Below are 117,605 nucleotides of genomic sequence, written 5' to 3' on the forward strand. Positions count from 1 at the left end.
CCCATTACCAGTTATTTGGGTACTAATCTGATCCCAATGCGTTCCAAAATTAAAGAAGGGAAGTAGTTTTCTGTCCTGGAGTGTGGCCTACGCCAGCACTCCCATGTGTCTATCTCTCTTCCTCAAAATATGGGGGTTGAGGTGTCTTTTCAAATGGGGAGGAGAGAGATAGACTCATGGGAGTGCTGGCATAGGCCACACTCCCGGACAGAGAACTTTCTCCCATTAAAGAATTAGGGGAAATTGTGGATCGAATCAAGTTAAGATTATCCACCTTGAAGGCTAACCACCTCTCTTTTGCAGGGTGTAAGATCCTCGTCCAATCTGTCTTAAGTTCCATTCCAGCTTACCTAATGTCTTCATTTTTATTTTCAATTAAAATATGCAAAGGTATTGATTCAATCTGTTTAAATTTTTGGAATGGTGGAGCTAAAAGTTATCTAATTGCTTGGGACAAAATTTGTATCCCAAGTCATGTGTATAGGACTTAGGAAGGCAGAGATCTAGAATAAATCTCTCATTCTAAATTAGGATGGAGACTTCTCAATAACCCTAATGATGTTTGGGCACAAGTTTTGAAATCAATATACTTTCCAAACACCTCTATTTTTCACCCTCGGGTTTTGAAAAAAAGAGGATCATGGTCTTGAAATAGTATTTCCCAAATGCTACCTACGCTTGAAGGATTAGACAAGTGGGACATGGTCAACTCACTTTCTTTTGGTGTGATCCTTAGATCAAATCCATTTCAGGCCATAGTCTAACTTCTGTAGCCTATAATAACTTTACGGATGAACTTGTTTGCAATGCCTTTACTAATTCTGGTCTCTTTCCCCCCTCTTTGTCGAACATTTTGCCTACTGCTTTTGCTTCGGCTTGCTCTAATATTACCTTTCTAAATAATGCAGACTCTTGGAAATGTTCAATTTTTAGAACTGGATGATTTACTACTAAATGTGTTGCTCTTTATATTCTTAAGTCTTTCAGACCTTTACACAGTACAAATTATTCTTGGTGGCGGATTATTTGGAAACTTTCTGTTAATCCTAAATTTAAACTCTCTTTTTTTGGCATATCTTAAATACAGGACTTCCTGCTAAGAATACCATTTCGAAATGGGCCCCAATTGATCCTCGTTGTATCTTTTGTCTTTTGTGGTTCTAGTAGTGAATCAATGTGGCATCTTTTCATTTCTTGTGATTGAACCAAGTATGTTTAGGTGTCAGGACCGTTAAGTTTGTGGACAAAACAAATCACATATCCCAACTTTATGTAGATCTGTGAATCATTTCTACATGATAATATTAATGATAAAGCCATGATTAAATGGTTTTTTTTCCAGTTTTCATCATGACTTATTATTTTATTTGGCATCATAGGAACAAGGTCATATATTTAGCATGCAAACCTGATCCGATGTGGATCGTGCATATTACCAACAAATGGCTCAATGATCTTAGCGTTAGCCCCCCTAACTCTAATTTTGTTGTCCCTTCTTTAGCATATTCTAATTCATTTCAAGCATCTGTTTGCTTAAATAATTTACTGGTATTTCATTATCCTATCCTTATATGCGCAGGAACAACCAGCTTCAATATAAACAGATCTAGATGGGTCTTTTCCATTTTACTGCAGGGAGAATTTAAAACCTTAGTTGCAGGTTTTTTGGAAACTAATAATCTCATGGAATCAGAACTTTTTAGCAACAACCAGGGTTTGGATTTGTTACAAGAGAAGGTTATCCCATCAAGGAGGTTTGGTGCAACAACAAGACAATTGTGGACATGATACAGAATCCAACAGCGTCTATTCGATATTGACCTACCCTCTTGTTTCTTCTCAGAGCCAATATGTTTTCTAATACATTTCGTTTTCATCCCATACCAGATGGGTCTATTTTGAACCTCTTTACTAGCGTGATAAATTATGTTTGTATGAATTAGGAGCCGTTATTACTCTCAAACAATATTGTACAAACTCTTCTTTCTTTAGTATAATATATTTGCCTTCCCAAAAAAAAAAAAATTTCTTTTTGAAGTGTCTTCCATTCTACCAAAGGGTGGTAATTGGTCTGGTTCCGATGCGATTTATATTTTAATAAGGTGAAATAAAAATCACACCAGATATGAATCAACCAGCATCAAAATTGTTTTGCATTTGATCCGATTGTCCTAGTTTCTATTCGATTTTTGTTATCCGGTTCACAATCGATTTAGATACGGTTTGTAATGCCGATTTTGGAAAATGATAACAAAGACAACATTAGCTTTTCAAATCTTATATATTTTTGTGTTTCCCCATTCTCTCCAGTCTCCCCCACTCATCCATCCTTCTCCGTTCACTTTTGCTTGTTTTCCCATATTTTCTTCTCCACTCTTACATGATAAGCAAACTATTTCTTCCATTAGTAAGTATGGTTTTGTTCCAATTTTAAAAACGACCCATTATTTTCAATCTATACTTGAACATATATATTATATAGTTAGTCCTAAGAAATTTTAATTATTTTATGTTTCAAGTTTGATGCAACATTGTTTTTTATTAAAATAATAATAATTTTATTAATTAATCCAATTGATGCATACGCTAGTATTCGAGTGAGAGGTACCGGTTTCTATTTGGTTGAGAATCGACAGCTTTGCAATGCAAACCAAAACTGGATCATTTGCCGCAGTGCGATTTGGTTCAATTTTAAACAATCGGTTATAGTATTCGATACTGATTCCATTTTGGCACCCTTAATTTCTCCCCACTTCCAAACCCCACCAATTTGGTCCGTTTTGCATTGTTCATGAAATGGAAAAGTCTCAAGTGCTCCGCAATACTTCCTCTCCCACAGTCACTCTCACTCTCACTCCTTGTGTAGGCAACCAAATATTAGCATTGTTCATGAAAGTCTATATTTCTTCACATTTCTCATTCATGTCTTTCACCCCAGTAACATTTGAAATCTATTTGTAAAGTTTTCTCTCTCCACGCCCTTCTAAACAAACGGGGCCTAAAGAAACTTGTACAATCCACGATAGCCAATCAAATTTAGGGTCCTTGAGGTGCCCAAGAAGATAGTAAAAAATTTGGTGCAAATTTGGAGTAATCCTTTTCCCCTTTGGGTTCACAAATACCCTCTTAGATTTTGGTATTTTTCAAAATACCTTTTTGGATTCCAAATCGGGGCCTTCAATTGGGTCAGCACGAACATAGCTACAACCCAGGCAGCTGCCAATTTTGTCCCCAAAGGTAAGGGTATGAATGCAATAAGGCAAAAATAAGGGACATGAAAAAATGTAAAGAATTTGGGATGTAAATTCTAAGAAGCACCCCCAGTCCTCAACAAACGATGGGAAAATTAAAGAAAATATTTTTGTTGAACACACACTTCTTTTAAGTCAGTATACTTCTTTTTCAGGGTAGGGTTGCAGCAGATAAAAACACCATCTTCGTCTACCATTTGCGCAGCCCTAAACCTGCGCACTCCTAATCGTCTCCCACTCATCTTTTCTTTCCTTCTCCTTCTGCGAATTCTCGACAACAATGGGGGCTTCGCTTCCTCCCAAGGAGGCCAATCTCTTCAAGCTCATCGTCGTAAGTTCTATTTCTTATTCGTTTTGTTATACGATTCACAAACGATCAAGTTGTTTTTACTGTCTTCAAATTTCTGTCTTCTAATAATCTTTCATACTTCCTTTTTTCATTGAAACCCTAGATTTCGTGCTGCCCTTTTGCTCAAACTGTGTGCTTGGATTCATTGGATATCTGATTATTTTCTCTTAATTGTTATTGGAGTGTCAGCACAGTATGAAGTGTGATTGCCGACGTTTTTGCTGTTATTTTGCAACCTTGATATCAGTTGAGCTTGGTTATTGAGTTATCGACTTTCCTTCATGTGGCTACTGAATTGCGTGTAGTTTTCTGCTTAATTTTCTTACATTCAGTTAGCAATGGAATTGAAATTGAGCGTCTGCTTGCTGAAATCTTTCCAAGATGCTAAATTTATATTTCTTAATAATCTTCTGTTGCTACTAGGATTATATTTAGTTGTTCTCCGTGCTGCTAAGTTTTTTATGTATCTTTCAGTTAGAAGTTGATTGTTCTTATCTCTGATGCATAAGAAGGATTTTCTTTGACCTGTGTATGCCTCTGATTCTATTTTTAGGCAGACCAATTTTAAAATAAAGAAAAAGACTAGGCACACCGCCCGTGTACCGCGAGGTTGCACCTGCAGTGTCTTTCTCTCTCTTCCCCCCTCCCCCTCCCCCTCCCCCTCCCCCTCCTGTATGATGCCGGTCCTGTGCCCCCATTGGTGCCGCCCGCTATCTTACCGCACACGGACGGTGTACCTATCCCTCTCCCAAAAAATTATATTTGTATTTACTAGGCTTAAATTCGTTCTCTTGATTTATGATTCAATCCAATTTACATTCGCTAGGCTGTGAGGTTCAGCATGTGGTTTCATTGAAATTGATCGGCTAATGATAGTACCAGTGACTAGTGTCACATGCAACCACTGGTGTTTGCTTTTCTTGTCTTGAAGTTTGGAGTGTTTCTGATGTGGTGGCAAGTCCCCAGGCAATTTGAATTTTTCTTGATATTTTTTTCTTTCCATTCTCTGATTTAGGCTAAATTGCAGCCTTCTGGAATGGTACCAGCTTTTTGTTAATTGCCGTCTCAGTAATTTTAACACGTTTATTATTTGTTTTGGTTTTTCTTTCTTGATCCTTAGAGAAGGGATTATTTTAATGACAAAATAAGGGAGTAGGCATGCTTCCTCCTAAGCTGGGAAAGAAAGTGAATGCCCAAAATGATAGCAATATAAACAACAGTTTGCATGGGAAAGTGTTGATCCCTATCCTTTAATGTTTATTTTTCATTCATTGCTAGAGCACCTGCTACATCTCTTGGCTATTATATTGTCATAATGTCCTTATGATTTCTGTTAATATTTTTCAGTCTTTTGAGTCGTACGAAAATAAGATTTGAGATGTTTCCTAATGAAGTTGTTAGTTGTTAAAAAGTGTGTTAAAGAAAAAGTAAGTACCGATTTACAGATTCAGAGGCCAGTATAACCACTGAAACAGGGTGTAATTGTTTTTTATGTAACTTTATTAGAATCATTAAAATAAATGTGTTTGAGCCTTCCTCTAACGGATGAAATGTTTTAAATTATGCTTTATTTAGTGGGAACCATATCAGATGAAGTTAGTGGCATTATATGTTGATTATTGCTCTGGGACTCTGGAATGTCATTGCCAGAGGCTGTTGTGGGTCATGTATTCAGATCAAGTAATCGCCATCAAGCCTAATAAAGCAGGAAACCCAGATCCTATTCAAGAAGTTAAAAATGTGACTCAAAGGTAATATTGAATAGAACTCCTCTAGCCCTGTCCCTCTCTGAAGTTACCCATCCAAATGTCAGCATTTTTTGCACAACAACCAATGACCGAAACCGGGCTCTAAACCGAAACCTGGTACCTTGCCTTGGCTTGGGACTTAACTGAATACTTGCCAGACTTCTCTGTTCCTGCATCTGGTGTAGTCCTCCAGATATAATAAAGCATGTGCAAAAGAGCAGTTAGTTTGGTATCCATGCTCATCTCTTAGATCTCTCTTACAAATTCTATTCTAAATTTATAATAGGGAACGAGATCAGTTAGTTCATGTGAAGAAGCAAATATTGTCGTTCAAATAATCTTACTATTTGTTAGTGATTGAGACATTCAGGTCCACCACTAATTTTGATTAAGGAAGATGTTCCCATGATTTATAGATCTTTAAACTCTCCATATTTTGTTCCAACTTCTTAGGTTACCTTGCTATGTCAAAGGTCTCACATGGCTGTAGTACATGCTAAGATAGCAAATTCAAATGAATGTATTAAAATAATTGTATTAACTCTCATTTGATCTACGTCTTGTCTGGCTACCATAAAATTATGAAGGTTTGTTGAATACTCTGTTTGTGGAAGTAGTATTAACTAACTCTTTTGAAACATACATTCTTCCAAAACTGTGATGGTTAACGTCCCTCACAAATAATATACTCTGTTTTTGGGAGTAGTCCCCTATTACGCAAATATAATACACCATTATATCATTCTCACATGGTTCACTATCGCAGAAATCATATGAGACCAAGCAGTATAAGAAGGGATTGAAGGCTGCAGATGCCATATTGAAAAAGTTTCCAGATCATGGAGGTAAGCTATTTTCATTGAAATTCTGTTCAGGTTTGGTCTGTATGTATTTCTTGTTTGTGTTAAGACTTTGGCTTTACAAAATCTGTTATTTGTCAATTAAAAAGTCTATATTGAAATTACACATCATTCATATGTAAAGATGCATAAATGGGAGGACCTTCACGTCCTATTGTTATATATATATTTTTTGATAAACAACAAAATTTTTAATTGACAAATAAGAAGTACAGAGAAACATTGAAGTTCATTAGCCTAGACCAACACAATAGAGATTGCAATGCCCTAATGTAAGATATACAAGATATTTGTAGTTTTGTACTCCGCAATAACAAGAATCGTTTATTATTATTATTGGTCATAACTTTTTTAATGATCTTCATTTGCCTTGCCATTACTAGAAACATTGTCCATGAAGGGATTAACATTGAACTGCATGGACCGCAAAGCTGAGGCATATGAACTTGTCAGGCGTGGCCTAAAGGTTGGGATACTCTTTCACTGGTTTAAGATGAAAAGTCTGCCTTTCGTCAACATTGATATGCCATATGCTTTACATTTTATTTGCTGTTTTCTAATTCAATGCAGAACGACCTTAAAAGTCATGTTTGCTGGCACGTTTATGGCCTACTGTATCGATCAGATAGGGAGTACCGGGAGGCAATCAAATGCTATAGAAATGCTCTGAAGATTGATCCAGACAACATTGAAATTCTTAGAGATCTGTCTCTATTACAGGTCAATACTTTTTGTTCTGGACTTCCCCACCACCCTATTAGTGACCTCTTATGATCTACAAACTGCAATTATGTGTGAGTATCATAATTGTCAAGGTGTCGCTTAGGTGTCCAGGTGGCTTCTTGGCCCTAAGGCAATAGCACGCGTTGTTTGATGCAAGAGAGGCGATTGCCTTGGATGCCTTGGCATTGCCTAATGGCCTTGTGAGCATGCCTTATATAATAGTTTTTTGACACTTTACGAGTTTGCGTTGATTTATGTTTATTGCTTTGTTTTTTGATGACTATGTTTATATTATGTCCTTTGCTTTATTTTATATGTTGGTTTTCTCATATCAGGTCATTTCTAGCATAATTATATTAAACTGCATTGATATGGCTTCTATGTTGCATCTAAGCATATCATTTCTGTATTACATATACTCATGTCTAGGTGATGCGTAGGCGCATAATCGCCTTGACAGCTATGGTCAGTATTTGCTGAATGGCTGTCACTTACTATGTAAGCAATTATCTGAATCACGGTCAAGATAATTAGAGTGTTAAATCAAGCGATTCCATGAAAGAGAGTCCTGAGGCTTGAAAAATATATGAGTCCTGGCTTTGTGATAAAGAGTCTGTTTTACGTTTTGACGATGGCAGACCTAGACCATCCTTCTTACAAGGAACTGTCTATAGTAGTCAGTTTAGACTGCTGCCCTTTGGGAGATGCTTTTACTGAAATTTCCACATGATAGTATATGATGCAGTTGCATTATACGTTACACCCCCATCAATTTAGGACGATTTGCGTCAAGACTATGAGTTTTTATAAGAGCTTGGTGTTGTTGAGCAGTCAATATTGGATTGGTGCTGCATGCCTGATTTCTTCTCTTCTCTCTTTTCCTCCCAAGCAAATTGGTATCATCTCTTTTCCCTCCCCGTCCATCGATCTGATTTCTTCCCTTAACTACGCTGTTGCTTCCTTTATCTCAGGTCTAATCACAGATTTGATCATTGGGTCCGCTTGCATCTGAGATCCATAATCTGGATTTTCAGATTGCATTAAGACAAGTCTAGCAGAAGCCTGTTGTGAAAAGTATACACCCCCTATCAATTAAGGTTGATTTTAGAAGGTCTTTATATATGTATACACCCCCTCAAGAATATTAATTTTTATAAGAGTCTGGTGTTGTTCAGCAAAGCATAATGGATTGGTGTCGCATGCCTGATTTCTTCTCTTCTTCTCTCTTTTCCTCCCAAGCAGATCGATCTCATCTCTTTTTACCTCTCCTTCCATTGATCTGATTTCTTCCCTTAACAATGCAGTTACATCCTTTATCTCAGATCTGATCACAGATTTGATCATAGGGCCCACTTGCATCTGAGATCCATAATCTGGATTTTCAGATGGCATTAACACAAGTCTAGCAGAAGCCTGTTGTGAAAAGTTGTTTAGGCTTGTATGGAAAACACACTTTTCTTTTCCTGTTGTCTTACACGGACACCAAGTCTCTAATTAACTTTGTTGCTTTCTTGGCATGTATAATCTGTCAGCTGTCTGCTTTATTTTTTGCTTGTGTGTTTTAGTAAGTTGACTGACAGTCTTGGTTTATTAGCCATGTAACATGAATACTTTTCTTCTTTTTTATTTCTTTTCCTCGTCAAGAGTTAACACGTATTGACATGGATATCTGTGGAAACATTTGGACGGTTCACTAGATACTTGCACCCATATCATGGTTCAATTCACAATTCTTTGTTTTTGATAAATAATGATTTTATTAGAAAGAAGAAGAAAGTATAAAAGGAGCCACTACTCTCTCAGAACAATGAAGAAAAGAAAAAAGGGAAAAAGGGAAGAGGAGCGATAGTGTGGTGCTGAATGACTTCTTCTAGCTCGGAAAAGAAATCTCTAAAAAGCCTGGCATTCCCATCCCCCGGATACCCCTAAAGAGAGCCAATGAAGTAGTCTCACAGAAAACAGCCTTTTCTCATGAAAGGGGCCGTCCACTTGAAAACCCCTTGGGAAATGATTCCAGATCCTTGTGGCAAAGAATAATAAAAGAAAAGATGATCAACTGACTATTCATCTGTTTTGCACATGAGGCTTACATATATAGTGATTACCTTTTTATGGGCAATTTCCCTTCCCAAAGCTTTGCAAATAGATGAGGTATTGAGGCAGGAGGCCTACATATGGCCCTTGACTGGAAATGGAACTTGGTTGTTCAGGATCCTCTGGACTAAAGATCATAGTTCGAGAACTCGTTTCGTTTCGGTATTTCGAGCTGACCGAAATATCCGAAATATTCGAAATTTTGGATATTTCGGTCGAAATATTGTATTTTTTTTGGTATGTTTCGATAGGTCATTTCGGTGGGTTTTAGGCCAAGTTAAGGCCTGGAACTTCATGGAAACCCTATTTTAAGCTATATAAACACATTTAAATGTTCAAATTGCAAAAATAGTCACCCAAAATGGTGTTTTGGATGTGCACCATTGATTGGCAACGTACGGTCGAACCCTAATGTATAAGTGTATAACTTAGTTAATTACACATTGTACATTAAACAAGTAAATTGACTTGGAACTAAGTTGGAAACATAATGACTCATAAGTTAAGTCATAAATCATAATATTAAGTACATAAGACATCAAGTCAATAACAAGTTAACAAATAACAACTTAAGAGTTAAGATTTAAGAAGACGATATCAAACATTCCAAATCACAATATGTCAATATCCCTAATTGTCCCCTACAAGGCTACAAGCCAAGTAGTCAACTAGTCATCATTCATCTCAAATGTTTACAAATTTGCTAATAATAACTACTCCGCCGTCCAGGATCAACCCCACTCATAGTCCGCTGGAGCCGACGTGTATTGCTCTCCGACTATAGGACAAATGCATGCCACGTCATAGTTTGGGAGAAGAAGCGAGTGTAGTCATCCACAGTGGCCATGTAAACTACATCATCAACATGCTGAAGGTAACCTATCCTAGGATATAGGTCACCAAACTATGAAGAAGTACTACCCACTGATCCACTATGATATGAGTTATATGACGGCTCTAGGAGCATGTACGGGTTGAACGGCTGCGGCTGGTGGGTTGGGTAGCCAGTGTAGGAAAAGAAGTCATGCACAAAAGACGATCCACTATATCCTTGTGAGTGGGAGTCATACTCAAAACGGGAATGGATGGAGAAGATATAGGTGCCGCCCCAAGTGGTACGCCGAATGCCCTTCGCCACATGGATGTGAATGAGATGAACCATGCTCTGATTGTGCTCGAGATGGACTGCTGTCTACATGAAAAGATGGGGCACGGAAATGCCCACTCGATCTACTGTCTCTATCGCCAATACTCAGTCCACCAACAGAGCCAGATAGGGCATCAATGTCCATAAGCTCAGCCTGCCTACTAGTACCACTATCACGACCACCAGGACGGGATTGGCCACGCTGCTTTCTCGAGTAGGTCGAGGTGGACAATGTGGGCCGTGTGGCTGGTGTGGGGCCGGTGGGGGCACGGATTGCCTCTTGCTGCTCTTGTACCACAAACGGGACTCGAGTTCCCTCATATGCTTGACCACCATCACCATCATCATCACGTCCATCATTACCTTCATCATCACCTCCATCATCACCATCTCCACCAGGACCACCACCACCATCTCCACCAGATGACATAGACCAATCTTCATCCTCCTCATCAACACCACCAGTAGACTGGAACGGTATGGGTGACGAGTCCTGTGCATGTACCTCACCCTCTGCAGCCATGAAGTCATCCACATCAGCTTCTATGTGTTCAGCTATCATGGGGTCAGGTCTACCTCCAGGCTGATCTAACACTGGCTCACCTCTATCCCTCACCCAATCAACAATAGAATCTTCATCATCTGACTCCACCTGGAAAATGTCGGCGAGATCGATATTTTCCCTGATACCCTCTTGTCCCATGCGTATGTGTTGCATCTTCAACCTCAAATTATAATGCACATACACTAAGTTAGAGAGACGTTCAGAACCCAATCTATTTCTCCTCTTGGAGTTGATGAGAGAAAATGTACTCCAATTCCGTTCACAGCCAGATGCTGAACATGTCTGGGAGAGAACCTTGATTGCTATTTTTCTTAAATTGTTTGCCGAACCCCCATACAACACCTACCATTCAACTGCATTACAACAAAAGAAACATGTCACCTTCATTTCAAAAGAATAAGATATTGAATTGAGTAATGACTAATGAAGTAATGACTAATGAGTACCGGCATCACCGCGTGTCCGGCCTTGCTGTGCAGCTTTGGTTCCAAAACTTCCCAATGCATCCCTAAAAGTCTTCAACTATAATCATTTGGAAAATATTTAAAATTAGTAATGACTCGTTACTATTTAGTATTGAATTGAGTAATTCCAAATGAATTATAACTTATAAGACTCACCTCATTGTTGCATATTGCCTGTAATTTACTATTCGGCTCCAACTTGGCAACTACTTCTTTGACTGCGTCAAAAAGACTATTATTCAACCCAAGCCTATGACTGTATTGGTACTTGGGGTACAAATAATATGTTGAAATTGACATTATATATTGACTAGTTAGTAATATATCCTTCAAATTAACTTTAAAATATGTAATTGCATAAAAAACAAAGAGTGTACACTCACCAGCCTTATGCAGTGGATGCATAAGTTGATTTTCCCAGCGCTCCTTGATAATTTTGAGAAAGTGTTTGCTACCTCGTGGATTTGCATTGTAAACACCTTCATTCATCAAGTTTATGGCAGCATATAGATGTGGCATGGTTAGTCCCTTGATAGCAAAATCAACTATAAGCAAAACCTTGACCACTGGGTTCAGAAGTTGTACCACTTTATGCAACTTAGACCAAAAGTCATCTGATAAAATTGGAGCTTGTGCTTCCCTACCACCATGGGTATTGGACCCATTCCAGTTGAACCAGTCTTCAGAAGCAAACATTGATCTCAGTCCAGACTTCTTGGTTTCTATACTCTTGAGTGCAATGTAGTTGGTGGCGAATCTAGTTATGCCTGGCCTCACTAAGTCACCCCCACACTTCTCCCTCAAGAGGTTTAGTGCAAACCCATGGTTGTAGACAAAGTTGGTCATTTGCCTTGCCTTTTCCACGACATGTTGTACCAATTTGATCTTTCCCATGTCCTTCAACATGAGGTCTATACAATGGGCAGCACATGGAGTCCAAAACAACCGGTACTTATTGTTTTGCATTAACCTCTCACCGGCACTCTTGTAGCTGCTTCTGTTGTCCGTTACAATTTGGACAACGTTCCCCACTCCTACATCTTCTACTACTTCCTTCAGCAATTTGTAGATATACTTTGCATCCTTTTTCTCTTTGGATGCATCAACAGACTTCAGAAAGACTGTCCTCCCATCACAATACACCATAAAGTTGATGATGGACTTTCTTGTAGGACCAATCCAACCATCACACATTATGGTCACCCCATAGTTCTCCCACAGCCCCCTCATTTCATTGATGTAGCCTTCAAGCTCTCTCTTCTGTTGGGGCAAATACACATTCATAATCTCATATGGGGTGGGCCCCTTTTACCCTGGGCCAGCCTCAGCAATGGAATCTATCATAGTCTGATAAAAGGGGCCTTGTGCTGTGTTTGCTGGGATGGTATGGTATAACATCCACTTAGCTATAGATTCCTTCACCATCCCCTTCAGATTTTTCCATGCTCCCTTGATTTTTGGTTGTTTGTTGCCTTTCTTTCTATGAACACCAGGTGCTTGGTGAAGTGCTGGGTCATCTTGTGGTGGTGGAGGCGGAGGGGGAGCTGCCCTCGTACTCTGTGATCTCCTAAAGGGATTAGGCAACCCACCTCCTCCACTTGTACCTGCTCCTCCACTACCACTAGCACCAGCTCTAGAGGTACTAGCTCCTCCACTACCACCTACTCTCTGTCTCTCGACTCTCTCCTAATCCTCATGATAACTGGCTCTGCTCATCATCTGTGCTCATCTCCAATCCCTAGCCTCTTGCTCAGTCTCTATATCATCAGGAACATAGACATCATCACTGTCATCATCATCATCATCACGATGGCTTGATTGGCCTCCCGCTGTACACCTCACTGCTTCCTCAAGATCTACTTTTGCCTTCTCCCTCTAAGCCTTCCTCTTACACCCTCCCTTCATGTAATCAATGACAGCCCTAGATACCTCCACAGGGACCATATGACATGCGACCACTTAAGGAGAATTCCCAGCTAGATGTTGTTTGAGTCTAGTGGCACCACCTCCCAAAAACTGCATGTGACAATAGTTGCATTGGGATTTTCTTTTATCCCCATCAATTGGAGTGCCATGCAACCATGCAATGTCACCCCTAGGGCGCCTGGGTGTGCTCCCCTCCCCGGGTGCGGGCCGGCTGCCTCTGCCCTCTTGCCTCGGCTGCTGTTTACCACGGTTCGTCATAATCGACTAGTTTCTGTTGCATGAATAAAAGACAATTCATTAATCATCAAGCACATCAATTCTTTTAGTTTAAAATTTTAAATGTTTAAGAATTAAGATTTAAGAGCACTAACACAAGTATATAAGTATATAACTATTTAGTATTTTTCCCCTAACCCTCATATTTTTCTCATATTAAAAAACAATTTTTAAAAATATTTTTCAAATAAATATTGGCCTAGCACAACAAAATCGAAAAGATATGTAAATGGGCAGCAAATGAGAAGTATGTACAATTTACTTTTATATTTTTCAGTAATTTTAAAACAAAAACCTCATATTATTTCTTATTTTTTGCTATTTTTTTGAGTTTTTTAAATATTTTTTATAATTTTCGAAAATTAAAATAATTAATTATTGGCAGAAAAATATTTTTGACAACATGAGGCCATAGATTGGCCAATGGTGTCTAACATATATTTAATTCATCACCATACAATATACATAACCCCTATTATTTTTTGATTTTTGTTGTAAATAAATCCAATTTTTGAAGTAGAAAAATAAATTAATAATATATATACCAAAAAAAAATTTCGACACCGTGAAGTCGTAGATCGGCTTCCGGTGTCTAACGTATATTTATTTCATCACAAACAAACATGTTGATCAAGCATTTCCCTAAAAAAAATCAATTTTGAGAATATGGTTTTACCTGAAATAGTGGAAAGGCTTCACAGATGTGCTAAGAAGTTTGTTCTCCAAGTGATTCTGGCGTTGATGCGGCAAGGATTCAAGTGGGAAGTGGAAGATTGAAGAAGAAATAAGCAAAAACCTTAAAAAACCAAGCAAAAGAGGAAAAATGCTCTGTTTCTCAGTCTCGGTCGAAATTTCGACCGAGACTATCGAAACATGGTATTTTATATGAAGCATTTTCTAGAGATTTTCGAAATCTCGCGAGATTTTGAAAAAATCTCGAAATATCTCGAAATCTCGAGAATTTCGATCGAAATTTAGTATATTTTTTGATTCGAGGGGTCATTTCGTTTCGAGGGGGTCAAAATTCTCGAAATCTCGATCGAGATTTCGCGAGATTTTGAACTATGCTAAAGATAGTTCATAGCCTTAACTAGAGATCTGTTCTGGATCCTCAGGATTAATGATAATCCATAGAAAACCGTTTGACAATCAAGGAGATGGTTCTTATATCATTATCATCGCCAAGCCACCCCTACTTCCTTGGTCTATCAACAATCCCTCACCCAGTGAGGTGTGTGAAGTCATTGTAGAAATGTCATGCAACTAGGAGCCCTATGATATATTTCTATTGCTATGTGAAGTCATCATAGAAATGTCTGTGAGCTCGTAGAAATGGATACATGAAATCCAAGAACCTTCTTGATTCTGAGAGCATTTTCTTGGTGACCAGGCGTTACAATTGAAATCAGGAGTCTCTCAAGGCCTTACACACACTTTGGTAGCAAAAGGCCAGTGCACAAGGCGGGTCTTGAATTATTGATCACCTTATTGCTCATGCACAAACAGACAAAGTGATGAACAGTAGCGAGAGTCAGGCCTTCTCATCTCTGACCATTGATAGATAACCGAAGTATGAGGGAAGAGAGTTTGTGAGTTACAGAAGTTGCATTCCGAAGCTGCCAGAAGATTGGTGAATTGAGGGGACTCTTTTTCATTTAGCGGTCTTCTTGAAATGGGCTGTCATGCCATAGTGTTGATGGATCTATTAAAACAATCCTCTCCTACAAAAAAAAAAATTGATACAATCCTCAACCAGAAATTCTTATTGATGTACACCTGAAGAATCAGGAAATACTTATTTAGTAGGAAATCCTGGCATTAATTTTCATTCAAAAGCAACTCTTTCCCCATTTCTCTATTGCATAAGACCGGGACCACTGATTGAAGAGGACGTATGGGCCTCATTCTTTACTTGCATGTTCACCATCACTAGTAGAGACCTGATTGGATTTTCAACTGCTTTCTGTTTCATTGTTGTTTCTTCCCATGTCTTTCAATCGAGTCGTAACATTTAAACATCACCTTCTGTCTAACTGGATGGCCTTTGCTATGGCTCGCTGTCTTTATGTAACTTTTTGACTGTGCTTGGTGTTCTTTGATTTGGGTTTATGAAGATGTATTGAATTTTAGTGGGGATGAGGTAGACAAATAATGAAACTAGGTCACTTTCATTGGTCTTGGATGTTGATATTTGACTCTTTTAGGTCAAAGACTAAGACAAGTTGACACTTCATGAGATTTTTGTGTGCTCAGTTGAGTTGCTCCCTTATTTATGTTAGGTCATCAGGACATGGGCTTGTCCCATTGCCACCTCAAACAAAATGTGTAACCTGAACCTAGAATAAGACAGCAGAGGCTCTCTTGTGTTGCTCAGTGATGAAACCTTAACGAGTGGTTATTTGGGTATGCTATGAATTTTGGCTTTGAGTTTATTTTCTTCACCATCTTTGCGTATGGAGAACAGAAGAGTTAAAAATTAGTGTTGCAGTCTGTTTAGAGTATTTGCTCACAAACATTTTTCCCTGAAGACTAAAATTTTTTAAGTTAGGGAAATTAATTTTGCTCATAGCTTTGTTGTCATATATTTGTTTTGCTGGTGGTGTGTATATTCTTACCTACTTATAGATTTCATTACATACTGCCCATTGCTAATGCCTTCCTAGTTTGATGCTACAGGCTCAAATGCGGGACTTGACTGGCTTCGTAGAAACAAGACAGCAACTACTTACCCTAAAGCCAAATCATCGTATGAACTGGATTGGCTTTTCTGTTTCCCATCATTTAAACTCAAAGTACGATTTGCCCCTTATCTGATAACTTCTTGATGTAACAACTGTCTTTTCTCATTGCCTGATGTTAGACATTGCGAGGGAAGAGACTGAATTAATGAAAATGAGATTAATGGCATGGAACAAGAATTCGCCGAGATCTTGGTAATGTCTCATTTTTTTGAAAAACCGAGACGAGATGTTTGGTGAAATGAGAAGATTGCATTGTCTCGCCGAGATCTCGGTGGGAAAGCTTGGTATACAAACACTTATTTATGCTAGAAACTAGGACAGACAAACATTTATGCTAGAAACCAGGACAGACTCTTATTTATGCCTTCATTTACTTAAGATATTATTCATAAATAAGCAAGTACCCACCTATTTGAATCCAATAAAAATATTTAAAATCAAATTCCAAAAGGATTAAAAGTCAATCCCCTAGTTCAAGAAAAGTTCGGCAGTAGGTGCAATTTTCAACTTTTAAATGCTGAGGGGTTGCTCAAATCTAAAAAAAAAATCCATAAATCTTAATTTGGTAAAACATTGCTAAAAACCAAAAGTGCGGTAAAATATTTATTTGTTTTGATGTCTAAAAAAAATATTTTCATTCAGAGCGATTTTGATAGCATTCGCATACACCAAATAAGGTTTGACCGAAACATAACTTCTTCAATATAAATCATATTTTTTTGGAAAGCTTTCCAACAAATCCAAGAAATCTTGCAAATTGGTTTAGGCCTAGGCTTTGCTATCTACATTGGTATTTGCCCTGACTTACTTCGGCTTTGTTGCCTATCTCCATATTTTTTTGTAATTTTGTATAGTTGTTTAATGTTTTTGACATACCATGGTAGTTATTGTTTGTTATAGTATACTATCTTTCACTTACGCATTACTTCTAAGTGTTTTAGCAGTGGGTTATATTATTATATTTTGTTTTTTGCCTCACTGCTCAGGTGCCTCAGCTGCTGGAGGCCTTAGCACCTTTTGTGCATCTCTAACTGAGCTTCATTCATTTAGCTTATCATCACCTTTCTTACCATGTTTGTTTCTTTTGTCATGCAAAGACAGTAGGCTTTCACCTTTTCCCCCGAATGAATGTCTTAGTTGTTTATCTTCTGATTTATTTTCTAGTGGTGCAAAAGCGATTGAAATCCTAGAAGCCTATGAAGGGACCCTGGAGGATGACTATCCTCCGGATAATGAACGTTGTGAACATGGCGAAATGCTTTTATACAAGGTATAACCATATAACTTTTGTCCTGTACTAAACATGCATTAACACACCTGTATATCTTTCCTCCTTTTGAAGTGTAATTGTTGTGCTAATATGTTCTAATTCTATCAGGTTCAAACTTTGATCTTCTTATTTGTACACTGCATGCTTGAATTTTCAGTGCATTTGTACCTGTTAATGTCTAAGTAGCTCAATTAAATGGGTGCCATACGTAGAGGAAAAGCAGAACACTGAGCAAACATCTCATCCTGCATATAATTAAAGCAGCTAGTGTTAGCAATAGATAACTGATTTTTTTGTTGATGTGTGACTTACCATATATATATATATATATAAGAGAGAGGTGAATGATGTGGTAAATGATCTGCCATAATTTCCACCGGGAAGAAGGGGGAAGGGGAAGGGGGAAAAGTGTTTTTACTTTAATGGAGGCCTAATGTGACTTTGTAGACACCATGGAAAATGGGGAAGAAAGAGAAAGAGTACAGGCTGCTGCTTCTGGTGGATTGATCAAAGTAGCCTTCTAAAATGCCCTGAACCCGACTCGCTTACTGTGCGAGCTACAAGAGCGAGCCAGCTTAAATGATGGAAAGAGCTTTCAAACAAGCCAAGATCCAGATGCCTAGGAGCAATGAACTCTCTTGTTTGCTTGTTCCCTTCTTTGATATTAATGATTGGTTGTGGGCGATGAATAGAAAATTTTCTTACGTTGTTTTCAGAGGGTTGTGATGTAGTATTTTGGTCTGTGGGGTTGAATGCACGATTTAAGGTGTATGTTTGTGGGGTGGAGGGTGCTTTGTTGGTTGTTGGTTCACAAGGTTTTGATCTTGTTGATAATGGGCAGAATATGTGGGTCTTACCTCTTGGATTTTGGTCATCCCATTTTTTTGAGGATGCTCTTACCCATAGCTATAAATATGGGTCTTTATAACTACCTTTTGTCCAAAATGATTCAGATGTTTCGCCATCTTCTTTACAAAAGTATGCCAAAAAGGAATATCTTTGTCTTTAAATGTTCACTATGAAGATTGTATCTAAATCCACATCCAGCGAAAAGGGCAATTCTTGATCAGGGGTAAGGTCATATGGATAAATTTATTTGAGGAGGAAATTCATCTGAGTGTTGCAACCCAGAAGATTGTCAAGGATTTATAGCACAGAAGTGAGATTGTTCTGATTCTAAAAAAGATTCCAAATTAGGTCTTTGTCCCTACCTTGAGAATTTGAACAGACTAGCCCATTTGTTAACTACCAGAGGAGTGTGGTACAACATAAGACTTTTATCAGAGCATGATCCGAAATTGCACATCTTCCTGCTATAGCTATTTTCCTTCTGCACCTTCAAGTGAACATCTTTCTAAATACTTTGACACACCTTCGTGACACACTTCCTAACTGCTGAGTCTCCTATGGCATGGATGAATATTATCCTCTTCATACCTCTTATTGGGAGAGAACTAGAAGTAATTTGTCACAATGTAAGTTTTATTCTCTGCTTAGGGTCTAATCACATATATAATGAATGAAATGAGAATGTGGTTGTTTAGCCTTTCATCTGCTGGTGAGTGGAAAAAAGAAGCCTGTTAACATTGGCTTTTTTACTCATTTATAACAATTATGCAACAAGATGTGAAAAGTTCTATCGTGAGCAAAAAGTCATTATTTGTAGTGTTTTTTTATGTGCTTTCTCATCTTATTGGTTTATAATCTTCTTGGTATTTCACTGCAAAGATCTTAATTATGTCTTAAGTTTAGGTGGCCTTCACACGTATCTCTGGAATTTATGCAGATATCTTTATTAGAGGAATGTGGTTTTCTTGAAAGAGCTCTTGAGGAATTGCACAAGAAAGAATTTAAAATTGTAAGTGCATTGTATTTTTATTACTCCCTAGGGTTATTTTATGTTTTTAGGGATTGAATGTGATGGTTCAAAATATTCTGTAGTTTCTTACTGATGTCTTTTCAGGTTGATAAATTAGCCTTCAAGGAACAGCAGGTCTCTTTGTTGGTGAAGCTTGGTCGCCTGGGGGAAGGAGAGAAAGTCTATAGGGTTTTGCTAACGATGAATCCTGACAATTACAGGTCACTGTCTTATAGTTTAATATTGCATTGTGAAAGCATTTTGATTATCATGACTATCTTGGATTTTGTCACCATGCCCTACTTATCATCAATTGGTGACTGAACTTTAGTTGTAGTCAAGGTTGGTTCTTTTACTTGAAGATAATCTGTACTTTTATAACTAATGTCGACCAGTCACAAGTGATAACCAGTCCACAAGAGGATCACAAACTTTAGGTCCAGAAACAGTAAATTCTTCTATCCGTTCTCAGATTTGCAGGAAATTTCCAGACAATAAAATAAAAAACAAGAAATCGAAGAAGAGAAGAAGAAGATGGGGTAGTCTCTCTAATGCAATCCGAAAATCCAAATTAAGGATCTCAGATGCAAGTAGGCTCAATAATCAAATCTGTGATAAAGGGAAGCAACTGCGTTGTCAAGGGAAGAAATAAGATTGATGGAAGGGGAGGGAAGAGAGATGAGATCGATCTTCTTGGGAGAAAGAAGAAAGAAGAAGAGAACAAAAGAGAAGAGAATAAATCAGATTTGGGATACCAATCCCGTTTGCACTGCTCAACAACACCAAAACTCTTCTAAAAACTCATTCTTTACTCAAATCATCTCTAATTGATGGGGGATATATTACATATATATAGATCTTTTAAAATTCCTAATTTTACTCATAAAAGGATTCCTAATCACTCTGATACACACAATAAAGTAAAGAAGCTCAAAACAGAATTCTATCTAGCTATTAAGTATCCTTTTTTTTTGGGTGAATAAGAATTTCATTACCAAAAGAGCAAAGAGAAACAGGGGCCCCCGAGGGGGAGGAGGAAAAATAAAAAGCCAGTCCCTAGCTTAGCTAGAGGCCAGCAGAAGCAACAAAAGAAACATTAGATAGGCCCCAGGAATCAACAATGAGCCTGTTCCTTGGGGTGTCAGAACAACAAGAAGAAGGAGCTAGCGATAACTTTGCTTTAATTTCAAAGGAAATGGAATCCCAAATCTTCTGATATGAGCGAGAATTGGAGGTCCATTTCCTGATATTGCACTTCATCCAAATGTGGTTGAGAGTAGCACAAAAAGCCAATTTTTCGACTGAGTCGCAAATAGAGTGTCCAACAAAGGTCATGTCAATCCAGATCCATTCCCTCGAGAAAGGGAGGATTCTTCTGCGAGTAGGCCAGCACTTGGTCAAGATTCCTTTCCAGATGGCCGTAGCAGCAGGCCACTCAAAGAAAAGATGATCCAAGTCTTCAGTATTGTTCCAGTAGAGGCAACAAGCAGTAGAGACTAAAATATGTCTGGAGCGAAGGAAAGCCTGTGTTGGGAGGCATTTGGGGAAGATTCTCCAGGCAGTGAAGCAGTGACGAGGGATGTGATGCTTGAACCAGAGAAGCTTGCGCCAAGGGGCCGAAGGGCCTTTCAGACGGATGAGATTCCAGGCAACCTTGGATGAGAAGGAGCAAGAGTTGTTGGTCTTCCATGTAACACAGTCACCTCTAGCTGTAGGCCTTCTGGTAATGGTAGGGAGTTCATTCCAGATGAGACCGAGGGAGGTGGAGGAGGAGGGGGGAGGAGCCCAACCAGCTTGATCGATGATGTCAGCCACTAATGATAGCCTGTTGAGACCCGATGCATAAATGATTCTCAGAGTGACCAAGTGGAGAAGAATTCCCATGGGGTGCCAGTGGTCCAACCACAGGTAGGAGGAGAGCCCATCACCAATAATGGAGCGAATGACTTGGAGGACCAGATGATGGCTAGCTAGGATCTTACGCCAGACCCAAGAGGCATCAGATAAGACTGAAGCAGTCTAGATTGAGTCCTGGCGAAGAAGACCTGAATATAACCAGTCAACCCAGATACTTTTCTGCTTGGATGCAATCTTCCAAATAAGCTTGATGATACCCGCAGACTTCACTTCTTTTATTCTTTGAATGCCAAGACCTTCTTTTTTGGGAAGACACACAGCTACCCAACTGATAGGATGCAGGAATCTAGAAGATTCATTGCCCTTCCAAAGAAAAGAAGCCATGAGGGACTCCAAGGATTTAATAACAGATTGAGGGAGCCCAAAGATGCCTGACCAATATATGTAAGACGATTCCGGAACTGATTTGATGAGAACCAATCTGCCAGCATAGGAGAGAAGCTTGCCCTTCCAAAGTTGAAGCCTCCTCCTAATAAGATCAAGCATAGGGGTGCAGCGGTGAGCGGAGAGTCTTGCCTGGATCAATGGGAGGCCCAAGTATTTGACTGGAAGGTGGCCTTTGAGAAAACCAGATTTCTCCATGAAGGCTGATTTGTCTAACTCTGAAACCCCCGCAAAGAATAACAGGGACTTGGCAAGATTGATGCGCAGACCTGAGAGCTCATGGAAGTGCTGTAGACAAAGCATGATGGACTTAAGCGAGGTAATCGATGCCTTAGAGAAAAACATTGTCATCAGCAAAGGCCGAATGAGTAAGCTTGAGAGCTTTACATTTGGGCATCAGAGAAATAAGCATCTGATTAGTACTAATCTGGATATCTCTGGAGAGGACTTCCATTGCCAAAGTGAATAAGTAAGGGGAGAGAGGACAGCCTTGACGAATGCCCACCGAAGCACCAAAATAGCCTGCCGGGCTGCCATTAACCAAAATCGAGAACATTGGTGACGAGATGCAAGAGGTAATCCAGTCGACAAAAACCATAGGAAACCCCATCTTGGTCATTACTTGAGCAATAAAATCCCACCTAAGCGAGTCAAAGGCCTTGTGGATATCAATCTTCACAATGATAGAAGGAGCATGGTTTTTCCTGTCAAAGCCTCTCACTATGTCATTGCACAGAAGGATGTTGTCCGCAATATTTCTGCCAGGAATGGAAGGCAGATTGGTTGTCACTGACTAGCGGGTCCACAACACTTTTTAGTCTTCTAGCAAGAATCTTGGCTATAAACTTGTAGAGCAGGTTGCAAAAGGCAATGGGCCTGAAGTCATTCATAACATTCGCACCTTCCTTTTTTGGGATGAGACAAAGGAAAGTGTGGTTGATGCCCTTGATCTGACTGGGATTGAAGAAGAAACTCTCAATGGCAGCAATTAGGTCAGTTTTGATGATATCCTAGCAAGCTAAATAGAATCCCATGCTAAAACCATCAGGTCCCGGAGCACCATTCACCTTGAGAGAGTGGATAGCTTCTACAATTTCCTCTTCTTTAGGAATGGCACACAAAGAAGCATGAAGCTCTGGAGCAACAAACTTGTTGAGCAAGTGATCAAGGATGGGAGAATGGTCCACCTGATGGCTAGTGAATAAGTCTTTAAAATGCTGAACAACCAAGTCTTTGATGCCATTAACTGAAGTGACGAGAGAACCATCCGGGTGAGAGAGCTGAGCAATAGAGTTTGCACTGACTCTTGCTTTCACGGAGCGATGAAAGTAGGCAGTATTCGAGTCTCCCAGATCCAGCCACTTGATTCTAGACTTTTGCTTAAGAAAACTTTCTTCCCTAGCAAGCAAAGAAGAAAGCTCAGTAGAGGTCTCTCTCTCTTCTTTAGCAAGGGGGCCATTATGGAAGTCAGATTGCAACCGAAGCTGAATGGAAGCCAACTTTTCTTTGCATTCAGCCACCAGGAGAGTAATGTTCCCAAAAGAATTAATGTTCCAAACCTTGAGAGAAGCCTTGACATTTTTTAGCCTTTTTGAGAAATCAAGGAGGGGATTGGAGAAGGAAAAAACAGGCCTCTTCCAGGCTTCATGAACAAGGGGCAAAAATGAAGGGTGAGAGGACCACATATCGAAGTATTTGAAGGGTTTAGGGCCAAAAGAGGAGAAGGGTTGGATGGTTAGGGAAATAGCAGAGTGATCAGAGATACCCGGGTTATCAAAGGAAGCATGAGATGAAGGGAATGAGGTCAGCCACTCTTCATTAACAATAAATCTATCCAGTTTACAAGCAATACGATTGGAACCAGCCCTTTTGTTGGACCAAGTAAGTGGAAAACCAGTCCATCTGAGATCATTTGCCCCTATATCCTCAATACACTCATTGAAGGAGTCCACGACATCCATATCCACATGATCCCCACCTTGCTTTTCATTGCAGAACTTGATGACGTTAAAATCATCTCCCAAGCCCCAAGGATGGGACACAGTAAGGGAGGCAATGGAGCGAAGATCAGTCCATAAAAAGGATCTTAGAATAGGGCAATTGTGGGCATAGATCACTGTGAAGAAGAAGGAAAAATTGCCTTGGCAGTTCGAGAAGGAAGTATGCAGGAACTGAGAGGAGGAGGAAGAAAGGGAGATGGAAATTTTGGTGGGATCCTACATGATCCAAATTTTGCCATTGGGGTAGGAGTAGTAGTTGGAGAGCAAAGACCAACCAGGGGCAATGGAGGAGAGAATTTTTTGCGAGTTTGGTTCTTTGATGTGAGTTTCCAGAAGACAACAAAAGCAGGAGCGAATGCGGGAGCGAACAACAGCTTGTTTCGAGGGAGAATACAGCCCTCGAGAATTCCAAATGGTTCCATTAATCATGAGGAAAGGGGAAGCAGAGGCAACGATGACTCAAGGAGTCGAGATAGAACTGAACGGGACCTTGTTTTGCTGTGGTGGCGACGCCTATAGGATCTGCCAAGGGGGGAGACAGAAGTGAAAGGAGGAGGATGAGGTTTTCCGATAACCGTGAGAGGCAAGGGAAAGAGGATTTCGGGCGAAGGGGAAGATGAAATTGACGGGTTAGGAAGAAGACCCGACCCAGATCCAGAAGAAGAGGGATAAGAGCTATGGGTAAAAACGAAAGGACCCGTCAAAGAAAGAGGGGTAACCGTGAGAGGCGAGGGAAAGAGGATTTCGGGCGAAGGGGAAGATGAAATTGACGGGTTAGGAAGAAGACCCGACCCAGATCCAGAAGAAGAGGTCGATGGGTAGAAAATAATTTCTTTGGGGTGGGGGAGGATACCATGAGGTAGAGAAGAGGGAGAGAGGAAGACAGCTCACAAGCTACAAACCAGTTACCGTCTTACCGAAATATTCTAAACATGTCCATTTAAAATCATTTGGGGGGGGGGGTTATAAAGAAAACAAAAATTCTTATCTAGTAAGGACTCTTTGACAGCTTTATGGCCTAACTCGACTAACATAAGGACTTTTGTAACTATACCTCATTCTTATAGCCCATGGCTAAACACAATAATATATTAATACACTTAACTTTACTCCATGACCTGAATATTTTATAATAAAGTACTCGACACGTAAATAAACTAGATAATGGGGGACCAGGTAGGAAAAGAGAGAAGTTAGGAAGAAATCAGAATTGCAGGGGGAAAGAGAAGAAACCGTGAGAAGAAGAAGCAGAGGGGGAGGGGAAAAGGAGAGTGCACACGCACACAATTCAAACTCAATTCATTTTTCCATAATCTGAAAGGTGGGGGATTACATCATATATAAAGAAAAATAAAAGACTCCTAAAAAAAATTAAAACTCACCCTCTAATCCTATGTAACTAACTGAAACTTCTAAAATAAAGGAAATAAAATAGACAAACTTATGTAGTCCTAGATAGGTAGGAGATCTACTAGGAGCCAGCCAACAGGATCAATCGCAAAAGGGGTTGCTGGTTCGAATGGACAGCACTAGGATTGAGGTTAATTCTAGGGTTTAGGAAGGGAATTTGGGAATGGGTTGGCTTTAATATGCAGGTCTAGGGGGTTATAATGGGATAAAAATAATTGGATTTGGTTAAGTTTGAAAAATCTGTAGAATTAGGGTTAGGGTTTTAGGAATTAGGAAATAGGCTGAATTTAGGGCTTCTAATGGGAATTTAGAGTTTAATGGAGGGGATGGAAGGCTGGCTGTAGTGATCTGATTGGGTCGATGGGAAAGGATGGATTAGGTTAGAGGATGAAGAGGGGAAGGATATATGCAGGAAACTAAAATTACTTACTGGTTTGATCTCCTTCAAAGGCAGCAGCAGCAGCTTGAAGAAGCTCGATTGAAGAAGAAGAAGAAGCTCCCGGTACTGGACAGACGCAAGGAGTTGTGAGAGTCCACTCACCCTAGCACCTTGAGATGCACAATGCAACACTCACACAAGGGAGCAATAGTAGCAACAAAGGCAGCAAGCATAAAGCTGAGTTGTTATTAATCAAAATTCGTATTCAATGCTGGCCTCCCTTACAAACTTATATAGAAGACTCAAAAATAGATTTAGACACTAAAAAGGAATGGCCTAACCCTATCCCTAACCTATTAGGTAACTTAAATTGACTAGGAAACTAGAATACTAAAGGAAATAGACTCAACATGGCTGGACTTATAGAGTCCTAATCCAGCCCAACTTACATCACATGACCACTTAAGTTGTCACATGACCACTTAACCAAGTCACATGATCACTTAAATTGAACCAATTGGATGCACCCAATTTGAATCGGTTCAATTAAAAAACATAAAAATAAATTAAGTATTGGGCTAATCCCGTATGCAACCTATATACCCCTAGTTTAGGCTCATTAAAGTGGCTTATTACATAGAAAACCCTTGGGAACAAAGGCCCAACATGTATATAACCCAACCGTAGGCCTATTTCTAAATAAATAAGCCAATTTCTGTGATGAACCTGCATCACAAACACATTATTTCCCCAAATAAGATAAATTCCTAAAATCCTACTAGATCCAAGAATTCAAATTGGACCTGGTTCATCTCCGTGCAACTGGGTTTGGGTTGGTCCAAGGTAGTGCGCCAGTTGGGTCGGCCCGGTCCAAGATTCTCCTGCATCACTATGTGACCTAGTTATTACCCCCTACAACTATATAACCAAAATTACTAGATTGCCCCTGTTTATAGAAAATGGGTCTAGTATTCTGTGTAGCAAATCCTGTCCATCCAAATAGAATCAATATGCTTTGGCTTCCGTTATCATATAAATAACTCTGATCTATTCAAGTTTTTTTTTTTAAAAAAAAATCTCTGCATATCATTGATGCATTTGCTGCTGGAGTGACCGCGTGAAATTTTAGATGTGGCTGATTTAATCTTCTCACATGTCCTTTTCAGGTATTATGAAGGCCTGCAAAAATGCATGGGGTTATACTCAGAAAGTGGCCAGTATTCATCCGATGATATTGGTCGGTTGGAAGCCTTGTACAAATCACTTGGGCAGCAATATACTTGGTCATCTGCTGTTAAGGTAAGGTTTTTTCTTTGGTTCTGGTGCTCAGTTCATGACATGGCTTTAAGGATCACTATTAGATCATTAATATATGCTGATCTGTAATGGTGTCGGACAGGATTGAACCTATCTATCAGATATCGATCAGTTTATACAGTATCAGCATTGGCCTTTTGCACATTGTATTGTCCGATTATTGAGGATCTGAATTTGTTTCATGCAGGAGAGATTTGGGTTCCAGTACCAATCTTGATTATTGGCTTTATAATTATTAGCTTCGTTTTTTATTAATTTTTTTTTGGTGGGGGTGCTTGAAGAAATAAACTAGGAAATTCCATGAAAAAAGAAAAGAAAAGGAAATAGAGTAGGAAAGGAGAAATTGAAGGATAGCGGAGGGAAATGGGGCTATTGGTTATCGGTTTAAGGTGTTAATGCAGGTTTGTTGATTTTATATGAGAGAGAGTTTAAGAAAAAAAGTGGGATAGACTGAACCATCATCACATGCTAATGGTTTGTAGACTCTGAAGGAGTGGGAACTAAGAAGGATCACACCTTTAAGAGATTTTGTTTGAACACCAAGACTGGCAGCAAAGCAGTTTTCTTCGTTCATAATATCCATTTTTATTGGCTTCCCACCAAACTGAAAAATAGGTAAATTCTGTAATGTAAGACTAGAACCAGAAGTCCAGAATAGGTCTAATCCCAGGTAGGATCAAATAGAAAACCCTCTAAAAAACAAGAAATCATATGAGGGAACCAAGAGAATAATGGAAACACAAATGAGGGAACAATTTCCTTGGTTTAAGTAACAAATAAAAATCCACAAATTTGTAACCTGTTGGGTCTCTGCCCCTGGCCTCGCACAAGTCTCTTTGGTATATATAGGCAAGGGCTCATCTGTGAATGAATCCATTTACTATATTCCTCTCCTCCTCCCCCAGTCTAGTCCCCTTAATACCAACGAGTGAGGAGCTTAGATGAGTAGCCAGGCCAGCAATAGTTGTTCCCCCTGTCTCGTTCATATTAGGAATCACCATCATAGGAAAAAGTATTTCCAAGGGACGGAGAGGAGTTCGAGAAGGAGGAAAACAAACTCTTCTTTCTGGCTTTCCGATTCTATCTCTTGCGAAGGGACTTTTTCCAGGTAGGATCAAATAGAAAACCTTCTAAAAAACAAGAAATCATATGAGGGAACCAAGAGAACAATGGGAACACAAATGAGGGAACAATTTCCTTGGTTGAAGTAACAAATAAAAACCTACAAATTTGTAACCTGTTGAAGCAACAATGATCTTGATGTGGTAATCTTCAAGAAATCGATGTGACAATCAGTTGAAAGAAATCCCGGCAGCTTGTAGTACTCTTGAGATCGATTTGAACAAAATTAGGGTTTGGATTCAAGAACCGATGGAAGGGGATGGGGGAATGGAATGGGCATCTCACCCTAGCCCTCTCACCTATCCTATCTCAGGAGTTCAACATTACATAAGCAACTTTTCTATTCATTCAAATTCGTGTACAATGCTGGCCTCCCTTACAAACTTATATAGAAGAGTCTAAAATAAACTTAAGACATTAAAAAGGAAAGCCCAACCGAATCTTTAACTAATAAGGTAACCTAAATTGACTAGGAAAGTGAAATATTAAAGAAAACAGTCTCAAAACATGACTTTAACTAAACTAATGAAGTAAATCCCGTTTTCCTACTTTTACATATATTTTAAGGCCATTAAATTGGCCAATTACATAGTAAACCCATGGGATCAAAGTCTCAATACATATATAACCCAATTCAAAGCTTATTTTCAATAAAATAAACCCTTTAGGTGACTTATCTACATCATCCTGTCATGAATGCCGCACTTCTCTATAACCTTGCCAAAAAACAGTGGAGGTACTCACACTATCTCAACACTAAGGATATTTGAGAACCCTTTTTAATGTAAGACTAGAACCTGAATAGGTCTAATCCCAGGCTGGATCAAAAGAAAATCTCCAAAGAACAAGAAAGAGAGCAATGGAAACAAAAAAAATGCATTTGAGGGAAAGAGAACAATAAGAAGTAAGAATAAGGGAAACAACAGAACAATGGAAACTCAAATGAGGGAACAATTTCCTTGGTTGAAGTAACAAATTAAAAAAAAAACCACAAATTTGTAACCTATTGAAGCAGCAAAGATCTTGATGAAAGAAATCCCAGCAGCTTGTAGCACTCTTGAACTCGATTTGAACAAAATTAGGGTTTGGATTCAATAAGCGATGGAAGGGGATGGGGATGGGGAAGGGAATGTGCATCTCACCCAACCTATCTCTGGATTTTAACAAAGGTAAATAAAACCAATATTTTATTAATCAAATTCGTGTGCAATGCTGGCCTCCCTTACAAACTTATATAGAAGATTCAAAAATAGACTTAGATACTAAAAAGGAAAGGCCTAACCCTATCCTTAACTAATAAGGTAACTTAAATTGACTAAGAAAGTGAAATAATAAAGAAAACAAACTCAAAATAGGACTCTAACTAAACTACGGAAGTAAGTCCCGTTTTCCTATTTTCTACCCATATTTTAGGCCCATTAAATTGGCCAATTATAAAATAAACCCATGGGATCAAAAGCCCAACACCTACATAGCCCAACCCAAAGCTTGTTTTTAATAAAATAAGCCCTCTAAGTGACTTTTTTACATCACTTTTACTCTAAAATCACCTCTACATGTGCCCTCCATTTCTCTCCCTCTCCCCCCTCCCCAAAAAAAAAAGAAAGAGAGGAAGGTTCCCCTAATGTAGTTTAAAACAACAAGAAGGCGAACAGAAAACTAGGTCTTCAAACTGGACGAAGAATGGATTAATAGGTCTTCAAACTGGACGAAGAATGGATTAATGGGCTTAATTTGAGTTCCCAATGGGTTGTATGGTCCATGGGCTTTATAGTTTTGGGTGTACTATTATAATGACCAATTCTACGATCCCAAATATGAAGGATTTAAGTCCTATACGGGATTAAGTAGTTAGTTTCTATTTTATAATGTTCTAGAATTGCTTCTATTTTGAAGAGAATTAAGTTGGAAAGGATCCCTCCTACCATACATAGGGTTTTCCTATTTTGCTTATTTTCATGAAGTTATAAATAAAGAGTAGGGGATCATACCCACTACTATTGATTTGAAAAGTAGTTTAGCCTTCGCTTGTGAGTTCCGTGAGAGATGGAGCATGGTTTTGTGGGATTCAAAACTGCTCTACTGTGGGATGGAGTAGGGAGGCCTTGGTGGGATGCCAACAGTGGAGTTGGTGGGATTCCTTCGCTACAGTTAGGTGAGAGTCCTAACATATCCTTTTACCCTTCTTCAGTGATTAAGGTCAATTTTTTGTAATCTGCATCATTCTGCTCGTAAGATCAACCATTCCTACCTCAATTTGTATATCAAAGTTTCTATTTAGTAATTCTTCACTGACATATCTCCATCAGACTTGATTTTGCTGTTGATTATGATCTCTTCACAGGTTCTGAGATCTTGTATTGACTTCAATCTTTGATTCTAGTGAGGCCTGCGCATTCTGTCTTAATTTCTGATGAGCAGAACTCATACAACTGCTTTGATAAACAAGATTCTGTTGCAGCTTCTAAATTCCTGGGTTTTCATTATTGTTTTCAGCAGTATTTCTATTTCCTTAAATATGCTTCTTTAGGTTGTTAATCTCAGTTTCTAATTCTGATTGTTACCATATTGCCTGACCTTCTAAATTCTGGAGTTAGTTGCTGATATCTATCAGTTACTATTTCTAAATTGAACACCTTCTATTTCTGTGGCAGTCCAGTATCTGTAGATCTAACCATAGGATTAAGATCAGATTTTGAGAATTGATCCCCACCTCCATACTGTTACTTGACCTGGGTTACAGCCCCATCAGATAGCTCCATTTTAAGTTATCTAAAATCTCCCTGTTTTGGTTCAAATTTTGCCCTATGATCCTGATTTTCATTGCGAGTCCTAACCTAAACTATTAGGTGTCCTTGAACTCCATTATTTTGGTATCAGGATCATGGAGGGCTTGCAGACAAAGTTGATGATTCTTGAATTCTACTTCCCACTGAAGGATGATCATGCAGATCTGAGTCGCCATCACTACGAAACTTGTGGACACATTTTTTTCAAGACGGGGAGAGTTGAAGTAGTTCAAAAGAACAAGAAGGCAACAGCAAAAAAGCCATCAAACTTGACCAAGAGTGGATGAATGGACTTAATTTGAGTGCCCAATGGATTGTATGCACCCTGAGCTTTATATCTTTGGGGGTTTACTACTATAATGGCCAATTCTGTAAGCCCAAGTATTAGGGATTTAAGTCCTATACAAGATTTTTGTAATGTTCTAGAATAACTTCTATTTTGCAAAGGGACTTAAGTGTAAAGGATCCCTCTTACCATACATAGGTGGTTTCCTATTTTACTTATTTCCATAATGTTATAAATATAGTGGGAATCATACCCACTAGCATTGATTTGAGAAATAATTTAGCTTTGAACTTGTGACTTTTGAGAGAGATGGAGCATGGTTTTGTGGGATTTAAAAGTGCTCTACTGTTGGATGCAGCAGAAAAACCTTGGTGGGAGACCAAGGCTGGAGTTGGTGGGATTCCTTCTCTACAGTTAGATGAGAAGCCTAACATATCTCTTTTTTCCCCCTCTCTTATATCTTCTATCTTCTTTTCCTTCTTGCATCAAAGGCCAGATTCTTAATATTTCTCCATCTTGTGCATTCTATTTGCTGTTTCTGTTTATCCTGTAAACTGCTATTCTGATTCCTTATATTAGCATTGTTCCTCTTAGTTTTAGGCCTGGATTTCTACAGTCGATACAGGCTACTATCGTCCATCGTGTCACTGTTTTGTTTGCAGTTTACTGCCTCGTCTCAGTTTCTAATTTTGAACCTTTTCCATTAAGTTCTGATTTCTGGTTCCAGTTTCTTTTTTCAGTATTCTAACGCTTTCTTTTTCTGAAACTTTCCATATCTGGGTTCCAATTTCAGCAACTGCTAAATCTGAATTACTATTTTGGGCAGTTGCTAAATTCTGGTTTTTATTTTGACCACCTAATCTCTGCAATCCTGGATTTACACGAGGTTTTCTAACTGTAATCCCTTAGGTGATTAGACTACCCCATTACTCTCTTCCTAGCCATTTGATTTGTAAGCAGAAGAAATTGGTTGTATGCTTCTTCCAACAGCAAAGGAGACAATATCCAAGTGATGTATGAGCTATTAACCTAGGCTCCCCTTCCATTTCCGGTGTATTGTATATCACTATATTGAAGACCATTTTGGTGGTTCCTTTGTAGTTTATCTTCCCATAGACCTTTCTGCTTGACTTTGATAACTAGGGATTTGAATACTACGGCATTGTTGTTTTGTTCGTTGGATTTTTGTAATATTAGCTTATTGCTAGTTAAAAAAGTAAAATGTTCTTTTGCTTCAGTTTGTTCTGAGGTTTCGGTTTACACTTGTGCCGATTTTGTGACTAGGTGTATGAGCTACGTGATTTAAAATTCTGATAATCTGTATTGGACTTTGATTTCTTATGCAGAGAATACCACTTGATTTTCTGAAAGGTGAAAAATTCCGGGAGGCAGCAGCTAAATATGTTAGGCCTCTCTTAACCAAGGTAATGATTTGTAAATTTGTTTATGTTTTCTGCTTGGTTATCCAAATGTTAGTTCTGTATTGGTTTAGCTAAATTGGCCCCCAAAACCAAACTGATATCTCTGTATTGTTGTTCTGCTTTTAGGGAGTTCCTTCGTTGTTCTCTGATCTTAGTCCTTTGTATGACCACCCTGGCAAGGTTAGTTTGATTGCTGTGTCTCTGTGTGCATCTATGCAGTTGGAATCATTAGGAAGTTGTTCTTGTTTGATGTTTTTTTCCTGACAGTTGATCGTTTCTCGCTTTTGTGTACCTTTTACAGGCAGATACTTTAGAGCAACTGATTCTTGAGTTGGAAGATTCAATTGGAACAACTGGAGCATATCCGGGGAGGTAATTTGTGAATAATAAAATTTTATCCTCCCATGTTATTGTTGGAAATGTGAACAAGCTTGCAACCAATATGCACAATGATCCAAAATTGTTTTGCTTTTTCAAAAACTTTTATGGTCAAATTGCATTTGGGTTTTGATTAAACTGAAATCTTAAATTAAATAGAGTAAAATTTTCTCTATTTCCTTCATGAAGGGGTTGGGAGTGTGTGGGAAGGAAGAAGAACCATTTTAAGATCAATTCGTCAGGGAAAGATAAATGGTAAGATGAAGAAAAAATGTTTGAAGGCTTAACACCCCCCCCCCCCAACCCAAAAAAGAAAAGAATTTATTTGAAGGATAAAAACTACAGTGGAGCAGATTCCATTGTAGTTGGCTTTTCTGTATTAAAATTGGTCCAAAGTTGAAAAGTTTTGATGCATGTAAGATTGCCCGATTTAGGAAGACCTTATTTGGGCCATGGATGGGTTCTATTGGCCTTGGGCTACTTGTTTATGTAGTTAATTTGTAACGGACCTAAAATTATAAGCCTATAAACTGGGTGTGAATTCAGTGCACGAGATTACTGTCTTAAGTTGAGTTTTGAGTTTAGGATACTTATTAGCTAGATGGAGTTTTGTTTTGAGTCTCTATTAAGTCAAGTCAGTGTCTGGGTGATTAGGGGTTTCTTATTTTCTTATGTGTCCGTTGAGGAATTTCGAAAGGTCTTTATACATGTAACTCTCCTCATCAATTTAGCATGATTTAAGTATATTGTGTTTTCTTAGAATTTTTTGAGCTATTGAGCTGTGCATACGGGATTAGTATTCAAGATCAGACTTCCTCCTTTTTATGATCTACTATTTACTAGGTGTTGTAAATCTTCACTTCTTCTCTGTTCTTCTTAATTTTCCTGGTATCTTCTTCCCCTTGCTGTTTTCTTCTTATTTCTCTCTACTTAAAGCTATCGAACTTGTATTCTTACCATTTCTACTGACGAATACATCTGAGATTCAAAATTTGATATTCTGAACTCTGTTTGAATCATATCTAATCAGTATCTTTGAGATGTGTTGTAGAATTTCAGTGTCTTGCTTCAGCTTGAAAAGTAAACAGTCTGGAATTCATCTACTAGATCTGATCTGATTTTTAGGTATCTAGATCACTTGATGGGTTTGGTTAAGTTCTACACTCCACCAGAATTTCAACCAAAGAGTGGTTGTTGAATGTTGAGATATTGAATTTCTCTCATTTTCTGTCAATGCTGTCCATAACCTGATACTATCGACTTTTATAGTGATCCTGGTTGTAGTTTTTGCTTCTAGATTCTTCCTAGAACCCCGAACTGTATTTAGTTTATAGGGAGTTTGGTGTAATTACACATATGACTGAGATAACATGAATATGACTTCGTAACTTATTCTCTTTAAATAACAAAAATGTGATTCATCCTACCCCGATGGTATTAACAGGCATCTGGACGATACTTCTGCTTCAATCTATGTTGGATGCCTTGGTTGCTGTTTGGTTTACTTCTGGTAGCAGGGGATGGATGATCCTTGCATCTGTATAGTCTACACATGATTTTTTCCTGGCTGGGGGGGGGGGGATGAATGGATTGTAAGTTTATAACAATATCTCTGGTGTTGTGGTTGATGTCTAGATAATTGCAAAATGAAATAAAGCTCAATGGCAGAAATGGATATAGCCTTCAAATACTAGAGTGTGCCCAAGGTCTGACAGTAAGGCATGCAGAAAGATGTGACATCAAAGTGTATGGCACTTCTGCAGAGATATCCACCATGATTTGCTGAAAACAAGAAACTTGTACTCAGTTAAGTTTAGGTGCATTTTCTTTGATTATGCAAACATTATAGCTCCACTTGTTGCTTAGAAATGGGGAAGAAAAAGGGGATAGAAAAACTAAAGAACTGCAAAAGAGAGAACTCAGTATGCAATATGAGAGAAGGAACAGCTTCTTGTGTCATGGTGCCACCTTTGGCTCTAGATAGGCAGAGACCAGGGACCAATATCACCTCATGTGTGGGGGGTATGGGATGGGGGAAAGAACTTGTGTCTTCCATCTAATGTAACCTGAACACCTTGCGATTTGTCTGTTGAATCTGATGTTGTGCAACAAAATGAACAAATTGAACATTCTACGGTAGCTTCCTTGAACTGTGAACACCGGAGCAGGGATTGATGTTTACTTGATCAGGATGTTATTAGGTTTTGGTGTACAAGATTGAGTGCAAGGAGGCTCAGAAAGTGGAAGTTGCTAATGGGTGGATGTTCTCTTGCCAAGTTAACAATGGATCAGAATGGAACTCCTAATTACCTGTTGGAAGGGTGAGGAAGAAAAGTGGGGTGGGGGTGGGGGTAGGTAATTTCTGTAATATCATGTTCCTTGATAATATGTGTATAATTTTTATAGGTCATTGGATCTCAAAGATCATAACCAAAAGAGACTCTGGATAAAGAAGCTTGGGGAGTTCTTAAGTTAGAAATTATTGGGTGGGGATGTAATCAGAGGGGAACTAGCAGAGCAAATAGGAGAGAGAGCCTCCAGCTTGTCAAGAGGTGTTTGTGAATTGCAGTGCTGGCATTACATTGTGTTATTTTTTCATTTGTTTTTTTATGGGCTTCTATCTATATGTTGCATTGTTTCGTGAGTCCGAATTAACATTGAGTTGTCAGTGTTGGTTTCTATTTTTATTTCCCGAAATGGTTGATGGGTTCAATTTGCATGCAGGAGGCTTTTCAGAGGTGATCTTGTAGGATTCAACTGTTTTATACATCTTTTGTTGGAGTTGATTGAAGGAGAAAGAGAGGGAATTTCCTTTGTGAAATGTAAAAAAGGGCATAGGCCTTGGGTGCTTTGGGCATTAGTCAGTAAAGGATTTATATATGTTTTTCTTGGTCTACATGGGACTGGAAGAGGATTAAAGAGGCCGGGTTACAAAATTATTATTGTTCCCCATAGCCACTATTAAATAAACTCTGGATTTTTCCCCACCTAGCACCTCTCCAACAGTAATGGTCTAGGGAATTCCCAAAAAAAGTTCGTAATTATTTTGCATACTAGGGAGCAGAAAGTAAGCTCAAGAAATATCTACCAAATAAGTTCTTAATTCTTATGGTGATTATACCTTGAGCGGGTCTAAGTGGACCTCTGTTTGAGGGCAATATTTATTGGAATTCTTTGCATGTTAAGAATTCTCCTCCTCTCTATGGTGGTACAGTATAGAGACAGAAAAATGAAATGATAAATTCTTGGCTTTCTTGGGTACAGGCCAAAATATATAGTTTCTGCAAATTTCACAAGATCATATTTTCTTTGATGTTGAAGCACTTCTCTTAGAAGGCATTATGTGATAAACTTAGAATGAGGACGTTGGGTAGTTCTGTAACTGAATGCTATCCCTTTTGTCCTTCTACAGTTCTACTAAGGTTATTGACAAACCCCACTCCCAGTGTAATGAGAGGTGATTTGGATTTGATCTAGAGTTTTCCATAGTTAAAGGGTTAACCATTGTCGTTGTTTTCCATAGTTGAACTTTATCATTGTTTATATTCTTTCTCAATACAGTTATTTATTAAAAATAAAGAGATAAATTTAAATTATTACCAAAACCTTTTAAAATGCAGGCAAGAGAAAGAGCCTCCGTCAACACTTATGTGGACGCTATTTTTATTGGCTCAGGTTTTTCTCTCTACTATATCTTGGTTAAATATCCTATTGTCTTTTGCCTATAATTTTTTTATTTTATTTATACAGTAGCACTTATCTTAGGGAATTTGTGCTGATGCAGCATTATGACAGACGTGGTCAATATGATATTGCTCTCACTAAAATTGATGAGGCCATTAATCATACACCAACTGTGATTGATCTCTACTCAGTCAAGGTTTGTTTATGTCATTTTTAAGGCATTGCCAATGTTATATAAGTTATTTGATTCTTATCCAGTGCATAGGGTAAATTTTTTGCTATTTGGAATAATTTGCAACTTAACTATCATTTACTAATTTTATTTCGCTTTTGGCTTGTCACCTTGCTGTTTATTCATTATACTCGTTGAGCTCCATTTCATCTTTTTGCCTTCAGGAGATGGGGCCTTCAGTTATGCATTAGAGGATGATCATTGAATTGTGTGAAACTGATAAATTTTAACAGTACTTTGAATACTGTTCTTTGCTCATTATGCATTGGAAGTTAGGTTTTAAGATTGTTTTGGGGAAGGAATTTGTTGATTAACTAAAAAACTTGTCCATATTTTGTGGAGATTCATTCCTGGTTCTTTGGGTAGACACTTGTGTGTTAAAATAAATGGAAAGTAACTAAGTTGCTCATTTATTTTCTGTTCAAAAGACTAAGGCTCTCTTTGGTATAGTTTAAATTTATGTTTCTCATAAACATAAATAGAGGCATTTGGTATGATTTATGACCCCTATTTCTCATTAATATAAATCATTATACCAATAAATTCATGAAGAGGTCATGAAGAGGTCATGAAGGGGTGAGGAGGTGTTTATGATTTATTGGCATAAACTATTTACAGTTGTTTATGCACAGGATTTTTAACGAACATATGCTAAATTGGTTATTAAGTAGGGGTAAAATGGTAAAAACAAATACTTTTATAACAAAAGCTTTTCCTTTGCATCTCCCCACCTCTTGCAACTCCCACCCCACCCCAGCTTCCCTGTCTTCCCCATGCAACGTAGCCCCACCCTCCCCTGCCCCGCCCCCTCCCCCGCCCCCGCCACACCCCACACAACCCCCTACTTCTTTGCCCCCGCCAAGCCCCACCTCACCCTCTTCCCCCCACCCTATCCCTTTTGCACTCACCCCCCCCCCCCCACCACCCCCATCTGATTGGATGCTTTCTATGATTCTATCCCTAATGTAGTATCTCCCTACTGTTTGTGGTGTGATGTTTGCTTCTGAATGGAGTTGCCATTTGTCACCAATGAGAGAAAAGTACTTCCAAAGGGCAGTTTAAAATATGGAAAAATGGTTTCTGTGGGGGAGCGTGGTGCCTGCACCCAGACACATGGGCAGGCAAAATGACCGCCCCCTTGGTGCTACCGCGTGCATTCCCACTGGCCCCCACGTCCACGCAGGGGCCATGCTCCTCCCACAGGAAACACTTCCCCATGAAATGCAAAATGACAGCCCCCTTGGTGGTTTTTTTTTTATTTTTTTTATTGTGAAGATTTTGTGGATTACTTTAAGGTTGAAATAGTTGGACTTTTATATGATGGTGATGCATAGGCACTCTTAGGCAATATGCTTGTTCATTGATTAAATAATTGAACCGGTGGAATGGAAGTGTGCTGAAGTTTTGTTGGACTGGACATGTGGCTACTTTGCAACATGATCAGTATCTCTTTTATCTACCTTTATAGGAAATGTGGTGGAGGAGGAAAGATTGCACAGACAGAGGTTACATAATGTATTCTGAACTTACGTATACCAACTCTATTTCTCATTATATAATGTATTATGTTTAGTAGTGATCAAACGATTATTATTTATAGCTCATAAGATATTATCATAATTGATTTTTCATAAATAGGTTATAATTTGTTTTATCTGAATCTTGCTTGAATGGAGTGTATGATATATGTTCAAGTTCCACATTATGAGGGAACCCTGTGGTTGATAGTTTCTTTCCCTAACACAGGTACTTTAGGTGGGTTTATGGGGTTAATTTGTTAAGGAGTGATTGCGTGAAAATTTTTCAAGAATACTAAAACACCACTAAAGTGTCTTACAGCTGGTGTTTTTAGCCTAGGTTTGTGGTGAAAGAGATACAACGAGTCTAGTTGTGGAGAACTACTCTGTTGATTGTGCTGTGATGTGTTTGGGAGGAAAACAACTCCTGGCCTTTTATTGAGGTACAGAGTACTGAGAAAGGGTGGTCATTGGGCACATCACAGTCAAGGTTGTGCATTTTGGTTTGGTGGACTTCAGCGATGGCCCCTTGACATATCTCTAGAGACTGGGAGGATGTGATACCCAGGTTATAGGTGGTCTTCACTGCTCAAGGATTTGTGAAGATGAATTTTGATTTGGGGGGGGGGGGGGTACTATGGAATGAATGATGGATCTATAGTGGGTTGTGTCGGGGGGGGGGAGTACTATGGAATAAATGATGGATCTATAGTGGGTTGTGTCCGAGCCTTATAGGAGGGGTGGTTCCTTGAGGGGGACTTGAAATCCAAAGAATATGTTTTCAACCAAAGTTGGTACCTGGACTGCATACTAGAACCAGTTATGCCTCAAATTTGATTTCCGGTCTGGATCTAACTGCACTAATGATTACTAGCTTGTTTTCACATAATTTGCTCATAACTAGATTTTCATGAGACTCCTCTTGGGGTATATTCATGGAATTGTTTAATTCTCTGGACTCAGTGAAAATTGCTCAAGTTATTAGTGAGCCGCTTCTTTTCTGTGGTAAGCTTGGGACCAGTCAGATGATGACAGGAAAATATGATTAATATTGAAAGCATATGGAAGTAAGTAGAGAGGAAGAGCTGAACTAAACTTTAGAATTAACGGAATGAAAAAAGAACTTTGTTCATAGACATATCTATGGAAGCTTTTGTGTGTGTGTGTGTGTTGGGGGTGGGGGGTTGGGGGGGGGGGGGTGGGGCAGTGTTTATTTTCAAAATGGGCTAGCAAGTGGTGGATGGCTTCCAAAGCTGACACCATACTTCGTCCGGACTTCTTTCGAATTAACAATAGCAGAATCATAGGTCTTTTTCTTTTGAATTTGCAATAGATACCAACAAATTTAATCACCAAAAAGATCATTTTTTATTTTACCAAAAAAATTAAATATATTAGCTGAAAATTCTCACCAATTATCAATTTTATATAATGTCTTTCTTGATTGATGTGTTCATATTTATTCTATAGTTGATCTCAAACTGCATTCATGAACTCGAGCAGTGTATTTGCAATTTGGTTATTTAGTTAAAGAGCATTCTCAATCTCTTCAACCTTTAACGTCCTGCTGATTTGGCATGTATTCGTTCACAGGGCAGGATATTGAAGCATGCAGGTGACTTGCCTGCTGCTGCTGCTTTGGCAGATGAAGCAAGATCTATGGATCTTGCAGATCGCTACATAAATAGTGAATGTGTTAAGCGTATGCTTCAGGCTGATCAGGTGTATATTTCTATTTCAGTATTTTTCTTTTATTTATTTATTTATTTTCAGTTTTGATCATTTAATTTTATGTTTAGTGTTCATCTCCTTCATGCTGCAATTTTCTCTATTTTTTCATGTTCTCCTTGTGTGAAACTGAGTTTTGTTGAATATTATACTTTTCCCTTAAGGTTGGATTAGCAGAGAAAACTGCTGTATTGTTCACAAAGGATGGAGATCAGCACAATAACCTCTATGATATGCAGTGCATGTGGTGTGTTTTTTGCTCTTTTTCATTAAGACTTTAAGAGTATCTATCAAAAGAGGTTATTGTGAGTTTGCTGCTAATTTTTATGGGTTTATGCATCCGGAGAAGGTATGAACTAGCTTCTGGTGAAAGTTACTATCGTCAAAGTGATCTGGGTCGGGCTTTGAAAAAATTTTTGGCCGTGGAGAAGCATTACGCAGATATGACTGAAGACCAGTTTGACTTCCATTCTTATTGCTTAAGAAAAATGACTCTGCGTGCCTATGTGGAGATGCTAAAATTTCAGGATCGTTTGCATTCACATGCATATTTTCATAAAGCAGCAGCTGGGGCTATCAGGTAAAGGATTTGTTTGTGTGTATATCTATGCTCTAAATTATGTATAAGAGATTCATGGCTGGATTAGATTTTTCAAATCCTAGACCGCACAATTTCAAATGCTAACCTATCTAGAACGACTCAAGATAGTTAACAAAAAAGAGAACCAAGATAGGCCATTTCGACAATGAACCTTTGGAAACTGAAATATTCCTTTGTTATGGTGAAAATCTACAAATGGTTGAAAGTTGGTAAAATTTTGGGAAATGAAGGGAACCAAGGGAAATACTAAGAATTTCACAATGAAACTTTAGGGGATGCTTATTCAAGGATAAATACACATGTATGAACCAAGATAAGTTTTTAGGGACTTACCTATCACTTGAAGTTTCAATGCAAATATTGTTTTGCAATTTAGCCGACCCCATTTAGTAGGCATGAGGCTGAGTATTAGAGGATTTTTGTACAAATTCGATTTTTTTTTTTTTCAATTTCTTCCATTTCGCCTCGATATATTGTATTTTATATGGAATGTAACATTTCAGTTATTTTTGGCCAAATTTTTTACTTTGATCATTTCGACTATCATGTATTTTTTGTATTTTGCATGTAATTTCATTTTGTGATCCAGAGAAACCGAAATATTTTGCCAAATTGTAGCCCATTTCAATCAAAATTTTGAACTTAAGGTACGGTTTTTGTATTTCCGGTGGCCTTAGATGAAGTTGTTGCTGGAGGGGGAGAAAAGGACACTGTTTTTTCTGAGGAGATAGATTGGGGGGATAAAAATTGGGGACGAAGAAAGGCCTCTTGATGTCGGGTTTTTTTCTTGGGGACAAGAAGCCTCTGTTTCCAGTCACTTTTAATGATCTTCATAAAGGACATGGGGCGATTAAAAAGTTGGGGGTGAAATTGCGATCTGCTGATTTAAAGGAGGAGCTGACCCATACCAGTTACCGGCACACTTGATATTTTTATCACTTGTAGTCTCTTATAATGTTTTCCATTAACTTGTTTCTTGTAGCATTATTCAACATTGTCTTCAACCATATCCATTTATGTATATGCAGATGCTATTTAAAGTTGTATGATTCTCCTCCAAAATCAACAACCGAAGAAGATGATGAAATGTCGAAGTTGCTTCCTTCTCAGAAAAGGAAGATGAGACAAAAGCAGAAAAAAGCAGAAGCCCGTGCAAAGAAAGTATATTAGCTTTTCTTAGGTTTGTCTCTTAGTCACCTTTCTTCTCAGTGATTTAAATTATATTTTCATATTTTGAAAGGAGGCTGAAGAGAAGAATGAAGAGGAATCAAATGCAACCGGTGTCTCTAAGAGTGGAAAACGGCAACATGTCAAGCCAGTAGATCCTGATCCCAATGGGGAGAAGTTGTTGCAGGTAGAAACGGATTCATGAAACTTTTCTTTCTACTATGCTTTTGATGTTTTCTTTGTAGTCTTTTTCTTTCTATTTTCTATTTTCCTATTTCCCCTTAAATCAATGTTTTACTGAAACATTCACCCAAAAGAAATTGTTTTACTGAAACAAAAAGATCTCTTTATACACAATGGGATAGCTGTCCGGATCATTTGCGTTTATGCCAAAAACTAGTCCCTCTTGAAAAAGTTCAAAGTGTAAGGGGAGGAGAGGAGAGGAGAGGTACAACTTAAAAAATAGCCATATGTTCTAATTTTCACTCCCTCCTCTACTTGTTTGAATCTCTTAGATGAGTTGTAGTAAATGCAAGGGTGGAAGGATAAAAATGGGAAGGACCATCTTTGCATGGTGGATGTAGTACAATATGCAGAAAATGACTCTATTAACTTGAGGATAGCAGACATCCTGTGTAGGCTGGAGATATTCTGAAGCTGATACCAAGCAGCACAGATGCTATTAGGAGCGATATCATACTCTTTGGTTTTGATCTTCATTTGACAGGTTGAAGATCCATTGTCAGAGACTACAAAATATTTGAAGCTACTTCAAAAGCATTCGTCGGAGTCCTTGGAGACGCACTTACTTTCTTTTGAAGTGAACATGAGAAAGCAGAAGATTTTGCTTGCTTTTCAGGTACCTTTACAATCAAAAGCATTATTATCCACCCTCCACACACACACACACAAAACAATAGAGGCTGGGGAAAAATGGCTTAACTGTGACTCCGTCATTGAAGAGGAGAAATTAAAAACGTGGCTAGGATAAACAATTTGTTGGAAAATTGCTTTTCCACGTGCAGGCAATGCCTTGGAAAATGTATTTTAGACATTTTCATATTCATTCTCACTTTCGGAAAAAAAATTAATTGTCTGCACAACTGTATGGTTCTATATATTTTTAAAAAAAAATCAGGACAGATGAATCCTCTCTCTCTCTCTCTCTCTGTAGGGGTGTGGATATTTTTGTAGAGAGGGATTGGTAGATAGATAGATATTAATCCCAGACAAGACCAAACTTTTGTGAGGGCCATACAAAATATCCATAATTAAGCAAAATGGTAACAAACTAAAACCATAAGAAAACTATGAGAACCAAAAATTAAACAGAAGGACCCATCTTCCAAATATTTGGACCTTGTGTGCTGAAATTTGGTGGACTATTATCATTTCAACCAATGGTACAAGAGAGCTCTGAATGATCAATGATCCATAATTCATCACTGTGCAGAAATAGAGGAAGCATACTCTAGATATATGAACATTGAGAGCTGAAAATTGGACTAAGATCATGTCAAGAAATGGTATAAGATTGCTCTGAATACATCACCATGTGCTGATAAGGTTCTACTGATTCAAGCATCTCATGTAGACTTCCTTTGTTGCCCATCAGTCTGCCCATCATTAGGGATTAAGGAGCATCTTGTGTTGTTTAATTTGCCCATTTAGTCTTCTTTCGTTCGCTTTGTTCTTACCGAGCTGTTTCTTTGTTCTCGGCACCTTGACCACCCTCTTGTGTACCTTGCTTATTAATTAATTTCAATAATTTTCTGAAAGGGGAGGGGGAGGTGCCAATGATTGTGTCATTCTTATACACAATGCACATTTGTTGCTTCTCTGGAATTCCCTCATCTTTTGGTGTCTGTTTTGAGCACACACACATACACACACACTCTCTCTCTCTCTCTCTGGTTAAAAGTTGAAGTCTCTACTCTCAATTGAATAAATTTGTCACTGATTTGAGCACATTTTTGTACTTAATGTATTTTATTACTATATTCTTAACATTCATTCACAGGAAGCTATTTTTTTACTTTGAATTACCCTTTTTTCTTTTTTTAGGCTGTAAAGCAGCTTCTTAGGTTGGATGCAGATAACCCTGATTCCCATCGATGCTTGGTATGTCAATTTATTGCAGGCTTAACTGTTTGTTTGATGTTTCCTCTTCATTATATTTTCTGTCTATTTATAGTATATCACTCTTCCTATGCTAATTTTGGACTCATTATTGCAGATAAGATTCTTCCATAAAGTGGGAGCAATGGCAGCTCCAGCATCTGATTCGGAGAAACTAATTTGGAGTGTCTTGGAAGCAGAGCGTCCTGATCTCAGGTTTCCCCGCCACACATTTTCCTGCTATAATATTGTATATTTGTATTATTCTTTTATTACTGTTTTTTCTGTTGGGCAAAGGATATTTGGTCAACCCAACTAGATAAGCTTATCTGGACAGCCTAAAATCTGCCATGTGGCATGTTAGATGGGGCACTAATTTTTTGTAATGGTGACCCCTACTTCCCCCTGCTCACATGTTAAGTTTCAGCTCAAACGGAGTTTGCCAAGTGGCAAAATAGAGCTTTTAAAATCCAGGACGGGAGAGTGCACAGTAGTGGTCGAAGTATTATATGTGCATGGGCATTCATGGGGATGCATTCCAATACACTTCGAGGGTCAACTCAACTTAACTCAGCCTTATCCCAACTAAATGGGGTCGGCACCATGGATCTTTTTTCTCCAATCAGCTCTATTCAAAGCCATATTTGTTACTAGTCCTAAGCTATGCTTGTTTTTCCTCCCCACTTCTCTGAGAGTCATTTAAGGTTTGCCCTTGGCTCATTTAGCTCCTTCAATCTGAATCAAATCACCCCGCCGTATTGGAGCATTAAAAGGCCTCCGTTGCACATGTTCATGTCTCCATGCCACCTCAAATGGACTTCTCCCAACCTATCATGTATTGAAGCTACTCCTAAATTAGCTCTAATTTGTTCATTCCTCTTTGTATCTTTTTTTTACCACTCATCAATCTCAACATTCTCATTTCAGCTACATAAATTTATTTGTGTTGTTTCTTTACTGCCCAACTGATGCAGTAGCATTATCATGGCTGAACTGGCATGACCCGATCTGGAAACCCAGATCAGAATGAACCAGTCCTAAACCTGGCTTTTGGTCCAATGGGGGTTGGTAGGAGACAAAATTTTTATCTTTATTTATTTTATTTTATTCTATTCATTTTTAAAAGTTGGATAATGGAGGATAGTGATGCAGAAGCCGAAACCATGATTTAATTGGCTGTTCTTTGATTTTCGTTGGAGCCTTTTTACTTTTCTTATGATAGGGTTAAAACAGTCTTTTTATATTTATTTTCTTAAGTTCTCCCTCCACGATTTTAGAGGGATAGGTGTTTTTTTTATTTTATTTGTTTAAGCTTATACTCCTATTTAGAGTATAAGTCTATTATGTTTTATGTTTGTGATTAGGATTCAGATTAGGAATTCCCACTCCTAATCTGACTAGGATTTGCTTTTAGGTTGATTATTTGTAAGGCCTTTTGCCCCCCCCCCCCTTTTTTTATTATAAATAGATATTTCGTGGGAGGCTCCCCCACCTATTATGTTTGAAATTTTGTTTCTTCTTGCTGCTGCCGCCATGACTGCTGCTGCTTCTCTGTCTTGTGTGTCATATCAAGACCCCTTGTGAGTTATATCAAGGGCTAGGGTTGGAGAAATCCAACGACTCCTTGCATCTTGCAGATCGGGAGGTTCTTCTTCTTCTTCAATCTTCAAGCTGTTGCTGCTCCTGCACATTAACCCTGCAATGTATCCATTCAACCCTCAACCCCATTAAACCTGCAACTCCTACTTCAACTAGGACTCCATTATAATTCCAGATCTAACCATCACCTTCAAAACCCTATTCTCAGTCCACCTTCCCTACATCATTCCCCACACTCGACCTCAGCCCTAGCCCATAATTCCCACTCTAACCCCTTCATCTCTTCACTCCATTAAACCCTAAAGCCTGTGACCCGATTCTGCCCAAAATTGCAGAAATTCAAAACTTCTCCAAACCCTAATATCTTTATACCATTAAGACCTCTGAAACCTGCCTTTTAAAACCCTATAAACCCCATTGTCATTACTTAGCCCTAACCCTAAATTTTGCCCTAATAACCCTAATCTGCCCATTCGGCCAACCCTTAGACAGAGCCTGGTCCTAAGTGGAAGTTATTTCACCTAGGCTACATCAGATAGTTTCCATTTTCCTTGTTTAAGTTTACTTCAAGTTTCCTTGTGGGAATCGACTTCAATTCTAAAAGTCTATATATGCAATCAGTTGATCAAGAGACACACAATTGAATTGATTGGAATGAAAATTGGGTTGAGTTACCTTCACAGTAGTGAAGTTGTATGTGTGTGTAACCAGGTTGGGCGTCTCTCTCCACATCTCCTTTTGCTCGACTTTGCCAAATCTTCTCCCTGATGATTGTAACATTATATATCCAATCAACCCCTATCGAACCCAAATGCCAGTTTTATGACCAATTCATTTTGGGTTTGGTTTCCAGATCGGGTCATGCCGGATTGCCAGTTCAGCCATGATAATGCTATTGCATCACCAACATTCAACTACATACGTCATTGCTGGTCGTATAACTGTCCTAAAACATTTAAAAAAAAACTGTCCTAAAACATTTTTTTTTTTTAAAGAAATACGTTGATCACATAACACTTAGGACTCATCCTTCCATTTCATCTACCCTATTCTAATTCTTTTTGCAACATCATCCTCTATTTCTCCTTTATTTATGATTGAACCTAGGTACCTAAAACTTTCACTTTTCACGAGCTCCCTATCTTCAATTTTCACCACTCCACTTTCAGTCTTGAAGTTGAACACAATATACTTTATTTTTGTTCTACTTATCATAAAATATTTTGATTCTAGGGTTCTTCTCCATAACTCCAACTTCGCATTTATCACTGCTTTTTTTCATGCACTAAGACAATATCATCAGCAAAAAGCATACACCAAGGGATCTGCTCTGAATTCTCTAGTCAGCTCATGCATGATTAGCTCGAACAAATATGGGCTTAAAGTTGATCCTTGATGTAATCCAAATTGAAAATTCACTACCCTATTCCCCCACAGATCTTACGCTGGGCACTACATCATTATACGTATCTTTAATCATGTCCACATATTTACTGGAAACACCTTTCTTGAATAGTTTTCAAGGCATTGCCTAGGCACAACCTAGGCGTCCAGGCTTTTTCATGGGTCCAAGGCGCATGCCTTGTTGACTCTCCACGAATTTACATTGATTTATGTTTATTGCTTTGTTTTTCGATGAATATCCTATTCTTTGTTTATTTTATGTTGGTTTTTTCATATTAGGTCATTATTAGCATATGGCTTTTATGTTGCATATGTACATAAGGAGAAGGGTTAGCTGCCCGGTTGCGTGGCTCCTGCACCAGCGCGGGGTGCCAGTCATGGGACGTGCAAGGGCATCCAATAGGAGGGGCAGGGCATTCATTTCGCCCTCCTTGTGTGTAGGTGCAGGGGAATGCAACCTGGCAGTGTCCTTTTTCCCTAAACTTCATTATATAAAATTATCACTCTTATATTACATATAGTCCTATACTCCGCGCCTTGGCGGGCGCCTTGTCGCCTAGGCAGCCCTCCAACGCGTTGGGTCGCTTAGTCACCTTGACAACTATGTTTCTTCTCTAACACTTGCCAAATTAACTCTCTAGGGACTCCATCATAAGCTTATTTGAAGTCAGGAAAGATCATATGGAGATCCTTCTTACATTCTCTTAATCTTGTTATTAATCTCGGAAACAAATAAATAGCTTTTGTGTTGATCTTCATGGCGTAAAATCCAAAATTCTAGTTTCTTTTCTCAAGTGGGTTTTCACTTTCTCTCTCCCATAGTTTCATAGTATGGCTCATAAGTTTTATTCCTCTATAGTTATTATAGCTTTGAATATCAACTTTATTTTTATAAATTGGATTAACAATGCTTCTCCATTCTTCTGACAATTTTCTTGTGCTCATAATCTTATTAAACAACTTAGTTATCCAACTTATTCCTCTAATTCCTAAGCTCTTTCACACCTCTATAAGAATACCATATGGACCTACTGCTTTACCTATTTTAATATTATTGAAAGCTTTCTTTACTTCATACACCCTACTTCTCCGTATATATCTAAGATTTGTGGTTTCTTATTGGTTATTACAACCTTCTAAAGCGCTATTACTTGTATTGTTTTATTTTTTTAAATTGTAGAAATAGTTTTTCCATTTCTCTTTAATCTTCTCATCACTTATTAGTACATTATCATTTTGACTTTTAATACATCTAATATGGTTGAAATCTTTACTCTCCTGTTTTTCTCATTTTAGCTATTTATCAGTATCTTGTCCCCCTACTTTGTGCCTAAATTGTTATAGAGATAATCATATTTCTTAGTCCTTGCTTCCCTATTATCTTCTTAGCTTCTTTTCGTGCAAATTAATACCTTTTAAAATCCACCTCATCTTTAGTCCTTTACCAAGTTTTAAAACTAGATTTGGTAAGTTTAAATGTCTGCTTGAACTTCATCATCCCACCACCAAGTTTCCCTAGATGAATGTTGCTTTCTTTTCGATTTGCTTAGAACTTCTTCACTTGCATTTTTAATATAAGTAGTCATCTTGTTCCACATCATATTAGTGTCTTCATCAAAGTCCCACTTCATTGTGTTGCTAATTTATGGGTGAAAATATCTTCAAGTTTTCTCCTTTTTAGTTCTACCATCTAATCCTATGCCAAATAATCCCACATTTCTTATAAATCAATGTTTTAAAACATAAATCTATGACCATTAATCTATGTTGCATGGTTAAGCTCTCCCCTAATATAACCTTGCAATCTTTTTAAAGCATGTGTTTACTATTGATAAGAAGACCCCTCCTCATTTCTATCTTCAAAACCATATCTTCCTTGAATTCTTCATGACCTCTACCGTCTTTTCCAACATATCCATTTAGATCTCCCCCAAAAATAATCTTTTCTCTGGCTGCTTACCTTACACACCAACCCTCCTCCTTTTTCCTGGCTTGGGACGTGCAGCATAAAACACTGGAGGAGTTGTGCCAATACCAATGGGGTTAGATTCACATAACAAGTAGGTTTCAGAAACCTTTAACAAACCAGAACTGCAGACAAGAATAACTGTCCAGATTCAAGGAAAATTGACGTCAACAAATCAAAAAAATTGATGATAAAAACAAACTGGTCGAGACTTGAAATACGCAAGGGACTAAAATGTCAAACGCATAAATCGATCCATCTGTTGGATTTAGAATTTGACCAGAGTTCCACTTTAGCAAGTAATCTCAAAACAGAAACAACAGCAACAATACTGTAGAAACTTAACAACAGCAGATCAGAGAACCTGACCTGGTCCAAAATCTGGTCGAAGCCTACTATTGGATGAGAGAACAGAACTCCAAAATCTCAGGTTAATCCAAGGGTTGGATTCTGAGATCAAGTACTCTTAAAAAATAATTTCAAAACAGAAGAACAGCAATTGATGTCGACCTGAGAATTAGATATTTGGAAAAAGCAACATGACCAAACAGTGTATCAAGTGATAAGAAACAGCAACAGATGGTCAACTGAGATGAGGTTTGCTGAAATTCAAATCAATAATTGAGTATAACACAGGATACTTACTTGAAACTGATTGAAGCAAGAAAGAAGAAGATATAATAAGAAGGATATGAACTATGGAATCATCACTATAGAACTAGGTTATAATCACCACTAACCAGCTGTTGATCACCACAACAGAGTAGTCTGCATCACCACAGAACATTATGAAGCAAAAGCTCACTATAGGAAGGTAAAATCATGGGCTATTCCCAGCTGTTGTCTTTATTTATAAAATGTAGCAAAATGAGTGAAAGTAGGAATCAACACTACTAAAATAATCAAAACAAACTAACAATAGGACCCCTAGGACGGTATGCTGTTTAAAATCGCTCTGAATGGAAATAAGTTTTTAGACAACAAAACAAATGAACATCTTACTGCTCTTTTGGTTTTTAACAATGTTTTATCATATTAAGATTTATAGAAGTTTTAGATTTGAGAAAAAACCCTGCATTTAAAAGTTGAAATTGCACCTACCGCCGTAAATCCAGTTTTTGTTCTTTAACTGGGAGGTTGACTTTTTTCCTTTTAGAATTTGCTTTTTTTAAACTATTTTTATTGGATTCAAATAGGGGGTATTTGCTTATTTATGAATAATATCTTAAGTAAACTTAAATGAATTTTGGCATAAATAAGTGTCTGTCCTTGTTTCAAGCCAGGTTTCCTTAAGTTTCGATGGGATAAGTGAATTTATATAGGTGTGCAGGTCGAAACCATGTCGAATTTAAAGTCGACCCACATCTCATCTTGGTAAGCTGTGGAACCGAGACAAATGCGGTTTCTACCAAGTTCTTCTTCCATGATTAAAACACTTAAGTGGATAGGATAGTGTTCTAATTAGGTGGGACTCTACTTCTACTAGGAATAAAGAATTAACTACATAAAATCAAACAGATGAAGAACCAAAATAGCTATCCCACAATGGGGAGATTAAGCTGGTCCAAATCGAGTGCACCAACTTATGAACTGAGTCCACTAGGCCAAGTTATTGAGATGACTCGTCAAGTTGACTCGCCGAATTGACTCACTTTTTTCCTCCTCAGGTACTTCTTGAAGCACCATTGATATGCTTCAAATACACTGGGGTTATATGGTTGAATTTGAGTAATAAATTTGACTAGTGGCCTGTCCTGACTGTCCACTGTCTATCCAGCGGTCAGAATAACCACACAATATAAGCTTATCTATACTGGGTCATGAAGTAGCAATTTTGAATATTCCCTTTCTGAATTTTGATCTCTTTTTCTCTTGTTTCGAGGAGGGTTTTGTGATGCGGTTTGGGTTTTGTTTTGTGACAGAAGGATATAATCCTAATGCGTGGCTTCTCATTTTGGCTGGGTTCTAGCAAACCTCCGGCTCTCAGCTTTGAATCTTTTGCTTTTGTGATTGCTTTTTGTTTTTTTTTTTCTCTAGCACGTTTAGCCATTGAATTGAGTGACTGTTCTACACTTCACTGCTTTTTCAGGAGCTGTTATTTATCCAAAAGATGAAGGAAATCTCATAGTGCCTTATTTTTTGCAGTCAATTGCATGGGAAATCTCTGATAGAAGCAAATAGCCATTTCTTTGAGAAACACAAAGGTATTCTTATTCTATAGCTCTCCACCATAAACATGGACTAGAGTTGTGTTTGATACATTCTTTTTTCACGGCCTTTCTTTTCTTTTGTAGATTCATTGATGCATAGAGCAGCAGCAGCAGAAATGCTTTATGTCTTGGAACCAGAAAAGAAGTCTAAGGCTATTAAAATTATTGAAGATTCAGCCAACAATCCCATGTCAACGTATTCTCTCTCTCTCTCTCTCTCTCTCTCTCTCTGTATCACTATTTTTTTTATAAGTTAGATTGTAACTCTTCATGTTTTGCGAACCAGAAATGGAACATTGGGACCAGTGAAGGAATGGAAGCTTAAAGAATGTACTTCAGTTCACAAACTACTTGGAACAGTCTTGGTTGACCCTGACGCGGCATCTAGTAAGTGCTGCCAAATCGTTTTGTCCACCATTTGGCTGTCTTGTATTATGCACTGTCATGTATCAGCGGCTCAACACTATCCCTTTGCTGCAAATCAAGTCATTCTTTATTTTATCATGTATCAGTGCTACTCATCCTGTCTTTTTTATTAAATTTATGCGTTGTTTCCTATTGCCAGAGATTCATGAATTTTTATCTCCTCCAATTCTGACACCCTCCAATGCCCTCCAATCCCTCACATGGGAGTGAAATGACCATTTACCCACTGCCTTGGGAAGTGTGTCCAGGCAGTGGGTAAGTGGTCATTTCAGCTCCCATGTGAGGGATTGGAGGGGAATTGGAGGGTGTCAGAATTGGAGGTGATAATGATCCGAGATTCATCTTCGTAAATCAAGTCCTCTCTCTCTCTCTCATTTCCATTTATCTTAAAGCCCTTGTGGTTTTAATTTGGCTTTTCAGTTTCATGAACCAGAATCTCATCAACAAACAACAAATGCTATGCCTAGGTTGTAGTTGATTCATCAATACCTCCTCTTCCATTTACATGCTCAGTACTGCTGCCCTTTATTGGAAACTTCGTTGTTATTTCAGTCCTCTGTCTCACTTGTTCGGCTTACCTGTTATCCCTTCATCATATTCAATGAAAGTCTTTCTTGAGTCCCTTTGTTTTTCTGATGATCCTTATGTCATATATCTGTTAGAGCCGTTTATTCTAAAAGCTCAAGCTGTTAGTAAGGGCAACAACATTGTATATCAATTATCAACACCCTCCCCCCTTACGTGTAGACCTGTACACACGGATGGCACCACTGGGAGAATATGTTGGGAAACCTCATTGTACTTTCCAGGCATCGAACGCTCGACCTCCTTGCTCTGATACCATGTTACAACTCCTTATCCTAAAAGCTCAAGCGGTTAGTAAGGACAGCAACAATATCCACTTTCTTTGTCGAACGTCTGGGACAGATACAAGGTTATGTATTGTTGGAAAATGGGGATATGAAACTATACATGTATCTACTAGGAGGTTTTTGGAATTTGGAAAGGACCAACACCTCACAATTGGTTATGATTACAACTCTTTCCTTGGGCTCTATCAAAAAAAAAGTTGGTACTTTTTTTGGGTGGGGTTGGTAGGCATATCCTAAATTTTATTGACAAGAATCAAACAAACCCTGCTTATATGCCCAGTTTTGGATCCATAGATTGCCACATGGCAAAATAAAGTGAAGAAATTTTCTAAAACGATCATATATTTGAAAGATGTTGAACCATTGAAAATACAATGGGTAAAGGTGCAATATGTGGTGGGTCGAATGACAGAAGTGGGGCTCCAATTTGTGGTATCCTCTCCCCATATATCTTTCTTGATTTGGCACATCTGATAGGCCAGGTGGTGGAAAATGGGGCACCATGACTACCTTCTATTTATATGCTTGTACTTCTTTTTTGCCTTCCAAAAAATATCTTAGTTGCTTCATATTATGTATGAGATTACTCGGGGAGAAAGGACCATAGTGTTCAGTGAAGTGAGTTTCATGAGTGAATTATCACATTTGATGCGGTTCTTCTTGCTCCAAGTAAAAGTGATTTTTTTTTTTAATTATTAGTATGGGCTGATATGAAGTTGATTTCATTGCACAGAGCGAAAAATCATTCCTGTGTTGGCTATACAAGGGTGGAATTTATCTTTTGAGGTGACCATATGTCATTTCTCTCCCAGATATACTCAGATTGATTCTATTCTCATGCAGGATGGAAAGCATGGTGTGCTGAATACTTCCCTTTCTCGACATACTTCAAAGGCCCTCGCAGCTCAGTCGTCGCAAAATCTGCCGACGACAGGATATGTAAAGTGCCTCAAAATGGGGGCCCAGGCCAGCAGGAAGTTCTTGAAAGTGGGCCAACTCATTCCCTAAATGGAAAATTAGAGGCTTTCAAAGACCTCACCATTTAAACTCATTCAGTCTTCTGCTAACCCATCTGGAAGAGTCATAGGAAATTAAAAAGGTATATTGAAAGAGAATCCCAAGATATCGAACCATGCCAGGCTCGGAGACGAGAACAAGTGCACTTGAAGATACTGACAGGGGAGGAGGCAGCTCAAGCCTGAAGATTGTTCCTTGAGGTTTTATGGGCAAATTTGCGGTGAGCAATTAGAATTTTGCATTGAGACTGGGTTTCTTTTTGTTTTTTGTTTTTTTTGCATGCCATTCCCCTTCCCCTTCCCCCCCCCCCCCCCCCAAAAAAAAAAAAAAAAAAAGGTGCATGTTGGATTCTGTTAGAAATGTGTATATTTATTAGTTCTTTACGTTGTGAAAGCTGTTGGATCATGGGCTGTCCTCAGTTTGATCAACAAAATGGAAGGTGGTGGGTTGAGGGGGGGTTACTAACAGCATTTCAAGTTCATAAATGCTTTAGGGCAAAGAAATGTTTTTCGTGATGTTCTTGTCGGTACAGGGCACAATAGTGCCTTGATGAGCTCTGTCCGGTTATTGTGTACTCTGCTCTTTTGTTCTTTTCAATTGTTCATTCATCTTATATGTACACTACGAAATGTTGAAAAATTTTGGCAGATATTTATATTGTATCCATTGATTTTATCTTGAAGATCAAGAATCTATCGTGTGCTAAGGAAAATAACTTGAGTTGTTATTTTTTCCTGTTCATACTTCTCGTCATCAAAGTTGGAGCTGTGATATAGGATATATTTATCTTGTCATCTATGGTGCCTCATCATGTTTGCTTCTGAATTTCTACGATACAAATCTTAAAAGTTTGATCATGTTTCATGATGAAGGTATTCGAAGTATTAGTGGTTACTTGCCGCGTGACAGATCTGGGTGGGATTATGATAATCCAATCCATAATCGTCTCACTGGTCGTTTTTTCAGCTCAAAGCAGTAAGGGGCTCAGTATATTCAGGGTAATACGAATACCATAATAGAAGATGGTGGTTTAGTAGTGATAATAAAATTTCTGCGTTTGTTCCGGATTCTCCTGTATCTGAGGTATTTTCCCTGCTCCTAAATCGTCTTCTTGGGGCCTCATGCAAAGCCTGAAAGACCAGACGCCCATCAACTGTTCGCTCAAGGGGTAGAGCTCGAATACAAGAGGAGCAGTGCACTCATTTCTTTATGCTTGGTGATAGGAGGAGACACTTTTTCCATATAGAGGAATAAAGAAGGGACATCACAATAAGATTTAGGTGGCGTCACATTTTACCCAAATAAATTTCATTTCGCAATAAGTTATATTTTATGGTCCACCATTGGATTTATGGACTCCTTACCTAATAATGCCACGTAGGAATCAAATTCATCGAAATGGTTTGAATTGGTCACGCGTCAATTTTTAGACTCATTCAATCATATGCCCTTGTTTGTCGTCCAAGTATTTCCATGCACTTTTTCGATAGTTATGAATGTCGATGTGGTTTTCATTTATGTCAACATAAGATCGTTGTTTGGTCATGTAATCCCTGCATCAGCGTTGGGCCAGTAAGAGCACACGTAATGGCATCAACATGGATGAAAATTTTAATTTCATGCAATCTATTGTCTAGACGCAGGCTCCACTCAACCAAGCAACATTCTTTTTTTCCTAAAATATTTTATGGGATTTACGCAAAACAGATACAAATTACACAAGGATGGCAGAGGATACAAATAATTACAGAGTTGTAGTACAAAAAAAATGGAAAACAAACATCCATTTTCCAAAAATAGTCGTCATATATTTTGTTCATTTATACACTTGGAACCAATGCAGGAGCCCTCTCCATCATATGGTGGAATTTTTTACTTCGGTCGACCATGCTCAAATGTGGTTATTTGTCATGTCCAACCCAACAAACGACTAACAACGGAAAAATATAAATTAAACTTTAGACATTATTTTGAACCAAGTTTTCCTTCAGCCACGGACAATGACTTCAGATTCGCGTGTGGGATTGTATTGGGAGGGCATTTTGGGAACGTACTAAAATCCTATAGGGATTTGTGAACTCTAAGATGGTGTGGCGAACCTACACCACATGGTGAATGAAAATTTTCATCAATAATATTTATCTTCTAGAAAAAAAAAAGTTACATAAAAATAAAGTAAAAGGTTTTGTACACAACCGTGCATGATGCACGGTCATCCACACAACCGTTGGACGGTGGATGAAGGTCTATAGGGCACCTTCTCAATGGGGCAATTATATGTGCTGACTCCTAAACTATGTAGAGTGTATACGTAAAATTGTTCTGAACTTATTTATTTCATGGGCCCCGACTTCGGTTTTCGTAGATGGCCCTAATATGTTACATGACAGATCAAGTGGGACTCAAATTTTGTGATTCAAATTTCTGACAATTTCTATGCACTCTTCCAATCTTCCATAACTTTGGATTTTCAAAGCTTTGTCTAATCACACGTCAAATTCCGGTTTTCGTAGATGGCCCTAATATGTTACATGACAGATCAAGTGGGACTCAAATTTTGTGATTCAAATTTCTGACAATTTCTATGCACTCTTCCAGTCTTCCATAACTTTGGATTTTCAAAGCTTTGTCTAATCACACGTCAAATTCAGATACGATTGAAATGTATAATATGTAGGGGACCTAGAAGTCTATCTGTCCACAAAATTTAACTCCATTCGCATGACAGTTGTTGGATTTAAAGTAGGAATATAGAAAATGTTTCTATAACGAGCATATAGGACCCGGGCTCCCTATTGAGTTCAACACTTGTTCAATATAAAAGTCTAAACGTAATCTTAATAAAAAAAACTCCTAGAGGGTGCATCATGTGACTTGCTATTCGTATTGACAACAAACCAACAAACCAACAAACATATACGCATTGCATATAATACATGAAAGCAGCCATGGCAAGATCATTAGTCATAATCAAAATCCTTACCTAATCCCCCCCCCCCCCCACCTCCCTTCAACCAAAAAAAAAAAAAAAAGTGAACCAAATAGTACAATATTATTTGCTAGATAGACGAAGGGCATCATAAATAATTCTTTAATTTGAATATTAACATATTAGTGATTTAAATGTAGGGGCACCGTTCTTTGTGCCGCAACGTAGGCTGCACCCAGGCACATGGGGGTGGGTGCAATGACCACCTTGCCCCCCTGCACAGGGTGCCCATGTGCCTGGGCGTAGCCTGCGCTGCGGCACAGAGAACATTCTCCCTTAAAAGTATTTATTCAACTTGGATTGCTTGATTTAAACATTAAGAAGGTGAGAAATTTAAGAATGCATTGGGATGAAAAGTTTGAGAAAGGTACCTTTCACCAAGAAGGTGGAAACAAGAGGAAGATATAGAAAACGATCAAGACATCATTTTTTTTCCGAAATTTTATATACACTTAAATTAGGAAAACAATACCTACTTTCTTCAAGCCTACTTTAATTTTATTAATTCTTTCAAAATCATGTCAAACTTGATTTAAAGTGTTTGGGCTAGATTGATGAAGCCATAATGTCACTAGTCATTAATTTGTAACAGTTCTATTTGAACGATTGTATTTCAATGGATCTATTTGAACGACTATATTTCAACGGCTCTTTTTCAATGGCTAGTGTCCCTTTCTCTATATATATTTCTAGTGAAGTATGAGAGAGAGAGAGAGAGTTGAGTTGAGTTGAGTGAGTCCCCAAGCGACTCCAGAGTTACGTGGTCCTCTTTGACCCTTGAGTTAATCGGTCCTCTCTACCTCTTGTTTATCTTATATAGTAAAACAAAAAGAGAGAAGATCTTAAGTTACTTAATTAACGAATATTAAAGAAAATAATATTATAACAATTTTCTATTAATTGATCAAACTTGGTTTTTTTATTTTGACAATAAAACTCTTCCACATATTTTTTAGTTGCATCATAGACACTATGCGAAAGTGGAGTGATGAACATAATGAAAGAATTGGAGTCTAGATTTAGCTAGAGCATATGTAGCATGGGTGGCCTCAAGGGGGAGCAAAACTTACGGCTTTGTTTGGTTGCAAGGAAAACTAAAAAGATAGAAATTATAAATTTTCAAACTTAAGAAAGAAACTTTTTTAATCATTATCCCATATGATTAAAGGTATAATTTAATAATCAAATATGAAATGATTTTGTGTTAGTGACAATTCCTCCCTCCGGATTACACTTGATCCTACCAAGAATGGACAGATTGGTAGAATCAATTGGGCCGATCACTATCACTCGGCCCACTCCTGCAGTCATGCAGTGTTTTGGACATTGGGCTATAGGTGTTCTCTTTGAGTCAAGTCCATAAGGGGTATTATAGTCATTTCAACTAAACTTTTTGTCAAATTCAAATAGTCTCAGTCAATTTGTCAAGGGTGTCAAACAATTAGTTCGGTTTCGGGTTTTTATCAGGTTGGCTTAATGGTCTCTTATCGGTCTCTCGGTTAATATACCGCTTAGTTTTGGTTTTCTATACATTCATCACTTTCTTGGGTTCGGTTTCGGTCAACGCATTCGTTTTGATTTTGGTTTCGATTTCTACATGTTTCTAAAAAACCCAAATTGAACTTGAATTTTCCGGTTTTTTCCGGTCAATTTCAATGGATCTCTATTAGTTCAAGCTGGAATTTGACGAATTTTTATCTGCTGCTGTGCGCATCGTGCGGCGCAGTAGCGGCCATGTGTGCACAGCGGGCCCCACTGTATGCACATGGCCGCTGCTGTGCCGCACGATGCGCACAACAACGCTCCAGTTACAACAGCAGATAAAGGTCCGAATTTGACACCCCTTGGACTAATACATTAAGTGAGCATATTTAAATTCCCAAAATAACCCTGAAGGGGAAATATTGTCATATAGACCATGATGTACTATATATTTTTTTCTATATTGTACATATATATGAACTGTTTTTAGACTGTGAGATCATACTATGGATCTAACGGTATACATTTCCTCATAATTTAAGATAATGTTATGGGATGTACTGTATTCTTTGTACCAGATTTTTAATCCTTAAAAGGGAAATGGAAAAACAAAATAAATGAAAAGTCTCTCTCTTTATTATTGGTAAATTTTCTCTCTCCCTCTTTCTTTCTTTTTATTTTTGGTATATTCTCTCTCTCTTTTTTTTTATTTTTGGTAAATTCTCACTCTCTCTCTCACACACACACACACAAACATTCTAAGAGGACACAGTGAAATAATGGAAGATGAGAGGTGACACTAATTCTGAAAATGGGAGAGGGAGGAAAAAGGGCAGAAAAGAAGGACATAAATTTATGGGTCATAGAACAGGTTTGAACATGTTGAACATGTTTGTTATGTTTCTTCAAACAAATTGAGAGAAGTGTGCTCGATAAAACACACTCTCACTTCTCTCAACCTGCCAAGCTCTCGTCGTCTTCATCTCAAGCTCTCAAGAACACCGAAGGACCCTGCCAAGCTCTCATCGTTCTCACCTCAACTCTGTAGATTTGAAGCATTTTCCCTTTTGTTCTTCTCTAATCAATAACCCTAGCTAGATTTTGCAAAATTTGAACTTATTCTCTGTTTTATGATTTGGCAGTCTGAGTTGGCAAAAAATTCCTCCTTTGGTCACTTCAAACCCTCTCCAATCCCTCCGGTAAAGGTACGATTCTATCTCTCTTCTTTGTTTATCTGTTTGTGGTGTTTAGGCTCTATTGATTCTGTTGGTTTATGTAAAATATGAAGACATTGATCTTATTACCATATCTGCCTCTTGTTTTCGTTGCTCTGATGATTCTGTTGGTTTATGTAAAATATGAAGACATTGAATCACTTGGTTTTAGCAGTCTTCTATTCCTCAGCTCATGCAGACCATGATGTTCTATATATTTTTTCTATATTGTACATATATATGAACTGTTTTTAGACCATGAGATCATACTATGGATCTAACGGTATACGTTTCTTCATAATTTAAGATAATGTTATGGGATGTATTGTATTTTTTGTACTACATTTTTAAGGATCCGGCCCCTCTCCAGGGAGCTCAGTGCCCAGGAAATGCCCATCGGACATCCAAGGGATCTTGGCACATGCCTAGTGATGTGTGCCACACAATCCAACAGCTGGATGCTCCGCGTGCTGGGCCCCTGGAGAGGAGCTCAATCCAATTTGTAATCGTTAAATGGAAAATGGAAAAACAAAATAAATGAAAAGTCTCTCTCTCTCTCTCTTTTATTTTTGGTAAATTCTCTCTCTCCCTCTCTCTAACACACACACACACACACATTCTAAGACGACTCAGTGAAGTAATGGAAGATGAGAGGTGATGCAAATTCTGAAAATGGGAGAGCGAGGAAAGAGGGCGGAAAGGAAGAAAGTTGTGAGACTTAAGAGCCTATCCGATTCTCCTCTCTTCTGACCCTTTAATGGCAACTGGTTAGTGACAACTACTGCCTTTAATCATTTTAAACTCATTTTTTGTTCTCTGTTTCCTATTTTCATTTCATTTATAATTCTACCTGAACCATCGGATTCAAAACCCTCGTTTTCATCTAGGGTTTTCTTTTCTTCTATTGTCACTAATTGGGTTGTGTTTATTACTTGCATCTTCGAGTGTTTGGTTGAATTTGGTGCTCGAATCGGTTGATTGTGTCGAGTTTCCGATCGATTAACTCTTCAAGCTCTTAAAGTCAGTCAAGCCTTGCGATTTTGAGGGTTTCCCTTTGATCTTTTGTGTGGAAGAAAGAGCTGAAACTGGAATATAGGTTTCTTCCACGAGCTTGAATTAGGTCTGAATTTCATTTGGTTGGGTCATCTGGCCACTGATTTTGTTGGTGGGTCGGGCGTCCGTGGAGATCTGTTCGTTGCTGTACTATGTTCATGTTGAAGGTCTGGATTTTGTTGAATTTGTGGTGTTCTTGATCAATTTATGTTCCTCCTTTTGTCGGAGTATGGCCTCTCTTGCAGCCGTAATTTATTTTTTAGGCTGATATTTGCAACTTTATGAGATTAATTAACTTGCTACTGTAACGATGAACTGGTGGTATAATAATTTACTTTAGAATGGAATCATTCAATTTGAATTCTCAGAGCATCTGTATGAATAAGCTGATTTTTTTAATGGACTCATATAGATCCTTGATTCATAATAATTTGATTAATAGAACTAGAAATAAAGACACCTCAGGATTAAATGAAATGAAGTCTTGTTGACTATTTATTCATATTTTAATTTTAATGATGAATTGAAAGCAGTCGTTTTTGTTGAAGAAGATTCGCACCCAGATGCTGTGATAGGCTCATTGAAACCATTCCGTTCCAAGTAACCACATATTGTAGCCTTATTATAAAGTTAAGGTCTATTGTTGTATCCAATGGTTCTTTAACATTTTCCTGAGAGTAATTGACTCTATTTTTTGTTTCTTTCAAGGGTTTTTCTATGTCCCAAGGACACCCTGATGTGTAGGTTGTCTCCATACAGAATTTCTATTTCTTGAAGGAAAAGGAAATGTATGATCTTGTTGAAGCTTGTATCTAACAGAGAAAAAATGTTTACTCCTGCAAATTTTTTGGCTGAAATGCAGGTTGTTCAGTACGAGACCATGAACTTATATCACAAGTTTGAAATTAGTTTGAGTAGAGCAGTGCTGAAGAGCTTTAGAAAGACAGAAATCTATTACTAACATTCTATGCTACTAACATTCTATGCTTTGTTTAATTCCAATTTTTCTGGTGGACTTAGATGGCTGTTCCCTCGCTGGAACCATATCGTGAAGGCCAGACTCTACGATTACCTTTGCTGATGGAGCGTCCAGACAACAATAACGACAGAGAACATGTTATAGATATTGGGAAGGGTGGTGATGGCTCCTCATCTGGCTCTCCCCACAGCGATCCTTTGCCTTCCCTTGACATGCTGCACCATGAAGACAGACCTTCAAGCAGCACTCGTGCCCCCCCTTCTCAAGTTTCCTCATCTTCCTCGAATGGATCGAACTCCAGGAACTCTTTCATTAGAAGGGGTGATGGGTATGGCCGTCGCCATAGGAGCCCATTGAATTCTGGTTTGTGGATTTCTATTGAGCTAGTAGTCACCATAAGCCAGATTATTGCATCCATTGTTGTTTTATCTTTGTCAAGAGACGAGAAACCAGAAGCTCCATTATTCGAGTGGGTTCTGGGTTATGCAGCCGGATGTCTTGCAACCTTGCCCCTTCTTTGTTGGCGTTACCGTCACCGCAACAACCAGGGCACTGAACAAGATTCAGCACACACAAGCCAGGGCTCTTCTCAGAGCAGCGTCCCATCAGAACCTACTTCTTACACTGCTATCTCAGTTACTCATGGCTCAGAAGGTGAAGATCAACACACCACAGTAACAGCCTCCCAAAATACGAGGTACTACTTTGAAAGATTCATGATTTCTTCTTTTTGTGTGTTTTTGTTTGTACAAGTGAAAATTGTTGCTGTTGCCATTGTGGCATCTGGTTCTAATGTGAAGCAATTCATGCTATGTTTCAAAGATGCATGGGTATCCTTTTATAATGTTATAGCCTTGTGCTTAGAAGACAAATGAAATTCATCCACGAGTTTTCCATGGAAGTGGTACTCTCTGTCTGATCATAAGATTTTCAGTTGTTAGTTGTTAAGAGAAGTAGAGATGAAGGCAGGATTCCCAGGTCTGGGGTGTGACTCACACAGAACAGCAAGGCATGCTGGCGTTGTCACAACAGTGTGCCCCCACCCCTGGGGGGTGTCTTGGTGACATTACTCCAATATTTTTTGCTGGTGTTTGCTGGCTTAGCATAAACAGACATTTGATTTTGTTTGGGGAAAAGAAAACAGAATGGAGTGTCACACCATATTGCCTTTGACTGTTCAAAGTTGGGTATCTCTGACACTGTTGGTTTAGGTTCACCAAATGATTCAAACCTTTCTAATCATGGGATTGATGCAGGTGCACTTCCTTGGACCGACCTAAACCTGTTTGAGAACCCAAACCAAGATGAACTGATCCCATCCTTGTTCTGGTTCAGTAGGATACTTAGGACTTAATTTATTTGGGAAAGATATGTAATCTTTTATTTTGGGTAGTAATTAGACATGTAGGGAAATTTCCAATTTGAGTTTTATTGAGTTTCTATTTTTATTAGTCTAAGTTTTAGGAAGTAATTAGGAGATAAATTTTAATTCTATTGCGGTTTTAGACTTCAATTATGAAACTTTGATTTCATTTTTATAAATAATCTTGTAACTCAATTCATTGGGCAGATTTGAGAATGAATTGAAAGTTGAGTTTGAAGTCCCTGTGTGGCTGTGACTTGTGCGATCTCCTCTCCGCCCCCCCCCCCGCTCTTTTCTTCTTATGTGATTTCCCCTCTACCCTACAACTCTGAAATCCCCTTCTTCGCTACCAGCCTCCCCTCCACCAATTTGGTGTTAGAGCCAAAGGTTCCTTCTCCTTCCCTGTTCTACCAGTCTTCTAGCAACCCTCTCCCTTCCCTCCCTGGTGCTGCAACCTCACTGCAGCCCTTCATCTCCCCATCTTCCTCGCTGTAACAGCCGAGCAGGGGTTATTCTGTCAAAGAAACAGCAAAGTTGACAGCCCTCCCAACACCCACCTCCTTTCTCTTCCCACGCTGAATACCCCCTAGGTCTCCACCAGAAAAAACTACTCTGTTGAAAAACTGAGAAGTCGAATAAAAAAAAAGGCCCTCTCCCTTTGATTCACAGCACTAACCCTCCCCCTCGCCCTATGTTTCTGCCAGCAACAAAAAAAGAAAAGAAAAGAAAAGAGCAACAGTTAGAGCCCCCCCCCTCCCCCGGAAAAAAAAAATTGCATACCTGAGTCAAGCTCCCACCACCTCTTCAGTTGAAGTCTCAATTCCCTGATCCTCGAAGTCGCAACATTTCCTGGTCCTAGTCGACTTGCTGGTTCTTTCTCCAAAGGTTAGAGACAACTTAAACCCCCTTCCCATTCTTCTCGATTTATCCCTTTTAGTTTTTTTCTATTACTTTCTAAAGTGCCCCTCCTTTTAGTCCAATTCTAACTTGCCTGATATTTTTCTTTTATTCCAAGACTACCCCCTTACTCTTTTGTTATTTCATTTCCTTATTCTTTTTTAAATTCCAGAATTGCCCCCTCTTTAGTCTTATTATAATTTATCCTTTTTATTTTTCATTCTTCCAAGTTTATCCCTGCCCACCCATACGTTACACCACACTTCTTTTCTTCTCATTAGTTTTGCAGTCCAATAAATTACAATTCTGCCATTGTTAACATAAACCCACTACATCATGAGGCTAATCAATACGATTTACTCCTTTCGATTAGAGATGGTTTTTTGTCAATTGCAAACAACATTTCTTGATTTGAAGATAGGTTTTCGGGAGCTTGCCGAAAGTAATAACACCTTCTATGATAAGGTGTCAAGCATGATAGAATCTTCCAAAAGCGGATCAGAGGTGGCCAACGAATGTGACGATTCAAGGTTGTTGAAGAATTGATCGACGATCCAATTTCAGTTGTGAAAATCCCACGATCAGATTCCCATCGAAGAGATGTCGTTTACTAACGACAATCAGAAGATCGTGCCGGTTGATCATGAGATGCGCTAGATCCGTTGCCCCATCAAAGCCGATGTTTGTGGATGCCGATCGAGTGGTGTTGCTTCTCACATTCTACAAACTCGAGGTCGAGTTTTTCTCAACATTGGGGGAATCGATGTGGGTGCACTACCTTGGACCGACCCAAACTAAGATGAACCGGGTCCCAACCTTGTTCTGGTTCGGTAGGATATCTAGGATTTATTTTATTTGGGAAAGATATATAATCTTTTATTTTGGGAAGCTATTAGACATGTAGGTAAATTTCCAATTGTTGTTTTATTGAGTTTTTATTTTTATCAGTCTAAGTTTTAGGAAGTAATTAGGAGATAGATTTTAATTCCATTGCTGTTTTAGACTTCAATTAGGAAACTTAATTTCATTTTTATAAATAATCTTGTAACCCAATTCATTGGGCAGATTTGAGAATGAATTGGAAAGTTGAGTTTGAAGTGCCCGTGTGGCTGTGGCTTGTGCGTTCTCCTTCTCCCCCCCTCCCTCTTTCTTCTTATGCGATTTCCCCTTCCCCTACAACTCTGAAATTCCCTTCTTCCCTACCGGCTCCCCACCAGGATGCTATGGTTAGTTATTATATAGGATAAAGTACACATACCCCCGTATAATGCACCCAATATTCCTCGTACCCCCCTAAGCGGCTCAACCTTCCACGTACCACCCCTCAATATTCCACCCCAAATGCCATTTAAGTCCACACCAAGTGTTAAATGCTAAAAAATGACCAAAGTACCCTTTCTTCTATTTTTCTAAAATTTGAAAAGACCTAATTGCCCTGACCTATTTTCTAAAATTTAAAATTACCAAAATGCCCTTATCTTCCCCAAATCATTATCTTCTTTTACATACCCAATACGACCACCACCAACCACCATTAACATCATCACCACTGTGAAACCCCACCTCCAACACCACCACCACCCACCACCATTAATACCACCAACCATCTTCTTCCCTAGATCGTTTCTCCAAAACATGAAACCCTAAACCCATTTTAGGGTTTCAAAACCCCATTGCCGCCTTTAGCAGCGGCCAAACCAGAGGGTCGAAAAAATTTCTTATCTAAACATGGAACGAATACGATTACCCAAAAAAAACAAAAGTACTTGGAACATTTTTCACCAATCTAAGCATTAATCGGCATATAATACCTCAAATCCAATTTGGTGGGCGTGATTAATGGTATCCATTTATTCCAATCTTCCAAGAAACCAAATCTCCAATCCCATTTCACATCTTCACCTGCAAAAGACTTAAAAGTCTCTCCTCTCTCTCCTCTCTTATTGCTTTCTATTTCTTAGTTATTATCCATCTTCAAAGCTCGCAGAGTTGCAGGCTTCATGGTTGAAGAAAAAACAGTTTTTGCATGTTGTTGATTTTGTGATCTCTCACTTCTCATCAGTCTTCTTCAATCAAAATTGATGGGATATCTTAGCTGCAGAGCTGAATCTTCTGTCTTAACCTCCAATTCCAACACCAGTACAAGCTCCATCTCCACCTACTCTGCCCACAAACCCAAGAAGAAGAATCACAGAGAATAAACCCTCAAGATCCAACAATTCGAGTACAGTGACCTTGAAGAAACTAAACGGATGGAAAGGAAAGATTTTGAGAGATGCGTTGCACTTGGAAAAGAAAGAGGAAAAAGGAAAATGGGGTGGAAAGATTTGAGGGGTTCCGGAACTTACTTGTTAGGGGGGGGAGAAGAACGAGAAGAATGAAGGGGTTGGGTTGGTGATAGTGTTAATGGTGGGTGGTGGTAATGGGGCGTTGTGGTGGTGGTAATGGGGCGTTGTGGTGGTGGTGGTGGTGGCGGTGGTGGGTATGTAAAATAAGAGGATAATTTGGGGAAGATGAGGGCATTTTGGTCTTTTTAAATTTTAGTAAATTGGTCAGGGCAATTAGGTCTTTTCAAATTTTATAAAAAATAGAAGAAAGGGTAGTTTGGTCATTTTATAGCATTTAATACCTGGTGTGGACCTATCTGCCATTTGGGGTGTAAAGCAGGGGTGGTACGTGGAATATTGAGCCGCTCAGGGGGGTACGAGGAATATTGGGTGCATTATAGGGGGGTACGTGTACTTTACCCTATTATATAATGCTGAATGAGAAAATACGTTACACCGTCAGAGATAGACTTTTTGTATTTTCGATAAATCAGAGTTGTCTTACCTATCCGCAGTTAACCGCATAGCTTGTGCCTTGTGCCTTGTGACCTGTTATTATAGTATTCTAGTTGGAAAAGCTTGCACTAAACCATTAAAATTAACTCCAGGACATAAACTATAGGTGAACTCAACTTGGTTGTGTTGACTATGATTCTGAAAACCGCAATTTGTGTCACTTACACTATTTACCCACTAAGTGCGGGCCGTGGTGCAACGGTAAAGGTTGCTCCATTGTGATAAAGTGGTCATGGGTTCGCGTATGGAAACAGCCTCTCTGCGAAAGTAGGGGTAAGGTTGCGTACATTATGACCCTCCCCAGACCCTGCAGTGGAGGGAGCCTTGTGCACTGGGTACGCCCTGTCATGGAACTAAAACATGCGAGATCTCAACGAATATCTCGCTATTTTGAGAGCTCGAGATGAGAACTTAGGTGATACCCAATATTACCCCATCTCGGCGAGATCTCGAGTCAAGTCAAGAACTTGACCCTAAATCAAGTATATTAGTTCCAGAATCTGGCGAGATCTCATGGTTTTGGTCATCTCGGTGGGAAATTTTAGTAGACAGACACCTATTTATGCAAACCTTGGTATACAAACACTTATTTATGCCAGAAACAAGGACGATACTTATTGTTGCCTAATATCATTTAAATAAATGTTTTTGTATTTGTATTTCATTTACAAAACAAAGCTTTCCAACAAATCCCAGATTGCTTAAATTTGATTTATATTGAAAAAGTTATGTACCGGTCAAACTTAATTTCGTGCATGAATGTTGTCAAAATCGCTCTGAATGAAAATATTTTTTGGGCATCAAAACAAATTATATTTTACCGCACTTTTGGTTTTTAGCAATGTTTTACCATATTAAGATTTATGGAACTTTTAGATTTCAGAAAACCCCTAGCATTAGAAAGTTGAAAATTGCACCTACTGCCGAAAATCCAGTTTTTGTTCTTGAACTGGGGGGTTGACTTTTTATTCTTTTGGAATTTGATTTTTTAACTATTTTTATTGGATTCAAATAGGGGGTTATTTGCTTATTTATGAGTTTTGTATTTGTAAATGAAATATAAATACAAAAACATTTACTTAAATGATATTAGGCATAAATAAGTGTCTGTCCTGGTTTCTGGCATAAGTAAGTGTTTGTCCTGATTTCCCACTAACTGAAACTCCTATTTGGACTTTAATTTTTCAAAATCTGATAGTGTCATTGTGTTTAAATAGGTTGTATACCAACTTTCATGACCAAACTAGGTCTGAAACCCACCGAAACTAGCCATCGAGTTGAAGAAAAAAAAATACCCCAACTCGTCAAGATCTCGACCCAACTCACTATTTGGCCAGGTCGAAACCTGTACTTGAGATGAGTTTTAGTTCCTTGCGCCCTTTTTTACACTATTTACCCCACTGCAGTCAAAGATAATTCAGACATAAATTAGCCAAAAGTGTTCTAGACATGATGAAGATTCTACTCGTCACTATGACCCTTACATGTTCCTTATAATTAAATATGTCACCAGTCAAACAAGAGAATGCCGTAAAATTCCCTTTCTGTGGCAGTTCCATTGATCCCCTTGAAGTACCTGTGACATATTAACAGGCTTCTATCTATATGCTTACAATAAGGTTACAATCATCATTCTTACGACTAATAATTGTGGGAAATACAAAATCTATCAGTTATCGGAGGTATGAGAAAGTAGTTCAAGTTTTAATAGATGCCTTTTCTCTTTGCCTAAACGAAAAGAGACTTCCACAAGTTTCATATATTTTTCTTTTTGGTGTATGTGTTGCATCTATGGTAGTGTATTGAAAGCCTTACCTAGCACCTAGTCATTTGGGGGGATGGCTAACTCATTCATTCCTTGAAAGCAGAACCAAGTCAAGATGATACGGATCAACCCCTTCTTCTTGCACCAAAGATCTTACCATTTCCGAAGGAACGGGAGTGACATCTCTTTTCCATTTCCATTCAAGAGTTCTTTTCTTATGTGTTTCCATGCCCCTTTGAGACCTCGAAAAATGGACATATTCCTTTTCTTATTCTTAGGAACACATACAGGATTCGTCACTATGGCACTACCAGCAAGTTGGTTTCCTAGGCTCCCTTTTGACAACTTGAGTCAAGTTGCTAGGTGCATTGACAACTTTTGGGGGATTTCTATTTGGGGCTCTTGACTTTGTTATTTTGTTAGGACTTTTATCTTTTTTTATGGTGGGAATTCAGCCAACCAGGTCATTATTCTTCAGTTCCTTTTCTCGTCTACTTTGGTATACTAATGGTCCCTTTTTGATAGTGTCTAATACATATATCATATGCTTTATTTTGTATTTATGGTCTTCATTGCTACCTATGTGATACATCCTCCTAATTTTCGAACATCATCACATTTTTTTCAGTTATCGACTAAATATCAATTAAGCACTGATTAGCTGCTTTGATCGGAAAAGGAGAGAATAGAAAACCCTTCTAGTATTCTCATGAAAAACAAAGGTAAAGGTCTGAGAAAAAGAGGAAATGTTGTGAGTAGTGAAGGGGGTTCTTCACCACAAACCCCCAGGGGGTAGTTAAAGAGAGGGGGGGGGGGGGGAGGGAAATGAATGGAAAGGGACAGAAATTTATGCACTCTAACTTTTTTTTTTTTCTAATAATTTTAAATAAGGTCAACTTACTAATCATGTCACAAGAGAAGAGGGATTATATGTAGTTTACATGATAAGTAGAAAATTATGATTTTTTCAAGGCTTTTCTCCCGCAACAACTGTACTTTTTTTTATAAGCTTTCCAATTTCCATTTTTTTTATTTTTTTATTAACTTTTTTGTTGTAGGATTAATTTGGCAGAATTTCCAGTCATTAGTAATCGTCAAATTAAGGATTATCATTCTGTTGGATTTTTTGGAAATTCGTTCGGGTAAGAATAAACTTATAAAAATATTCTTACTCATTGTGGTTGTTAGGTTTTGGGTTATCTTTCACATAGAGGGTCAGGAACCTCAGATCTGGTGATAAAGCATAGTCATCAATGTACTCAGTCAGATTGAGGATTGTAATTCACATGGTAGAAGTTCAAATCTGGTGCAATTATAATGCCTGAGAAGACAGCCTCTCAGCTGTTGTCTCCACTCTTCTCACTTCACTTGAATTGACTTATAGTGTTAGCTTATTGACCAACAAGAGTCAACTTTTTTGATATTCTCCTCTTTCTGATATTAATCTGATTGTGTATCATGTAAAGTATTTTTCAGTTCTAGTTACTGTTCTTCATGTCTGGATTTAGATTTTGTGCGTATTTATATTCTTTAATGTTATAAACTCCGTATTATTTCGTTATTCTTTCTTCCTAATGTCATCCCTTCTACTTCTTCTGTGGTATTTTTTTCTTGGGCTGATGTTCTCTGTGCCGCAGTGCAGACTGCGCCCAGACACATGGGCTGGCCATTCAGGGGGGCAGGGTGGTCATTTCGCCCATCCCCATATGTCTGGGCGCAGCCTACGCCCCCGGCACAGTGAACATTTGGTCTTATTTCTTTGTTTTAAACTTTTTGGACAATTGGATGTTTGCAAACCTAAACTACGATACCTCTGATATATTGATGGTGTGATATAATGTGGAAGATGGTTCGCACCCGGTAGGCTCCATGCGCTAGTGGACCACTTCAAGATGGCCTTAGATTGCTTCTTTGCAGTGTGGTTTGTAGTCGGCAATGTTTGGATCTTTGGGGGGCACTCCTCTTCTTCTGACTCTCCCATCTTGTACAGGTAATGATCAAATGGCTTCAAAATCTCCTTCGCTTGAAACCCAATTTACAAGTAGTTAACCAAATTAACCTGGCTCCTGGCCTTCTTGCAGGTTATGTATGGTGTTTCTTACTTTTAGCTGTATTGGGTATGCCATGCCTTTCATTCTATGCGCAACAATCTGCTGCTGCTTGCCTTGCATAATTTCTGTTTTAGGCTTCCAAGAGGATCTGACTCAAACAAGAGGAGCCTCTCCAGATTCCATTAATGCTCTTCCAACCTACAAGTTCAAGTCAAAGAAAAATGGAAATAGCAATGACCGGGAATTCAATTCAGAAGGGGTGGGTGATGGTGGGGTCTTGGCAGCTGGAACAGATAAGGAGCGTATAATTTCAGGTGAAGATGCGGTAAGTTTTCTTTCTTCTAGAGATGCATTTGTGCTTCTATTTCTGGAGTCCATAGCATATGACAACAAAGGAATTGTGGTGTTAAATTTGTGTCATGGTTTTCACCTTTCCAAGGCAGATCTGGCATATGTGCCTGTTGACCTTCATTCTTCCAATTGATGAAACACCTTTAATGGAGACAGAGGATGCTCTTTTCCAACCTTTGGCCCAAGAACTTTGCATGAGTCAGTCATTAATTATAGTCTTTAACTAATAATAGTTTCACATTATGGGTGGTTTCGAGTTTCTGCTTGACCGATTTATTTGGAAAGTTTGATGATGTCTATTGCAGCTGACAGATTAGTCTTTCACTAATCATAGGTTCACAGTATGTTGCTTGTCATCCATACTGGGGTGCTGACCATGTCACACCACCAATTCAATTTTGATCTTGGATCTCAGTAGGATACGTTGTGTGAGTAGTGCCATTTTCTTTTTATCCTCCCCCACTTTTTTCTTTTCCCTGTGGATGGAAAGATGGTAGTGTTGTTTTCCATACACCTGCAAAATTCTTTTACTGAATGATTATCATCTAAAAAGTGTTTTATGAACCTCTGCAAGTGTATTTTTCTTGTGGAAGTCATTTACCATTCTCATTTTTCTCTGGTTATGTTCCTCATGGTCCAACAGGTTTGGTGCAGATCCCATGTAGGATGAGGCTGAGTTGAGTTGTCAAGATTGTTACTGATCTGATGGCACAATCTGTCCATTATTTTACTTTTGGCCATAACTCACATGTTTTTGGGCATAGGCACCTGTTCTCATGTGCTCACTTTTGGGGGTGGAGTTGGGGTTAAGTGACATCTTGAAACCAAATGATCAGTTTTTTATTTTTTATTAACAATGCATTTTTTACCCTGTTGCAGGTCTGCTGCATTTGCTTGGCAAAATATGCTGACAATGATGAGCTGAGGGAGCTGCCGTGTTCCCATTTCTTCCACATGGAGTGTGTGGATAAGTGGCTGAAGATCAATGCATTGTGTCCTCTCTGCAAGTGTGAGGTGGGTGAGAACAGTGGTGCCTCACCTTCTGCAGCAAACTCCAATCGACGTGAGAGAAGGCTGATGATCACTGCATCAACTGGTGTGCATGCGTATGGGAGGGCTAGTTTTTGATTGGGCTGGCTCCCAAGTATACAAATTATATATGGACTTGTGTTGCTAGCTTGAGTTGTTTATATATATAAGTAGAGGACTATACCCTGAGTTCATCCAATGCCAATTTCATTCCTTTGCATCTGTTAATTTGAGAGAGGTTGTAGACTCTAGTAGATCCCGTTCAATGAAATCAATGTATGTATTTAGTAGCCTTTGTGAGTTTGTGACTGAAAGGTGAGGCAATTCCTTGCATCTTGGATAGCAGGCAAGCATTTTCTCACTTCTCACTGTGATGAAACTGAGATCTAAAATATAGTGGAACAATAGAGATTTGGAATTATGAGTATCATTTACTTGGCCCGCCAGTCCTGGGACAGAATTGTGTTTACCTGCAGGACTGCAAGTTCTATAACATTGGGCAGGTATCCTTCTAATGTGTTTGTTGCCATGGAAAATCAGAAAATCTTGTACTGAAGACCCAATATTATGTGCTTTTCCTGCTGGTGATCAATTGGAACAGTTGAATTTTGCTAGGATCATGGTTTTTTAAACTGGACTGGACCAGCACCTTTTTTGGATTTGCACTTTTTAGTTAGTTTAGATTCCCGTTTCTGCAGGATCTCTCTATGAAACTTAAAAAAACCAGAACTGTATGGTTGGAGATCAGGTCGGGAACTATGGCCAAGATTAGCTTGTGGAGTGCGAGTCAAAGCCAGGATTTTAGTGCACGATATTGGCATGGGTACCGGTAGCCGATACTGATATAGATCGGCCAGATCAGACTGTTTTGCCCTCACAAAATACCGATATGGGTTTTTTGGATCATTTTGCCCTCCCTTGTTACGATATCTAAAATCATGGTTAAATCCTAATTACATCCCCAACTCCTGCTCCACCCAGGGTTTAAAAACATGGAGTTGGGATCCGGATCAATACCCGTGGATTCTGCCTAGATGGGTCTGAAACTCTGAATCGGCCCTAAAATTGGAATCAGTCTGGATCGATCTTAGATTTGGTGTTTTGATGCCTTTAAGGGTTTTTCAGTACAAGGATGTGGAGGATGATCTCTGATACCGATTCTTGAAACCTTGGCTCCACACCTATCCCAATGGACCTAACCCCTACCCGACCCACAAAAACGAAAGGCATTTTGTTGAGTCCAACTAGTAATGTCTTGAATCCTTCACATAGATATGCCGAACATGATATATACATCTACTGCAGTTAAGACTTTGTTTCAAAAAGCAGATTCTTACCGCTATTAAAGAGATAATGCAACACTCTCAATTTTCTATACCTATTGATCTTCCAACCACTTTGTTGCAAAAATATCAGACTGGGGGAGATTCATATGATATTTGGAAAATCAAGAATCTCATAGATCCCTAAAAAATTGTTACAGCAGTATAAGCAACATTGAACTGGTGCAAGCATTGATTGAGACAGGGGAATGGTAAAAACCACTTTGTTGGCCAATTTTCTCTTAAGATCCTCTTCACTCCTCCCTATCTGTACAATTACCAGAGAATCCATTAATCTTTTAGCATTCCCCATTCAATAACAGAATGAATGTCCATAAGATCCTTCATTCCAGGGTCAGGGATTGTTTAAGGATTTTCCATGAAATTATTGTTGGGTAATTGTATTACAATTCCTTACAAATAATTGAAACAACACGAATTGCAATACAATAGATTAAGCAGTAGAAACTAGGCTTGACCTTTGGCTGAAATGAGAAGACCAAAGCTTGAATTTGATGTAGAACCACACCCGCAACAACTTGAACAAGCTTGAGGTTGAGTCACACTTGTGGTGCTGCCTTTAAGGTAATTGATGCCTCCTACTGCCAAGGAGTGTTCTGCACCACTACCCCAAGATAAAACAACCTCCAACTAGAAGATGAAGCAGTTCTTCTAGTCCCTTGAAGGAGCCAAGAGCTTCAACACAGCAACCCTCTAACACACTTAGAAGAAAAGAGAGAGAGAGAGAGAATAATACTCCTAGTGATTGCTAAGTATGGGCATGAACATGTATCCAAAGATGTCTCTTACAAAGCAATTGGTTGGGTTTATATAGGCCCAAGACTAATCCTTGCATTCCCTTGGAATTCTCAAGAATAACCATCCACTTATGACCAAATTGAAGAATAAGATTTATGGGCATGAATATGGACATGAATTGGAGGTTAATTCCAAATTCATGGTCATTCCCCACTAAGGGTCATGAATGACCTTAAAATTCATTCATTCTCCACTAAGACCATAAAGGCCTTAAAACCCCATAAAATGGTCATTCTCCACTAAGGACCATAAAGGCCTTAATACCCATAAAGGGAGAGACATCACCTATGGCCATGAATTGAGAAATCAATCTCATTCAATATCCTTGACCCACCTTCCCACTCATGATAGTGACCATGAATAGACTTTAGGGTACCCATAGAATGTTACAACCTTTGGAATTACTTCTTTGATCACATGGGTCCCACACCATAACAAAGCAATCAAAAAATTTTGAAACTTAAAATAAAATAAAATATATTTTAAATCTAACAATCCCCCACAAGTTTCAAAACGACACGAGACACACATCTTTGTGATGAATTAGACACTATAGGACACATCGTTGTAGGTGTCTTCCGGACTTGAACCTACACTAGGTCTAATGAACCGCGCTACTGAGTAGAGGTGGAGTCGAGACTCCTTGAACCTTTTCTCATTGGTGGTAGCTGACCGTCCCATTAACCATATCCCATAGGTCGACTCTTGTGCTACCCATCATAAAATCACTTTGGACTTTTGAACCGGTCATATCCCTTATCTTGAACTCGTGAATGTTTTAGAGAACTCGCCTATAAGTTCTCATCGGCGGCGGCCACACCCCCTACATTCACTTAGGTTAGTCCCTAGTGTGCACCACAACCGACACACCCCCACATTTCCGGGATTAGACTAATTAAGAGCTTTACCGCTCAACCTCTTTCTTTGTGGTAGTACTACTTTCACCATCTACGACTTGGAATGAATATTTATACAAGTAGTAGTACAAAACCGGTCAACCAGGTGATTTCGTTTGTACCCCTTGAACCTAATTCAGGCATTTAGCCTCTTCACATAGGTAGGGTGTCCATCACATGACCTATGGATTAGGCATTAACCCCATTCTGTAGATGCATTACACAAGTTCTTGACGGACATAGGCTTTGTGAACATGTCGACTTGGTTACTTTCGACTTCACATAATCGATAGCTATCATTCCTTCATCTATGTCTTGTCTCACAAGGTTGTGTGTCAGGCGTATGTGCCTCCTCTTACCATTGTATATCCGATTCTTGGCTAGATGTATAGCCGCTTGGTTATCACAATGTAGTGATACCGATGGCGCCGGTTTTTGCCACAATGGAATACCCGCCATTAAATTTCTAAGCCATTCGGCTTCCGTTCCTGCCTTTTCCAAGGCTATGAACTCAGCTTCCATGGTAGAGCCTGTCCCACAAGATTGCTTTGTGGACTTCCATGAGATTGCTCCTTGCTAGTGTAAACACATATCCACTAGTAGCTAAGGACTCGTTGTATCCGAAATCCAATTTGCATCACAATACCCTTCCAAAACTTATGGTTTACCACTATAGTGTAAACTATAGTTTATAGTGCCTTTTAGGTACCTTAATAACCTATCAACTGCGCTCCAATGTTCCTTACTTGGATTGTGAGTATGTTGACTCAACTTTCCTACCGCAAGGGCAATATCTGGACGCGTACAATTTATTAGATATGTGACCGAACCAATAATTTGAGCCTATCTTTTTTGATTCACTGGTTCACCTAGGTTCCTTTTCAAGTGACACCCCATATCAAAAGGTGTTTTAACCGCTGAAACTTCATGGTACCCATACCTTTTAAGTATATTTTCTGCATATCGGGCTTGGGATAATGAAATATGATTTCCTTGCTTGGTGATTTTGATCCCAAGGATCATATCAGCCTCTCCTAAGTCTTTTGTGTCGAAACTAGACATCAAAAGTTTCTTAGCTTGATTAACCATTTCCAAGTTTGTTCCCATTATGAGCATATCATCTACATATAGTAGTATGAATACACCCCTACCACCATGAAACCTGCTATATAAGCATCTTTCAGCGTCATTTACAACGAATCCATTTGAAATTAGAACCTTGTCCAATTTTTCATGCCATTGCTTCGGTGCTTGCTTCAATCCATATAAGGATTTCCAAAGTTTGCAAACCTTTCGCTCTTGGCCAATTACAACACAACCTTCTGGTTGCTTTATGTAAATTTCCTCCTCTAAGTCCCCATTAAGAAATGCCGTTTTCACATCCATTTGATGGATGACCAGGTTATATATTGACGTCATTGCCAACATAACCCTTATCGTGGCAATTCTAGACACCGGGGCAAATGTGTCAAAGTAATCAATATTAGGCTTTTGCCTAAAACCTTTGACAACAAGTCTGGCCTTGAAACGATCAAGTGACCCATCACTTTTTAATTTCTTTCGAAATATCCACTTGGTTTCCAAAGTTTTGGAGCCGAATGGTAAATCCACCAATTCCCAAGTGTTATTCGTCAAGATTGAATCTAGTTCACTCTTGATTGCCTCTTTCCAAAAGACGGCATCCAGTGATGTAATAGCCTCTTTGTATGTAAGAGGATCCTTGTCTACTAAATAGACAAGCCACTCATCATCTGTATATTTGGGTCTTTTGAGTCGCTTGCTCATCCTAGGCCGACTTTCGTCATCATTACTCAATTCTTGATTGGTAACCCTTTCATTTGACTCCATTTTCCCATTAGTCAATTGACTATCCTTACTTATAGGTAATATGGACTTAAAGGAAAATAAATTTTCAAAAAACTCAACGTCTCTTGATTCTATGATGCTATTTGGTTCAATAACATCATCCATAGCTTTGATCACCATAAACCGGTATGCCGTACTATTTGTAGCATAACCCAAAAACACACAATCACATGTTTTTTGTCCCAATTTTCTTTTCTTGGAATCCGGTAACAACACCTTAGCCAAACAACCCCAAACCCGTAGATATTTTAGACTTGGTTTCCTACCAAACCATTTCTCAAATGGAACCATACCAGTATTGCTATGTGGGATTCTATTTAATAGATAACATGCCGATAGCATGGCTTCCCCCCACATATCAAGTGGTACACCTGAACTCAATAACATAGAGTTCATCATCTCTTTAAGAGACCTATTTTTCCTTTCGGCAACCCCATTTGATTCCGGTTGGTATGGAGCGGTTGTTTCATGGATAATTCCATTTTCCTCACAAAACTTATCAAGGTTAAAGTACTCAGCCCCTCTATCAGTTCTAAGTCTCTTAACCTTCTTACCAAGTTGATTTTCAACTTTCATTTTGTAAGATATGAACGCCTTTCCGGCCTCATCCTTTGATTTGAGTAAATACACCATGGTATATCTAGAGTGGTCATCTATGAAAGTTATGACATAGTTGTTTCCTCCCCTAAACTCATATGACTTGTAGTCACATAAGTCACTATGGATTAATTCCAAGAGATTACTCTTCCTATCCATAGTCTTGTGAGGTTTTTTGGTTAACTTTGCCTCTACACAAGTTATGCACTTGTTTACAGGGGATTCCACCTTATCGGTGATCATGCCTAACTTGCATAGTTTGGTGATATATTTCACACTACTATGACCCAACCTACCATGCCACAAATCAAAAAAGTTAGAAGAGACAATCATGTAAGCAGAAGAAGTACTAGTTTTCTCAATTACAATATTTCCAACACTTAGTACAAACAACCCCTCACTAAGGTATCCCTTCCCCACAAAAACATTATTTTTAGTGATAACCGCCTTATCACTTTCAAAAGCCAATTTCATTCCCACTTTATTAAGCAAAGGAACTGAAATTAAATTGCGCCTAATATCCGGCACATGAAGAACATTGGTGAGAACCATAGTCTTCCCTGAAGTGAGTTTCAAAGTCACTTTTCCTTTTCCCATAACAGGAGCACTTTGAAAATTCCCCATAAATACCTTTTCATCCTCTGTATTCATGGAATAAGAGGAAAACATCTTCAGATCACCACAAATATGTCTTGTGGCACCGGTATCCAATACCCAATCTTTTGATTTTTCAATCAAATTTGCTTCCGTGACCATAGCAATAAAGACGTTGTCTTCAATTAGGTTCACCTTTTCAGAATTTTTCTTCCTGAACCGACAATCTTTTTTGAAGTGTCATAGCTTACCACACACAAAACAAGTAAGTTTCTTCTTCTTGAAAGAAGGCTCATCATTGTCTTGACGATTCTTCCTTTTCTTGTTTTGTTTGTTGGTCTCTACCAAGTTCGCTTTTAGGCGTCTTTCCCCAAGGTCTTTTTCACCCTTGTCCTTGTGCCGGTTCTTCTCTTCAATTTTGATCCTTACAATCAATTGGTCTAGAGTCAACTCCGTCTTCTTATGTTTCATAGACGCCTTAAATGCATCCCAAGAAGATGGAAGCTTTTCAATCAAGGCACCGGTCACAAATTCTTCCGGTAGAACCATCTTTTCCTTTGCTAGCTTTCCAACCAAAATTTGAAATTGATCAATTTGGGTTGAGACGGTGTCACTATCTTTCATAGCAAAGTTTAGAAAGTTAGCCACCAAGTACTTCCTTGAACCAGCATCCTCAAGAGAGTATTTTTTTACCAACGCATTCCAAATCGAACATGCATACTCCAAAGAACTATACACATGGTATAGGTCATTTGATAATGCATTCAAAATTCGATTCTTGCACTGGTAATCCGCTTGAATCCAAGCCACCCTTTTACCCTCCTTTTCAGGATCATTACTTTTTTCCGGCATGGGTTTAGTCAAGGCAAATACCACCCCAATTTGGGCTAATGCAAACAACATCATTTGCCTCCATCGTTTGAAGTTTTGACCTCCAAACTGTTCGATCTTGTCAAATTCAGAGATAATCCTCATCTTACCCAAATCCGGGATAAGCTCCGTCACCGACGGGATAACATTGGTGGGAATTGAGTCAACGGTAGGAAAAAGAGGAATCTCCTTACCATTGCGGCTAACAGGAACTCCGCCTTCTTGGTTGTTGATTGCTCCTTCAATACTTGTGTTTGAAGGATTTCCTTCATTGGTAGCTCCATCGCGTGTTGTTGTTGAAGCATCACCCTTGTTGCTTACGTCTCCAAGATCAGCCATGAGATCTTATAATATCAATTACCTTAAACTTGTTGGGTAATTGTATTATAATTCCTTACAAATAATTGAAACAACACGAACTGCAATACAATAGATTAAGCAGTAGAAACTAGGCTTGACCTTTGGCTGAAATGAGAAGACCAAAGCTTGAATTTGATGTAGAACCACACCCGCAATAACTTGAACAAGCTTGAGGTTGAGTCACACTTGTGGTGCTGCCTTTAAGGTAATTGATGCCTCCTACGCCAAGGAGTGTTACTCGCACCACTACCCCAAGATAAAACAACCTCCAACTAGAAGATGAAGCAGTCCTTCTAGTCCCTTGAAGGAGCCAAGAGCTTCAACACAGCAACCCTCTAACACACTTAGAAGAAAAGAGAGAGAGAGAGAATAATACTCCTAGTGATTGCTAAGTATGGGCATGAACATGTATCCAAAGATGTCTCTTACAAAGCAATTGGTTGGGTTTATATAGGCCCAAGACTAATCCTTGCATTCCCTTGGAATTCTCAAGAATAACCATCCACTTATGACCAAATTGAAGAATAAGATTTATGGGCATGAATATGGACATGAATTGGAGGTTAATTCCAAATTCATGGTCATTCCCCACTAAGGGTCATGAATGACCTTAAAATTCATTCATTCTCCACTAAGACCATAAAGGCCTTAAAACCCCATAAAATGGTCATTCTCCACTAAGGACCATAAAGGCCTTAATACCCATAAAGGGAGAGACATCACCTATGGCCATGAATTGAGAAATCAATCTCATTCAATATCCTTGATCCACCTTCCCACTCATGATAGTGACCATGAATAGACTTTAGGGTACCCATAGAATGTTACAACCTTTGGAATTACTTCTTTGATCACATGGGTCCCACACCATAACAAAGCAATCAAAAAATTTTGAAACTTAAAATAAAATAAAATATATTTTAAATCTAACAATTATCATCTTTAACCATAGAAATGATGATCTCAAGGGACTATCTAACCATCCAGATTGCTCTTTTCTCAATGTCTTTGAGATCAGAAATTACTATCAATTGTCTACTAAAATCCCTAATTCATGGCCTCACAAACAATTGCCATGAGTTTTCTACTTTGGTTTTAGTCACAAACTCGATGGCTCGAACAATTGCATAATTGTTCTTCCTGGAATGCACTCTACACTTTTCACAATCATGTTGATCATCTTCCCCATTGGAGACAAGAGTCACAGTAAGGACCTAATAAGAACCCTAATGATAATTTAATCGTACACTGGATTATTCAATAATCTTAAGTAAAAATGATGAAGAGAAAAAATAAACATATAGGATTTGGAGACATTCCATTCTAAATGATATTCTAGCTCTTACAAACACAAAAAATAGAAAAGAAAAAAAAAGGCAAAATAATCTAGTATAGGACATGTTTGCATTGTGCATTGCCATAATCACACACTTTCTATGTTAAAAATATGGATAGCCTCAAGGGGCTTCAAAACTCGAGTGTGTAAGATAAAATAACAAAAGGGTTCTCACTTAATTTTTCTTATTCCTACATCAATCTTAGTGTTTCTGCTTTTAAAAGCTAGCATTTGATCAGATTTATATAGAATGCACTTGTGGCTGATGTCAGAGGCAGCTCAATGCTATGTGCAATTGATATTAGTCTAACACTCTCCATTCATTGCTTCTCCCATCAATGTATGCCTTAATATCTTTCATTTTATAATATAGTACATGCATATTTGATAGAGGAAATTATGGTTGGAACCAATGGAGAAAGAACAGAGAGAAAGGAAAGAATGATAAATTGGGAACTCAATAGAGGACAATGGGAGCAACATATCATTGCCAAGATATTCATACAACAAGATCAACCCAACAATCTAAATTAAAGTGCATACGAGGAAGGTAAGATCTTCACCAAACTTGGCATATGAAGCATGTAAGGTCTTCCATTCACAAAATATAAAAATGCCAATTGATAAAAGCAATAGCATAAATACCAGATGGTTCATGACAAAAGCTGAAGCTCAAATATATTTTAGGAAATGACAACAGCGAAATGAGAGCTGTAGAGGTCGAATGAAAGTCAGATAAGCACCCAAAAAAAGGAAAATAGCCACTACCAAATTCGGTTCATGAACCCTAAATTCAATTAGCTAAGGGTTGTTAAACCCTAAATTAATTCAATGATTTCCAAAATTGATGGATACGGTTCATGAACCCTAAATCCAATTAACTAAGGGTTGATAAACCCTAAATTAATTCATAGATTTCCCTAATCGACATTAGGGTTTATAAACCCTAAATCCAATTAACAAATTGTGAGAAGAATGTGTTACCTTGAGATCTATCGCAAGATGGAGGTTGCAAAGAGTTGCCGACACAAGTTAGGAGATGTGCGATTCCAAAGAAGGCGAGTTGCAGAGGTTGGGCGAAGCTATGAGAGAATACGAGTTGCAGAGGTCGAATGAAAGTTGGCCATTATGCGATTCCATAGAAGATGAGTTGTAGAGGTTTTTACGCGAAGCTTTGAGAGAAGACATATGGGTTAGACATACCTGTGGGTATGAGAGAAGACAAGTTGCAAAGCTCTTTGAGTGTGGGTATGAGAGAAGACGAGTTGCAGTTGTTCAATTCTGATCGTCTAGGTGCGTTTGCAAAGAAGACAAAACGATTTTAAGGTTTTCTTATTTTTTGATGGAAAATTTCATCAATGTCCATTGTTCACTTAATACGTCGTTTTGTTTCACCAAGTTTTGGTATAACTGGTTCTCAAAAAAAAAAGAAGGACCGGGCAACACATACAGGATCTGTTTCGTTTCTGCCCCCAGAAATAGCAAAAAACAACTTAGAAAGTTATATTAGTGAATAGACAAGCGTTTAGTACATGTTGTATAGGGGTGTCAAAAAAGCCTGCTCAGCCTAAACCCACCCAAACCCGCCCTGAGCCCTGCCCGGACCCGACCCTGGTTTTTCAGCCCGAAAGACGGGTTAAGATTTAGAAATTGCTTGACCCTGGCAGGGTCGGGTCGGGATCGGGTTTAGGGCTCGGGTTGAGCTCGGCCCGGCCGGGCCCGACCCTGTATTGTTTATAAGCATATATATATATATATTTTTTTATATATACAATATATACTTATATAGATATTTATATTATAAATTTTTCTTTATCCTAACACTAAAAAAATAAAAAACACTCAAAACCCTCAAAACCCTAAAAACGATTCACATTTCTCTTCTCTTTCCCTTCGGCCTTCCATCTTCCCATTGTGCGATTTCTGCAAATTATCCCCACATCGAAAAATAACAGGGAAGAATCGTTGAACCTGAAGGAGTTTTGAAGTCTGAAGGAGTTGAACATCTGCAGCTTTGAAGGCGATTCTGGAAGGGAAGTTGTAACAGAACCCTCTGCGATGTCTGGATATCTGGATTAGCCTCATCTATCGTTCTCGTTTGGACTTTGGAGGAGAAGGCTGACGAGGAGAACTGCAAGGCGAGTTTAGACCAATTAGGTATGTCCGATTGTTCTTCTTTCTTCTGTATCTCTCTCATGGTTTTGTCTCTCGCTCTCTTCTCTTTGCTCTTTCTCCTTTGTTTTTTTTCTTTTCACTGGGTTGAACCTTAGAAGGGGTTAATCGAAGTTTTAGAGGAAAAAAAAGGGGTGGTGGGCATTTTCGCTGGGAATCGACAGTGGTTTTTTTTTTTTTTAAAGTCAAATGGGTGGGGTGATTTTCAGTGAAAATTGAAGAGGTTATCTGGTTTGGGATCAAGTAATTGGATGGGAATGAGAGTCGAAGGGAGGAGTGTTTTGCTGTGGAAGTCCAGGGTTTTTGTTTGCTTGTTTGTTTGTTCGCTGTTACAGGCTTACAGCAGGGGGTAATAAAAGGAGAATAGGTTGTTACTGTTGGAATCGGAAGGGGGGGTTGGGGAGATGGGGCTGTTGTAGATAATTTTTTTTACAGCTCTCTGTGGCAGAGGGCAAAGGCATGGACGACAAAACTGGGTGTAGAATGTAAAACAGAGACCTCTTGAACTTTTGAATTAATGGATGGAAACAGATACATACCCAAATCCATGTCTTTTCTTAGATAATTTTTTTTCTTAAATTTATTTTGGATTATTGAATATTTTTTTGTGTGGCTTTTAGTAACCTGACCTTCGGATTAGTGTGATGGTTACACAGTCATGAGATTGATGATGCTTCCCCTGTTTTTTGTCAGCTTAATGTGACACTAAATAATGATATGATGTAGTATGAATCCTGCTTTCATAAGGTTTCAAGAGAGGTGGATTGGAGTGGGTCTTAACCTTGGGTATCTTCGGCACGAACTACTCAGACTCTATACTCAGAATTTTTTATATTTGTATAAGATGTTATATTGGTTAAGGCTTTAATGATCTTGATTTTTGTATTGTGAGCTTATTGCCCTGTTTCTTTCTCTTGGCTTTTTGATCGGTCATGGTGTTTGAATGTAACATGATTGGTGCCTTATCGAGATTGACCATAGGACAATCTAACGAGATTCATTGAGTGCACTGTTTATAAGCTGCTCATTTTTATTGCTTCAAATTAAGTTAAAATATTTTACTTGCAATGCTGACAAAGCCTAGAAAATTACAATTTGATCAACTTTGACATAGTAAAAATTACAAGCATAAGAAAAACCATTTCAATAAATAAATAAATAAATAAAGCCAAGGTCAGGGTCAGGGACAGGGTCAATCAGGGCCGGGTCAGGTCAGGAAAAACCCTGGCAGGGTCGGGTCAGGGTTGAGGGTTTCTTAGCCCTGCCAGGGTTTAGGTTAAGATCTCTAGGGTTGGGTTAGGGTTTAGGGCAGGCCCGGCCCAACCCGACCCATTGACACCCCTAATGTTGTATTAGCTAAAATACCCTTTGTAAGGACAATGACATGGTAGAGGATCGTCACTTGTCCTCCACCTCATCTCTCTTTGGGGAGAAAGAGAGAGGTGAATTGAATGTTGGAGTCGCCACCTAGATGAGGGTCTAGGATCCAAAGTGTAAATGTAATGACTCTCATGTTATGCCTTTTTGGAGACTGGCCGGTTCATTGGTCTTGGTATGGGTCAAGTTATAGTTTGGGAAAGGTATTAGACACCCCCAGTCCGCCCGGACTTGCCGGTCTTTCTATTACTTGGCAAGGCAATGGCATAACATAATTTTTGAGGGAGAATGTAAAATACAATAATAATGAAAATAAATAAAATACTAGGGAAAATGAAGAAATACATATCTGGAGAATTGGCTGCAAGGCAAAGGTTAGTATACAAAAAAATGAAGAAAAGAACTAAAAAAAAACTACATGACCAACACTAACCCTAGCATGGTAGAATGATGGGGACATGGAAAATAAAAGGAAAACGAATCAATTTACATGCATGATGTGGGGGGACTAGAAAACATGGGGATGCACACGTAAATTAAGATTGATGATTCATGGAAGACGTAGCATGATATATGAATATGCATGAGGTAGACTTCATGGAAACGAATACGGGGAGTCTTAAACTACAGGGGATGAAGATCATACAAGATGTATGCATGCGAAAAGGAGAGATTCATCATGGAGAAGGGGATTGTGTGATCACCATCTAGAGAGATTGGATCACACTCCACCGGAAATGCAAAAGAAATAGACGAAATATTAAACAATAAGTTGATTAAAAAAGTACTAAGAGAGAGAATCTCCTACCTAGTTTGAAGAAGATTGAAAACCGAAGATGTGGAAGTTTTTCTTTCGTGATTCAGAAAATTTGTATGGGAGCAAGTATCGCCGCTTGTGATGGCTTCTATCGTCTCCTTGTAAGTGACACTTCGTTGTCCACGCACCGAAATCACCGGATTGATGACTAAGCTTTGAGTTTGAAGCTTCAAGTGTGGATGGTAGCACTCAAAGGGTAAGGGAAACAATAGGCTACGACCAAGTAGGGGCTAAAGGCTAAAACTCCAAGCACTAGAGTAGGGGAATTGAAGTAGAGACTTGTGGGAACTTGTAGGTGTGTTCATGTAACCCTCCTCAACGTGAAAGAGGTTGTATTTATAGATGTAAAGGGGTGTGTACACTCCCAAATTAGTGTAAGGATATTTGGTTCGATTTGGATCGTTGAAAATAGATGCCTTTGCATCGACAGTGAGTGTTTGGTCAAGGTAAGAGTCAATGGAGTGTGGGCAAGTGGTTTATTGCCAAAATATGAGTTTTCTGGGGTCTAATGGAGCCAATACACACATCCAAGCTGCCAAAATTGGGTTTGATCGCGAAAGGAATCGAAATCGGAGCTAAACATGACATGTTTTGGCTTCTCGGATTTACACATTCGATAGTGAACAGGGGTTGAGTCGACATCGAGAAGGGGTGAGGTCGACATCGAGTGGTTGTCAATGAACAACACTCGACATCGAGGAAAATGGCTCGGCTGTTGATGTAAATTTTCTGAATGTCGAGGTAAGTTAGACAGTAGGAATGCTCTACTCGACAGTCAACAAGAATATGTCGATGTCGATGGAAGACGGGATCAATGTCGACTCGAGGTCTTTGAGTGTCGACCTAGGCTTCGGTGTCGACAGGGAAGGATTGGGCTATTTGGGCCAGGTTCTGTGTTAGGCTAGGCTTGTTCCAAGAGGTCTGGGTCAGGGCTAGCCTTTCCAGGGTATCTTGGAGGTCTTGGAGGCTCTGGTTTGGGCTCTAGCAAGGGGAATCGACGATCGGTAAATGGACTCGACTAGTACATGCCGACTCTACATCCACAGATACATCAACTGTACGCCTTGGAGGGTACTCATCATCGTCAGGGGAAACCTTCGGAGAAAATGACAAAATGAGGTGTCTACACCCTTATGTTCGAGATGACTTGATAGAATTGGGCATTGCCCGAGATGATGTGTAGGGCTTGGGCATGCTCGTCTAAGGGGGTCAATCGGTTGGTTCGATTGGGCTGAATTGGTTTCTTTTTGTTATTGGGCCAACACAGAACCAAACCATTAAAGAATTTTCAGTTTGGCCCGGTTTCCTATCATTTTTTTCGCAATCGTTTTGTAATCGGGTTACTATTAGCTCCGGTCCGACTCGAGTTTACATCTATATATCAGAAAATTAATAGAAATAATCATGGTTATTTTTCTTTGGATTTTTGGTTTCTTCTTAGGTTATTATTGGTTCAGTCTCGATTTTTTATTAGGTTGAATCCGATTTGCGGTTTCAATTAGTCCGATTTGGTTTTGATTTCTCCCATTCCATAAAACCCCAATCCTAAACCAAATCGAAAGGGGTTCAGTTTGATCCGGTCTGAACCTGTCAGTTTGGGCTGAATTTTGACACCCTTGCCCGTCGAACCTCCCGCGATTCTCGAATACCCATCTCAAAGAGGGATTCGAGTAACGTGTAGTTCGTCTTGTCTCAGTTGTTGTAAAATCCAAACAAAGGGGTAGTTCAGTAATTCCGTTTTTAAAATGGTCATTCATCTAAAATGCGTAAAACGGAATCTTATATAAACCAATCCTTGCCCTACTTCCGGCCTTTTTCAGTAAAATTCAGTTCATTTTCACAGACGACATCAGCACAGGGCAGCTTGGTTTTAGGACTCTGTGTGTGTGTGTGTCTCTCTCTCTCTCAAATATTTAGGGCTTTTGTTCCGGTGGCTCTGAATTCTCAATCTCCTTCTTTCTTTCTCCTTGAAGAATTTCGCAAGTCCATTATTTGTAGTGTTTCTTCTTCGTTCTCTAACCGCCATTGCTGTATCTGAGGTATGTTTTTCCTTTACAGTATCTTATCCTTTAGGTTTCTTGCATTATTTTATGTTCTTTCTGTTATCTGTTGCCGTAAATTTCGAATTCTTCTCTTAAAAACGGGAAATTTTTTGGATGTTGTGGTGAATTTAGCCGTCTCTGTTTAATTATAATCAGTTTCCCTTCTGCTTCTGAATATTTGTGTTTGCATGTTAGTTTGATTTCCATGAATTTGTAAATAGGAGAATCGAAGATGTAAAGGATATTTACGTAGCAGAAGTGGTTTGACTTGAAATTGTACCCTTTCTCTTCATTTGCATGATGGTTGGATGTAGGGTTTTGCAATGTTTTTCCACTCTGTAATGTTTCCAATACCTATGACGAATTGAGGTTTTCACTCCCCAATCCGATTAATCTGTCTGGATGGATTTTGGGAGATTGATTTGCTTGTTTTGTTTGTTAACTAGAACAAACCAGTGGAGCTAAGTGAACATGAAGTATGAAGTAGATCTTTCTTTTCCTTTCCTTCTCCCCTTCTGTAGTCCATGCCAATTTGTATTGTCTTGATTCCTTTTTCTTCCGAAGTAACTAAGTTTTTCGGTAAAAAAGCATCTATCTTTTCTGAAAAATGAATCCATCTTGTCTGAAAAACGAATTCTGGCTGTCAAATATGAGGTTATTAAGTCTATTAGCATCATCCTCATTGCATTTCACAGGCTAGTCATCCATGATTTCTTTTGTAGCTGCATCTGCAGTTTTTTTTTTTTTAATAACAAAACCTAAAATTTATTTTAATATCCCAACTAAATGGTGTCGGCTACATGGATCTTTGCTCTCCAATCAGCTCTATTCAAAGTCATACAAGGTACAAGTCCTAAGCTATGCATGTTTTTCCTCACCACTTTTCCTATAGTTAATTTAGGCTTGCCCCTTGCTCTTTTGAATCCTTCAATGTGAATCAAATCACTCCTCCGTACGGGAGCATCCCAAGACCTCAGTTGCAGATGACCATGCCACCTCAAACGACTCTCTGGTAGCTTATCATGTATCAACATTACTCCCAAATCAGCTCTGGTATGGCAATTCCTTACTTTATCCTTCCTAGTTTGCCACACATCCATCTCAACATCCTCATCTTCGCTATCCTTTGTTTATCTACTGGATGCTTCTTAATTGCCCAACATTCCGCATCATACATCATAGCATATGACAGTCTGATAAAATTTTCCTTTAAGCTTTAAAAGAATACGCCAATCACATAACAGTCCGAATGCACCTCTCCACTTCATCCATCATATTTTAATTCTATGAGAAGCATCATCCTCTATATCACCTTCTTTATTTATGATTGAGCCCAGATACCTAAAATAATCACTTTGAAGAATCTCCCTCTCATCAATTTTCACCTCCTCATTAATCGTCCTAATGCAACTAAAGTTACACACCATATACTCTATCTTTGTTCTACTTATCTTAAAATCTTTTAATTCCAAGGTTGATCTCCACAACTCCAACTTGGCATTAGTCCCAACTTTATCTCATCCACCAAAATAATATCATCAGCAAAAAGCATACACCTAGGAACCTCATCTTGAATGTCTTTGGTTAAATCATCCATGATAAGCACAAGGGCTTAAAACTGATCCTTGATGTAACCCAATTGAAATTGGGAATTCACTACCTTGACCTTCCACAGTTCTTACGCTAGTCACCACACTATCATACATATCTTTAATTATGTCCACATATTTACTTGAAACCCTCATCTTCTCTAGTATATACCATATTAAAGGGATTCTGTCGTATGTTTTTTCTAGGTCACGATAACGTCTCTAATACTAACCTACTTGTTTATCACATGAAACTAGGAATTAGTGGCATGATTGAAATTTTGTAAGTTCTTCGAATAAATGTTTAGTATGATATCATAATAAAAGCTTGAATGGTTCAACTTTTTTCCTTTTGTAGGTATAATACTATTCAGTTGATTGCTTTAGTTTGTTTTGTAATGGAAAGCAACTCCTTTATTTGGCTTTATGGGCTTTCAAGTCATTGATCGATGGACATTAATGAATGCATCTGATCTTATTGAGTGAAAAACCAAGAATGGGTTGGTCTGTAGTTTTCAACCATATCAAACACAGTTGATAAACCTAGTGCTCTCATGTCACAGGGAGTTCTCTTTAGCAGATATGATGTGCTTTCTTTTTCTGATATTTGTATGTTTCTCCTCCTCTAATGGATAATAAGTTATCAGCATTCAATATTAAGTTATCAGAATTCAATGAATTCATGAAAATGAAACTCTGTAATCGCATGATAGCATAGTTGTCACGGAGTCTCGGCAACCCAAGGCGGTGGAGAGGGTCCAAACGCCAGGCGACACCAATTAGGCAAACAAGGCGTCCAAGGCGCCCAAGTTTACCAAGGCGCCTGGACGCCTAGGCGTTGCCTTGACAACTATGCATGATAGTTTTTGTGGATGCTCTGATTCTTAATTTATTATTCACTGAAATTGGGGATTGCATCACTTAATATCTTGTAATATAATCTATGCTACTGTTATATTCACTATTTTATAATTTTTATTTCCCTTACTTTCATACTATTGATGTTTACATGTTGTTCCTAAAAGCTTGAGGAATACCAGATGATTTAGTAAACCCCTTGAAGACTGTTATTATCAAGAGATTCTTGGGGAGATGCTCGACAGCCAGTGTTGATTCAGGCAATCTCTATTAAACTCTTGCTTGTTGGGAGATCTCACATAAAACATGATTAACATTCATGAAAATTGGGAGGCTGAAACTATTGGACGTAAAGTTATCAGGAGATTTAGTTTAGATGTATTATTCCGTCATTGAACAGGTTGCACTTGGCAAAGGTGATACAATCCTTTGTGTCTCATTTCTTAGAATATATAAAAGCAAATGAAACTAAAGTGTTTTGTTTATATTGGAGACGAGATTCCGTTAATCTTCTATTTCACCCAATCAACTGATTCAAAATTCTCTCTGATGCAGTTACACGTTGGGTTTAGTCTTGGGTTATATTTTGTTATTATTTTTTATTTATTAGTTTCTTCCCTGATCCCCTGATCTCCTTTTGTTTCAGGCGTGATCAGCCCCTATTTCCACCATTATTCTTTCTCCCTTAAATTTCTGTTATGCAAATCTCTTCCTTCCTGTATACTTCTTATTCGTAATTCCATCATTCTTTCCTTTATTTGCATTCCAGTTGATCTATTTCGATTTATTGGTTGCTGCTCTGTTTCTAAGTTAGTTTGAGAACTAACAAGAATCGAAAGAACTCTCTTGGTTCAAATCCGTTTGAACTAAACTCTAGGAAGTTGAATCCGTACCTGAGTGTGATTCTGTCCGCAGAGTTTGGAGTTAATACCTTGCACATGCTGTGAGCTGAGCTCTATACCCAAGTGCAGACCAGATTTGGGAACTCTACCGCTAGGATAGATTTCAGAGATTTCTGTGTTAAATTTTGGCTGCTGGTTGGGGTGTTTATCGTTTGGATTTAAGAGCCCTACTGGTGAGCAACTTTGTCCTGAAATCTTGAGTCAACTGGTGCTATATTGAAGGAGATTCTTCACTCGAAAACAAATCAGGTCTACTGCTGTTTGTGTGCGATCGATCGTAAGGAAGAAGAAAAAGAAAGGACTGCTTATCTATATAAAGCCCCATCTTTTTTACTTTTGTTTTATTTAATCCCCACTTTTGTTTAAATCCCAGGTTCACCTCTATTCTGTAATTTTAATTCCCTTTGTGTAATTCTCTTCCAAAAGATCCAAAATTGCTAAATATATTTACAGAATTGCCACTACTTCTTATATTTGGATTTGTACATTTCTTGTGGGCCCATAGCGATCCAAATTAAGGGTTCAAAACCCAGGATTGCATCACACACACTCTCTCTCTCTCTCTCACACTCCCACCCCTCTCTCATGGTTGTTCTCTTCTTTGTGGACCCGTTGTTTTTATTTCCATTATTCGATTTTGAATGACAATGATCAATCCAACATTTAAAGCTAGCCCGAATATTAGGGTATGCCAGTTCTTAAAAAATGTAGTTCATCAAAATTCCTTTTATTAAAAATAAAAAAACCCTTGTCCATGAGATTGACATGTTTTCTGTATTTTATTGAGAGCTTCCTACAGTTTTGATAAATTTATCAAGAATTAATGACCAAAGTCCAAAATTAGACATTTTGATTACTTACATTAAAAAGAGTAATGATCAAATTCTTGGGATTGGTGTGTGGTTTGTGTGATTACACTTTCATTAAAAAAAAAATCTTGGAATGTTCTCTTGGATAATTGAAACATGATGGAGGGTGGTTCATTTAAACTACTGGCACTTGTAACGAATATGTTCACATAAAAGTTTGAATCCGAAATATCATGTGATTTACAATAAGTTGATAATGATAGCAACTGAGTTCGTTGTTACGTGGACAAGGCAGAAGCAGTAGAGTGAATAGATTTTCTATTTATTGTACAGAAGGCAGAAGCAGTAGAGTTAATAGTTTTTCTATTTATTGCAGTCATCGCTTACATGAGTGTGCAGGAAACATAGACTGAATGCCAATGGATATATAGGGTAGCCTGAGAATTGTAACACTGGAGGAGTCTTCCAATATGAATAGAAAACATTAATGTATCGGAATCGGGTATCGTATTGAAAGGGTGATTTTAAGAGACGTATCGTTTCGTGTTGGAGAGATGCAAGATATGCTAAAGATCCATATGGAAATGTTAGGATATACGCAAAACAGTTTTGAAGCATATAATACTATAAATAAGTAATGTGTAAAATATACTATGTATAAAGAGGAGAACATAGTATGACGAGACAATTGGATTCAATTGATTATGTATAAAGGATGAGGTTTCTTACATGTGCTAATACTAATTTTTTTAGGTATCATATTGCAAATCGTATTGGTCCCTTAAAGATATGATACATATCAGTTAGTATCGGCAGATACGGTAGCATTCTTAAAACCTTGAATGGGGGGATTGTATATCTACTGAGTGTTGGTGGTGTATGATTGATCAGTATTTATGTTATGAAATTCCTCCTCTTTCACAAGGAAATGTCATCAAAGTAGGTGCTGTACTGTGTGAAAGCTACCTGTTGCTGACCTTGACCTTGTGCTTGTAAGAGTGTTCTCTATTATCCAAAAAAAAAAAAAAAAAGGTTGAGGCAAACTAGGTGATGCAGCTCCAAGTGGGAAGAAGAAGAAGTAGTCCTGAATTTAGGGCTTAGTTAGGGAGCCATAGATTAGGATTATTATTCTCTATACTTAATTTATTTTTCTGTTTTTAGATTGAACCGGTTTAGAATTAGTTGCACCCTATTGGTTCAATTGGTCTAATTTAAGTGAAGTGTTCCTATTGGCTAATAGGTCCTTAAATCCTATTGGCTAGTATGGAATCTTCTTTTAAATTTGTTTTTTTAAGTTAGATTCTTTTAATTTGAGTTAATAGGGGTAATTAGGTCTTTTCAGGGTTTTTAAGTTATTAGCTTTGTTTAATTAGGTCCCTTCCACGATTTTAAGTGAGGAGGTAGTTAATTTGTATTAGGATTTGGCATAAAGCCATATTATAAATAAAACAAAATCGTGGAGGCTCCCCCACAGTTTTTTGAATGAAAATTTCGTGTGTTTGCTGGCTGTCATTGCTGCTGTTCTTTGCTCCTTGAGAGTGTGTGCATTCTTGTGGGTTTATCAAGGTGGAAAGGGATCGGTGGACTCCGGTTGACTCCTTATGCCGTGACGGCTGGGAGGATCTCTCTCTCTGAAGGTGGTTTCATCCTTCATCCTTCAAGCTGCTGCTGGTGGATTCCTGTGGTAAGTTTGAGTTTTAATTCTATTTTTTTTTATTCCTTCTCCTTCCCCATTTGATCCCCCTTTATTTTTCTGTTTTACTTTCATAAACCCTAGACTGCTGAATTCTGTCCAGATTTGTTCCTCCATCAGAAATCAATCAAACTTGGGCCATAGCCTCCCCACACCATTGTCTACACTCGACCTAGCTGCTGCCCATAATCAACTCTCAAAACCCTAAATCCCTCTTCTCCATTAGGCCCCGTAAACCCTAAAATTCCCACAGCACATTCTGGCCATCAGAATTGGACCATATTCTGGTCGAACCTCCCTCCCACAGTCCCCTACACTCGATCCAAAACCCTGCCCTAAATTCCCCCTAGAAACCCTAAATTCAGCCTATTTCCTAATTCCCAAAACCCGAAACCCTAACCCTAAATCTGCAGAATTATAAAACCTAACCAAATCCTATTTTCTTTATACCAAAATAACCCCCTAAACCTGCCTATTAAAACCATATAAGACCCATTCTAGAATTCTAAAACCTAACCCTAGTTTTTACCTAAAACCCTAATTCTGCCCAGCCAAACCAGCAGCCTTATTTAGATCCTATTGCTTGGCCTCTAGTGGGATTTTGTCTCCTATCTAGAGCTACATTACTAGGCTTATAACCTATCGGAAAAAAAGGTGGAGTAGGGTGAAAAACAGTGTAACCAATCAAAAACTTATAACCTAAATATAACTCCTCAGAAGCTTTTTTCAAAATATGCAGGAGTGCAATTGAAGCCAATTCACTGGTTTCGTGTGTTGATGCTGATCCGGCATTACTATTAAGGCAAATTAGGCTTCAATACAATTACCTTTCGTGCCGAAGCTTGCATATTAGGACTGTATGGCGTGTTCCTTCTCTTCAGGAGAAACTAGAGAAAATTATATTTCTAGACTTGGATATGTTTTACAAGTTGCTACATCAGTACAACCTACTCTTGTGTCTGTTTGCTAGTTATCACATTGTCTTGTGTCAGTTGATTTATTGAGTGATACATACACACACACACACACACACATATATATATATATATATATAGTTATAGTTATAGTTATATATTTATATATTTTATGGTGGGTATCAGAGTTATGAGTTATGATGTGCGATTCAACGATGCTTCTAGAAAGATGTGGTGTTTACCATTACTTCTATACAGCCATTTGTCATTGTGAGATACTACTAGAAGCTAACAGTGAATCCTACCAATGTGTAGTTACTTCTGTGAGTAATGTTTATAAGTGAATTTTGTTCATATAAATTGACCATCGAGGTATATGTAGTTAGGCAAGTTGATATACATGGAAATCATGTTGACAGGAATTAGAATTCAATATATTTCTTAGATATTTCTGAATGAGATTGTTGGAATGTAAAGAAATTTGATTGTTATTAGACATAGATCTCTAGTATATCTGATGGCTAGTGAATAAAATAGGCCAGCGGCCTGAGGCTTTTCTTACTATAAGCCTTGTTTTGACTGTATCACACTATGTATTGTTTGATAACCCAAGAAATACCCAGCCTTTGGTTCATTCTCATTTTAAATGGAGGAATTACAAGAATATTTATAAATAGATAAATCTTGACAACAAGACTTCCTATATCCACTTCTTTTTCAGCTATCTATTTATACTCTTTGCTCATCAGGATCATGTCTATACGAGTCTGCGAAAAATTTAGGTTATGACAATAAATCCAGTTTGCCAATTGTGAAACGTTTCATTAATCGAATGTATCAACAGAATGCTTCTGCTGTGTTCAGTATGGTATTGTGTATCTGTGTGTTCTTTCATTACAAAATGTGTCTTTTGGAGGTGACATTGCATTTTCTAGCACAGTGTCTCTGATAAGCTAATTTTTGTCTACATTTGTCTTCCAGAAATAATAGTTTCTTTGTCATGATGTATTAAAGAGTACTATGGATCTTCTGCTTACAGGTATCTAAAGTCTTGTTCAAGTCAACAGCAGGAAACACTAACCACTGTTGTTGTGGGAGCCATGCTAAGTGCTGAACTGCTCGCTGATTAGTGTAGCTTTGTACTTGCGTATGTTTTGTTTTTCAGGGCTGTTTTCACCAGATCCAACAGTTTAAGACTACAGTAGTTGTTGATGCCAAACAAGCAGATTGGGACCATTGGAACCCTTGTCCGGTATTTTGGGGTCACAAACTCGCAGCCATTGCCAATAACTGGCAAACTAATGGGGTTAATGGAATCCATGTTGGCTCACAGTAGCTGTGAGTACCTAACAAGGGCATAGAACAGGTAGATTACATATCCAATACTTCAGGGTTGTGAACTGTATAGATGGAATCTGTGTCCAGTAAAGCAGGATTACAGCAATTGTCAGTACCAAATAATCGAAGTGTACAGATGGAATCCCAGTCTAGTAAACCAGGGTCACAGCAATTGGGATTGTCAAAAAAGCGAACTGCACAAATGGAACCATCTACGAAGAGCCAAACAGAGTCCTTTGAATCGGTCAGGTCTAAGCTGAGAGAATCATTAGCTGCTTCATTGGCAATGGTTTCTCAGCAACAAAGCAAGGTAGCAACTGTGGGGAAAAATTCTGAGAGTGAGACTGCAAGTGCTCCAAAGCAGCTTCATGAGATCCCTCAACTGGCTGAAGTTGCTCCTGCAAATGTAGATGTTGCTTCATCTTGTTCACCTGAAGGGCATCCGGAGACCTTGTCCTCCAAGGATCATCAGTCTGTTCAAAAGCATACCGATAACCAAAGTTGTTCTCATGAGTCTTTCTATGGTGATAATATAGAAGATGCTTCTAAGACCTGGAACTTTGATGGGCAAGAATTCCAATTGAAGCATATTGTTCCAGAAGAAGATATTTCATTCAGTAACAGCTTCCTAATTAAAGATGAGCTTTTGCAGGGAAATGGACTTTGCTGGGCAACAGATCTTACTGCAGAGCCTTCTGAAACAATGGAAGGTCATTCAGCCAAAAGACCCAAATTGGTAGATGAAGAAGTATGCGTACATAGCAGTGAGTTGAAGCCGCTTTCTCCAGAAACTTTGGCATTTAAAATTGAAGCTGAACTCTTCAAATTATATGGAGGTGTCAATAAGAAGTACAAGGAGAAGGGAAGGTCTCTTTTATTCAATTTGAAAGATCGTAGTAACCCAGAACTAAGAGAAAGAGTTATATCTGGAGAAATTTCCCCTGAACGTCTCTGTTCTATGACTGCTGAGGAACTTGCTTCAGAGGAGCTCTCTCAGTGGAGATTGGCCAAAGCAGAGGAGCTTGCACACATGGTAGTTTTGCCAGATTCAGAAGTTGATATCAGACGTTTGGTTAAAAAAACACACAAAGGCGAGTTTCAAGTAGAAGTTGAACATGATGATAGTGTTTCAGTGGAGGTTTCTGTAGGAGCAAGTTCACTTACTCAAACTAAATCCAAAACTGATGAGGAAGTTGCTCAACTTCAATCTAAAGCTGTCAAAACTGAAACATCTGAAGCAGCTGGTGTACATGACAAGAATATCTCTGAAGACCATAATCTCCAAAGTGGCCTAACTACCCTTTCACATGATGGGACTGATCCAATGCAAGGGCTTATGATGGAAGAGTTGAAAGATGCAGAATTTCTTCCTCCAATAGTCTCTTTAGACGAGTTCATGGAGTCTCTTGACTCAGAGCCACCCTTTGAAAACTTACCCGTGGATGCTGCACAGGCTACACCTACCTCAGATGAGAAGATTGCCTCTGATGTTGACTCCAAGCTGGATTCCTCAAATATTGGTTCAGTAGATCCCGTAGATACTTCCCTGAATAAACTTGATAAAAATGAGGTCAAGTACACAAGGACCAACAGTAATATAAAGTCAAATGATGCTAAAAAAGAGGCCAAATACACAAGGACTGGTAGTAGCATAAAATCTACTAACATTCTTGCGATCTCAAAAACTTATCCTGGTGGTGATACATTAAAGGTTGAATATGTATGGGAAGGTGTACTTCAGTTGAATTCAGCCACAGTGACAGTCAGTGGCATTTTTAGGAGGTGTGTATCTTTTTAGTTTTAACTTTCTCACTGCTGAAGTTGCTTTGCTGTTGATAGTTGTTGAACTCGGAAATTTCAGGTTTCATTACATGGATTTTTAGTTGCTGACTGTCTCGCAGAAATCTCTGTTTACTGTTTTCCACTTTGTTCATGTTCTGCCAAAGTATGGACCAAACACCCTTAGGAGTTAATTATTTGATTTCAAATTAGAGGTTCTTACTGAATGATTCATTTTTATAGTTGTCTGTTGAAGTTGTAATTAAGTTTAGTATGTACAGTTTTTAAGTTCCTTCCATCAGTTGATAGAGCATCCATCTGCAACTAGCATGTGTCGTTACTTTCTACTTTGTAATTTGTTTTTCAAATTTGAATCTAATTGTTTCACAGTTACTATTTATTATACAATTATGATCGCACTAGCACTGATGCACTGAATCACCTTAATAGCTTCACAGTTTTAAAAAAAATCTATGAAAGGGAAAGACATATGAGAAAGAAAAACTTTACCAAAGATCTTTGCGATAAGAGAGTATACAAGCGATTACTTGACCAAAATAATCTCACTAATCTCCTTGGCGCTTTGAAGATTAACTCCATTAATGGGGATCTGTCCATCATCTAAAGTATCTAGAGTCTGGAAGATTTTTTTTTCCTTCCTAAAATTCATCTAATGTGCTCCGTCAGTCCATCCCATGAATGGGTCATATGGAAGTAATGAGAAATCGACCCCGAACCAGGGAATCCAGCGGGAGATCGGTTGCAGCAGGATCAATACAATAAAAGGAATAAAATTAAATAACTGAAACTCTTTTTATTAGTATTTTTCTGTTTACATATGAAGGAGAACATAAAGGATAAGGAAATAAGAAGAAAGGGATATAGCAGGGGGGATAGGATCAGCTCACTCAGCCCATCATCCTCTCACTCACGGTTTCTCACCGTTGCCTCTTCTCACAGCATCAACCATAACTCTTTTTTTTCTTCAATCTCTGTCTTCTTGATGCAGGTGCACTCCCATGGATCGACCCGAATCCGTTTGAGAGCCCAAACTAAAATGAACCGGATCCCAACCTTGTTCTGGTGCAGTAGGATATTTAGGATTTATTTTCTTTGGGAAAGATATGTAATCTTTTATTTTGGGTAGCTATTAGACATGTAGGGAAATTTCCAATTTGAATTTTATTTAGTTTCTATTATTAGTCTAAGTTTTAGGAAGTAGAGGGTGGGCCTTGGTGCAACGGTAAAGGTTGCTCCATTGTGACCAAGTGGTCACGGGTTCGAGTCTGGAAACAGCCTCTCTGCGAAAGCAGAGGTAGGGGAATGTGAAACCCCAACCTTACCTTTCCACTGTGAAACCCCAACCTCACCTTTCCCTTCCCCTTATATCTAGGGATGTAAATGAATTGCCGAAATCTGTTTCCGTATCCGTGTCCGTATCTGTTTAGCACTATCCGACTCCGTCCGAAAGCTAAACGGATACGGATATGGATAGGCTATAGCTATCCGAAAAGCTATATTTATATGTAAACGGATAAAATATCCGATCCGTATCTGTGTCCGTATCCGTTTAGCACTATCCGAATCCGTCCAAAAGCTAATTGGATGCGGATATAGCACTATCTGAGCCGAATCCGATCCGTTTACATCCCTACTTATATCTCGCTGTAACAGAGAACAAAATAAATAAAAAAAGTCGAAACCCTACATCATCTGAAATCCTTCCTCAAACCAGAAACCTCCTTCGATTTTCACTGAAAATCACCACACCCCTTCGACTAAAAAAAGAAACCCCACTGTCGATTCCCAGCACCAACTCTCCCCACTGCCTTTTTCCATTGCCCCCTTGAATCGATCGACCCCTTCTCCCGTTTGAAGAGAAGAGAGAAAGCGAGAGGCAGAGAACAACAAAAATAAGCATACCTGATTTGAAGCCCTCACCGCGAGTCATCCTCTCCGTCAAAGTCACAGTCCAACTCGAACTCCTCTGTCGCCTTCCTGTTTTCTCTCTGGACTCTTGGAGTAAAAGACTCCAAACTGGAGATGGGCCATGATCTCCCCTATTTGTCTCTTTCTTTAATGTTTTTTTTTTCATTCCTAAATTACCCCTACCATTTAAACGTTAGTCCACTTCTTATTTTCTCCTTGTTTCCCCCCAAAATACCCCCCTTTCTTATCCACGTTAATGTATTAAAAGGGTTATCTCATGCATAATAAGTTTTACAATTTTTTCCCTCCAGATTATTGCTACATACAGAAAAACTAATGCTTGTGACCTAAATCAAAATAATACAAACAGCAAGGAAACAATATTGTGATCCACTTAGCTTAATTGATTCTAGTTGTGAGTAATCCCTAAATATTCTATTAAGATAAAGGTGGGCTGAATCTTGTTGAATTCAGTGTGTCATGAATGGGTGACATGCTTAATACCCTTTATTCTTTCTAATATTGCTGATTTGATTTTCTTTGTTACAGTGGTGAAAAAACGTCTACAAAGGAGTGGCCTAGTCTTCTTGAGATTAAAGGAAGAGTTAGACTTGATGCATTTGAGAAGTTCCTCCAAGAGCTTCGTATGTCCCGAAGTCGTGCAATCATGGTAGCATTTTCAATTCTCTCCCATTTAATCTTGTCTGCTTCTGGTGCAGTAAGGATCCTGTCATCATACCAGTACTTACATATGCCTTAGAACAATCTGCTTTTGACTCATACGAGTTTTGAATCCTCTGTTAGTTAGGAGGGAGATTAAAAAAAATTTAAAGGGTTCATTTTGAGAGTAGAATTGGTTTAAGTTTCTTCAAAGACCTTGGATAAATTCTAGGAAAGAAAAGATAAATTGATCAAACAGTTGATGTACTTTTGCTGATTAGGGAATTAAATCTACTTTTATCTCCTGATGCAGTACTGAAGATATACCAGTGCAGGAGGTCCAAGAAAGCCCGGGCTTAGCGGGGCCCAGCCTATTTTAGGGCTTGGGCCCACTTTGTTTTAAGCTGTCCATTTGTTTTATGTTTTAAGTTGTTTCGAGTTAGTCCTGGTTGAACTGAGGGTTTATTTGGTTCAGTTTAAGTTAGATATTTATTTCATTGTCTTTTAAGTGTTTTAAGTTGGTTCCACATCCTTTTTAAAGATTAATTAGACTTTTTTAAAGTGTGTGTTGTGGGATTGTGTTCCATGGGATTATGTCTAATAGATTAGTTGTTATCTCTCTTTAGTTGTTTCCTTTTGTAATTAGACTTAGGTAGTACCACTCTTAGTAGCATCCCTACTAAGAGTTGGTTATTAATCAATATAAAGGAGATAGCTAGTTACGTTGAGTTCATTAAATTTATCGTGTTCTAACTCTTCCCCCCTCTCTCAGTTTCTTCTCTCTTCACTTCTCTTCCCCTTCCATTGCTGGTCTTCTAAACATTGATATTATCACATGGTACCAGAGATTTCTTAGTCTCATGTGTTCCCATGTTCAATTTTTGGTTTAATTGTCCAAAAAGGAACTTCACCCTTTGGTTTGCAGCAACCTATGGCTGCCTAATCCATGAAGCCCTAGTTTATTCCCATATAATCAAACTAGGGCTTCCCTTACCATAGACTACATGCAGCAGGAACTGAAAGAGCTGCTGTGACATACTGCTGGATCTATCTACTTGCAAGGATCGACTGGCATCAAAATATCTGCTGCTATACTCTGTTTTCTGGGAATTCTTTTTGCTGATTTTAATCTGCCCATATCAGTGCCTTAGACTTGCAGATTGCTTCAGAGTTTTAGGGCATTGCTGCCCTCCTTGGTAAGAACATTTGATCCTCCCGTTGAGGCTGATCAGAGCCTCAAATTTGAAGAATATCCCTTAAAATTGCTGTCGGTATCCCTGTTTTTCAGGGATTTTTGGGCACATCTATGTTACCCCTAATGATGAATTTGTCCATTAGAATTTATTGATACTTTGGGTATTATTTCTTCCATACGACAAGCCTCCTTTGATGATGATTTGTCAATTTGATACTTTTATTTGATTCATTGCTGAAATCACCAAAATCTGTTTTTTGTGTTCCTGAATTGATTTTTTTCTTTACTGGTTACTACTGCCTCACCTAATCAGATTGATACTGTGGGGTTTTTCCTAGTTACGTGTTATATCCTACCAAGTTTGGGGAACCATCAGAAAAAGCTATCTTGGACTTCTGCTGACTATCTTTATCTGATCTTAGAGGTTATATCGTTTGTTATTGGCTGCTGATTTTATCTGGTTATAGTTAATATCTTTCATCTTTCATGGGCGATTCAAATTCCCCAGCGGACTGTTACTGTCTAAATCACATCTACCTAACTCTGGTGCATCCAACTATCTTCTTTGGGCACAGGCGGTTAGAATTTATTTCACTGCCAAGCGGAAATGGATTATTGGACTAAACCGCTACCTGCTATCATTGCTATTGAGTATCGTGAATGGACACTACCAAAATACTTTGTTGGCTGTGGAATAGTATGGAGCCTTCGGCTATCAATGTTATATTTCATACCACAGCTAAGGGCGTCTGGAATATCTCAAATAGAGTTATTCTCAGGATTAGGACTTATTTAGGGTATAAGACTTGTATGCAAAATTTTGAAGGAATGATGAGTTGTTATAGGAATCGCCTAGGGGGTTTCCTAGACAGATTCAAACATGGGTTTTATGGCTTCTATAAATAAGAGGTGTGGGGGTCATTAGCCCACTATTTTTGTTGTTAAAATAACTCTGTTTTTGCTCCTTTGCATGGATAGCTCTTCCCTTGTGTGAATCAAGGTTCTAAAACTCGGGTTTTGACGAGCCAGAAGTCGAGATATGGTCGAAACCTGTGATTTTTTCCTAGCCAACTCGAGCTGGTGGTTTCGAGGCACAAAAATGGTTTTTTTGATCTGATTTTATGTAGTCTATTTTTGACATTCTAAACACAATGCATGAACTATTTTCACAAAAAAAAAAAAAAAAAATCACTCAAAATGGTACTTGTGGTTTTTAACCCAAGTTTACTAGTGTATGTATAGTGTACTAAGAATCATAGTTGTCAAGACAAACACTTGTTTATGCCTAAATCCAAGATTGCTTAAAACTGATTTATATTGAAGGAGTTATGTTCTGGTCAAAGTTAATTTGGTGTGCGTGAATGTTGTCAAAATGACTCTGAATGAAAATAATTTTTTAGATATCAAAACAAATGAATATTTTACCGCATTTTTAGTTTTTAGCAATGTTTTACCATATTAAGATTTAAGGAATTTATAGATTTGAGAAAAACCCCAGCATTAGAATGTTGAAAATTTAACCTACTGTCGAAAACTAGTTTTTGTTCTTGAACTGGGGGTTGACTTTTTATCCTTTTAGAATTTGATTTTTTAACTATTTTTATTGGATTCAAATAGGGGGTATTTGCTTATTTATGAATAATATCCAAAACATTTACTTAAATGATATTAGGCATAAATAAGTGTCTGTCCTGGAAACTGGCATAAATAATTATCTGTCCTAGTTTCGAGTTAGGTTTCCTCAAGTTTCAATGGGCATGAGTGTCGAAACTAGCGAAATATTGGTTGTTTCGGTCAAAACAGGTCGAAACCTGTGACTTTTTAAAATTCACCCACATCTCGTCTCGGTTTCTTGCAAAACCGAGATATCTCGGTGGTTTCGACAGGTTTTGACCTAGTTCTCTTTCAATGGTGTGAATCAAGGTTTGATTGGTGTGAATCCAGTCAGCACCTTGTGGTGGGAACCCCAGGTGCCATTGTTCTTTATTTGTTCTTCGTTAAGGTCTGTTCTGTCCATAAATTCTCTGCAATTTTGTACAGTAAATTATTCTCCTCCCACTGAAAAAGAATAAAGGGGAAACCAACATCCTAGCCTCTTGCCAGTGCGAAACATCTGCCTTCTAATGAGCTCTGCTTATTCAACCAGTCATAATGGATATGTTTCCTTTAACTAACCTAATCCAATTGTTCATCTCAGCCCCTGATGTGAAAGGATCTGAATTTACTAAAGAGCAATTAATGATGCTTGATGCAAGCAGAATCTTGTATAATTGTTGGGAAGGAAATAGAATTTGACTGTTGTTTTCCATTTGTTGGGCTTGTGGTTTGTGAATTACCCATGTATGTTGATCATGTTGTTTCTTGATGTCATGTGTATCCTTAGGGGCATGAAATTCATAAACTTGATCCTTTGCAGGTTGTTCAATTTTGCTGGAAGGAGGGGTCCCCAGATAGTGGGTGCATGAGCCTTAGCGAGGTGATACCTCTGTGTTTTATTTTTTCAGTTTTTTGTTCTGCCCCTCCCACGAACATGACCTTTCTTTCCCCTCGTCACCTTATGCCATTCATTTTTTGACCTGAAATCCCTTCCCCCTACAGGTGGCGGATTCGTATGTTGTGGATGAGAGAGTAGGGTTTGCTGAGCCTGTTCCTGGTGTAGAACTCTATTTCTGCCCACCTCACTTGAGTATCGTCGAAATGCTTGGAAAGCACCTATCGAAGGACCATACGGAAACACTTAATTCTGCAGATAATGGCCTCATTGGCGTTGTTGTATGGAGAAAGGCTTTTGAAACTTCCACAATTTCACCCAACTCTTCCTCGCACCATAAACACAACTTGAAAAAGCAACAATCTTTAAGGAGGCACCAAGTGAAGGATACTAATGTCAATGTAACGTCTAAACCACCAGCACCTCTGGGTGCTCCTCCCACCAATCCCAACCCACCACCCGATGAAGAACCCATTGACGATGTTCCACCTGGATTTGGGCCAGCAGCTGCCAAGGATGAGGATGACTTACCAGAATTTGACTTTGTTAACCCCCCAAATCCTCCAGTGTTGCAGTTTCCTGGCTCAAATCCCTCTCAAGGGCTGGGTATGAGTATGACTCCTTCGCATACACCTGCTCGACTACAATCATTTCATCCGGTCGAGCAAATGAGAGATCTAGTATCCAAGTATGGGCAAGGCTTAAAGATTCCAAGTGCAGTGAATTGGCAGCAAAGTAGAGGAATTGGGGTTGAGGTTCATCCCTGGAATGATGATGATGACATCCCAGAGTGGCAGCCGCAACCCCCCACACACCACCTACCTCCCCCTCCCCCTCCCCCACCTTTGTTGCATGGCTTTCAGCAGCCAACTCAACACACCTTGAACCCACAGCATTTGGTTTCAATGTCATCTCAGCAGCTGCTGCCGCGACACCCATCTCAGCCGTTAGGGCCTTCAGTACCCCAACAACATCCAATGCAAATACCAATGCCATTGCCATTGCAGCCACCTCAACCCCCAATGAATATGACGCAAGTGCAAATGCAAGGCCATCAAACTGGAGCCCCTGCTTGGCAGCAGCAAGGTTCATGGTGGACACATCCCCCTACTTCACATGCACATGGCCTTCCTGTCCAGCCAAGTGGGTCAATGCAACCATGTCATTATGGTGACCAGCCCAACGAAGGGCAGTTTTACAGGACCCCACCGGGCTTTGGAGCCATGCAACACAACATGGAAAGGAGACGAGATACATCTAGGAATAGTAGAGGGTTTTGATTCCACTTGATGTAAATCCCAGCTTTTGAGCATCACAAGATGTGTAGTTCTGTAATTTAGTAGATAATGTGCCTTGTAATGTATCTTTAGTTTTTAGGTTCTGAAAAGAAGAACCAATACAAGGTCCTTTTCTTTGTTTTTAAAATGTTTCAATTTTTTCATCTAGTCTCAACTTTGAACCCTAGTGCTTGTGCTTTTTGTTATGGAATGTAACTTTTTTTGCTTTTACATTTTACGGACTTGGCTAAGGTCCTTTTCTGGTAGTGGAGTATTTAGTGATAACAAGAATTGAATTTCAGATATCACTTGTTGGATCTATATACCACTACAGACACCATGTTCTCTATGCCAAAATCAAGCTCTGAACTAGCCCAAGTAAGCTTTGAAAAACTATTTAATTGGGAAGACTGAGTTTCTCTACACCGCAGGTACGGAGGGAATCTCAACATCCACTCACATTGGTACTATTGGATTGCATATTAGGGCAGGAGTGTAATGATAATCCAAGAGTCCAATCTTAGTCCTTATTTTTTTGATTTTTTTTTGTTATGAATTTGTATCCTAATCTTTATAAAACAACAACAACAAACTCAGCCTTATCCCAACTTAATGAGGTCGACTACATGGATAAAAAAAAAGGATAATGGACACTGAAAAATGAAAGGTGGCAAATGCAAAGAAAAGAGAAAGATATAAGTAACAGGAACGATGCACAACCTAGCAAGTCAGGAGAATCTTAGTTACATGGATTCTTGCCTTCCAATAAACTCTATCCGAAGTCATACTTGGCACCAAGACCTAGACTATGCATGTCCTTCCTCACAACTTCTCCTATGGTCATTTTAGCCCTGCTCCTAACTCTTTTAACTCATTCGATAATGATCATATTACTCCTCCTTACTGCAGTGTCCCTTGACCTCCATAGAACATGACTATACCACCTTAAACGACTCTCTCAAAACTTATCATTGATCGGGGCAACTCCCAAGTCAACTCTAATACGTTTATTCCTTATTTTATCCTTCCTAGTCAACTCTAGTTTGTATCTTAATCTTTGATAGCACTAATTCTAGTAGAAATGAACTGTGAAGGGCTTTAAAGAGAAATAAGGGGCTTCTGGGGATTTGAGGTGTTACCTTTTCAGAAGATACTTGTTACCATGCACGGTGATAATGCATAGGAACAATGACCGCTCATTCTGACATGTGTAAAAATGATATGGAAAAATGACTTTTAAATACCTAGGGAGTGGTTTAGATCAACCATTTATCAAATTTCAGTTTCAAATTCAATCATTTATCCTTCCAAGTATTATAATTTTTCCAAGTGAAAATGTACATCAACAACAGAGATTGTATCCCTAGTCTTTGTTATAAAAAACAAAAAAAAAAAGAAACAGTAATAGAAATGTCTAGTAATAAAGAAAATGGACCGAGTTTCCATCCACGGTGAATGAGATCTCATTCACTGAAAGGCGGGAGAGGGCGGGAATGGGTAGTAAGAGGGTATTTTGGAACATACAAAAATCCTAGGAGGGGTTTGTGAACCCTAAGATGGTGGGGGAACCGTCATCTATGGGTGGAGGAAAACTTTATCCAAAGAAAATAGTTCCCATGACCAGCAACCACCAATCCTCCGGCCTAGCCAAGTTACTAAATCTTGATAGTTTGTTGATACTTTAACTGTTATCTTCAATGCATCTTCCAATCCTTGTTGCAGTTCTCTTGTTTTTGCTTCTTAAATATATTTTAAAATATCCAATTCTACACACACCGAAACAAATTAAATGGTTAAATAAAATAATAGAAGCCCACCAATCTCCCTAGTAACTAAATCAAAACTGCCATCATAGATAAAGATTGAATATTCTTGAGAAGATAATCTTTAGTAATCTTCAAGGGATAAGGAGATATGTTACCATCAACTAATGTCATGTGTAATAGACAAAGGATTAGAAAGGGCATTAAGAGAAGGATAGCTTTGCCCAAAAGTGTGCGGCTTGAGAGGTTATTTGTAAACTTTTGTAATAAAAAAGAAAAAGAAAAAGAAGGAAGGGCATGAAGAAAAAATAAATTGATTATGAACTATAGAACTAGCCATAGAAAATAACAGGTAATATTTTCTTGTACGTTTTGACCATAGTGATGTGAGGAGGATAATATTGGACCAATTCTCCTCATCAACATGTGCTTAGGCCCCCTACCACCTACCAAGAGAAAACCTTAACTTTGGATAAAAAATATAGTGATGGTGAGGTGAGGGAGTGTCGGTCCCTTCCTAGGCTTTTATCCAAATAAGAGTGAGAGTGAAATCACACTCACATGGACTAGGGTTTGAGGAATAAGAATTTTGTAAGTACAAGGGATGAAAATCCACAAAATTAGGCGTCTACAAATTGGATCAGTCAAATCGGTCGATTTGAATTAGAATCAGGTGTAGTACGTCAATCTCAATTCAAGTCAAACCGGCGTGTTATAGGTTTCAAATTTTTTAGGGTTTTCTTTACCGAATTTGACCGATTAGGAATGAAAACGGATCAGAATAGGCACCGATTTCGGTCCTAATTCCAAACTCTTGAACCTTGACATGGACTGCACTCTTTCAAGTAGTCTTCAATCCTCACTGGTAACCGATGATTCAGCCGGTTAGCCTCCAATTTTTTCCGGCTAATTAAAACAGAAAATAAGTGTCAAAGATTGTTTATCAAGACAACTGGTATGCACATGGTGCACCAACCAAGCTTCAAGGTATCATCTTAAATATGATGATGGGTCGTTTACCAAACTCCTTCATAGATGTTAAGTGTTCAAGGGAAAAAGACACAGACATAGCTGACTTGAGAAACTGAATATCTTTCAATGTAGCTTTATAGAAACTCTTGTTTTTCCCTTCTCAGTCATCCTGGAAAAGGATAGAAATTCACTATTTCCATTGCTAGTCAAATTGGCTATTTTAACCCTCCTTATTTATTTGGCCCTTTTACGCATCATTATGCTTAGTAAAGTATAACACTTCACTAAGTGTCACTTGAGTAATTCATAAGTTAGTCCATGTGATAGAATTGAAGAAACAAATTTGCTCCAATAGTCAAATTTTAGTCCAAAGTAAATTAAGAAAGTGGCTCAAATTAATTTTGATTCAAAGTTTTAATAAAATTATCAAATACCATCAAACAAAGATATATATAAAATACAAAATGACATCTTTTGTAACTTTAACTATTTTCTCTACTCATTTAAAGCCGAAATTGTACCCAATGAGATGCTTGCCTGATTCTCTATCACATAGACTAACTCATGTACTGCCATATAGTAAGTAGTGAAGTGTTATATCTCACTAACCATAGTGATGGGAAATTGAAACCGTAATTTTTTAGGGTAAATTACACATCACCCCTGGTTTTCAAACGAAACTCAGATCACCCTCTAATTTTAAAAAAAAAACTCAAATCACCCCTGGTTTAGACCCCAATATGACAAATTAGTCCCTACCGTTAGTTTTATATTGTTAAGTGATGATGTCAGCCAGTTCAATAAATTTAAATCCCTAAACTACCCTTGACTAATGTTGAAGATGAAGGACAGGTAGTATTGTAAATTTAATTCTAATGTTTTAGTACAAGAGTAAAATAGTCTTTTCACACCAATAACTAACAGCAGACTAACACCGTTACTATAAAGGGAATGATTTGAGTTTTTTCAAAAATCAAGGGATGATATGAGTTTCATTTGAAAACCAAGGGATGACGTGTAATTTATCCTATTTTATATTATAAGAGACTTTAGTCTCTCTCTCATATGTGAAAACGTGTGGCTCACCCAATACACTAGTTTAGTATATCCATGTCAACCCTTAAAATTAGAAGCTCATAGAATCTCTTACTCCATTGAAATCTTCGCTAACAATAAACGCGTCTCTCCTTAATCTTTCATCTCTATATATTTTTTTCCCCTTTTGGTTTAGTCCAAAAATTTCACTAACCCACATTAGGAATCAATATGTGTGGTCGTGCGTCTCTCTCCTCCACACGTCATATATATGTACACTTTCTTATTTATATATAGCATAGATTAGAGATTTCATGTTGGTGTTAATGTTGTAATATTTTTCATGTAAGATCAAGTTGTGAGTGTTTTATTCATATAAACAATAAATAAATCACTTTCAATACCTTCATGGTTAGGTAGTCATGCAAATTGCTCACAAGATCTAAAACTATCTAATAATCTATTATTAATAAAAAAAAATAACATTTAAGTATAATATTAAAAAATTTCAACTCAATAGATGGCTTATGTATGATAGTCATAAAGTCTTACATATAACAATTTTTTAAAATTAATTTTGCAAAATTATCAACTTTTGAAACCTTTCACTAAAGATTCCCACATTCCCTAAAAAATTTGTGACCAAAAAGTCCACCACATAGCAAAGAGAGAGAGATTTAGGGTGGATACTGACAGGGGAGGAAGCTAATTAAAAAGAGAAAACCCAATGAAGTGGGATAGAAGATTAAGGGCAATCATTGATAAATAATGTAGGAAAGTGCAAATGAGTAGGACTGAGGAGTAGGGACATTTAAGTCAAATAAGTAAGTAGGAAAACTTGAACACATGTGGGGTCACAAATGTGTGGCTAATCCAAGAAATATAAACAACCCATCCAATGGTTGATTTCTCAAGATCAGCACATCTTATTGGGCTCAACATGCAGGAACCATTAAAGAAAAGACTTCTAAGCAATTTAATTAATAGCCCATCTCATTAGAAACCAAATTAGGTTCATCTCTATTCAACCATGGCCAGTGGCTTAAGCTTTGATTAGGGAGTTGCTTATGTTATAGAGCCTCATAACTACCTTACTGGTTACCCTAACCCTGTATCCATCTGTATTAGGCCTTCATAAGTGACATTGAAAAGCTAGGTTGTGCTCAAATTTTGCTAACAAGTAGATGTCAAGTTTCAGTCCAAATAAAGATTTTTATATATATATATATATTTTTTTACGAATTACAAGGATTTGTTATTTTTTCAAATATTACAAGGAAACGTTCTACTAATAGGAGAGATGATATATCCATTTCAACCGTTGGATACAGTGGACATGGTCTAGATTAGCCATGTGCCAAAATTCAGAGTCTAATTCAATCAAATATCCTTATATTGGTATACATCCAATTAATATCCATGCAAGTGTACCAGTACAATCTAGACAATACTGTGAATTAGGTTAAAAATAAATGATTCAGATTTATCTTGTGATTTTTGAAATCGTCATATTTCTTTGTTACATGGATGATTAACCAAAAAAAAAAAGAAAAAAAAAATTAAGTACAAAAACTAAAGAAATTACTTCAATGAAAATAAAGCATTCTTGTAAAAAGTCTGGAATTCCCCTTCTCTCTCCCCATATCAGAGTTGCATAAGAGAAATGGTGTAGCACTGTAGCATGTACCTTTATAGATGCTTTTCTCCCTTCTTTTTGTGTGAGAGGCATAATAAATAGAGACAAGATGATTCAGTCTTTGATGGTTTATCGAGACGAGGAGTATTTAGGGAGAAGTTGGACAAATTGTTGGCATTGCAAGAATAAGAGACCAATATGTGACCAGGTAAAAGCATATTCAAGAAAACTTAACACCAAAAACTATATTTATAGGAATAGGTATACATTGGTATTAAAATTCTCTGCAGTATCGGCGGGGCGGCGGTGCACATCCGGCGGCACAGGAGAGGCCGCCCCAAACAAAAAAAAAAAAAAACATACTTGATGAAAAAATATGAACATGAATATGCAATATGTGAAGCCTATTTCATATTTGCCCCCCCCCCCCCCCCAAAAAAAAAAAAAAAAAAAAAGAAGTCTATTTCATATAAAAGGATACCTCATATTGCATACTATGGCCCTTATTAAAATTATTATATTGAATATTGAAGTTTGTCCTTCCTCTTTAATGTTTGAAAAGTATGGTTATCTAAAGAAATAGCTCTTTAATGAACACTAACCACTTGTGGACTTGTGACACACAATTTATGATTATGCCAGATAATAATTCTAACTTATATCCTCATGCTTGATTTATTTTAAGTTTATTAAAAAAAAAAAAAAAAACAAAAGAAGAGCCAAGTCGATCCCATTTAATTGGGATAAGACGGAGTTGTTGTTATTAAAAAAAAAAGAGCCAAGAATCCATAAATTCTATCATTTAAACTAAGAATTGATAACACATGAAATAAAGTCTCCATGGTCCCCAAGGGAAAAAAAATCCATATACGTGATGAATTGGTGAACGTAGTGGCTCTCAAGTTCTAATTAAAACATGGAATAGAAAAAAAGGATAGCTGGCTTGTGCATTTAAGAGTCACTAGATTTGCTTCCTTTTTCCCTCTTTTGAAGGTTAGATCATTTTAAATGTCTTTAAAGGTGTGGACCATTGTTTCAAAACTCGGAATCGGATTCAATTGATTTGGATTAGAATCGGTCATGATCAATTTTAGTTTTGGTTGTTTCAGTCCATTTGATTCTAGGGTTTTTGGGACTAGACTACTAGTTTTCAGATTTTGGGAGTCGATTCTAAGATTTTGAGACTGACTCCGATCCGTAGGGGCAGATTCGACTCCTGACCCTGAGTTTAAAATCTTGGACGTAGATTCATCATCTACATCATTTGGCCATAGTAATACTCCTAAAAACAAATAGTTGAGAGCTATTTAGAGGATTTGGAGTACTCCTTTGTCAAAAATTTATGGAACAAAAAATACGAGGGACCAAGTTTTCCTCTACGACGGTGAAGAGGAGTCTCTTCAGTCAATGGTTATTATTGTGCTTGGACTTTGGATGGAACTTTGGGACCAATGAAGGGCATTTCAGAACTTCAACATACATGGCAGTTAATTATGACGGCAGATTAAGAGTACACGTGATTATAGGAAAATGTTCTCAAAAAATAAATGTTTTCTAGAAGCCCTCTAGATCTCAATGTTGCTTTCAATTTTTCTTTTCTTTTTTTGAAGATTAAACCTAGATTCTCTTCCCCGTGACAAAAGAGAATCTCCTCAATCATGAGGTCTGAACATTAGGGATGCTTATTCTCCATCTCATACATAAGGGTGCGAATTAATAATGATATTCACCCTTCACAAAGTTAGTGAAAAACATCTACACCTCTCTTTTATGGGAAAAAGAGCACTACCTGGTCGGGTGGCTCATGCACCCAGACATAGGAGTACGTGAAAGTACCATCCTGCCCCCATGAAATAAAAAACCACATCTATGTTGATGCCCTACTAGCTCTTTCATTGTCCCCTTCTGTGGTGCAATAGTTAAAAAAAATTTCGATATTTTGTTTGTACTTTGGATAAGGTAAACATGATGTAAAATATCATTGTAAGATTTTTCAAAACTTGTTTTCCATTTATGTTGTATGATTTGATCATTTAAAACAAGTTCACATAAAACATCATTATAACCAAATTTGAATCATGCATCTCCTATAATATGGTTGTAAGAATTATATATGGATGGATCCCATAATATGTAATCCATCCAGGCAACTGAAGGGTGCATTCAAGATACTGAAATTTTACAAGGGAAGATTTTATAGTCAAATTACATATAAAATTTGCCAAGGAAAATCCGAATAATATGTAATCTAGTGTAAAATTTTACAAATTGAAAAAAAAGGAGGGAAAATTTATATTATACAATAAATTTTTTTTTGACTATTTTACGCCAAAACAAACTGAACCAAAATGTCAAATAGGTCACTGGTCACCTAGTTTCTATCATCACTTCTTTCATTAGAGGAGGTTAGAAATTTCATCCTCTCATTCTTAGCATGCACCATTGTACCCCTACCTACGTGTATTTTTTTTTCCCATGTGGTGAGGAAGGATATTAGTGAAAAATATATAATCCAACGAGGAGGGTTTCCTACAAGAATAGCATAAGAAGGAATCTGCATGTTGCACTAACGAGGGGTTGAAAAATGGTATCATCCATGTGGAGTCCACATGCGACTCAAATGGTTATGATAGGAGAGAGTGTGTCAATGTGGATTCTATTATTTTTTTATTTAAGAAAGTTATAAAAAAATGGAGAAAAGAATGCTACTTGGTTCGTAGCCGATGTGACTTGTGTGTTAGACACAGAAGTGCATGAAAATACTGCACTGACCCCATGAAGAAGTGGAAATCCCACCCAAGGTCGATTCCAAGACAACTTGCCCAATTCAACAATTCTGATCCGAGTATTAAAATCAAGCGTGGGACGGGGGGGGAGACCCATCTTAGCTTGCACCATTCAAATTGTAAATTTTTAATGAATGTTATTTTGGCCCACCTGGATTGGGCCGGACTGACCCAATATGTTCTTGTACCGTTTTAATCAATGTCACTACTAACAATGGATTTGGTAAAATCGGATCTCGGAAATTGAATTGGATCGGTAATGTGGGCAATAAGGTAGTGACCCGTGGTATTAATGTTAATAAATAATAATAAAAAAATTGGTAAAAATCGATATCAACTCAATATCGATGTTGATTCTGATATGAATCGACCAATATGACAAATTTGATATCGATGGAATCTGATACTGAATCAATTGGATCATGAATTAGGTTAGAAGTGTCAAAAGTTGGCCCACACCATTAGACTTTACTTCAACTAATTGATTGAAATTTGAGACTGTCTTGATCGATTATTAAACAAGTTAAGCTCAAGCAATGACCGATTAATAATTGAGCATTCCTGATGCAAGATAGCAGTTCGAGGGTTACCCAACTGATCAACAGTAACTGATCATTTATAATCGGATCAGTCTGTTTAAGCCCATTTAGCTCGATTATAATCTGTTTAAAGACCATTTAGTCAATTAACCCGTTTAAAATTCGATTACCTTAAGCCCAATTATGGACCGGTAACCGACAAATTGAATAGAAACATGTCCATGTCCTAGTCTACGAGTTCCAATTATATTTACAGAATTGCCCTCCATTGATCTGAAAGTGACGTGATTACCCTGCACGCAACGCCACACTTCCCTTATTAATCTATACAAAAAGCCAAGAAAATTGAGAATTGTTTTTTTTCTTGTGGTAGTCTCAGGAATTCAATTTCGTAAGCTCTAGTTATTAGTGGAGTGAGACAAGAAAGGGTATAGAAAGGGCACAGAAAGGAGAAGGCTGTTCAGCCACCACCCAACCATAAAACTGAATTAAATATAGTGTTTCCTAAGAAATGGGACTTTCAGAGTGACACGCAATTAGGGAGGTGTGAAGTAATTGGGTTCGTAGACTCTGGAATTGCATGAAGTAGTCATTCTAATGGTGACGCAGGTATCAAATCAACAGATTGAACATTATAGACTATATATGACGAAGTAAACCTGTAACACTTCCGAGAAAGAGATAGGGACACCTTCAATTCCTTCAATTTCTTTAATAGGGGGAGTGGACCCGACTTCGGACAATAGTTTCGGGCAGGATATGGGGTGGTCGCCCCCATGTGAGGAATTGAAGGAATTGAAGGGGGCAACGAATTGGAAGGGATAATGATTCGAAAAAGAAGTCGGACACAATAGAAGAACCAACTGAAAATGAAAGGAACCTATATTTTTTTGCCACCCTCCTGCCCCTTCATTAGATTGTAGAATCCCACTAATGAGGGGGTGGGTTAAGTGGGGGTGTTTAATGAGGAGAGAGAATGTGTGTGGGGGTCTGAGGGTGTGTGATGTGAAAAAGATATAAACATGAATCTGCACATTAGGGTTGTGTTTGGTATGCATTCTCGGATGATAAAAACAACTATTTTTATCATCCAAGAATGTGAAATTGACACAGAATGCATTCCAAGAATGTATACCAAGTGATTTTGATTCTATAAGAATAATATAGGAGTGAAATTCTGTTTGGTAAATCCAGTCTGATTTCATGTTTCCAAAGAACAGATTAGTCTCAAATGCCCTCCAAAATCAGGATAGATGGAATATTTTTTTTTTGATGTTTTGTCTGATCTGGAACAACCCATAATAGAATGGGAGCCCCATGAATAAAGATTGTTCCCGACTTTTCATTGAAGCTCGACTACTCGATCTCCTCAAGTTGCATTCTTCTTCTTTCATTTGAGTCATTGCATCAGCCCTACGTCTTCCACTGGAAACAAATCCTCTACGGCGCGTTGGTGAGGTTGTCGCCGATAGGGAGAGCTTAGTTTTGAAGACAACTCGAGTCCAGGTGGTGATGGTGATGAGGAGTTTAGCAGTACTACCCCGTCAAGGTGGAATCTGAATTAAGAAGACGGGAGGGTTGGAGAGTGAAGAATCACGCTGCAAAGGTTTTCTTCGGCATTTTCGTAATTATTTTGCGTGGAAAAAAAATTGATTCTATCATGTGCATGCCAAACATTGATTCTGATCTTTTTCTGTTTTGGAATTAATATTAGAACATTGTTAGCAAACACCAAACCTACTCTCAAAAATCATGGAATCAAGAAAATCAATTCCACCTGGAATCAACAAAATGGGAATGGGATGATGGTCATCAAATGGGGCCTAAAAGGGTCATTCACATGGCTCAAGTTAATATAGCTCAAATAGTTGCAACATGAAAATTTCATTGACATTCAAAATTTATGCATATGTTGTCCACATCATCATCCATCCGATTACAAAATTATAAGATCAAACGATCTCTACTTGGTGGTGTTTCTTATGTCCTCTCACAAGGCACCGTGAGATGATGCTTTTGCCCCTGGGTAGATACCCAGGCATGCTATTGCTCACCCATTGGAGAGCATAGGAAATACCACCAAATAAAGATCTTTTTCCCAAATAATAATTACATTATTGACTTCTTCTGAACAAAGTATAATGGTATAACTTTTTTTTTTCCCAACTGGATGGAGAATTAGAAGAAGAAGAAGAGTGAATATATGAAATTAATCAATATTTTAATTTTGATAATTTTAGGTTTTTCTAACTATTGGAAATGAAAGGATAAAAATTCCTAATATGATGGGTTCCACAAGGAGATAGAACTTAGAAACTTGACATATGGTCCATGCAAAGGGGACGAATCAATTTTACAAAAATGCTACATTGTTTTGGGGAGGCCTCTCAACGTTAACAATGTAGGAAGTGTTGGAAAACACATTTCTCCATAAACTAATTTTGATGATAACAAACATTAAGATTAATACTAATATTCCAATCTTTAAGCAAGCTTCATAGTCGGACGTTGGAAGCATCAAGCATCCAGGAAAGACTTGATCAACGGAGCTCACAATGAAGAGTTAAGGAAAAGAAGAAATTTGAAGATTGAGGAACATCTTCTAAAGGAAGCCAAGAATTAACAAGACAAAGACTCTCCAAGAAGATTCAAGTGCATTAGAACACATTTCATTACATGTGCATATCACATTACACACATTGCATTCACATGTAAGAGACCCTAGGAGGAACTCATTCCCATGCCCTAGACTCAAGAAACATGGCCATTAAAATGTTAGACAAAAACCTATGAAGTCCCCAAGCAAGTGGACAAAAATCCCCTTGACAGACAATCAAAAATAGGATAAAGCTCGTCGTCGACTCGCGACGCCTCCCCCAAAAACAAAATAAAAAATACAGACTGCTTCAAAAAATACGATTTCGTAGCTCGTCGGTTGCAACCGACGATCTATCGATCGACCGACACTTGTAGGTCGATCCATAGGTCGACCGACACTTGTAGGTCGATCCATAGGTCGACCGACAATCGACCTACACCCCAAACTTGGGCTTAACGGCTAGTTTTCAACGGCTAGTTTTTTTATGGTCGATCGACAACTTTTATAGGTCGACGGCGACCTAAAAATATGACAGTTTTATATCCGTTGGAGAACAAACAAACTCCAACTTTTGGCTTTATAAAACACATCCAAACAAGAACAAAATACATCTTTTGATAGAAAAAGTGCATAAGTACATTTGAGAAAGTACAAAAGTGAGAATTTGTTATTGAGCTAAATTATTCAATCTAAACTCTTCAAAGAGATATTACCAAGCTCTTAACTCTCCACTCTCTCCAACTCATGCCATCAAGGAGAGTCATCTAGAGACTCAAGGTGCATCACTCTCATTCATATCATTGAGCACCATCACTCAAAGGGTAAAAGTGTCACTACTCTTTGATAGGTATTTATACCAAACTTCTATTGTATTTACTTGTTTATGCTTTTGATTTGATAAAGCATTGTTGTATTAATCTAGTGTACTTAGATTAGTACAAGGACCCTCTCATCCTTAAGAGATTGAAAGGATACTCTTGTCCTGGAACTAAGATTGTAAGGATCCTCTTATCCTGTTAAAAAGAATTGTAAAGGTGTCATTTCCCCACCTATTGTATTGAAAGGAAATACTAGTGGAATTCTCTCAAGGTTGAGAGGGTGGATGTAGAGCTAAGTTAGCCGAACCACTATAAATCTTGTGCCTCATTTACTTCGCTTTTATATTTAATATAAGTGTGCAACCAATCGAAAAAGAGGCAAAATCCACTAGTGGTAACCTATTCACCCCCCTCTAGGTTACCCAACAGGAAGTATGTACTCCTGATAATTAAATGTAGGTTTATATTTTTATTTAGGCCAAAGGTTATATGCACGGCCGCTTATGTGCACGGTTGAACACATAACCGTGCGATAGAGATCATGCTGTTTTGCTATCTCATCCCCCCTTTTTTTTTTTGGAAGAAAGTTTTCTATGGGGGAGTGTACTACCCATGCCTAGACACAGAGGGGGCGAAATGATCGCCCCGCCCCCATGATGCCAATGCACGTGTTCTCATTGACCCCAATGTATGTACAAGAGCCACGTTCTCCCACAGAAAACATCGACCTTTTTTTAAGGGATTATTTTGGGTTTTTTTTTGGTAAGCATATTGGGGTAAATTTTAAGGGATTGAAATAAGATGGGAAAGGATGTGACAATTTTATGAGAAAATGTGTAGTCACTATAGTAGCATCTTTTATTGTCACTAGTATGGATAGCATTTGCATTTTTCATGTATAGTTCATTTTGAGCGTTTGCTTTACATTTCCACGCTGATTCATTTTATAAACTTTTAGAAATAAAATTATGGGAGAATGTTCTCTGTGCCGAGGGTGTAGGCTGCGCCCAGATACATGAGGGTGGGTGTAATGATCACCCTGCCCCCTTGAGTGGCAGGCCAATGTGTCTGGGCATAGTCTGCGCTGCGGCACAGAGAACATGAGCCCTAAAATTATTTTACAAAATGACTAGTGAAAATTTTATTTCATTTTTATGATCATGTCTATGGACACTCAAATTTTGAGTAACAAAAAAAGTATGAGAAAAAGGAGAGTGTGGCCTGTGCGAGCACTCCTATTAATCTATCTCTCTCCTCCCCCACATGAAAAGATACTCCCAAAAATTATAGTGTATGGGAAATGAACTCTGTCCAAGAGCGTAATGTACTCTAGCACTTCCTTGAGAGTTGAGTCTATCTCTTCTCTCCTATGAAATGACATATCAATCCCTTTATTGTGGGAGGAGAGAGATAAACTCAAAGAGTACTAGCTCTCGAACAGAGACCTCAATCCCATAACCATTGGCATATGATTGGTTTCTTCAACTCAATGGGATTCAGGTCCTCTGTAGCGCGACACAGTGTATAGTGCACCATCCGACGACCCTATGTGTTTAGGCACGCAGCCCAATATACATGTAGGGTGTTGGGTTGCGTGTCCGAGCGCATAGAACCGTTGGATGTGCGCTACACACTGTGTCGCGTTACAGAGGAGCCCAAGGCATCTCAATGAGAATCATAGGTCAACACATCAGTGCATGGAGGACGATTTAAACTATAACCG

The 117,605-nt window shown here is 38.3% G+C and overlaps 3 protein-coding genes across 8 annotated transcripts; all 3 read left to right on the top strand.

Moving 5' to 3' along the window:
- Positions 1–3,363: 3,363 nt before the first annotated feature.
- Positions 3,364–53,348, top strand: LOC122652914 (N-terminal acetyltransferase A complex auxiliary subunit NAA15). 3 transcript variants are annotated; one of them, XM_043846798.1, is made up of 26 exons: positions 3,364–3,582; positions 6,115–6,193; positions 6,592–6,674; positions 6,779–6,928; positions 16,080–16,195; positions 17,309–17,414; positions 19,201–19,272; positions 19,378–19,493; positions 26,529–26,661; positions 32,223–32,300; positions 32,424–32,477; positions 32,599–32,669; positions 36,296–36,350; positions 36,460–36,555; positions 39,702–39,830; positions 40,001–40,083; positions 40,186–40,416; positions 41,466–41,598; positions 41,678–41,791; positions 42,332–42,463; positions 43,669–43,725; positions 43,841–43,938; positions 50,837–50,895; positions 50,986–51,091; positions 51,188–51,288; positions 53,043–53,348. In XM_043846798.1, exons 1-26 carry the CDS (start codon positions 3,532–3,534, stop codon positions 53,243–53,245), a joined length of 2,706 nt encoding a protein of 901 aa, XP_043702733.1. In that variant the 5' UTR covers positions 3,364–3,531; the 3' UTR covers positions 53,246–53,348. The 3 variants fall into 3 exon arrangements, with proteins under 3 accessions (XP_043702733.1, XP_043702732.1, XP_043702731.1); XM_043846797.1 differs by having other exon boundaries at positions 41,681–41,791; positions 50,986–51,097; XM_043846796.1 differs by having other exon boundaries at positions 3,365–3,582; positions 50,986–51,097.
- Positions 53,349–59,483: 6,135 nt separating this feature from the next.
- Positions 59,484–71,456, top strand: LOC122652915 (E3 ubiquitin-protein ligase At1g63170-like). 3 transcript variants are annotated; one of them, XM_043846800.1, is made up of 5 exons: positions 59,484–59,668; positions 60,817–61,630; positions 69,648–69,791; positions 69,883–70,177; positions 71,083–71,456. In XM_043846800.1, exons 2-5 carry the CDS (start codon positions 60,975–60,977, stop codon positions 71,329–71,331), a joined length of 1,344 nt encoding a protein of 447 aa, XP_043702735.1. In that variant the 5' UTR covers positions 59,484–59,668; positions 60,817–60,974; the 3' UTR covers positions 71,332–71,456. The 3 variants fall into 3 exon arrangements, with proteins under 3 accessions (XP_043702735.1, XP_043702736.1, XP_043702734.1); XM_043846801.1 differs by having other exon boundaries at positions 60,975–61,630; XM_043846799.1 differs by lacking the exon at positions 59,484–59,668 and adding an exon at positions 59,858–60,121 and having other exon boundaries at positions 60,975–61,630.
- A 23,009-nt stretch (positions 71,457–94,465) lies between these two features.
- Positions 94,466–103,875, top strand: LOC122652358 (death-inducer obliterator 1-like). Of its 2 annotated transcripts, XM_043846071.1 has the most exons (5): positions 94,466–94,813; positions 95,036–96,185; positions 98,661–98,781; positions 102,383–102,442; positions 102,565–103,875. In XM_043846071.1, exons 1-5 carry the CDS (start codon positions 94,474–94,476, stop codon positions 103,735–103,737), a joined length of 2,844 nt encoding a protein of 947 aa, XP_043702006.1. In that variant the 5' UTR covers positions 94,466–94,473; the 3' UTR covers positions 103,738–103,875. The 2 variants fall into 2 exon arrangements, with proteins under 2 accessions (XP_043702006.1, XP_043702005.1); XM_043846070.1 differs by having other exon boundaries at positions 94,466–96,185.
- The last annotated feature ends 13,730 nt before the right edge of the window (positions 103,876–117,605 follow it).

This window comes from Telopea speciosissima, chromosome 2, assembly GCF_018873765.1.
Source record: "Telopea speciosissima isolate NSW1024214 ecotype Mountain lineage chromosome 2, Tspe_v1, whole genome shotgun sequence".
NCBI lineage: Eukaryota > Viridiplantae > Streptophyta > Magnoliopsida > Proteales > Proteaceae > Telopea > Telopea speciosissima.

What these genes read in the sequence shown, in the direction of transcription:
- LOC122652358 (XM_043846070.1), top strand. Translation starts at nt 94,474, where the DNA reads ATGGAATCTGTGTCCAGTAAAGCAGGATTACAGCAATTGTCAGTACCA. An exon ending in CCCGAAGTCGTGCAATCATG is followed by an intron (nt 98,782 to 102,382) that starts GTAGCATTTTCA and finishes GATCCTTTGCAG; the next exon opens with GTTGTTCAATTTTGCTGGAA. An exon ending in GGTGCATGAGCCTTAGCGAG is followed by an intron (nt 102,443 to 102,564) that starts GTGATACCTCTG and finishes TTCCCCCTACAG; the next exon opens with GTGGCGGATTCGTATGTTGT.
- LOC122652915 (XM_043846799.1), top strand. An exon ending in GACTCTCCCATCTTGTACAG is followed by an intron (nt 69,792 to 69,882) that starts GTAATGATCAAA and finishes GCCTTCTTGCAG; the next exon opens with GTTATGTATGGTGTTTCTTA. An exon ending in TAATTTCAGGTGAAGATGCG is followed by an intron (nt 70,178 to 71,082) that starts GTAAGTTTTCTT and finishes ACCCTGTTGCAG; the next exon opens with GTCTGCTGCATTTGCTTGGC.
- LOC122652914 (XM_043846796.1), top strand. Translation starts at nt 3,532, where the DNA reads ATGGGGGCTTCGCTTCCTCCCAAGGAGGCCAATCTCTTCAAGCTCATC. An exon ending in TTGTCAGGCGTGGCCTAAAG is followed by an intron (nt 6,675 to 6,778) that starts GTTGGGATACTC and finishes AATTCAATGCAG; the next exon opens with AACGACCTTAAAAGTCATGT. An exon ending in TCCCATCATTTAAACTCAAA is followed by an intron (nt 16,196 to 17,308) that starts GTACGATTTGCC and finishes TTTATTTTCTAG; the next exon opens with TGGTGCAAAAGCGATTGAAA.